We start from the raw sequence: 144,179 nt of genomic DNA, 5'->3' as shown, positions 1-144,179 counted from the left end.
TCAAACTTAAGTGGACATTCTCAAAATAGCATTTAGAGATGTCATCTTCTGATCAGAAGTTACTGCTTACATATAAGCAGCAAACCACTTGAATTATTAAGAAGGAATACAGTAGCTTGTCTTGTAGCTTGTAGAAGGTGGTTCTGGCTACAGGCAACTACATCCAATTTACTTCCCAAAGTACGTTCTTATTTGATAGCAGTTTTCTACGGCAACTTCAAATAAATCTCTCACAAGAAAGACATTTTTTTAGTGTTCATAAATGAGTTAGAAAACAATAAATGTATTTCTAATGACGTTTCCTTCATTTTGCTCCTGGTTACATTTCTTGCAGCAGCTGCATGAAGTTCTAGTTTCAAGAAAATAGTCATGCTACTCACAAATTGTTCTTTGGAGAACCACTCTGGTGACCACTGTAATTAATGGGAATTTTGTCATTGATTGCAAAGGAGCAGCATTCAAAAAGCTGTAAAGGCTGATTTTCTCCACATTTTAGAACAAAACCATTATTTTCTTACTATGCTACTCTCAGGTGAAATATTTGTACACTTTGTACTGCAGCAAATTCACTCCTGCAATAAATGGAAGTTTAACTTAGCTAGGTGAGAAAAGACATTAGGCACCATTTGAAAGATTATTATTTTGACAAATCTCTACTTTTTTTATATCCATGCACACTGACAAAGATTTCAGTATGATTTATTCTTTCCATGTACATATTTCACCAAGCAATTATTCACTTATTTATTTCCCAGTTAAAGGTCAATCCATCACTCTATCTTCCAGGGAAAAAAAATGTCTCATTTCTCTATTTTTCAACAGCTTTCAGAAAGGTGGCTCTAACTTTTCTCCATGAGTCCTACATTAGAGCTTTTAAACATAAGCAGCATAATTTCCAAACAAACCCATTATCCAAATTGTAGTCCCTGGACAAATGGTGGTCCACAATATGCTGGCTGCACTCCCAGAAATTTAACTGCTTCCCAAGGATTTATTCTACTTTTTTCAAGCTGTTAAATCATATTGAAAGAAGTATAAAAAATTAAAACACAGGACAAATAATAATATACTTTCCAAATGCTGATTTTCTTTGGGAATAATTTCACAAGACTGTTAAGGGATCACCAATGTAAAGGAACATTGTCCTTTAAGTTTTGGGTGGCAGTGTTGGTTACCCACCCAAGCCTAGATGATCTGTCAGATTGGCTCTTATGAAGCAGTGAATAACGTAAAGAAAGACCCTTCCACAAAAATCTTGCATGAAATACAAACAGCTCCCGCAGAGAGAAGTTCTGTATTGTCCATTTGAAGTTTCAGAATGGGAAGGGGTTTCTACTGTGTATCTGGCAAGGCAATAAAAATGATCATCTTGCCCAAATACATCTTTTTATAGATACATAAGAGAGGAGTTTCAATGCACATTTTTGTACTTACGTTGAAATACTTCATGCCTCCTGCTCAAGATGACCTTTTCTCATAGAACATCCAAGAGATTAAAAATAAATCAACAAAATCATTAAAAATAAAATAAATAAAAAAAAATAAATACCCAGCACAGCCAACCAACCACCTCCAGGATCTAATGCACTGGACAATGAAGGGAAAAGCATTAGCAGGCTACATGCTGTCAATCAAACTGTCCTCAAAATGACTGACCACAGCTTGGAGGGTTAATCAGGACTGTGTTGCTAAGGATAGAAAGAAAAGCTACCTAAGCTGCTGGAGAAGGCTCTCAAATCCACTGGGGCTTTAGGCACAGTTTGCCCAATCCTTCTCTTGCTTGCGCCCATGTAACTCAGGTATAAACCTGACTCAGGGACACTCCTCTCCAATCACGCCAGTATAAGTGAGAATGCAGTCAAGGCCAAAGAGGTAACATCTTCCTCTTGCATAAAGGCCAGCAGAGAGCTGGGAAACTTTCCTGAGCCACCCCACTCCTCAACTCATCAGCCCACCCGCTCATCAACAAGACTTTGGAATCAGTTGTATCTTTTGGGTAACTCCAGGGAAATGAATGGAGCTAGATTAAAGATGATGGTAGCTCTTAAGGATTTGTGTATATGTCTGTTACTTCTCAGCTGGTTTGTAGCCACTTACTCAGGACATAGATGACTAAGATTCATGACAATTTTTCAGTGAAATGTTATCTTCACAGGAAAATCTGGGGAGTCCTAACCCAAATATTTTCCAGTTCATGGCAGATGTCAAAGTCAGAGTGTCAGATGAATTGTCAGCAGCTGAACCATTGAGATCTGGGCATGCAGACAAGCAACCTGTCAATGACAAATAACGGGACATGACTTGTTCTTTCATATTTCACCTAGGAGAGCCTTCCTGCTTTCTCTCCCACTTCCTCTTTGCAAAGAAAACACACACACAACACACACAAAAAATTTATCAGTGGGATTCAGATACAAGATCAGTGGGAAACCTCGCTTTTGTATGGACTGGAATTCCTGTCTTCTAGCAACACTTATTTATTACGTACCTAGGCATTGCACCTGTGCATCAATATCACCTGCAGCACTAAGCACCTTCTTTCGTAAAAAGCAATTACTTGCTGAGAGATCAGAGTCGTAAAGGGCTTTTATTGGAAGGGCAGGGATTTGGGGATCCTGCAAGAATAGGTTCAGCAATCTTTACATCTCAGATACTTAACATGAATCTTCCAAATGTAAGGTTAGTGTTCGAGCCATTACACAGTCCTCCTTATACAGCATTGCTTTTCCACCTGTGGACAGCACACCTTTCAGGGTCCAGGGACCATTCCTGTGGCATCCTTGACCCAGAAGAGCAAGGTCATCTCTCTGTAAGCTTGCATCTAGTATAAGAGGTCAACAGCTCTACTGGAAAATTTGTAGGAGTCCATCCATGGGAAAGACTGAACCCCTCATGGAGGCCATTCTGCTCCATCAGGACTCAGGCAGGCAGCCTGGCCCCTATTGTTCCATTTCCCATCACAGTTCAAAATGGCATTGCAAAAATACTAAACTATATCAGGCAAGTAAGTCCTAAATCCTATCAAACCTCTGCCATCCAACTTCACACAGAGGAAGCTGTGGGCATGTGGTTGGGTATCCATTATGCAAACGCTTAGCCAAAATCCCCTGGGACCCTCAATGCATCTGCAGCACATGTCTTCACATCAGCCTTCACCTCTCCCTCACACTAGGCTTGTCATTTCCGAGGGGTTTTATGCAGCCTTCTCTCTTTTGGGGACATAGAAGAAGGAGAGGAATCCAGGAACCACTCTAGAAAGTGCCTGAGCTGAGGCAGAAGAGCTGTCAGAGAACTTGACTCAATGAATTGAGCACCAAGTCTCTAACCACAATTTGAGGGATAAGGCCTTTATGAGAAGCCTCCAGACTTGAATTAAATGTACAAAATCAATGTGTACTTATGTATACAATACTTGAATTAAATGTACAAATCAAGTCTGCCCTGTCCAGCAGCAACAGTTCCAACAGTTATTCCCACTTAGTGCTCAAATTCTGTGCCTTTTCTCTAGCCTGAATATGTCTAGTGTCAATTTTTGTATGACTTTTGTTGATAAATTAGTGTGCAGACATTTACTGGAAGTTTCTCTTCCCGTACAAATAACCGTAGCTTCCTTTTTTACAAAGTCATTTTTTTTCCCTACAAAAGAAAAATTTACAGGTCACCATTAACAGTTGGAATGGAGCTGGTTGAAAAATCCAGGTGTGCTTTCTAACGAAATCATGAAGAAGATTATTTCTTTTGAAGTTTTTCCCAGAAAAGGTGGGAGTTTCTGGCAAGAAAGATGAATCATCGTTTTGTAAGATCTAACCATGTTTCTCTAAAAAGGCTCTTTTCAATTTGCTCTGTGCCCTTTTCGAGAAAGAAAAAAATGAAAAGATGTTTTTTAAATGTCATAGTGATCTTATTAACAAGGAGTATTTATGGTCTGACCAAGCCAAAGTATTGTACGGAAAATTGCCAAAGTATGGTATGGAAAATCACAAAAGTTGAGACTTTTGATTCATAAAAGAGAAGAGCATTGCATTGGACGGCAGCGTATCCATTTGCCTGTGATTATACAAGAATTCCCCACAAACAAAACAGGTAGATTATATATTTCTCCCTTGAAGTATTTCTTAATTTTAATTATTACAATTAAAAATTAAAAAGGATTGTCAAATTCTGTGTAGGACTTGAAGGTTTTCATTTTCTGGAAAAGAGGTTTCTGATAGCTGACGTTGTCATTCTGTTCCATGGCTGATTGAGTTTAAAACACAGCGCTCTTCTTCACCCAGGTCTTTGTCAGAGCTGGTGTTAAGTACCAGCAAACCCACCTCGTGGTAGGAACAGTGCATTAGTGCAGTCATTGCAACCATCCCTTGAACCACACCACTGGACCAGTAAGCTGGAAGGCGTGCTGGAGATGGAAACCTCTATCTTCTGTGCTAAAACCAACCTGGCTTTGATAGCACTTACGGCTTATACCATTCTTGGAGAGGAACATAGAATCATAGAATGGTTAGAGTTGGGAGAGACCTTAAAGATCATCTAGTTCCAACCCAACATGTTCCAGATGGGCACATCTGTCTAGGAATCCACATTGCATCTAAGAGCGTTTATTTCTTTTCCCTCTCTTCTGGGATTCCATTGGGAATTTACCACATGGATACCTCCTCTATTAAACTGTGCTGTGCCCATGTCCTATTCCTTACAAGTGAGGACAATCAAGGTCCTGAGCAGAAACAAGCACAATGTTAGCTTCTCTCAAGCTCCTGTCTTGGAGTACGCACTTACCCAAACTCTTAGATCGGTGTCCGTGCCTATGATCTGGATGGATTCTTACCCAAAGCAACAGCATAAGAGACAGGTTGTTCTTTGCAGAGCTCCAGGGCTGGAATGGTGGGGGCAGGGCAGCACTTGAGATGGCTACTCCGCAATCCTCATTAGTGACCCGGATGGTGACAGAGGGCACCCTCAGCAAGTTCCCCGGTAACACCAAACTGTTGGGAGCAACCGATGTGCTGGAGGGCAGGACTGCCATTCAGAAGGACCTTGAAAGGCTGGAGAAATTAGCTGATGTTACCCCCAGGAGAAGAAAACACCAACCATGCGCCAGGGACAGAAAACCCCCATGCAGCAACGCAGGCTCAGGCTGACTGGTTGCAGAAATGGGTGTGGGGGTCCCAGTGGACAAGAAGTTGAACAGATGTCATCAGTGCGCGAGCCCTCGTGGCAAAGAACACCATCTACATACTGCAATATATTAGTGAGAGTGTCCTCAGCAGTCCAAGAGAAGTCATAACTCCCTTCGTCTTGGCTCCTTTGAGAGCACATCTGGACACTGTGCCCAGGTTTGCACTCCATAGCACAAGAAAGATACTGACATAGCAGAGTGGGTCCAGCAAAGGCCACCAAGACAATAGGGCAAAATAGGAGCACATGATGTGCAGGGGGAGGGCAAGAGCACTAGAATTGTTCCTCTTGGAGAAAAGAGTTGTCACATCATTTTCTGTAACTACCTAGGACATGGCTACAGAGAGGCAGACTCTTCTCAGAAGCGCACGGTAAAGCGCTAAGATGTGGCAGATACAAGTGGCAGCACACAAGGCGCCATTTAGGTATTAGAAAAAAAATCTTCATGATGGTCATTAAAGACTGGGGCCCAAGAGGTCAGTCCTGGAGATACTCAAAACTGAGCTGAGCAACCTGATCTATTGGGCCTGGCTGTGTGTGGTTGGACCAAAGATCCTCCAAAGTCCCTTCCAGCCTAGTTTCTTCTGTGATTCAGCAAAGCAAAGGCAGCTTCTCCAAAGGATGCCTGCACTTTGCTTGACTCAGGCAGATGCGGTAATTAAGATCCTGTTAAGTGCCAGTTTAATATGATACGTCCTTTGTAGCAACCTGAACTGTGACAACCTCAGAGATGTTTTCTCTCATCTGATAGAATATTCCACCTCTAATTAATTTCATATTATTAGCTCTTCCCTTTTGTCATTGACGGATTTACTTCTAAGAAAATTAAATATTCGTTTATAAATGTGAGGCAGATCCTAGTAGATCAGGTTTTCTGTTGATGTTTTGGGGGGTTGGTTTGGGGTTTTGTGTTTGGTTTTTTTTTAAGAAGGCATTGCTTTTTCTTTATTTGGGTCCATATCAGTTTGAAACAAACCAATCTTCAAAGCACAGCAGTCCAAATTATATTTCCAGCTACTGCCTTCAATGCAAAGGATTACATTGCACTTAACCTAGGTGATCAAGAAGCCCAGCTTTCTGGAGGATAAGAATTAGTCTCAGGGATCAGGTTCATCTACAGCAAATCTCCCTCCTATTCTAGATACATTATCTAATTAGTTTTTCAGCCATCAACCACAGGTGCAAAGAAAAAAAACCCTCTGAAATTGCTAAAAAAATGTTTTGTTTTTTTTTCAATGTTCCTTGCTTTTAAAAGCACTTATTCTGTAGACAATGTCTCGGCAGTTGATACATCGGTCTTCATGGACTTAAATTATGAACTTCAGTCCCTTCAACATGAGATAAAATAGAGCTGAGAAACGTTATTACTTTGCCAAGAGTCACCCTCACCATGCAAATAACAGGTTCGTTTATGAAGTTGAAGACTAAAGCTCATGGTATCAGCAGCAGATCAGAGAACAGGGACTGAGCCATAAAGATCTGGTTACAGGATCGGGACCTCAGACAGGACTGACCTTACCAAACTTGGGTCCTCAGCACCACACTGAGACTTTGTTCAAACTCCTGAGTTTGAGATTCGCTCTCTGCTGAGGAGGAAACATAACGACAGTCGTACATGAGTACAACACCATAAAACACGATGATGGGCAGCACACAGAACATCCGTTGTGTTGTCTTGGTGAGCAGAAAGAGACAGGGACAGGCTGGTGCCCATTGGTTATTCCTTCCCCTACATGTCCTGTTGTCTCCCATCAACCACTTCTCCAAGTTCCTCAGTACAATCGTACTGTGACAGCTCCCCTGGGATGCTGTTAATCAGAGTCCACTCTGAAATGAAAGCGTTCTTCCACTGAAGGGAGCAGAAGTCCTAACACAGAGGACTGGTTTTCTTTTGCTAAAGAAATGTAGGATTTGTCTTTCCTAAAATGAAACCAAGGGCTTAAGAGACCGGAGGCTGAGAGGCCAGTCCTGCCACATACTGTTCAACCCCCAGCTGTGGTCTGTCCAGGTACCAGCTTGGTGACACAGCCCTGATCACACCCGCTTCTGCAACAGGCCCTGGCAACAACAGTCGCATCGGGGCATTTCAGACTGCACGCAGTTCAGCTCCACCACCAGTTCAGAAACTGGGGACAATGCTGTTGTTTCAGAGGGTATTTCTAGTGCCGTAGCCAGACATTTCCTAAGAATATTGCTGTTTTAAAGATCCGGGATTTTAGGTAACCTGCACTGCCTTTTACTCACATTTCTGGCAATACTGGGGAGAATAACTTTGCATTTCCTTTTGAGGTGGGCTTGAAGTTTTATGTCCAAGCTTATCTGCATATTTGTGGCAGGAAACAGATAAAGAGGTGTGCTATTTATGGCATTGGATGGAGGTGACAGCATGGCAAGATTGGAGCAGCTTGCCAATTTCTGAGCCAAAACCCTAGAACTGACACAACCGACTACAGGAAAGGAACAAGATCACAAGAACATATATCACAGGATTACAGAATAGTTTGGATTGGAAGGGACCTTTAAAGGTCATCTAGTCCAAACTCCCCTGCAGGTATCACAAGGATTAAGTATAGGTTGAACAGGCCGTTAGCAGTCCTTGTGTCTTCTCATGTCTGGTATGCACGTCCCTTGATTATGTGATCACAGTCACACAAGATCACCACATCACATCTCCCATCTCTCATTCCAGGGTTGTTTCCATCTCCAAGAAGGCTATAAAAGCTCAGGCACACAAGAACTTTTATAGACAATCAGTTGAGATTTCCCAGGCTAGTTCACTCATATGCACCCACTCCCCTCGACAACCCAAGCTTTGCCTCCTCGTCTTCCAGTCTATAAGAAGACTGGAAGAAGAGGAGGCTGAGGGGAGATCTTATCACTCTCTACAAGTACCTGAAAGGAGGGTGTAGAGAGGTGGGGGCTGACCTTTTCCCCCTGGTGACAAGTGATAGGACGAGAGGAAATAGGTTCAAGTTATATCAGGGGAGGTTTAGATTGGATATTAGGAAACATTTTTCACTGCAAGGTTTATCAAACATCGGAACAGGCTGCCCAGGGAGGGGGTGGATAAAAGGGTAGATGTGGTACTTGGGGACATGGTTTAGAAGTGGTTTCTGTCAGGGTAGGGTAATGGTTGGACTTGGTGATCTTAAAGGTCCCTTCCAACCTCAGCAATTCTATGATTCTATAAAGGAGAATGAAGAAAGAGACTGAGCAAAATTGAACAAGTAAGTACCCAGCAAAACAAAACACCTATCTAGAGGGAACAGCTGAAGAACTAGGAATAAACACAAAAACTAGGACCCAAGGCAGGGCATGCCTAAAAAGTGATACCCAGGGGCCAACTACTGAGAGATGAACCAAGAAAGTCACCATAAGCTTTGAAGATGTTTCAGTCTACAACTGGATGTGGACTTGGGACGTAAAGCCTGTATCTGAACAGAAGAAACTCATTGTAGGTTCCTGCAAACGCAGGTGTTGGAAGTTTTTTTTTCCAGTTTCCATGCAATGCCACTCTGAACCTTCTTCCTCAGGAGAGTGCCCAACTCTCCAAACACACGGGCGCTTCAATGCCCACACCTCCCGAGTTCAATGTGGGGCTGTCCACATGTGCAACGAAACACCCGCCTGCATCCTAGTGTTCTCCCCTGCAGTAAAGCACAAGCTATTTTCCTCTACACCACAACCATTTCCCGGTTTTACATTTCTCAATATTATATTTCAATCAAAATATTTACTTGAGACTATTAGTTCTCTGATATGTGATATTTGCATTTTTCCAATGTTTCTCATTTTTTTTCTGACCATTTCTAAGATTTCTAGGCCTCTTTATACCATTTCCTTTTCCTTGCTGATGCCTGTCGTTCCTTCCGAATGATTACCAATATTCACTAATGCGATTTTTACACTCTTAAAAAATTATTTCAAAATGTATTAAATAAAATCAGATACCTTTACATTTCAATAGGTATACTCTTTCTCTCTCACTTTTTCAATGTGTTTACTACTGAATCTGTGGACAGCTTTTATTCACCCAACGATGTGTCTTCTAAAACCCTTTGAAATAATTTTCCAAGCCAAATTAGGCACTGTATAAAATTTTATAAGCAGTAGAAGCAGTCCAGTTTTTCTGGCATCATGTGTTTATTTGGCATTTTCTCTACAATTCCTGTGCCATACAGCTGTGCAGTTATTTCTGCCTTAACATTTGTTCCATTATATTAGAAGACACAATATCTCACCTGGAGTTACTCTCTCCTTTTGGGTTTGAGTAGCAGGGGGAAAAAAAATTGGGATCTTACCCCAGGCCTTTCTCCTTTATTCATCCCAGTTCACATCAGTTGCCTCTGGGAAGTGATACAGTTGGTTTCTCGGTTCATTCTCTAATGTCCAAAATGCCAACACGATCAGCAAAGCTGATCTGTGTGTTTTCTAATTTTTTTTCAAGTATTCCTCCACTTGTTCTTTATCAATTATATTTTTTTTTATAGTAACTTCCTTCCTCACTTTAAATCCTGTCCCAACTACTCTCCTACAGTTTTCTTCTCTAGGAGAGATTATTTTAAAAAGGCGTTCAATAACTCTGCCAGTTTTGAATCATTGTCCTTCTTCATTTATTAATGATCCTGCTTTTTCTGCCACTTTTGCTGTACCCCCGAGATTTACATCCTTCCAATTTTACTTACTCTTGATTTTAATTCATGTCAGCAGAACTTTGACCTCTCATCAAGGGCAGCATTGCTAATACTGGTACCCTTGCCAAAGTCTAAATTTGGCAATTTCTGCAATTTCTGCTTGCCTACACTTTTAACACAATAAACTGTTCTTTCTTTTCCTCATCTATTGAACCTCAGCGCCAGTTTCTCAGATTGGATGAGCCAGCAGGACTCACTGGAGCTCACGAGATCTCTTGGGATTAGCGCTTGTGAACACCTGCTCCTTTTGGGCACTGTGCAGGAGCAGAAGGGACAATGCTTTCCCTCCGCCGCCACCTGCGTGACAATGGTGGGTATTTCCTACATGCGTGCTCCTTCCCAGATGTGTTTGGGCCATTCTGGAAGAACAAAATGTTGTGATGGGGTAGTACGGTCAGGTGACTCCACAACTGCTCAACCCAAAACAGGATCAGAGAGGTCATGCGCAACCAAGGAGCAAGGATGAGGATCAGCCAATGCCTGGGCAATGCGGGACAAATGTATCCTAGTTGGGCAGGATACTTTGGGCTGGATGTGATCTGTAGTGTCGCTACTTGAGACAGTCACTCCATGCTTCCTTCAGGGTAACCAGAAAGATATGGTGCCTTTTAGGCTGTGTACATCTCATCCTGAACTGGGTGTCTCAGATGAACTAAAACTGTTGTTTCTCTCCACTGTCTGGATAAGAAGCTCCAGGTGATGAACACAGATGGGGACAATAAGGATGTTTCATCAGATGAATATCATTCCTGCATTCCTGGTCTGACCCTTCAAATAGCTTTCCTTTGATATTTTTGAGATGAGAAGGTAAAAGGTAAAAAAAGCCATTTTAAGTTAAATGAAAAGATTTGCTTCACTTTATTTTGCCTTTTACTCTCTCAAAGCAGCTGAAAAAGTGTTTGAAAAAAAAAAAGAAAAAGAAATCTCATGTTGAAACATTCAAAATTTCATGAACAGAATGGTTTGGGTCCTTTAAAAGACTCCACATTTGAACCTGACATTAAAAAAAACAGCTCCTGCCTGTCCTCTACTTGAGCTGCAGCTGAGATCCAGCTCTCCTCCATAGCAATGGACCCCACGTTTGCTAGCCTCAGTCTTCTTTGTGAGAGACTGGCCATCTTCTGTTGCCTTTCCTCCGCATGTTCTCTGAATCACAGAATCACAGAATGGTTTAGGTTGGAAGGGACCTTAAAGATCATCTAGTTCCAACCTCCCTGCCATGGGCAGGGACACCTTCCACCTGCCCAGGTTGCTCCAAGCCCCGTCCAACCCGGCCTTGAACACCTCCAGGGATGGGACAGCCACAGCTTCTCCGGGCAACCTGCACCAGGGGCTCACCGCCCGCACAGGTAAAAATGTTTTCTTAATATCTAATCTAAATCTACCTTTTTCCAGTTTGAAGACGTTCCCCCTCATCCTGTCACTACACACCCTTGTAAACGTACATGGCCTTGAATGCTTCTCCTTATCCTCGTTTTCTCTCCTGTTGACATCATGCTCCCTGTGATGTCAGTTGGTGACATCATTCTCCACTTTCATGGTAGCAGGTGTAGCTCTCCACTGCTGGGTCTCTCCTACTCTTTCTCTAAGCTCTTTCCCAGATGTGGGGCTGCCAACTCATTTATCGCGGTTGAAAGAACACCTCCTTATCTTTCACCACAAACTCTTCCCTCCCCCAGCCCTCCCTGCTGCGAATAACCCGCACTCGTATGACACTCAAGCTCACAATCTCCGCGTCGTGTTCAACACCTACATCTCCCTCACACCAAACACTTGTATCTGGACTGTTGCCAAATCCTACAGAATCTTGACTGTAATCGCTCCAAAATCTCCTGCCATCCCCTCCTGCTAAAACACCTGTCTGTTTCTGAGTCAGCTTATCTCAACCTTTATAAACTTTACCAGCTTTCACAATATTACGCAAGGTCTACTCGAAATCCTGCCGACTGCAGGATTGCTTCTGCAATCTGGTGGTTTCCCTCTGGTTTTCCATGTCTTTACATTTGCTCTTACTATCCCCACCAGCTCTGAGGATCTTTACCTTCTCCTTTCTTGCTCCGGCCTCTCCTGAAGATTTCCAGGGTTGGCCAATTCGGCTCACACCTTGCAATCCATGGAGCAGAAAGTGGTCAGATAATATGGTAACAGGTGACGTGAAAGTGTAAGGAGAGATGTAGTCCTCCTTGCTGCTGTGCACCTCCCTTCCCTGGCCTCATCCCCATCCTTAAAAACACAGATCTGCTAAAACATGTAGGAGTTAATGCGAAACCTATACAACACCACAGTCATCACTCAGTTCTTCATCACCACCATTTCCCAGCCTGCATCTGATCCTGACCTGGATTCAGATGTGAACACTGTCCCATTTGTCCTGTCTCTCACTCAAAGGCAGATGTGATAAGAAATCGCAAGATTAGTTATTAAGAGGCTTTGCGTGCCTTTGAGGAAGCTTAAAGTGGTAGCATGTTGAAGTGGGTATAGGAATCCACAACAAAAACGGAATAAGTCTGGAAAAGTACTGCATAATGTACCTAGGATTATTTGTGCTAATTTTTTTCCATGGATTGGCCAAGTGCCACATTTTTCTGACTTTCAGTGTTCGCTTCGCCTGAACTTTAATGGCAAGGGCATCTGCCAAATGTGCTTATGGGCTCGTTGAGGTGTTCGCAGAGGGCAAGTCAGAACTACCTCCCTGCAAGACCTGATGGCCAGATCTCAGTGACACAAGATTGGCTTGTGCAGTCAAGAAACAAGGATGACACCAGGTGACTAAGCCCGGTCAGCTAATGCAGAAAGAATGCAAATATGAAGAAACCGAGCCACTGAGCAAAAGAAAACTGTGAGCAGTTTGTGTGGGATAATTCCAAATAAACTTGGATGCAGCAGTGAACATTCCTTCAAGGAGGACAAAATAAAGTCTACCAAACTTGTAATTTATTGAACCAACTGTAGTGACTGTCAGTTGCCTCTTATGTTTAAGATATATCTTATTATCATATACGTGCAGTTTTAGTGCCAAAAGTTACTGTAAATGTGTTTCTTCCTAGTAACTTTATATTAAATACTCCAAATTTACAACTCCAGAGGTTATTTTTATTACCTGCCAGAGCCTTTCTTGCTTTCTGGGTTCTGAAAGGCAGGTTCTGCTCTTCTGTCACTCCCAGTGCTACCCAGTGCGGCGCAGCACAGCAGCTGGAGGTTAAATGGCACTTGTACATATCATAGAATTGTAGAACAGTTGGAGTTGGAAGGGACCTTAAAGATCATCTGGTTCCAACCCCCCTGCCATGGGCAGGGACGCCACCCACTAGACCATGTTACTCAAAGACCCATCCAACCTGAGGATTCTATGTCTCCATAAGGCAGCAAAGAACCCATTTCTCACTCTCACAGCTTTACCAACTGCACAGGCCTCACAAAGACTAAAAACGCGTGTTCGTTTAAGAAGCAGAACTGGCACAACATGGTTCTGGGATGTGCATCAGATCTGTTGAGTAAGCAGATATCATTTCTACAGATTTATTGCTCCTTTGGATTCCAGCAGTGCTCCGAGGCTGCTGCTGAGATAGCTGACGGTAAATGCACGTGTTAGGACATCCACACCACCAGCCAGCACGGGCCCAGGCTTGCTGTCAGGAGCAGACTTGCCCACCACCACGCTGCGATCAGGCATGCATGCACTGAGAGGTCACCTCTGCTCTCTGGGAGCCGTAACACGAGCCAACCTCTCTTTGGTGGGCAACATCAAGGTGGTCCTGCATGTGCCGTCACCAGATGTCCAAGCCTGGCTCCTTTCAAGCATGCTGTGGATGCTGAGACCCAGCTGAAGCCCAGCAGGCAGCACAGAGGGTGGGTAGAAAGCAGGCAGCTCGGGGAGCCTGCAGTGCTCGGGCTCCCTCTCCATCTCAGAGTTGTAGAGACACAAACGGAAGTCATAGTCGCGGTTCCCAGAGCATCAGACAGAAGAAGCAGACAAAGGCTAAAAGGGAAACTGAGGTACCAACAGAGCGAGTGACTTTCCCAATACCACTCACATGGCCGTTGGGACGGCACTAGGAGCACAGCCTTTGTCTCCTTGGTCCCAATACAGTGATTTACACTGCCCCGTTAAAGCAAAGAGAAAGGGAAAAACCCAATTTCCAACAAAAGTGCATTGTTTCCGGGTGAGCTGCTCTGAAAGAAGCATGGAAGGATTTGCATTGCCAGCTCAGTAGCCCACCCCTCCTGCTAAGCCTTTAGGTACACACAGAACTCTTCTCACGTAATCCAGAGCACCAATGTCAGTGGATACATCTAAGAAAGGAAGGCACCAAACAACTTCCATGCCCTGCAGGAGGAGGAAGACTGAGGATAACGTTGGGCAGCCACAAGCCTGAAGGATGCCGACAATTTTGAGAGGTTTGGGAGGAAAGCAACAACATGATTGAGGGGTTGGTTAGGTGAAGGAAGGGAAGAAAAAAAAATTGAAAGCACTAAATATACGTTTCTTGGCCAACTAATGCCTGAGGGAAAATTAAAGAGCTGGCAGGCAGGAGGGAGATGAGAGCCAAGGAAGAAGTAGGATCTCCATTGTTAAGAGCTCTCAGCCCTTGTAAGCGAACAATGAGGAATGACTGCGTGCTGCAAGCCAGGAGATAAGTTGGGCTGAGGGGAAGCTGATGAGTGTAGGCACTACACAAATAGATGAAATCAAGGCCTTTCTGAAACAACATTTTTGGCACTAGCTGCACCTGGGTTTTGATTTTCTCCGGTGTTTCTCATTCTCTCCGTGGTCAAAATGTTAAGGCGCTAATTCTTCCCAGGCATGCAGAGGATGTAGAGCAAGAGGGTATAAATAGATGTGATGGGATAAAACTGAGAAAAGGGCAAGTGAGGTCGTTTAGATTGGAATAATCTTCAAATAAAGTAGTGGAAGCTGCTTCTCACAGGTTATTTAAAACTAGACTGGGGGGGAGGGGAAAGGTTGTTTTCTTTTTTTTAAAGAAGAGTAGACTTTAGGGAAAAAAGAAATATTGCACATTGTTTATTCTCCAAAATGTTTTGGTTTTTTTTTTAGTATATTAAGACCACCTAAGCTGTGTAAGTGACACTTTACACTCTTCTACATTAATGGGCACAAATTAATAACAATAACAATCGAGAGCAATAAAACTCACCTATTGGCCAATGATTCAAGTTTCTGCACAGCACAATAAGAAGACAGCCATAATTACAAGGAAATAAATTAAAGAGATGAGGAAAAAAATATTAAAGGTCCAAAGGAGAGCCAAGGGACATCCAGTGAAGTAGGAGGGAAAGAAAACAACAAACAAACAAAAACAAACCAGCAAGAGATGGAAACATTATCTTGTGCCCTCAGTTGCTGTAAAGAGCAATTTAGGGGAGTAGAAAATGTAAAAGATAAATACCAATCAATCACCATCACAGCAATTCATGGTGATTATAGATAGACCAATAACCTACTGTAGTTTCAGATGTTCAAAACCAAATACAAATCTTGGTCCCAACCCTACAATAATAGTCACAGAGAATTATGGCCATCCAGCAATATTCACACAATCACAGAATCATTTTGGTTTGAAGGGACCTTTAAAGGCCATCTAGTCCAACCCCCCTGCCATGAGCAGGGACATCTCCAACTAGACCAGGTTGCTCAAAGCCCCATCCAACCCGGCGTGGAATGTCTCCAGGGATGGGGCAGCCACCACCTCTCTGGGCAACCTGGACCAGGGTTTCACCACCCTCAGCGTAAAACATTTCTTCCTTATATCTAGTCTAAATCTTCTGTCTTTCAGTTTAAAGCCATTACCCCTCGTCCTATCACAACAGGCCCTGCTAAGAAGTTTGTCGCCATCTTTCCTGTAGGCCTCCTTTAGGTATTGGAATGCCACAATAAGGTCTCCCTGGAGCCTTTTCTTCTCCAGGCTGAGCCCCCCAACTCTCCCAGCCTGTCCTCCTAGCACAGGGGCTCCAGCCCTCGCAGCATCTCCGGGGCCTCCCCTGGCCCCGCTCCACCAGCTCCATGTCTCTCCTGTGCTGAGGCTCCCGAGCTGGAGGCAGCACTGCGGGGGGGTCTCCCCAGAGCAGAGCAGAGCGCAGCAGAGGGGCACAATCACCCCCTCGTCCCACTGGCCACACTGCTGGGGATGCAGCCCGGGATGTTATTCTTCCCTAACAGACAGATGGAACCAGGTGGGTTTTGAGCAAGAGCCAATGGAGTAATGCCAGGCTCCTCTCTTCAAAGGCTCAATGAGCTGCTGACCTATGGCCTCCTGGTAAATTTATGTCAGTACTCTTCCTCCTTTCTGTGTTCATTCAGCCACTACACATACGTGATCCTGACATTATGAGTTTTCTAACACTATGTACAAAGACTGTAAATGAAAGGCCACAGCTATGGGACAAAATTCAGTGCCCTGTACTATCCAAGGGGTCAAATTTGATGATCTAAAAGACCCTCATGTCATCAACTATATGAACCTCTCTTCAGCCCAAGAAATGAATTCATTTTTTTAATAGTAATTCACTGAAGAACTGTCAAGGGTTAACGACCTGAGGCTTGTATTAGCAAAAAAAAAAAAAAAACACGAGGCCCCCCTTTAAGCTTGTACTTAGAGAGACTGAGGGGTTGCCAACAAAAGAAAAAGAAAGAACTAAAGAAAGAAAAAAGAAAGAAAGAAAGAAAGAAAGAAAGAAAGAAAGAAAGAGAGAAAGAAAGAAAGAAAGAAAGAAAGAGAGAAAGAAAGAAAGAGAGAAAGAAAGAAAGAAAAAGTGCCTTGTGGGCTATTCAGATCTTACAGAAAATCAGAGCAGAAATTCTGGTTTAGACTCCATTTGGGATTGTGGTGAAAGTCACAATCCCCCTCACCAGGGACCAGCGTTGGAACAAGCCTGTGACGAGCCTGGCTCCCTGCCTGGGCAGCACGGCTTAAAACAGACAGGAGTCCCCTCTCTGTGCACAGGAGCCCATATCTTCTTATCAGCTTGATCCGCTCAATCTCCTGCTGTCCTTTAATAGCGGCAGAGATTTTAAGTGGCCACCGAATTATATCAGGAAAACTGGAATCTAGCTCTGGTCAGAAAGGAGACCTGTTTGCTTGGGAAATGCCTCAATAAGGATGGACCAAGAGCCCACTGCAAAGCCTCCCAGGAAAACACAAAAACAGCCTCTGGAAATCTTCCAGGGATAACATCTGCATTGCTCAATAGACCAAAATACAGCCACCAGCTATGGCTTGATCGCATCAGCAACCTTCCCCCATAAATCTTAGTTATCATGGGCATCTATTTCTCCCACATGAACATCAACCACATCTCACTTTCCTAATAAGAATCATAGAATTGTTTAGGTTTGAAAAGACCCTTAAGATCATCAAGTCCAACCATTAACCTAGCACTGCAAACCACCACTAAACCATGTCCCTCTGCACCATGACTACCTGTCTTTTCAATACCTCCAGGGATAGCGACTACATCTCTGCCCTGTTCCAGTGCTTGACAACCCTTTTGGTGAAGAATTTTTTCATAATATCCAATCTAAACCTCCCCTGGTGTAACTTGAGGCCGTTTCCTCTTGTCCTCTTGTCCTATCACTTGTTACTTGGGAGGAGAGACCGACCTCCCCTCACTGCACCCTCCTTTCAGGGAGCTGTAGAGAGCAATAAGGTCTTCCTTCAACCTCTTTTTCTCCAGGCTGAACAACCCCAATTCCCTCAGCCGCTCCCCATAAGACTTGTGCTCCAGACCTCTCACCATCTTCATTGCTCTTCAAAGATGTAAGCTCTAACAAAGATGTAAGAATAAAGAACAACAGAACTACTGAAAAGAAGCAATCAATACTAACATCAGACCTCCTGCTGCTGTCTGCTCTCCATCACTCCAGCATCTCCCTCGTTGCTCCTTTCCCCTGTATTGACTCACAATGTGCAGAGGGACAGAGAAGCAGATTCAACTCACCGCAGCGAAGGTAATCCAGGTACATAGCTTTGCTCAGGTCAATAATCCATCCCAGCTCAGACCTGCCTTGAGCGCTCACAGCAGAGATCAAAAGCCAGGCAGAGAAATCTCCCAAGTTTATGTTTCTCAGCTCTACAAATGAAAGATGGAGCACTTCTGCTCACTCACTACCTACTTAGGGGGACAGGCCCCCACCTCCCCTCCTTGAGCTTTACATCTCTTCCCTTCTTGCAGTTTTCCCCACCACCACGTACTCCCACACTCGACCACTTCTCCAGATAAAGGAACAAATAGGTTACTCTGCCTGGGGTGGCCACTTGGAATGGGATTAAGATGAGCAGAAAGGAGCTTAGAGCTGGGAACCATCTGCGGTGATGATAATTAACTAATGAGGTTTTAGAGATTTATTTTTTTTTCTTCTTCCTCATACAGATCTGATGACTGAGAAATTTGCATCACTGTGTGCATCATGGTCTCTGCTCCTTGACAGGCCTGACCCAGTGCCTCCTTCTCCTCTGCACACATGCATTTAAGTCACGAGCTTCAACGCAGGAGAAAAGCTGGCTCCTGGTAACAAAGGCTTTCTTGACTTTTCTGATCACAAAGCCCATGTTTTAAGCCTCCAGCCTGTGATATACAGTAAATAAAACAGATTAAATGATTGCAAAGGTCCCTCCCAGCCTGATAAAAAACCCTCTCGATAGGCAAATAAAAGCCCTCAGAATCCAGGACAAAGTTTCATATATTCCGTCAGAGGATCTTAAAGGACACCTATAAATGATAAGGAATGACAAAAATCACCCCGCTTCAGAGAGGCAAGGGGAAATATTATTCCTCATTCACCAGTGGGAAAAGAGTCCTCTTCAAATTCTGGTGTTTTTTCCACAGTCAGACCAGGTGCAGACCCCAAATGTCCTGATGCCGAGCTCAATATCTTCACCCCAGACCATGCTTCCTTGCCAAAAGACTCTCATACTTTTCTTAAATAAAAACGTTGCCTGGCTTGCAAAGCTGGTGTGCTCATTCACCCCCAAACTTTCCAGCTTATGCTAAGGCTCCATTCCCTCTTTCTCACCTGGGCTTCTTTGGGTTGGACCAAGAGCATGCGGAGAAGATGGTGGCATGGCTGAGTGTCATCCCAATGGGACACAGCATGGGTGGAAGCTACCGGAATGAATACGGGTTCCTAGAGCATAGGCCCTGTGAGTTAGCAGCCTCTGCGTGCTCCTCGGGGCACAATTCCTCACGTGCTGTAGCTGATGTCAAAAACAGGTCAGATGATTCACCCTCAAGAGTGTCTCATTCTCTTGAGGGAATAAACGAAGTCTGAGATGTTAGCTCAGATACCAGCCTCTGCCACATAGACACCTAGAGTTAAATGAAATGGGTGCCCACTCTCAGCTGGCCCAGTCGTATAGTGCACACGAGGATAAGCACTTTCCAAAAACTTTCTGTATCTTGGGTTGAAAGCAATTAGCTAACTGCAGCGTTGAATAACTGCCATGCAATAATTGCTGCTATTCTTTCGGTGGTGATCGGGAATCCTAATTGCAGATATGGCTTCTGTTATATTTTACCAACAAAATCTTTGGTGATGCCCATCTTTTTCTCCTAAGTGCGAAGTACTCTTTTAACAAGGTCAGATGCCTTCTCACCTCACCGTAGTTGCAGGTCAGCTTCAGCCCAGCAGCGCGAGAGTCAGCAAACCTCAAAGAAGGGTTCAACACCCCATTACAACTGAGCCTGAAGACACTCTGTGGATGCCTGTGAAGTAATTTAAGTTTGGGCTGAAATAAGAAATAGCACTGTCCCCCTTGGAAGTTGGCATTGGTGTTTTGTTTTTTTCTTTTTTTGGGGGGGGGGAAATTAGGGACTAAAACTGCAAATTTGGGAATTTCACCTGGGTGAAGACAGACAGGTCTGGGCTCTCTGCTTTAGAGTGAGCTGAACCATTTCCCAGGCTCTGTTGACCATGTCTCATCTATGAAAAACATCATGTACAACACACATACAGTACAAGCATAGAGAGCTCAATGTCCGCATTTATACAAAGAATCCCATCCTTATCCATGTGAGCTGCAGCCAAAAATAAGCAGTTTCAGCAATTACTACCTACCTTCAGGTGCTTCTGTGTCTTCTACATGAAGGGAGACATCTCAGCCAGCTCTGAATTACCCTTGCAAGTGCCTACTGCCCCACGGATGACAGACCAGACACTGTTTGCAATCTATTATTCATAGAATCATAGAATCATAGAATGAAACCTCTCTGGGCAACCTGTTCCAGTGTCTCACCACTCTCAAAGTGAAAAACTTCTTCCTAATGTTGCCCAGAGAGGTTGTTGAGGCCCCATCCCTGGAGGTGTTCAAGGCCAGGCTGGACGTGGCCTTGGGCAACCTGGGCTGGTGGGAGGTGTCCCTGCCCATGGCAGGGGGAGTTGGAACTAGATGATCTTCAAGGTCCCTTCCAACCTAAACCATTCTATGATTCTATGATAATGTTCAATCTGAACCTGCCCTCTTCCAGTTTAAAGCCATTCCCCATCATCCTATCGCTACATGCCCCAGTAAAAAGTCCTTCCCCGCTCTCCTGTAGCTCCTTTAGGTACTGGAAGGCCGCAAGAAGGTCTCCCCGGAGCCTTCTCTTCTCCAGACTGAACAGCCCCAACTCTTTCAGCCTCTCCTCATAGGAGAGGTGCTCCAGCCATCGGATCATCCTCGTGGCTCTCCTCTGGACACGCTCCAACAGGTCCATGTCCTTCTTCTGTTGGGGACTTCAGAGCTGGATGCAGTACTGCAGGTGGGGTCTCAAGAGAGTGGAGTAGAGGGGCAGAATCACCTTCTCACCAGATGTAACTAGATTCAACAGATGTAACTAGAACAGAACCTAACTTTGCATGATTTATCCGAAATAATACCCCAAAAGAAAGGCCACAAGAATAGTGAGGTAAAAAAAGGTTTTCCTTCTGCCTCCTCCCTCACCCTGTCCCATCTGAAACTTAAATCCCACCTTCAGCAATGTCCAAACCGTAGCTGGAAACAGGGGCTCACTCCAGACATGTGTGAGGTTTCCACATGTAACTGAGGCTGTAACTTCAGGCGGGTGTCATGTTAAATCTCTCAAGGGGTCAATTGCCATTTATCATGGGAACAAGGGGAATCTCTCCAGCTTTAGCCTGTGCAATGGATTCGTAAGTTAAAGCTGCACATGATCAGCTTGACCTTATGCTGCAGTTGTTGACCGTTGTTTTTTTTTTTCTCCAAAAGAGGATTACACGTAGAGTTCCTCAGAATGCGACTTCCAGCACTTTTCTCCTCTGAGATTGTCTTAATAATTAATTGTTTATTAATTGCATTTTAGCAGTCTCCCTGGTTTATTTCACCTGTAAATCTCCATGCAGCTTCAAGGCATTAATGAAAATGGACTCACCCACAGAGGTGGCGGAGGATTTTTTGATTAAGTGTTAAGGGAAAATTCAGGGGGGTGGAAAGAATTTTGGAAAACATGTTAGTTTTGAGAAAACTTCTGCTGGGAATATTTCTCAATTTCAGGGCTGAAGCCTAATCAAATCTACAGGGGAGAGAAAATACCCAGGGTGGATAGCTGTTAACCCAGATTCGAGCCTCTTTTTATAAATTAGGAATCACGCTGCAGGTCCCAGCTCCGCTCCGCAGTGGTTGTCCTGACCCTGCCACTGCTCCGAACAAAGAGTCCTGTGAGGTCTTGAGCCCAAGAAAAAGCCACGATGCTCGTCTGCGTGGAGAGTGAAAGGCAGATGAAAGAGCACATCAGAAGTGACACAGCAGCAGATCGTGCAACGAACCCAGGCGTCGCCTTTTCCAACCCCTCCTCCTCAACTAATAAAAACCCCTTTTCCTCACAATGACAAATCAGGCTGTTTAGCAGAAGACAGGAGAAATCTGCTGACAGAGAGAACCTAAGCTCTTTGACTCCCATAAAACCCTCCCTGGGTTTGGATATCATTAGCACCTGTTTCTAATCCATTATTTAAAGGTTTTACACTTAACAGCTGAAATTGCCAAGGGTGTTAGGTCTCACTCAGAAAAATTGAGTACAGTAGAATTGGGGTTACTTTGGGCAAATCACTTACTCTCTGTTCACAAAGGAATATAAGCCAGCATGTCCTTTCCAGGAGGTGCTTAGCTTCATCCTGAGTTGCCTTCTGCTGAATAAGGCCTCATTTTCTCTGTATAGCATTATTTCACATACAGTGAAGGGATCTCCACCCCGGCCTCCCAGAGGTATTCATCAAGAGGAAATTGTGCTGCCCAGTCTGCAGAGCAGAAGAGAATGAGCATAGACCTCCCCTGTTTGTCTCAGTTATCATTTACATTTATCATCTACCCAAATAATTCCTAGAGCTAATAACACTCATGGCAGTCCTCATATCTATGGTGATATGTCGATATTGTACAATTTTAGGCAGCCTGTACTTAAGGACTGCTTTGCTCAGATGATCCCAACTGTGGATGATCAACTTCTAGGAGGACTATGAAGCCTAAGTGTCACTAAAGCTATATGAGGACCTCTGGATAGACCAGAAACTTAGGAAATACAGCTGTAGGCAGACCTCTGTCCTAGCTGCAGCAGATCCCTCTTTCCCATTGACACTAAATTTATTTCTTTGCCAAATCTCCTCTACTTCCTCACCAAGCACACTTCCCACTTCAACATTGCAGGGTCACTTGAAAGAGCTTTTTGTTCTTTCTTGTGTTTTATACAAAAATAAAGAAACATCTGAAAAAAAAAAAAAAAAACAAACAAACTAGGAAGCCCATCTCTGTTGTGAAATGCAGCTGTATAAATGCATGAAACTATTGGGATCAGCAAGAGTGAAAATGAAGTTACTCAGCTGCCCCCCGCTTGCTTTCATAAAACGGCTCTGGATTTGGGCTGCTGGGGGTGAGGGAGGAATTTAGCCCTCGGCCTCTGAAGGGATCGTCAAGTTGTTAGTTCAGGCCAGAGACAGAACAAATTAGATTGTTGAAAGGGCACAGATGGAGTCAAACACATGGGATGAAGTTTATTACGAAGGCATTGCTACCCCTAAGGCGGGAAGCACCTTTCTGAACCCAACTAGCGGGCTTTTTGGGGCCAGGCTGCAGGCAACGGCCATGCTGTCTTCTGCTGCCCAAGAGCACCAAAAAGACTAGATCCATCACAGCGTATAGCAGGGAGGCCAAAACCACAGGTCTCAAAATGCTGATCGCCCTGGAGGCATTTGACTGGCAGGACGGTGAGATTACCTTGCTTTGGTCTGTTACAGAGATAAGAGATGGCTGTGGGACGCTGGAGTACCTCCCCAGACCTCACCTTCTGCCTGGGCCCCTCTCTAAGAGCAGCCCCAGGCTCCCGGTGAGGTTGCGACCACAGTGGGAGGTCTGAGCAGGACCCTCCATCCTCAGCATCTCTTCTGGGTGAAGCAAAAGGAGAACTGGAGCTTTGCCAGGCTTTGCTGCTCTTATCTTATCTCTCGGCTGGAGCGCAACCTCTGACATATCTTCACAGGGTTCATCTCTCAGCACTGTGACACAGCCGGTCAGAGCCTACCGGCTGATGCTCAAGGTGATATCTCTGCCTCGGTCCAACGCCCCTGCCCTTACCATGCTCTCTTTGTAGTGGGCTCTGAGATTAGGATCTCAGGGCGCTGTTGGAAGGCAGCTGAAGTACCACAAGCCTTGTAGGTCTGAGGTGAAGGTCTCTGGCCTTACAGCAGTTACACCTGCAGTGGGTAACGGTAAGGGTTTTCAGAACTGGGGTTTTTACACCCTCCAAGGTGCTGTCTCTTGCTCTGGAACAGACCACACGATGCAGAGCACGATGGGTGCAATGCAGAACACAAGGGCAAGAGATGATAGACCTTTCTTACTAATCTCCTTGTACCCAAAGTCTGTATAAGAGAGAACTGCCTTATATGCTAAGGCATTAATGTATTAGCACTAAGAGCATTAGGGACTTGATTAGTAGTGTAACCTCCACACCCCCACCCACCACATGACCGTGCATTAAAGGGCTCCATCCTTGCCTGGTCCTTGCGCCTTCCGGCAATCATTCATCATTTTCTACAGCTGTACTAAAATGCAGCTTTGTGTCAGCAACAGGCTTGATGTCTCCTGTTCTCCTTAGATGGTGCAAGCTCCCAGAAGGAATCGGCTGTTTTGCAAGCAGTCTTGACTGATTCCTATAGCCATACCATAAAGTGTTATGGTCTTGCCTTCAGTGCAAAGGTAGTTTCTACAAAGCATTTTTTTCCCCCACAATTTCAGCTGCATCAGCCTGAATTAATCCAACGCAGCTGTAGGTATTTACAGAGTACCTGGAGATCCTCCTTAAGGGAGGTCTTCGCTGGGAAGAATTCAGGTCATGCAGAGGAGGTGGAGGGCATTGTACGTGGAAAGCTCCTGTATTTTGAGGAATCTTGCTCTAAATCTGAACCTGGAGATTTGGCCCCAGTCACGGAATCACGGTATTTCCAGAGTTGGAAGGGACCTCTAGAGATCATCTAGTCCAACTTCCCTGCTAAAGCAGGATTGCCTAGAGCACATTACTCAGGACTGCATCCAGGCAGGTCTTGAAACTCTCCAGAGAAGGGGACTCCACAACCTCCCTGGGCAGCTGTGCCCGTGCTCTGCCACCCGAACTGTAAAGAAGTGTTTCCGTGTATTTGAACGGAACTTCCTGTGTTCTAACTTGTGCCCATGACATGTGCCCAGTCATATCAGCACACAGGGAAATCTCTCCTACTCATCCCAGGAGCTGCTTGCTGCTGTGAACACTTTGAACTCCAAAAAGTGGTGATGGAAATGATACTGCTGAGTAGGACACCAAAATCTCCAGTGCTCTCCTGGCTGTGCCACAGACTCTGAATGCTCTAAGACACACTCTGCAACCGGGATGTGAACTTTTACTTCAGCTCACCTGGTCAGCTGTCATGGTGAACCAGAAGAGGTAGCACTTGAATGCACCAGGCAACCTTTGGGTAAATAGACCTTCTCATGTTAGAGAATGTCCTGTGTTCTCTGGGAGGTATACAAAAATGACGACAGGAGCAGTTACAGAATCACAGAATCATCAGAGTTGGAAGGGACCTCTAGAGATCATCTAGTCCAACTCCCCTGCCAAAGCAGGATTGCCCAGAGCACATGACTCAGGACTGCATCCAGGCGGGTCTTGAAAATCTCCAGGGAAGGGGACTCCACAACCTCCCTGGGCAGCCTGTTCCAGTGCTCTGTCACCCTCACCGTAAAGAACTGTTTCCGTGTATTTGAACGGAACTTCCTGTGTTCTAACTTGTGCCCATTGCCCCTCGTCCTGTCACTTGGAACCAATGAAAAGAGCCTGGCTCCATCCTCCTTCAACCCACCCTTTAGATACTTGTAAGCATTAATAAGGTCTCCCCTCAGCCTTCTCTTCTCCAGGCTAAAGAGTCCCAGCTCTCTCAGCCTTTCCTCATAAGGCAGATGCTCCAAGCCCTTAATCATCTTAGTTGCTCTTCGCTGGACTCGCTCCAGCAGTTCCCTGTCCCTCTTGAACTGGGGAGCCCAGAACTGGACACAGTATTCCAGTTGTGGCCTCACCAGTGCAGAGTAGAGGGGGAGAATGACCTCCCTCGACCTACTGGCCACACTCTTCCCTCTGCAGCCCAGGATTCCATTGGCCTTTTTGGCGACAAGGGCACATTGCTGGGCCATGGATAATTTACTGTCTACCACAACCCCCAGATCCTTCTCCTCCAAGCTGCTTCCCAGCAGGTCCGCCCCTAACCTGTACTGGTGCCTAGCATTCTTCCTCCCCAGGTGCAGGACCTTGCACTTGCTTTTGTTGAACCTCATTAGGTTCTTCTCTGCCCAGCTCTCCAGTCTGTCCAGGTCACGCTGGATGGCAGCACGGCCCTCTGGGGTGTCAGCCACCCCACCCAGTTTGGTATCATCAGCAAACTTGCTGAGGATACACTCTGTCCCCTCATCCAGTTATTCTGATAAACACAGGGACTGGGAAGGGAGAGGCATAGAAGTGTGGATAATCTCAGATTTCAGAAAAACCCACCACTGATTCTTTGCTTTAGAGAGGGGGGATAATGATAACCATGATTTTCTCACTCCAACATTTTCATGCATCAGTTTTGGAGATGCAATACTGATACAGAACATGAAGAAGGCATCTCTACTAGGGAACTAAACAGTGCTCGTAGTCATTTTCTGGTCCTGAGGCCAATTGTCAGAGCTGGCAACGTCCACAGTATTAAACTTCCCCCCAAATAAGGTGAATGCTTCCTAACTGCCTGGGAACAGGGGTGGTCTTTGGTATGTGCCATCCCCCAGCCTGGGCCTGGGACTTACTTGGCCTAGACCAAAGCCAGACGTGGGGTAGTGCTAACGGTGTAACAGTGTATATAGACCAGTTGTCCCATTGCCTGTGCCCTACTGCTGATTAATTTGCTGTTCTCATCATGACAACTTTGTTGGATTCGGAAGGAAGAAAAAACTGGACCCTAAGAGAAAAGCAAGGAACTTGATGAAGAGGCTGGAGGGGGCTGAACCTTGAGGAAGAGCAAAGGCGACTGTGGTCAGGCTCTCAAGTGCCAGAGGGGGTGTGAATCCATGCAGAAATGCTTCCCCAAGGAAACTCTACTGCATGCAAACTGGAGGCTCCTTGCCTATCCACCCCTCACACTTGGCCCTCTTGGTAAAACTTTTAGGGCATGAGATTTAATCACAACTCTGGGACGTGAGACGTTTGACACATCCAGGGAAAGTCACCTGGATTTCTCCTGGCTGGGCTGAAAAGGGAAATGCCTTAAAACTCCCCAACATGACAACATTACAGGGTACAATATGTGTACTTTTGGGATTAAAAATCCACCCTGTCAGCTACTTCACTGAGCCTCTGCCCTTCCCAGGCCCTCTTTCTTTATTTTTTTCTCCCTCTCATTTTGCTTTCATCTTCAGGGATGAGTTTGGTTTATTTTCTTTTCCCCCTAGAAATAGCCAATAATGGGAGTCGATAGTTTTCTAATGGGGCACCAGATCTTGGCTCTGGCTTCCCAAAGCCTCTTGCAGAGCCCAAAGACCCCTCATGACCACAAAAGGAGCCACCGCAGAGGGATGGGATGCCAGGTCCTGTGGGAGCTCACAGGGTGGGAGCCCTGCAATGAAATTAGATCTGCAGGGCAGTGCCTACCTGGATGTTCTCTACAACAGGGGTGAGGAAGACGGAGGGGCTCCTCAAGGAGAAGAAAGGAAATGGAAGACTGACCTTGCATGGTCCAGGATGTGCTGTGTCTTCCCAGGTGGGGGGAAGATGTGAGAGGAGACCATCACTCCAAAACTATCAGGAGAAGAAATAACCGAAATTGTGCATTTTTGATGCAGTTTTCACCTGAGCATTAAGTGATTTGTTACTCCTCCAGCATGATGGATAGTGGACCGGATCCAGACTGTGGGATGACCTTAGCGCAGGTCCCTTTTGGGTAAGGCAACAGCGGATGCCTTTAGGCCAGCACATGAAACCCAACCTGCCAGCCTATGCACAGCCCAGCACCAACAATCTCCTCTAGCCCATCACAAGCTCCACATGTGGACTTCCTGCAACAGCACCATCTGACCTCTGCAGCCTGGTCATCCCCAAGTTCATCCCACATACACTTAAACCTTCCCAAGGTCTCTAAGTAAGGTGTGTTGCAACCTTTGGGTCTTCCCTTCCAATGGAAAAGAAAAGATGCCTTCAGAGAGGGTTTACGTAAAGAGGGTGGGATGGTTAGCTCAAAATCCAGGCCGTAGCAGGCAGATGTTGTTTCAGAGAGGGAGTACAATTTGCATTGCGTGTAAATACAGGCAGAAAAGTCCACGGTGGTCTGAGAGCTGCCCCAAGCTGGGAAAAGCCCAGGAGGGAAGGGTTTGTTAGAGCTGTGGTTGCTGGGGACACCGGGAGCAGTCATGCTCTGCTATGCTCTGGGCAAAATGTCTGGGAGAACAGCCCGGCAGAACAAGTCTGGTAGGGTTGCTGGCATATTTGTACCGGTGTGATTGGTATGAAATCATGCCCTCACCCTACCTCCCAGTGAGCTGCTGAAGAGCTTCCCTGTTTTGTAATAGAGATGACAACATCCATCCATGCCCTGCCAAGTGGGGATCTGAGTGTGGTGGGTAAACATCCCTGGGCTGCCCTGAGGCTGGCAGGAGAGAGGGGGTCCTTCCCGCGGCTCCTGCCCATGCGGGGCGAAGCAGTGCTCACCCCTACGCATGCCCATGGTTCGCTGCAGCAAGCAGCTTTACTCGACACACACATACTCTCAATACGGAGGTGTGGGAGAGTGTGCTCCTTTGTAAGACTGGCTCAAGGGACTACTGCTTAGCTCAGGCAATGTGGCTTTGAGCTCTGGTCTTGGGCTCTGTCCAGAAGTTTTCCTTGTGCGGTTTTTATCCCAACCTTTTCAAAGTATACTTACACCACATCAGAAGTGAGAAGTTAAATAAAAACCTGAGACTTCAGTCCTTTGCATGGCGGCCAAAAATATTGCTACTAATTTTACCGGTATCTTATGTTGCTTTGGACTTACATACATTCTTGGGTATCAGGTCTAGATACAGATTCTCCACCGCGGTAGTATTAGCCTAGAGTAATGAGATTACAGTTGAAAGAGCTACTATGGTTTCATACCATTGAAATTAATCCAGAATTTAACCCCTCTCTTGACACTGAGTATTATAATCGTGTTGGGTATGACAGTGTGGTCAGGAGTGAGAAACTGGCTCTGCAGTTTTGTAGAAACCTGGCTACTCCACTGCTGCAAAACCCAGTGCAGATGGGCTCTTCCCAGTGAACAAGGTTAGCCTTTACACTTTTATTCTTCCAAAACCACTGTCTCAATTAGTTAAGCCTCCACCCCTGCTCCTGTAGGCATGTCACCGCCTTGTCCAGCTCTGACTCTTCCCTGAAGTGGCCCCAACACTTTAATGAGAGGTGTGAAGATTCTTAATGGAGCATTTTCTACTGACTTCCAGTAGTGGAGTCATTGGCAACTTTGGCTACTACTAAAACTAACACCAAGTCCCTGGCATGTTCAGCATGACCTTGCACCACTCTCAGAACCGATTCCCAGGCATGGAACGGGAGTTAGCACAGGACCACGCTGTTTTGAAGGCTGAATTTGACAGTATGGACATGGCCAAATTGTATCAGGTGAATCAAGGTCCTGAAAATGTACAAGGAACTGTTTGACTTAGATATTGCAATAAACTTTTTTATGATGCCTCTGTTGGTTGTGGCTTTGTTGGATATGAATATATCGGTATCTTGAGGGCTTTACCCTGCAAGAACCTCAGTTTGCATTGTCTTAGCGGTTTCAGAGTGGGCAAAACCACTCAGTACTTTGGTACTTTGAAGTATCTGCATTGTTATGGCCATTTATAGACATCATCAGGCATTTTCTTTACTTTCTTGTCCCCACTTGCTGCCAAGAAACAAATTAGAGTTAATACTTCCCGTGTTTGAGTATGAGATAACAGTCGCTTCACACTGCTGGGTGTGCCCAGTGTGTGCTCAGCACCACTCTGAGCAGTGATGGGCAGCCACCTTGGCTGTGGAGCTTGATGTGAACTTCCTTAAAGCTTCCCTCACAGCCAGTGTTAGGCAGAACACCTGCAGCTTGGGGCTTGTCCCGGACTCTTCACAGAATCACGGAGTGATGCAGTTCCGAAAGGACCTCAGGAGGTCTCTGGTCCAACAAACCCATCCAAAGCAGGGTGAGACTGAAATTAGATCCAACTTCAAAGTATTGCTCAGGGTCGTATTCAGCTATGTTTGAATATCACCAAAGATGACTCCCCAACATCTCTGGGTACCTCCTCCAATTTTTTATCATCTTCATGGTGAATTTTTTCCATCCCCTGTAATGTCCAACTGGGATTTCTGTTCTTGCAATCAAAGTTAATAGCCTCATTTCCTTTCACTGTGGACATCCAAGGAGAATATGACTACCTTCCCATTAGGTAGTTGAAGACAGCAATAAGATGCCCCTTAGTTATCTCTGCTTAGGGCTGGACAAATGTGTTCTTCTCAGCCTCTCCTTGTATACTCCATGCTTTAGTCCCTTAACCATGTTGAAGACCTTCTGTCTGACTCTCTCCAGTTTGTCAGTCTCCTCTTTGTGGAAAACCCCCAAACTGGGAAGCCCAGAACCAGATACAGTATTCTGGATGTGCCTAACAAGTACTAAATACTTCTATACAAAGGAGAATAGGTCTTTAACCACTACAATTCACACAGCATAATAAAGATTATTCTATTCTTGGGCTGTTTTTCCATCCATCCATGCATCCATCTTCTTGTTATTTTGAAATTCTTTCTTCCTTGAACGGATGCATCAAAGGCAGGAATCAGACTTAAGCTAAGAGAGAAGAGAGGATGATCCCTTTCTCCTTCATGCCTCCATTGAGAATGAGAAAGATGGAGCAAGTGATGAGAGAAACCAGCAGCAAAGCCACATCAACACAGTTCAGCAGGAGACGTCCACAAAACAGTTGAGTGAAAAAACAGTTATCTCCTTATCTGTCTCCTGCACTGGATGGAAAGAGAAGAGGGAATGGTGCTATGGCACCATGTATCTTTACGTGATATGCTGGTTGGCTTCCCATCTCACCTCATTGGAGGTGGTCCATGTCCACCACGTGGCCAAAGAGAGTTAACAGGGTTTTGTACCGATGCCAGAGTAAACTTGTTTGCCCACGGGGGTTTTTAGGGTATCTATGAAATAAAATTATGGTGCCATTAATGCATAAGTCAAGACAGAGCTGGTACCTGTGTCTGAATAGTACTTGAACCACCTGCCCCGCCAGGCCCTAAGCACCATATTGAAGGTGCAGAGCAGAGCTGAAGAGAATGTACTATGCTGTCCTGGATTAGACCCTGCACAGGGAAGCCTGAGAGATTAGGTATTTTGATGTTTACAGAGCTGTTTAATCATAAGATAATGCACAGCCTGTTCACACAAATTAGGGTGGGTCCTGTTTGCCTAATGTTGATTGCAGAGACGAATTAATCTCACAGGCAACTTGTTTCTGCTGTAGATTTTATCCATTCAGCACATTGGATACGGGATCAGACCTCAGTCTGACGAAATTGTTGCAGGGTGGATTATGAGGGAAGGAAGGAGGAAAAGAGAAGTGCAACCAGAAAGGTAGCTGAACTTTACTGTATAATTGCTCCTGGATTGCTAGGTTTAGGTAGGTTTAGGCAGGATTCAGCCAAGGCTTCATAACTTGAAGGGGATCTTTGCTTCTTGCTAACCCTTCAGATGAGAGGATGTTAAAGAATAATTCATTCCTTATTTGCTTTGCAAATAATGCAGCTTCAGTCATGGATCAAACATCCCCCCCCTCCCCGGCCCTCCTGCGCTTTTGCCCCACAGATCTTACACTCTGACTACCTGCCTTACAAAAATGCATCCATTCATTCCTTTCCCAGCACTACACAGGATCAGAGCACTAATTTTCAAGCGTCCCCTTTGAAATAAAAATCTATTCAGGACATCCACTGCTTCTGAACAAATTAATTAAATTTTAATTAAACATCACCGAGAAATTAAATTTTCCTTTGCTGTCAGCTGGGTTGGGAAGGGCCATGGGGCATTCTGACAAAGTTGCTGCTTTTCTCAGCTTTCGAAGGGGAGGGATCTATGCTGATTCATTCATAATCAGCCCACTGAATAATGCATGGGATGCTCATGGCAATCCAAAGTCCCGAGAAGGAGCAAGAATGTACTTCCACCCCTTTTTTTAGAGAGGAGGAGTGGAGAGGGGAACTAAAAAAAAAAAAAAATTTCATTTCAGTTAAGCATCCAGGATGGAAAACATAGCTTTGAGGACTTTGTGAGTTCCTGACAAACATTTAGAGGTGCTTTTTTTTTGGATATTTCAGAAAATGCCTTCTGGGCTCTCACCCTATTACTACATTTTCTCCCAGAAGAACAAATACTTGAAAATAAATCCTGAGACAGCTTGTGCTGTCACACAACTCCCACAAACACAGGGACCAATGAAGGAGGCAATCAAGAGATGTGGGCTACTGAGAGAGAGAGAGGGGAATCTATGGGGGGATCAGGAGCAACGAGACATCGGGAGATGCAAAGCTCTGAAGAGGACTTGCTCTTATATTGCGTCCACAAGCTGAGAAATTATTCCTGATTAGAAGGGATTTTTTAACAGAAACCCTGAGGTTAATGGATGTAACCGCGGTGTATGACTTTGATTGAATTGCAATTTTAAGCCACCCTAAATTACTTTGTATTCAGAAAGCAGAAAGGCTCTTCCTGTCTTGTCCTAGTGCAGGACATCTCCAGTGTGAGGGGCTGGAGAAGCAAAGCCAGCTGAGGTACAAAAAGGTCTAAGCTTGGCAGCAGCCAACATCTAGACGAATTAGGATGAAAAAGCAAGTGTCTGAGTAGTGGGAACACAACCTTTCTGGTTCATTCCCCAAATTCATTACTGTCTTTCTGCAAAGAAAAGGCAGGACATTTTGTCTCTGGGATTAAGCTCATTTTAACTGAGGGTTTGAAGGGAGAGGTGGAGATGCGGAGTTAGGAGCAGGCTGTGCTCTCCCTCTTGCCCTACCTTGGCTTTGGGAGCAGCAAAAGCAGGTGGCAGAAAAACAGTGGGTGATTGGTGGCAGTGGAGAACGGAGGCAAGCACAGAGGTCTGTGTTGTGTATGATGAGGACATCAAGAAAAGAGGGAGTCTGTACAAGACCCATAAAGTCCATGAGGCCATTTGGCCTGAAAGCAAAAGGGAGGGAACAGTGAGGGAACAGAGGGCTCAGATGTGTCCTGCAAGGGAAATGTCTTTGGTGGAGAAGTGCAGGAGGGATTGAGGACATCTTGGAGAGTGGGAGAGAAAAGGGTGCTTGTGACTGCTGCCAAGAGGGACCTACCAAATCCTCTTGAAACATCCATTCTCTCCTCACCATTAAATGATAGTTGTAATCTTTGGCATAGTTTTTGGTCTGAGCCATTTAACGCACCCCAACCAATTCCCAGGTGCAGGTCAGGAGTCAACACAGACCAAGGACCATTCTCAAGAGGCAATTTGGATGGGGCCACCTGATTTTGGAGGCTGAATAAGTAAAGGCATGGCCAGATGACACCCACTGGTGTGAGGGTGAGGCAGTCAGTGCTGTTGCAGTTTTGTTTCATAGCACACGTGCAGCCAGAGGTGTGTCCCAGTCCGGCACACAGCCCACAGAAGAGTGTCCATGCTGCTTGAGATGTTACTACAGCCACCCAATAGGTCCCTGCAGCCCGTCCTTCCTCTTGACCCATTGCTGAAACAAAAGGATTGTCACTGGTTACCTCCAGCCACCTCTGGCTCTCTGTTGGGAGCTATATTCCTGGTTTTTAAGATGTGAATAGGAATTGCCCATTCCCGTCTGTTCTCCGGCATGGTTTCAGACTGGTTCTCCAAGACTTCTGCAATTCCCCACTTACCCCCCAACTCCTCCCTGCTGTTGCCCTGCATGGGGCTTGCTTTCCAGCCACCTCCTTCCGTACCGCCATGAACTACAAACCATGAGTAGATTTAAACACCAATGGGGGCAGCTTCTCTCATCCTTTTTTCATAACTAAGCAATTTCATTGACTTTCATCCCCTCTGGGTTTACTGCACCACATCAGGATCAGCTTTTGGCTGGACCAAAGGCCAGGCTCTTGGAAGCCTCAGCAGATGCCAGCTCCTCAGCAGGCTTGCAAGAGTTTGTATTAAAAGTACATTAAAATGTATTAAATACAATTATTTTTTTTTTTGCCCCAGTGAAAGGAAAATGGTGTCACAGAGAATTTGGACCTTAGCAGATCCATGGGCTGTGCTCCATCTTCTCAGCTGCTTTTGCATGGCTACTTAGAAAGACTGAGATCTCTTGCAGACAGCTACTGGTAAGCTGTGTGACCACAGCCCAAACAGCCTAAACTTTAAGTAACTTCAGCAGCTGCAAGGAGCTCAGGACTTTTACCATCATCTGGAGATCTCTTTCCGCTACAGCTGAGGTTTGGTGTCCCCTCAGCCTGTCTTCCCTGCAGGTCTCAGGGTGGAAATCACAGCACCTCATTCTGGTTTGTGCGGTGCTGCAGTAAATCTAGGGTAACTGTGCTTCGGTGGAGCTACCTCACACTGACGCGGGTGTGATTAGGTGCTAAAGGGGTGCAAGAAATGGGTGGAGTAAGCTACATCTGGTGGGCCTGAGCTTACATAGAAGCAAATGAGAAGTAGTTTCACTGAACCTTAGGGGGTTGCACTCAATGAAACCAGCATGTGGTCGGAGCAAGGCCATATCCTAATATTAATATGTTAACTCAGTGTTTCAGCCCCTGCATCCCCTGTTTGTAAAGTGCTTGGGGTGAAGGACTGTTTTTTCTTCTTTTCCATTTGTACAGAAGCTGGCACGGGGCATTGCTGGGCCCTGGCTGAAGTCCTCTGGCCGCTCAATAGCGGTAACACTGCTTACGCAGGCAGTAAAACATTGGTGGTGAATCTGGGTCTTGTCTACGCTGCTCCAGGCTCTTCATGTGTTGTTGGGATTCACTGAACCACAGGAAGAACACTGGAGCTAAATCCAACCTCAGCGCTCTTGCTCCCCTTCATACATTATGGCGGATACATTGAAGAATGGAGTACGAGTGGAGGTCTCTTTTATAAAGGACAAGTTGTCTTATTTCCAAATAGATGTCTCAAACATCCTGATCACCTCTGGAAGAGTTCATCCCTCCCCTTTGACTAGAGGAAACTTATCTCAGTCTTGGATTTTTAGGCTATGCCTCTTCCAGCAAACTAGGGAGTCCCAGAGCACCAGTGTCCGCTCTGATAAATAGCACAGTCATTGGTGTGGTTTTCGCTTGGCCAACCAGCACTGACCCAGGTGATTCCTGTGTGCATTTTGGGGGTTTGCATTGGTCCCAACAGGCAATGTAGGTGTCCCACCCTCATAAGAAGTTAAATATTATGATTATTTGGGTGGGGAACAGGCATAGTAACATTTAGATAACTAATGGAGATACGACTCCGAGGGCCTAAATTTAGGTGGGATAAAGACCACCCTACATTTTTTTTCTGTGAACCTAAGACTGATGCTGAGGCTTTTCCTGCCATTTTTACTAAAAGGTCATTCACAAATGCTTTGAACAGAGCTGTGCATGAATTCGAAGCACAGGGTGGATGTCTGGCCTTCAGTTCCCCAGAAATAATAGTAGCAGTAATGATGGTCATAAGCAATGGTGATGAATTCTTTCTCCTATTACCTCCCCAGATGTTGTGCCCGTCTCAGTGCTGAGTGCTGCAGACCTGGTGCCGTACAGGACTGTATTGCACTCTGCTCCTTGAACAAACACTGTTCCCAAGATTGGCTGACACTTGTGTGCCACTGTGAAGGTGACAATACACACATTTCATCTCCTCTTTGTCCTGCCGAGAAATGGGGGGACCTACTTATTACATGGCTTTTCCTGTATAATTGTGCAAAGGATGCAGAGTACACTTTTACGTATGAACCTATATTTGCAAAAGGTTGGTGGTGTAGTCAGATACTGCATAATAATAAGATGTTCCCTTTCATTCCGTGGGATCCCTGAAAGATTTTCAAGCCTAGGCAGGATGAGGTGCAGACAGTCAATTCCTGGTCTTACACCCTTAACACCATTCCCATGACATGACTCATTTGTGGACACGAAGCCTGAAGAAAGGCCAGGAGATGTGCCTCCAGGTGAGATCAGTGGGCATCAGGCTCCTACAGCCTCAGGTAATCAAGCTCTTTCCAATATTCCCATCGAAAAGCATCAGGGAAATGGTGTACTCAATCACCACATCAGTTTATTCAATGCTGCTTCGCCTCAGTTCCCCAATGGGCTTGGCTGTGCTTTTGCCATGTGTTCTGTGGATCTTCCTTCCTAACTAAATATTTTCATGCTAAAAATTTCACCTCCCAAGGCTCAGCCTATTACTACAGACATTTCTCCCAAAAGACACCAATCTCTCTCCAACTCATTACTGTCACCTTGGAAGAAACTAATAACAGGGCGTGTTCATCAGCTTTTTTGGATTTTGCAGAGAATAACGGATGTTCCCGGTTCCCTTAAGGGAGGAATTATCATTCCGGTACTGCAGACAGGTGAGCCAGAGCTCATCAAGGTTAAGGGACTTGGCAAAGGGCATGCAGTGATTTGATGGTAAGAAGCAAGACTTTAATTGCAGAGTCCTGACTCACTCCATTTGTAATTACTGTCTGCCATTAACATAACTCAGACTGTAAGGTTAGGAAGCAGATCCCCGTTTCCCTCCAGCCTCCAAACATGTGTAACCCCCCCACACCTGATTTTTAGAAATATTCCCTAGTTCTGTAGATGTCATTTTGCAGCTTGGCTGAAAGGTACAGCCAAAGCAGCAATAAACGATTGGACAATCTGAATTGTTCTCTCAGTTTAGGTTTTCATAATTATTATTTCAACAAAAAGCTGCCTTTCTGAAAATCTTCATTTTTTAAATGGAAAACATGTCTTCTCTGATAGAGTTTTGCTTTGTTTAATTGAAAACAGTAATCTATCAATCATATGTGTATTGAAAAATCTCATATTTTTAGTCCATAAAAAAATTGTTCACCTGAATGAAGTAAATGTTTAAGTTGAGAGTGCTTAAAGAGGTTTTATAATCATAGAATTGTAGAACGGTTTGAGTTGGAAGGGACCTTAAAGACCATCTAGTTCCAACCCCTGCCATAGGGAGGGACACCTCCCACCAGCCCAGGTTGCTCCAAGCCCTGTCCAACCTCACCTTCTCGAGGCAACCTGTGCCAGTGCTCACCACCTTCAGAGTGAAAAAATTGTTCCTTATGTTCAACATAAATCTACGCTCTTACATTTTAAAACCTTTGCCTCTTGTCCTGTCACTACTTGGTAAAAAATCTCACTCCAACTTTCTTATAAGCCTCTTTATCTATTGGAAGGCTGCAATAAGGTCTTTCCTGGGCCGTCTAATCATTTTTTGCCTCCAGTTACCTCTTCACAGACTGGGAAGGGGTTGTGTGACAGAAAACCCATTTCTTCCCAGATGTGTTGCTATGATCCTACTCCTCTAAACACTGGTGAGCTTTAAGATTAGGAACATTGTGTCCAACTTTAGAGTTGCAACCAGTTTTGGAGTCCTTAGCACCAGAAGGGCATGGACCTGGTTGAGCTGGGCCAGAGAAGGCCATGAAGATGATCAGAGGGCTGGAGCACCTCTGCTGAGAGAGGACAGGCTGAGAGAGTTGGGGTTGTTCAGCCTGGAGAAGAGAAGGCTCCGGGGAGAGCTTATTGTGGCCTTCCAGTACCTAAAGGGGCTACAGGAGAGCTGGGGAAGGGCTTTTTACAAGGGCACGTAGTGATAGGACGAGGGGGAATGACTTCAAACTGGAAGAAGGTAGATTTAGATTAGATATCAGGAAGAAATTTTTCCCTGTGAGGGTGGTGAGGCACTGGTGCAGGTTGCCCCGAGAAGCTGTGGCTGCCCCATCCCTGGAGGTATTCAAGGCCAGACTGGATGGGGCTTTGAGCAACCTGGTGGGAGGTGTCCCTGCCCATGGCAGGGGGGGTGGAATTGGATGATCTTCAAGGTCCTTTCCAACCCAAACCATTCTATGATTCTATTTTTTATTTAATTTCCTCTCATTGCCCCTCACATATTTCCCATTCAAACAGGACATAGTAGGAACATTCTTCAATATTGGAAGATGGTCCCATCAGAAATATTGGGGTGGGGTATGATCATTTGATCTCAAACAGTTTATGAGACAGGTGTCCCAGTAATACCCTTTTCTCTATTGTCCGTAAGTGGAGTCTAACTCTCAAGCCAATGTCTGCTTTCTAGACATTAGAGATGAGATTCAGCTCACCTACCTCTAGCTGTCTCCACTGAGATTGAATGCCACTACCAAAGTTGGGGAGATAAATAACCTACCCATTCAAGTTCTTTCCTTCCTCCCAAATAACTCTGATCTTTGAACGGTGTAACATCTTTCCGTGCAGAAAGCATCCTCATTTTACAGGCTGAGCAATGAGGGTAAGAGGGATGCTATGATTTGCCCAGAGTTCTGCAGCAGGTCATGGCATGATTAGAGAGCGGCATGAGAGAGCCTGGCCCACCCTGAGTAATTCTGCATCATGCAGATGTCATTCTGTGAGGAGCTCACCTCAAAGCTCATCTCGCAGACCGGGCACTACTAATAGGTCACAGAATCACAGAATCACGGGATGGTCAGGGTTGGAAGGGCCCTCTGGAGCTCCTCCAGTCCCACACCCCGCCAGAGCAGGGGCACCTCCAGCAGTGGCACAGGACACGTCCAGGCGGGTTTGGAATGGCTCCAGAGTGGGAGACTCCCCCCCCTCTCTGGGCAGCCTGTGCCAGCGCTCTGCCACCCTCACAGGAGAGAAGTCCCTCCTTGTAGGGAGGTCTTGCCCACGTAGATATTCTTGTGTCCAGCGGTGTAGTTGTGTGTGTGCTGTGGTGGTATCCTCAGAAAAAAAAAAAAAAAAAGTATTATGGGGTATTCAATGAATAAAATCAAAATTATCTGACCTTCACATCTTTGGGACTTCTTCCACGCCCTCAGATTGGATTGAAACTGGCCAAAAGTCTTACAAATCCTGGGGAAGGGGGCAGTAGATGTGAATATTGTGATTGCAAAAGTCACATTTCCATAGCACTTTAGGCTTTTTCTATTTTTTTTAGAAAATGAGAGGTTTTGCTAAACCAGAAAGGCTCAAGGTTGGGCATTTTATATTTTCGTTATGTTCTCTTTAAACTACTAAAACTAAATAGGCTTTCAAACTGGTAGAATCTGATTATGAGAACGAAGCCTAACTTGACCAAGAAACAGTTAATTACAGCTAACAGAAAGAAATAAGTAGATTGTATGAAAAAAAATTATTTAATTTTCTCTTTTCTGTAGATGTTCTAGGGGGAGCTTGGGTATTGCTATGAAAAATGTTTCTTTAAAACAAAAATATGCATCGGGTCTTTAAAAAACACCAAACAACCACACTCTGCCTGGTTAGTCATCACTTTTATTTTTCCGTTATGCATGTGGGCCATTAAAGAGGAAAGAAAAGTGAAAAAGTTGTGTAAAATGCATAAATGCATTCTCTTTTTAAGTGTTTAAGGGAAACTAAGCTAAACCTAGAATTTTCTTTAAGTGGTTTTTTGTTTTGTTTTGTTTTTTTTCCTTAGAAGGATGTTTTCTGCAAGGAAATCATCAATGGAAAATGTTTGACCAGCTGTACTCTTATCTTTCGATCTGGAAACACATGCAATACATGGAAATCCCCACCTCACTTGAAGTTTCAAGGGGGTGACTGGATTTTGTGCTCGTACGTCTTTTGATATGAGTAAGTGTTTCAGTATTTGCTTTTGTTTGGTATCCATCCACTCCAGTCCAAGGAAAAATACAGGAAAATTTCCCTTTTTGCAACTATAGTGTACGATCACTGCGCGCCTGTTGATTTTTTGCAGTCCCCTGAACATGGCCTTGGTCCGGCTCCTACTTTCGTCTTTAGGTAATTTTAATCTGGAGATAAACTTCTAGCTTGCAGGAAATAACCGAGACGACCTGGATGTCTCTTGATATGGACTGACCATCAGAGCTCAGTCGTTTGCACTGTTGTTAGCATAGTCCTTGGCTTGGTTTTGTCCTGAACCTGCTGGCCCAAACCCAAATGATCCTCAGCCATGGCTCAGCAGTTAGCATAGTCCAAGGACCGTTCCTGGTAGGTTGTTTAGATACGTCCACCTTGCTCTGGAGAGAGCGTAGCTATACGGACTTCACCAGACCAGGCCATTGAGGCAGAGCATGGGCACTGGTCCTGGTTAGTCTGCCTGTAAGCAACTATTTGGGTTCATCATGGAGTGGTTTTCTTTCTCTGAGGTTAATGACTCAGGTGCATCTTTGTACTGTGGAGCAAAGCAGCAAAGGGACTTGTCCTCGGTGAATGTTGTCCTATCAAAATCTTTCTCCAGCTGCTTTACTTGTCAAAATCCTCCAGGCAGAGGGTACCAGATCATCCTGGAGAATCCTTCAACAAGAGCTGGTTTAACAGTTCTTTAGAAGCAGCAGCCTCCCAGACTCTCTCCAGCTCAGGTAGGAATTGCAGTAAATACAATAATATTAATAAAAGGGGAAGAAGAGGTTAAGCTACATTTTCCAGTTGAGTGAACATTGGTTGATGCTAATAGCTGTTTTTATTATTATTATTATTATTATTCAAAAACAGAGTGCCATAATAGTGTGTGTTGGTAACTGCAGGATTCTTGCAGGCTCATTTAGGCCTGCGTTCACTCACCTTTGGGCACACAGCTAAGGTTCCTAAAGGATTTTGGCTGACTAGTCTCTCTCTGGAGTCCGTGGAAAGAGCTGGCCACCTCTGGAGAGCTAGGAAGAACTTAAAGCAGGAGGCCCACTCTTGGAAGAGCCTGTTTCTCTTCAGTGAGCTGAATCTAAGCCTCAGGAGCCATTATAATCTCTTTCCAGGTTTAACCACCTCTCAAACCCTCCAAGTCTTCTGGGACAAAGTCTTGGCCTGTGAGCTGAAGCTATGGCTGCTCAAGACGAGCATCTTGTGCAATCACTTTCTCAACTTCAAACATTTCCGCCTCTAACAGTTCTCACTGTGCCACAAGAGAGATGTGGTGGCAGAGCTATGCCAGCCTGGAGGTCTGTGTGCCTCCGTGTGCCCTCCCATTGGAGGATGGCACAGATGTAGAGGTTGAAAAACACCATTAGCACATTGCTGCCCTGTTGGACACCAAGACCTAAAAAACCACCCATGTACTGCTTCCGCAAAAGACAGTAAGGGTGGAGAAGGACACCATCCTGGTGAAAGTATACAAAACACTGGAAGACGCAGGAAAGAAGCTGGATAGAGTAGTAACCCCCCCCTTGTACTAAGAGATGCTGTTGGTTCGGCACTTGGAGCAGACTAAAGGGGTTGGAGCCCTCTGCCACTGATACACTCTTCCACCTTTCTACCTCTTCATTTTTCACCTGTGCAACTAAGGGTGAGGATGAGATATGGGACTTGTCTTTGATGTACACAGATCTGGTTGTGTTTGGCATCCAAAGCTATTGAGTTCGGAGTTCTTTTGTCCCTCTGTTTTTTTGCCAAGATTTGATAGTGGGTACTTAAACTAGAGGGCAACTTCTAATTCCTGATCACTCACCTCCTGCCTATGTCCTCCGAGGGGACCGCGGTGCAAAATCCTGCAGTTCTTCCATGAGAACAGCGCTCTCAGCAGGAGTGGTGGGTGCACAAAGCCTGTAAGATTTGTTTTTTCTTCATACAGTCTGGACTGGATTGCCACCTCTGGTTTTATTTCATACCCCAGCCGTGAGGTGTTGATAGTGCTTAGGCAAAAAATAAAATCACATGTTCAAATAAAAAAAAAAATAAAAAAAAGAAACCAAAAACCCCAGACATACACACACATACACATGCAGACCTGTTTCAGCTTGCATTACAGGTTCTCAGCCCGGGAGCAAATCACTTGGGAAATTTAATTAAACTTTAATGAGGTACTTTGATTGTTGGGCCGTACGCCTAGTGGAATTAATGTACAGTGAAGGGGCGTCTCGTCATGCTGCTGGCAATAGCTGGCAAGTTCATGTAGAGCAGAGCATGTCATCTTAAATCACCTTTTGAACTTGGGAAAGCAGCAGGGAAGAACAACGAGGAAGCTCTAATGGGTCATTTAATTACAGCAGGTCCTTTGCATGTGAGTCCTGTACGTTGAAGAAACTGCCTCTGAGTCGCTTTCAGGACATTTCAGGAGGTTGGAGAAGGGAGGGCAGTGGTCTGGATTGTGGGTTTCCTTCTCTTCTTTCCTTTGAGTATGCAGGAGCCTGGTTTGGAGTGACCTCTGTCTGGCATGGGGCATCCTGGGAGAGATAGGTGGTGAGCAGGGACCTCCATGGGTCCTCCATGGGGCCTTGGTGCACAGCCATAGAAAGACGCTATTTGGTTGCCAGTGGAGATACGGCTGCTGTTTCAAGTGAAGGGCCTATTCAAGCCCTCTTCAGCCATCAGGGAAAGGCTGGTTTATAATGTAATGCTGGTTTGGAGAGGGCCTTTTAACCTCAGGAGAGTCCCACCTCCTTCTGTCTCAAAGCTAGGCCTCCACCTTGGAAAAGATCAGTCATAGATTCTTTCCTACCCTGTATGGGATCACCAAACATCCCTTGCAGCCTCAACAATTCTGTGATAATCTGTCGCACCAGGCTGGATCCATGACTCCCGATGACCCTTGGCTTACGGAATCCTGAAGGGACTGGGACACTGCACACACCAATGTATGTTACCACCCAAGATCCCTTATGGAAAGGATCCCTTTGTGAAAGGGACACCCTTCTCTAGGCATCCAGGAAGATGAGTCCCATGTGCTGGGAGAGAAGAGAATTACAAGGTTTACAAAAGAGAGTCATAGGATAATTCAAATTGGAAGGAACCTCTGGAGATTTCCAGTCCAATGCAAAGCAGGGCCAATTAGAGCAGGTTACCCAGGACCTTAATGAGTTGAGCTTTCACTATCTCAAGGGACAGAGATCTCATGGCCACTGTGTGACCTCGTCCTCAGGCTTAACCACTTCCAGAACTTCACTTGCTGCAACTTGTGTCCATTGCATTTTATCCTTTATCTGCACATCTCATGAGAAACTGTCTTCTCTATAGCCTCCTGAAAGCAACAATAAGATATTTCCTGAGCCTTGTCTTCTCCAACCTGAGCAAACCCAGATCTTAGCCTCTTCTCATGCATGTGTTTCAAGAGGATTACCAGAAAAGACAACCTGCTACTTGAACCTGTTTGAGTTTGTCAACAAGAAGGAACTCTAAAAGGAGAACCCCCACCTTCTTGCATTTCTGTTTGCTCCTTTAGAGATCAGAGGAGTCATGAAAACACTGATCAGCTGAAAGGTAGAAACTATCCATGAGGTCTCCCAGGCTGAGATCCACACCACCTTTGAGATCCTGGAGCTGAGACTCCAGAAGAAGACACTAACTTTGAAGCCGTCTATTTCTTGGCAGCCCTAGAGATCCCAGTATAGAAATACAGTCCTGCTCTGCATGCAACCACGTCAGCGTTACAATCAACACACAGAGGAGGAGGACCAGGCGACATGTTCCTCAGAGGTGTGGAGGGGACAGACATTTTCAGCTCTGGGACTCACTTGTATCATTCATCAGCAAGACAGGGAACAGCAAGTCCCACTGAGGATGGCTCCTGGGAGGACAACTGTGTGTGTTTGGAGGTCCAAGTGTCAAGGGTTCACAACGGATGTGCTAATCCTTACTCCATCAGGAAGCTCTGAGAATACTCTAGTAAGGACTCTGGTGTTGCACCGAAAATCCCGGCCATTGGAAGTCAGAAGTGGGTGTGATCTGTCTCCTCCTGACTCTCAGCTACCACAAGGACATGGAGATTTTGCCACGTCTCATGGTGGCCAAATGGTAACAAAACGTCCTGCTGCTCTGCAGTCCCATCAGGTCCTTCTGTGCACATTACTGTAGATCAACCCTCTGCAGTGCCACGCCAAGGTCCTTTACCTACTCTGGTCTTTTCGCTCCATGTAAAAGAGCAGGAGCAGTGCCGGGAACAGGTGCCAGGAACACAAAGGCTTAATGCAAAGCTCAGCATGAGCTCTTGGAATCTAACTGGGATGGGGACAAAACAGAAAGTTATATCTGCATGTGCCAAGTGATCGTGTACTGTGTTCTTGGAAACCTGGAGGCCACCAAGCCAGTAACCATATTTCTTGGCATGTCTATAACACCATCCACCCAGTCTTACAAAACCAAACTGTCGGCGCACTGACAGAGCGTGGCTGGGAGCGATCAGCTGTTTCGTGTTCTGCACTGTTGTTTTATCAGCAAGACTTGTATTGTATTGTATTGAGGTGCCCAAAACTGGACACAATACTCGAGGTGTGGCCTCACCAGTGCTGAGTACAGGGGCACAATCACCTCCCTACTTCTGCTGGCCACGCTATTTCTAATACAGGCCAGGATGCCGTTGGCTTTCTTGGCCACCTGGGCACACTGCCGGCTCATATTCAGCCGCTTGTCAATTAGAACCCCCAGGTCTCTTTCTGCCAGGCAGCTTTCCAGCCACACCTCCCCAAGCCTGTAGCGCTGCATGGGGTTATTGTGGCCCAAGTGCAGGACCTGTCACTTGCCCTTGTTGAAACTCATACCATTGATGTTGGCCCAGTGATCCAATCTACCTAAGTTTCTCTGTAGAGCTTCCCTATCTTCCTGGGAATCAACACTCCTGCTTAACTTGGTGTCATCTGCAAACTTGCTGATGATACACCCTATGTCCTTATCAAGATCATCAATAAAGACGTTGAACAGAAATGGTCCCAACACTGAGCCCTGAGGCACACCACTTGTGACCGGCTGCCAGCTGGATTTAAATCCATTGAGCACCACTCTTTGGGACCTTCCAGTCAGCCAGTGCTTGATCCAGGGGATCGTATGCTCATTCAGGCCGTGCGAAGCCAGTTTTTCCACGAGAATTGTATGGGGGACAGTATGGGGGACTCATTCATTCTTGCTTCTCTTTTCAGCAGGCAATACAACTTTTCCACTCTCTGGGCAGTTAAGGACGTGTGGGACTCTGCCATACACCAGGGTCTTGCTTTGCAGACCACTGGATGAAGGCAGAGCCTAAAATGCCTGCCCAACCTTCATTTCTTCTCCTGGTACCCGTGCTTTATGATGTGGCTTTTTACCACCTCTCATCCTATTCAGTGTCCAAACTAGGATTGCTCTACTTGGTGGACCAGCTATGTGCAATGAAGGAAGACATCATCTATGGAACCCCTGCCATGTTGGCTGAGGACACAAGAAGATATGAAGTGAATGATGCAGGGATGCTGAACAGGCAATGGATGTCCTTCCTCAGTGTTCAGATGAAGAACCAGTTATCTTTCCCTCTGCTGTTCAGACTGTCCGTCAGGGCTGCCATGGGACCAATCTGCTGGAGTCACTGTCAGCAAGTCTTTTATTTTCCATATTCTTAGCTTGTGACCAGGGGCTACGGTGCAAATGGACTCCAGCTGTGGTGTAGGCTTCCTTTGCTGCTGCTGAGAGCTGAGTGGCTGAGCAGAGATTGGCCATCCAGCAGCATCCCAAGCTGATGGGCAACTCCTCCATCTTGCCAACACCTTGCTTCACTGCAGTCCGAGGAAATGGCTGAGTCTGTGAAGCACAAACATCAGGAAGGCATCCCTACCCAAATCCTCTGCTTTTGCAGCAGGACATATAGAACAAGCAGAAAATAAGACCCGGAGCTGGACATCAGGGGAAGAGAGAAGGAAGGCTGTGTTCAAGGTTCAGCCATTTAAATGATGCCTCGGCTGTGGTGTTCAAGTTGAGAGCTCTGCTACCCTAAGATCTCACAGCGGAGACAGCTGGGCATGTCTGGGAAGTAAATCCCACCTTAAATCACTGATCAGACTTGCCCGAATCTGTGCAATCACTGGGGAGGGACCTGGCAGGCTCAGTTAAATGTTAAACGTTGAGTGGATGCGTCCAAATCTGTCTGTGAGCTGAAAGAGGCAGTGGTCCAAGGAGGGGGAAAAAAGTTTGTGTGTAATCCTGCAATGCGATCATGCAACGAGTGCCTTTCGCTGCATGATCCCATCACGGGATCTCCTGCAACTCCAGGTCTCCTGCAACGCCTGGCACCTGGAAGGAGCAGGGAGGTTGCACGAACACGCTCCAGCCCGGCGTTTCCTAATCCTGGAGCACTTGACTCCGCAACTGTGACACTTCTTCCATCCTCCTGTGCGCGGGGGAGGGAAGTGGGAATGTTTTCAAAGGTTGTAAAGAGCTCAACAGACAAATCCATCCAAGTCCCACACTAGCATTACCCAAGGGCCCCAGTCTGTGTCTGTACTCATAAATGAACAGGACCAGGAGCACACACACTTCTGCAATGACCCTCCAGCTATTTGTAGGATGCTCCCTGGTGCGATTTTGGCCCAAGGTCAAGTGGCACTGGTGCAACCAAGTCCCAGGTAAAGTTCAAAGTGAGGGAAGGCCAGGGTCCATTCGCAGTGGGTTGTTTGGGTACTGCCGTCCTCTTTTTGGAGGCTGAGAGAGTTTAGTGGGAGGGATGGACCAGTGGGACTCAGAGCTGACCAGTTTATTTTCCTGCATAGATGCACCCACGTGAGCTATCAAGGCCTCTGGAACCACCATGCCACCAGGAGGAGGCAGTCACCTCTCCCAGGCCAGCTCTGAAGAGGACACGTGCACTCTGCTGAGGCTTTCACCAGCCTGTGTTGACAGCTGTGGAAAAGGAGAGCAGGGGACACTGCTTTCTCTAAGCCATGACTAGTCTGACCTCTGCACTCTGGCTTTGCCGCTCAGGGGCAGCCCAGTCATTTCTTCACCTTGGGCCATTGGTCCCTCTCTTGTCTGTTTTCTATTAACAATCCTTGGCCCTTACAGGCCCTTGAGTCTGTAAGGTCTGTCATCCCCACCTGGTCCAACAGATCCTGATGCCACTTGTCTCCCTTTCCCAGTCCAGTCTCTGCTCCAGGAGGTTCCTTCCAGTAGTCAGGTCCTTTTCTCCTCCATCTTCTGGTTCCTCATCCAACGTTTGTCCTTCCAGTCACACTCTGTTCCTTCCCAGCCCTACCATTCCTTGCCAGATCATGGTTGTTCACACCCACCTCCTCCTTCCTTGGCTGCTTTCTCCAGACTCTTTCACCATCTAGTCCTGTCCCCAGCACCCCAACTCCTTGTCTCCTGTCTCACCCAGACTGGGTCCCACCCCCAACCTCCCGCTCATTGATCGCATTCCATGCCACCGTTCCCACACCCACCCAACATCCCTCGGTGTCTCCTCCACCCACACTCCCCCCACATAATGATAGTTTAAAGCTGTTGAAACTCAACAACACAAAGTGTCCCTCTGCAGCACCTGTCCCCAGTGCTCGACAAGTATTCCTGAAGTGAATAATGAGCAAACCAGGTCTCGACACTCCTGAGGTGGAATGATACCCAGAGAAGAAGACTGGAGGTCTCCAGGCTGGAGAAGAGGTGGCTAAAACGGTGGGATATGATATATGGTTACAAAATCACGCATGGCCCGGAGAGGGTAAATAAAGAATAACGCAACTGGAGAAATATGGCATCAAACAAACCTGGCAGGTGGCAGGATCAAAGCAGCAGAGGGAGGTGGATCTTCACATGGAGTGGGGGTGTGAAGGGTACTACAATTTTAAACCCACAACCGTGCAAATGTGTAGGAGAAAATCGCACTGAGGGCAAGTCACGACAGAGATCTCACAAAGTCCTGAGCTGTAGATGGTCTGAAGAGGGAGAAGGGCTGGGGCGATCGCTTTGCTTGCCCCATTCTTATAAGCATCTTTGGACATGCTTTCCTTACTCCATCAGAAGCAACATCATGGGCTGCATGGGCCTTAGGTCTGGCCAGATGTGGCCTGTGTGTAAATATATATGTTTATCTGTCATATCTCCTGTGTGTGTGTATCTATCTATATATCTATCTGTATCTATTTATCTAGAAAGATATCTATGAGATATCTATATGAGATATATATATATATATCATATCACCTGTAAATGAGAGGGGTAGAGTTGGGAATACTGTCCCCTCCAGACCAGAGCTCATGGTGCTCTTGCCTTCAGAGACAAATCAGACCTCAGGTCTTTGCCACTCTGGAGGGGGCTGAGTGGTGACAACCTCTGTGCTGTTGTGTGATGCTCAAGACAAGAGGTCCGGCCCTGACCGCAGAGAATCAATTAGCTGGTCCCAGGTCAGGGGTGCTGAGAAGCCTGTTTTAAACGAAGGTTTTCAGCATCCTCCCTGGATTTTGGCCGAGGACCAAAAGGGCAGCGTGGAGACTCTAAACTCGCTGGGGAAGCAAATCCAGCTTTTCCCACTCAAGCCACGGAAAAATAAAGCCCCAAAGCAGCGTTTTGTTTCTCAAAACAAGAAGATGGGGTGGCAGTGGTGGTGGAGAAGGGTTTTTGGTGCCCCAGCTGGTCAGGGGGGCAGTGGGACCTGCTGTCCCTTGGTACCCGACACCGCCCACTCCCTGGGATGCCGGGAGGGAGCAGCGGGATCGTGACTCAGCCCCCACGTGAGCGGGTTTCCTTCCTGCACCACCAGCCCGGGCTTCTGATGTTTTGTTTGCCATGAAGCTCTGGGGGCTGAGCGGGAGCTCCTGGAAATCAAAGGGAAAGAACAACATCTTGGGCTTGCCGAGGTGGGGTGCGTCCCGGCTGACCAGGGAGGGGTGAAGGGGACATTCCGGCTGCTGAGGGATGAGAGGTGGAAGGAGGGCACAGGTCAGGTCTCCAGTAGGAGCCTTCTTAACCCCAAACTCTCCCTGCATGCAGCAATTCTTCTCGGATACCCTTCAGCTGCTAGCAGAGACCCTCACAGGCTCCCCTAGCTCCAAGAAGGAGGAAGAAAAGAGGCTTAACCCTCCTCCTTTCTTCTCAGGGTGGCCTCCAGTCCTCTCTTTGCCCCACTGGGTGGGAAACAGGACCCCCAGCAGTCCCTCTTGCATTGAAATGGAAGTAAACAGGGGCGAGGAGGCAGCTCTGCTCTTGGTAACCACCCCGGACAGGAGATTGCCACATTTTCTCTGTTATCAGACTTCAGTCTATTGATGCCAAAGACAAAATTCTTGGTCAGAAGTTGGTCAATGCTTGCAAAAAAAAAAGTATGTCTAGACTCTCTGGAAGTGCCCGGACTCAGCTGTTTGGCCCTAAAGCCCCCGGGTTGGTCTGGCCACATCCAAACCAAGTGGTCACATCCAAACCTTCTCTGGGGATGCTCTCACTACCCTCCACCCCAGGGTTGAGGCAGGACTTGTTGGCCTGGACACCACTGTGCTGGGGACTGTGATAATTCTACAGTGTGGATGATAGCAGTTGAGGAAGGGGGATCTTCCCCATCCTGGTTTCTTGACCAGTGTGAGCCTAGTGCAGATCTCTCCATGTCCCTTCCAGAGTCCAGAGATGACCCTGAACATGTACCAGCCTTCAGGAATGCAGCGGTTTTGGCTTGAGCCCTGTGGATGATCCCAGAAGGGTGGCAGGGCCGCACAAGTTGCGTTCAAAAGAGGAGAGTCTGGCCAACACTGGATCTTACCTATTTATTGCAAAAAGGTGGAGATGATCCCTATTTGCCACGTTGCCTCCATACCCACTGCACAACCTCTCCCTCCTCACCAGCCAATTGGGTGCTGCTGGGCCATTGGACCCAACTGTTCCACCATCCTCCCACTTTCAACATCTCTGACTCCCTGGATAACAGAGGAGCTAACCTTGGACCTTCAGCCACGGAGGCGGGTGTGGGTGGCCTTAGCTTCTGCCTTGAAGGGGCGCTTCTGAGCGAGTCCTTACTGGGGACTGGATCTCCTCCAGATGGGCACCAGAGGTGACGTGCTGGAGTTGACCGAATGGTTTGTCACCAAGGTGATTCTGGATTGATGCTGAGCCTGAGCCCACAGGGTTGAGCCTGCACTATCCAGCCCCGGGCTCTGCTCCTCAGCTCCCCCCTGCCTTTGCCTTGACAACCTCCCACCCCAGCCCCAGCAGAGAGGGAGAGACCCCCTCCTGCCCTGCCTACCCACAGCCCTCCTGCCCAGGGAGCCAAACCCTTCTCCCCCATTACCCACCTCCATCCCCTCACCCCTGTTTTCCTATTCCCAGCATTTACCCTCCCACACGTAGCCCTGGGGGAGCCGGAGGATTGTACACAGAGGGAGAAGTTATTTTTCCTTGACATAAACATCCAAGCCTTTCCTCGGCCCCTTCGCTTGAAACGTGGAGGTAGGACCTGGACTCATAACATCCGGCAGGAGGGGTTGGCCTTATCTGCCAGGAAACAGTCAGCTCCAGATACATCCTCCCCTGCTCCCGGCACCCCAGCAGCTCCCATTGGCAGTGCCGGGCAGGAAACCACTCAGCAGCTTGTCTCATTCCCTCCTCTGGAGAGACGAGAGGGAGGGCCTGATCCTGTCCTCCCTGCATGGCAGGGTACGGTGGGGTCTGGAGTCAGGGTGGAATGAAGGCAAAAAGAGACGGAGGAGGAGAAGGTGTTTACTTATCAGCAGAAAGGGGTTGACGGGGGCAAAAGGGAGTTTTGAGGAGTTGTTAGTGTTGAGGGTCTCCCCTAGGCTCTGCCACTGATTTGCAGGGTGACCTCAGTCAAGTCTCCTCACCCCCTTCTCTGCCTCTACTTTCTTCCCCTTCTTCTGCTTTGAGAGAGACGGAGGGTAAATAATAATAATCATCTCCCAGTTAATTCCATAGGAGCATCCAGACCCCTCGCGTGGGGTGGAGACCCCTTGTGCTAAGGGCAGCACAAGCACTCGGTCCTCTTCAAGCTCTTGGAAAGAGACAGTTAACGTCCTGAAGCCAGACAAAAAAAGGATGGGAGGGAGGGAATTGGTATCTGTGTTTTACAAACAGGGAAACTGAGGCATGGAGCAGCCACCTGGCTGCTTGTCATTGGGGTCTACTTCTGCTCAGTGGCACTGGGACAAGCAGATGTGGATGATGGAGTGAGGATGGAGAGGAGCCACCACCTGCTCCAGGCATGCAAAGGAAATTGCCCATCCCGGGAGGGTCAGGGCATGACACACACCGTAGCTCCCGGCCAGCCCGAATCCCAGTGTTATCCGGGAAGGTGACCTCATCCCTGCTCCCGACGCCCAGCACCATGACCCACACAGCCACGGGGGCCAAGGGCTGGCCATGGCCACCGGACACTGGGGGCAGAGGACTCACACCCCGGTCACCTCCTGGCAAGGAGAGAACCTTGCTCTGGCCCAACCTGACAACCCTGAGTGGGAGCCCGAACGTGGCATGAGGTCATTTTATCCCTTCCTGAAGCCCTGATTTGATCTTCCTGCGGGTTCCAAGTTCATCCCAGCCTGGAGAAAACAACCCGCAAACCACAACGCTCCTTGGCGTGCACAGAGACAGCCTTGGGCTCGTGGGTTCGGAACAGGGAATGAGGAGAAACGTGCCCAGGGCTGATGTAGAACAAGTCCCTCTTGGGGCGGAGACCCCCCCCAACATCCATAAACCACCACGACCATCAGACCTGTGCAGGAACGTCCACTTTCCAAGCAAAAAAGGCTACCTCCCACCTCTGCCAGCCACTTATTTTCCTGCTGGTCCCTGCAGGGATGTCCTGCATCCCAAAAACCTGCTGTGGGGTGGGAGAGAACCCGCAGCGTTGCCTTTTCCATCCTGCTGGAGAAGGGACGGATGGCTCCGCTCCCGAATTTCATCTCAGCTGCCGGTGTCCTGGGAGGTGGAAGCCGGCTGCTCCCGGCGCTGGGTGTGTGCCCGGATCCGGCCGGCGAGCCCTGGCTCCCAGGGAGCCGCACCTCGCCTTGGCTGCAGCTCCCAACGCCCTCGGGGGGCCCCGGCTCCCGGTTGGGGCCTGTAGCTGTTCCTGACGTGCAGAGAGCACGGGTGACACGCTCCCACATCTCCTCACGTGGCTCCGGGTTGAGCAAGTGGGGACAGGCTCGGCTGGCGGGAGTCTCCGTGCATCCCAGCCCGGCAGGCTGCTCGGGGCTGGGATGAACGGAGAAAACCCCATTTTCCGGGGAATTAGACTCTGGCCACCCCCTTACGTGTTGCTGGGAGCTCTTGGTGTGTGCTTTGCCTCCAACCGACCCCGAATGTGACTGTCTGCAAGAAGGGAAGTGGCTCGCGAGGTGTTTGAGTTGATCCCATCGCTGCTCGGGGCTGGGGCAGGGTGGGAGAGTGTCCCGGAGAGAAGGTGCCATCGGGGGACACGAATGCAACAGCCCGAATCAGACATGCTGGTGGCGATACCCAGAGCTGATCTTGTTGGAGGGCTGGGAGGGCCGAGCTGTCTGCCATCTCACCGAGGCCGTTTAAAAACTCGTGACACGGTTCTCAGCTGCCCCCACAGCAGAGCTGGCAGAAAGAGATGTTTGGAGAGCGCCCTGGGGTGCTCTGATGCCCCGGGGTGGGTGTCCCTCTAAGAAGAGCCTGCTTGGAAGGCAGCAGTCCCCTGGATTTGCTGGTTGAAAGGCAGATCCAGGTTTGGGCACACCCTGGCCACCCCTGCTATGAACAATTTTTAGCGGGGAGCCGTGAGCATCCCCCGGGCCTGGGGAACTACAGGCATTGTGGGCAGAGCAGGAGGTGGGAGGACCAGGACTTCTCCAGCCTTGCTCCTGGCATGGTCCCACATGAGTCAAAGCTGCTGGGCACAGAGGCCAAATAGGCTCATGGCACCTCCAGCCCTCCAGCCCCACCGGACTGGTTCACAAGTCCTCTTGGAAGAGTGATGCTGCCCCACCTGGGCTGCCACACCAGCCATCTCGGCACCACACCAAGCATCATCTTCACTCTGAGGGTGGTGAGCCCCTGGCCCAGGTTGCCCCAAGAAGCTGTGGCTGCCCCATCCCTGGAGGTGTTCAAGGCCAGGTTAGAAAGGGCTTGGAGCAACCTGGGCTGGTGGGAGGTGTCCCTGCCTATGGCAGGGGGGTTTGAACTCGATGATCTTCAAGGTCCCTTCCAACCTAAACCATTCTGTGATTCTATGATTCTATGATCATGCCCTTGTGCTCTGCTGGTGCAAGATCCACAGCAGTCCAGAGTACCAACAGGACACCCAAAGGTTTCCATGTCATTCCCTCTAAAAGGGAAACCAGCTGCACATGGCCAAGCGATGGGCAAAGGAAGAGGCACCATGTGTGATGGGAGGGCTGTCTCCACAGGGGCCACAAATGGGGGCTGAAGGAGGACAATAAGCACAGGAGAGGGGCATATTGGTGCCTCCCCAAATACTCACGCAGCCTCCCACCTTCTGGGACCATGGGCTCCCTGAGTCAGAGATAAGTCATTCATGGGAGGCAAGCCAGCCCAGTTGGGCTGGGCTGGGTTGGGCTGGGCTGGGCTGAGTGACCTCTGGAGACCCTTTCCAGCCAACACACATAGCTGGGCATCACAAAGCACATTAGGGAAACTCGCTCCTCCACTTTTTGGGGCCAAGCAGGAGAACACAACCTGGGAGGACACTGCAGTGGGAGATGTGGCTGGCTCAAGCTCAAGGACCGCAGGGACACAGCCTGATTTGGTGTCTGGCAAGAGCAGGCTGTGATGCTGGTCCATGAGCCAAGGAGGACTAAGCTTTTCTTTTTGCTAGTGATGCTTGAAGGCCACCACTCAACATCTACCTACAAGACCACCTGCCACACAGCATCCCAAATTTGACCCATGCTCCATTGTTGAGGCCTCATTGCCTTGATCTACATTTGCACTGAGGACCCTTCACATGGCCCTTGCACCGTGGAACATCTTAAATGGTGCATCAGCAAGAATCGTGAATGACAGCCTTAAACGTGAATAAAAAACACGCTCCAGATGCTGGCACCCACCCCAAAAATGGACAACGTCATTTGTGCGCACCAACACACCAACAGCAAAGCTTTGCCTTAACTTCACTGTAATATCTACACAGGATTTGGCGTGACGAGGCCATATTTATGAGATGGCAAAAGCAGGATCAAGGCCATCAAAGCGACCTGCTGCCCCTGAGACACACGGTGAGAAGTGAAGGTACGCGCACACGGTGCCTCGAGTCAGTTTGTTAGAAAGCAGTCCACAGTTTGTAAAGATAACCACGGATCTTTTTTTTTTTTATTTATTTAAAAAAAATGGAAGTAGAAAAGTTTGGCTGAAAATACCAACAAAAAAAAAATTTAAAAAATAGCACTCGCACAGGAAATGTTTCTGTTTTGAAAACTTTGTCAATAGCTACAGCAATTTAAATCATAAAACAATCATTGTATAAAAACATTTATTTAAATTAAATATTTTATGCAAACTCATATCTACACTCATTCAAAATGCATAGAGTCACACACAAAAAAAAAAGATGGAATGTATTAGCTTAAAAACCTGTGAAGTTGTGTTTGTTTTTTTTTTTTTTAAGTATTATTTGCAATTATTATTAATACACGTTCAGGACTGAAACCAGAAAATCATAGCCACGCTACTAACTAATCATTACCAAGTGCCATACAGTAAACACTAAGATTAATCATGTCATATAACTGATTTAAAGTAAAGCTTCATCTTTATGAAAAGGAAGAGAACTCGAGCAATACAAAATCCGAGGGGAGGAATAATGGAAGGAATAAATCAATGTACAGCTTTATTACAAGCGATAATACGCCGGAGTTCGAAGAGGCGTTGGGCACTGCGGCTCGAAATGTGAAGCCTTGGCCTTCGAAGGATGTTCGAGTGAAAAAAAACAAACCAAACCCAACCCGTGTCCGCTACATCATCACCTCTTTGCCCAAGTGCTCATCCCAGGACGCGTTCCCAGCCCGGCGGGGAGGGCAGCTCACGTCACCCCCCCCCCTCGGGAGCTGAGCGGCCGAGGAGGACCCATGGGGGGGATGTGGGGTGCTGGCCGAGTCCTGCCTCTCCAAGCCCTCACCTTACCCTCCTCCGGAACGCCGAGGCTGAGCGCCACGGGGGCTGGCTGTCCCCCCTGCCAACTGCCCCCATGGCCAGCCGGACAGCATCCCTGGTGTCCCATCCCCTCTGGGGACGAAGCCCCCAACCCGTGGTCCAGGGACAGGGGGACAGGGCAGGTCTCGCCCCCGCCGGCGCGGTCAGGCAGGTCAGGGCGGCTGCAGCGGCACCAACACCAGGAGCCGAGAGCGGCTCGCAGACCCTTTACCAAAATCTGCCCTTTTCCCCCCCCCCATCCCTGCCTTTTCCCCTTCCGGGGGGGGTGGGAGGGGTTGCCCCTGTCAGGACTTCAGAGTTGCCATTTGCTGCCGCCCTCCCGACTCCAAAGCAGAGCTGGGGGTTTCCCAAAATGGGAGGCAGCCTTTCCCACGCTGCCGGGAGCATCTCTGCTTTGGAAGAGGGACTTGGCCAAAGGGCTTTGGCATTGGGAAATTCACCCCCGGCCCCACTGGGAGCAGGGCACCCCAGGCTTTGCCAGCGGTGGTGAACCGATCACCAAAATCCTCTACCTACGCCACCGAGGAGACTCCACAACCCTCACGGTTCGGACTCGGTCACCCTTTGGGGCGGCGAGCGATGTCCCCGGGGAGCAACGCCTCGTAATACTGCGTCGGGTCCTTCCTCGGCCGGTCCGGGCAGCCCTGGCGCGGGGTCTAGGAGACACTGTAGTTATTGTAGTAGGTGGCTGTGGCATCGGCGAGGACGGAGATGAGGCTGGTCTCGGAGGCATGGGAGCTGCTGCCAGCCGCCGGGACGTGTCCGTTGACCAAGACCCCACCATGGTGGTCGCCGTGGCCGGGGTTGTTGAGATATTGGTCGAACTCATTACGGTCCATCTCCCCCAGGAGCTCAGCTTGGCTCAGCTGGTCCAAGGTGTCAAAGCCGTGGTGGTCGGGCGGTGGGGAGAGCTGGCCCAGGTGGGCATGGAGGCTGGGGGGGTGCAGGGAGGGGAAGGCGGGCGTGTAGTAGCTGGGAGGAGGAGGAGGAGGAAGAGGAGGGCAGCTGGAGGCCGGGGGGATCATGCAGGTGGCTGGTGGCGGGATGGGGCTGAGAGGGTGGTGGCTGCACGGGAGGGAGCTGCCCGCGTACTCCGGGGAGTAGGTAGCTCCGGCGAGGTGGGAGCGGTGATGTTCATCGGGGCAGGGCGAGGAGAAGAAGCTCTGCTCGGGGTCTATGGCATCCAGCGGTGACATCTCCGGAGGGGTGGGCAGCCCGTAGGGGTAGGTGTCCACGCTGGTGCTGCTGCCGTTGCTGCTGCCCGGGGCGTCCCGGTATCCCCGGCCAGTCGGCAGCCCCGGGCGAGGCGGGTACTCACCCGGTCCCTCTTTCTCCCCACCGGCCCGGCCGCAGGTCCGCTTCTCCGGCACGGCGTTTTGGTCCCGCGTCAGGCTGCCCAGCAAAAAGCCCGTGTCCACCCGCTTGCAGATGCGCTTGACCTGCTTCTTCCTCCGCGGCCGGTACTTGTAGTTGGGGTAATCTTGCATGTGCTTCACCCGCAGCCGCTCGGCCTCCTCCACGTAGGGACGCTTCTGCGAGAGGCTCAGAGCCTTCCAGGACTTGCCTGAAACGCAGAACAAAACTCCCCTTAGCGCCCGCGGAGGCCATATCGGGTGGGGGGGTAGAAGGGAGGGTGAGCCCCAAAAGCTTGTAGACACACAACCCAAGGGCAAAGGAGGGGCTCCAAATCTCCGAGCCGGCGCGCGGAGGGTGCACCACGCAAACCCCGCGGGAGGACGAGACGGCAGCAGGAGGGTGGAGAAGGAGGGGGTTTGAAGCCACTGTAGGTCCACCAACTCCCCCCATCCCAAGTCCCCAGGCAGGGTGGGTTCAGGGTTAGCTGAGCCCCACTGCGAATAAATCACGGCAAATAAACTCCCCCCAGCTCCACGGGCTGATCTCGCAACGCCTCGCTGGGACGGAGAGCCCCAAGTGGGGACGGCCGAGGCCATGCCCGGCTGAGCAGGGGGTCAGGACGTGGCGTCCCTGGATGTGTCCCAGCCTGTGCCCTGCTGGGACTCGCACCCAGGTTGGTACGGAGAGCCGGGCACCGCGACCTCGCTGCTCCCTGTTTGACATACACCAAATGTCCCCAAGATATAGGATGGAGAAGCAGCGATGGGGCTGGGGGGGGCGGGAGGGTGTTGTACCCCACGGTGAGGAGACCCAGGGCTGGTCCTCAGGGCAGAGGGAGAAATAGGGATAAGGATCAAAGCGTTTGATGCCTTCCCATTGCCGAAGAGAAAGCAGAAATACCAGGAATAAGCAGAGATGCTGCGGGGCAAAGCAGCGAAGAGAAAACCCAAACCGGCAAAGAAAACAACCACAAAACTGTGCAGGGAAACACAAAGTTTGGGTAAGCGGCTGGCCAGGAAAGCTGTGTTGCAATTTGGGCAGCTCTTTCTCAGGCTGTCCGGGCTGGTTATTGCTGTTTGCCCTCCCAGTTTTGCATAAAAAATGGGGATTGGGATATGGGGGAAACTGGATGGGGAGTGGGAAACAAATTTGTATTCAAAATGGGTTGTGATCCCCCAAAAGAAACAGCAGAAACACCACCCCACCACCCCCTGGACATGGAATATCGGGGTGGACTAGTAAGTTTGGGGACAAAGTGGCAAAGACAGGCCGGGAAGATGTGGGGGTCCCTCTTTGCACTGCTTTGGGGGATCCCCGGCACCGACAGCCTGGGGGTCTGTGCACCCCGGCGGGATTGGCACCCGAAGGGTGGGCAGGGTGTGCAGACCGATGTCGGTCCCCTGGGGTGGGGGACACCACCGGGCTTTGCACCCTGAAGGGTGGCCGGGGGGGGTGCACGCACCCAGAGGGTGGGTGACCACCGGGGTTTGCACCCCGTGGGGTGGTGGGGTGGGTTCACGGGTGTCTGCTCCCTTGGGGTGCGGGACCCCATCAGGCTTTGCGTCCCGAAAGTCAGCCTGCTGGATGTTGCCCCAGGGGTAAGGCTTTGGAGCCTCCAGGGTGGCCATGTGGGTGCATGGGTGCCCGTCTGCACCCCAGGGTGTCGGTGCCAGACCCCGGCAGGGCTTGCATCCCACCAAGGTGGCAGGGAGGGTGCATGGGACCCCACCGGGCAGGGTTTGCACCCCATGGGACGGCCAATGGGTGCATGGTGTCCACCCCAGGGTACCGAATCTGGACAGGGTTTGGACCCCCTGGGGATGGCCGGGTGGGTGCATTGGTGTCCACCCCGGGGTACTGGGTCTGGACAGGATTTGGACCTTTGGGGATGCCTGGGTGGATGCACGGGTGTCCACTCCCAGGGTATGGGATCCGGAGTGGGTTTGCACCCCATGGGATGCCCGGGTGGGCGCATGGGTGTCCACCCCCCGCGGTGTGGGATCTGGACAGGGTTTGCACCCCATGGGATGGGCAGGTGGGTGGATGCACCGCAGGGTGCCAGACTCGGAGCAAGGTTTGCACCCCCGGGGATGGCCGGGTGGGTGCACGGGTGTCCAGCCCTGGGGTATGGGATCCAGAAGGGGTTTGCACCCCATGGGATGCCCAGGTGGGTGCATGGGCGTCCACCCCCGGAGTAGGGGATCTGGACGGGGTTTGCCCCCCCATGGGATGCCCGGGTGGGTAGTGGATGCCCACCCCCGGGGTACGGGATCCGGAGAGGGTTTTCACCCCCGGGGATGGCCGGGGGTGGGGGATGCAGGTTCGCCCACCCCCGCCTGTCACCCCCAAAAACCCCGCACCCCTCCCCCTCCTCACCGAGCATCTTGCTGAGCTCCGCGTTGTGCAGGTCGGGGTTTTGCACGGCCAAACGCTTCCTCTCGTCCTTCGCCCACACCATGAAAGCGTTCATGGGGCGGCGGATGCGGCTCTCGCTGCTTTTCTCCCCCGGAGGACAACGCGGGGGCGGCCCCGGCGACAACCCTTCGCTCGCATCCCCTTCCAGCCGCTCCGGCCAGGGGTAGGTGCTCAGTAACGAAGCCATAGCCCGGCCCCCCCCCAGCCCGCCCGCCCACCCCCCCCCGGCCCCGACCCGCCTCTAACCCGCTGCGCTGCCCTCGGGGTCCCCGGCGCAGTCCCAACCTCCCGCCCGACCTCCCCCGTATTTATCAGCTCCTTGGGAAAAAACCTCCTCCAATGACACCGAAGGTACTCGCTGCTCCTCCTTGTTTGCAAACTCCTGAGCTCCGGCCAGGAGAAAACTTCTCCCCACCCTCTGCCCGGCAACCAACCCCCCCCCCCCCCCCCTCCTCCGGGAGGGGGAGAGGAGGGGGCAGCACCCCCCAAAGCCTCCTCTTCTCCTTTCCCTCCTCCCCTCCCCTTTTATTATTATTATTTTATATTATTTTGCCTTTCAGCTGAAGGAGGGAGCTGGAAATAGCCCTCCCACCCCTGACCCCCCCTCCCCTTGCACCTCCAAGCCCCTAAAACTTCAAGTCTGGGGCAAACGCGGAGAGAGGAACTGAGATTTATCTTTTTTTTTTTTTTTTCTTTTTTTTTTTCTTAGACTGGTCTGGAAAGCAAAGGAAAATGGCTCCAAACGGATGGTCCCCATAAGGGTGTAAAAGGTGTGTCGTGTCCCTCCCCCCCCCCCCCCCTCCCCCCCCCTGGCTCCCCTCCCCAGGTTTTGGCAAGCTGCAACGTGCCTGTTTGTAAGGGACAACCTGTCCCGCTGGCAGCTCCCCCCCTTTTCCTCTCCTCCCCCCACCCCTCCTGCTTTAACTGCTGGTCCAGGCTGTGCTCTGCCACCCTGGGTGTGTGTGTGTGTGTCACCCAGTTACCCCAAATTCCTAGGTCGCCTGGTATAGGAGGGAAACTGGGACCCAGTGAACCTACTGGTGGGTGCTTGTCCAGCCTGGCTGGGCTCCTGGGTGGGCTTTGCAGGGGCCACACGGGGCAGGGGCCAGGACTGGGCACAGCCCAGAGGGGCTGCAACGTCCCCAGTCGGTCCCCACTGCCCGTCCCCGGGATACTGGGAGACGGAGGGCCAGTCTGATGCTTTGCAGCCTTATTTCTTACTGCTGCGCTTTACGGAGCGCTGCCCCATCCCGCAAAAGCCACCCCAGCCCGGCTGGGATGGAAGCGCCACCGTCACGCAACAATATTCCCCACTAACCCCAGTTTGGTGCTCCTGAGGGCAGGAAAGTCACCCCCGAGAAGCATTCCCCCACCGAGGATGAAAGATCTCCAGGAAGGCGATGGGACCAAAAATTCCCCAGCCTCCCCCCCCCCCCCCCTCCCCTTGCTCAGCTCATCCCTGCGATTTGCCCCGAGGAATATATTTAGTCGCTCGACTCCTTTATGATTCTGACCCCCTGACATGGGCTTGCAGGGCTTTGACGGATGGTGGATTTCCTCTCCGCCCTGCCAGAAAGCCGGGAGATGGGAAGGCATTTCCTCGGCCGCTGCCCCATCTAACCCACAAATGGAGTGTGTGTGTGTGTGTGTGTGTGTGTGGTGGGGGGGAAAACCCAGCGCGGATCCCAAGCCGGGGGGTGTTTGTGCAGGTCGGCAGCGATTTCCCACGTGCCAGGGTGTTCCTATTGACTCTTGTCAGATTACGAGTGATGGAGAGCGCAGGTATGTAAATGTAAGCCGTGAGGGTGCGGGATCCGCCTGGGTTTCCTGGTCTCTCCCCCCCCCCCACCCCGGTTCCCACAGGAGCAGCATCCCCGCGGTTCCGTTTTCTCGTGGGTTATGACGATTTGGGGGTCCGGAGAGGTGGAAGGTGGAACTTCGCTTGGGGCAGGAGCGGCAACTGCCCGCGCTGAGCTTTTCCCCGGGACCGAATTAAAACCCTGCGGAAGCAACAACATTTTCCAAAGGAACTGATTAAATCTATTAAAGCTATTTACAAGCGGGCTCCATCAGAGCTGCGTTATCTGGGAATACAACAGGAAGGCAACTTCTCTTAAATCTAAAAGGCGCAGGAGATTTCCTGGTCTCGGGACAGATTTATAAACCCTTTCCACACGCAGACAAGCACGCCGGCACATAGCCGCCGCCTTTCATCTGTGTTTTGGACACGGCCCGCGCCGTCCCGGGCTCCGCACAAGCGGGCTCCGCTTCCCTCCACAAATCCCATCCCACCGCTCCTTGAAGCGCCAGGACGGGGCAGGGAAGGAGGATGCCAAACCCTCTGGTCCTGCCCCAAACGGGTCCCTTGGGGGTTTTTTGATGATGATGGGGTGGGAAGTTGCTGCAGAGGTTGGCAGCAAGAAGTTGGAAAGAAAACCCGCAACATCTTTTTTTTTTTTTTTTTTATTATTATTATTATTTGCCTTTAGTAGGGGTTGGCGTGCACTGAAGAAAACCCCAAAAAACTTACCCAAAGTTGCAAGGTTTTATTTTGAATATGGCGGTGCTATTTTTTAACCCCCCGGGATGCACAGCGCCTGGATATCATCGTTATTTTAATAAAAATAATAATAATAATAATCATTCTTTTTATAATGATAATCAACATTTTTATAACAACCATCATCATTTTTATAAGAATCATCATCATTTTTACAACAATCATCATCATTTTTATAAGAATCATCATCACTTTTCTAATAATCATCATCATTTTTATAAGAATCATCATCACTTTTCTAATAATCATCAACATTTTTATAATAATCACCATCATTTTTATAATAATGATGATATTTATACTCCGGGGCCTCCATCCTCGAGGCCTGACATTTTTTTTTTTTTTTAGTAGTAGTAGGACAATACATCCCCCCTCAAGGGAAAAGAAAAGGAACAGATGAATTCCACTGGAGCCCTATTACAGGACGGGCGGCAGCGCCTCCATCCCGCACCGCCTTCCCAAGGATGGGAGGAAAGCTCCCGGGGGTTGGGGGGGGGATAAGGTGCTGAGCAGGGATGGGACCCGCGTTCGACCTCCCGCCGCTGCCGCCGGTGCCCGGAGGCTCTCGGAGCCGCTCACCGGGTCCTCCCGGTCCTCGCTCTTCCCTCCCCGCCGTGGGGGGTAATGCGGGTTGATCTCCCCCAGGTACGGCGGAGGGGGGAAGGGGGGGGAAAAACTCGTGTGGCTTTTCACAACTTTGCCCCGCTCCCCCCGGAGACGCGCACTGGGATTCCCGTGCGGTCGCAGGGCAAAAATACCGCAAAATAGTTCTTATTTGGATTTTTCTCCCAGGCTGGAAGACAGCACCTTCCTAAGGGCCCCTACGCCACAGTAAAATAAAAATAATAATAATAATGATAATAATGATAATAATGATAATAATAATAATGAAAACCACTTTTTTTCCCCTTCTCCCCCTCTCCTTTAGCACCCAGCATAATAATAATAATAATAATAATAATAATAATGAAAACCACTTTTTTTCCCCTTCTCCCCCTCTCCTTTGGCACCCGTCATTCTGATTGCATTAGTGAGACAGGTTTCATTCTGCACCCAACCTCAAATGCTGGTACACCACCACCACCACTAATAATAATAATAATAATAATAATAATAATAATAATAATAATAGAAACCACTTTTTTTTCCCTTCTCCCCCTCTCCTTTAGCACCTGGCATAATAATAATAATAACAAACCCCACTTTTTTTTCCCCTTCTCCCCCTCTCCTTTAGCACCCGGCATTCTGGTTGCATTAGTGAGACGGGTTTCATCCTGCACCCGACCTCAAACGCTGGTTAAACCTGTCCTGGAGGGAGCTCCGCATTACATAAAGGCGGCTGGGGCCATGTGAAAATGCCACTTATTTAATTGCGACCCTATCAGGGTAATTAGCAGCAGTCGGGGGTGGGGTGGGGTGGGGAAAATCAAACCTCCTCTTTTACTTTTTCTGCTTACCTTCCCCACTGTGGCGGAACGCGTACCTGTATCTGGGGCACAGGAAGAAGCAAGAGCTCTCCCAGGGCTTCGAGAGCGGGGAAATTACGGCTAAAAAGCTCCAAGCTAAAATAGACCGAGCGAGACAAAGGGTGGAAGAAACCTTTGTTCTCCCCATTTTCACGGACGGGGAACAGCGGCAGCAACTCCCATGGGGTCAGGCAGAAAATCCCTGACCGAACCCGGCTTTCGCGCCGCAGAAGAGGCGAGACCATCCCCGTTCTTTATAAAAACATCCCCTTTTTGGCCTGGATCCGACACCTGGCGTTGTACTCGGCTTGCAACCGGCGGGTCTATTTTCATCCCCCCTCCCGACTCCCGCTTCAGAGACATTAAAAGGCGTGAGAAAGCGCAAATCCTAAATTAGCTCAATTTTTCGCCTGCTCCTTAATTATTGATGAAGCTCTCGTTTCCCCGGGGCGGTTTTTTGCAGAGGCAGCTGGGGGTGCCCAGCAGAAGAGCCGGCTCTCGGCGGTGCGGCTCCCACCCAACCCTGCCCCGCTGCCCGTCCTCCCCGGGGCCACCGGGCTTTCCCCAGGGATCGCTACTGGGACCAGTTATATATCCGAGGAGGAGAAACCAGAGCTTTCGCCTTATACAGCCCCGCAGCGAACGACGTAGACCAAAAAAAACCAAAGGAACAAACAAAGTTGCTAAAATTTTCAGCGCGCGCACTCTCGTCGCGTTGAACGCTTCTGCTCTATTTTTAAAATGCAGCTCTAACAGTTAAAAAAGAAATATATTATGGTCCCTTTGGGTTAAAATACTAAATAGTCCCTTTAGGTTGAAAGACTAAATGGTCCCTTTAGGTTAAAAGGGACTAGCAAAACTTCCCTCTCGCGCTTTAAAACGGATAAAAATGGATTGAGAGAAGAAAAAAAATATATCTTTGAGTGACTCAGAAGCCGAATTTTAAGTCCCGACTTGCTGCGAAATCGAGCGTCAATTTGGCATTGGAACCACCTTCCCACTTCTGCCACCGCCAAAGTTTTTTTATTTTTTTACCAGTTTTCACCAGTCCCCACATCACTAAAAATTTGCTTATCCCAAGTTTGCTTATCCCGGTCCAGGACAGGGCCGGAGCTGTGGTTATTGTCCGAGTACTCCGTGAGCTCCAATCCTCGTCCACGAACACCGGGTGGATGAGATTTATTAAACCCTTCGCGTAGCAAAGCCCGTACTGCCCAGGAACGGGGAGGAATGAAGCAAAGGACCGCCTCAGATGTCAGCACTCCTCACGCTGTTTGAGGACACGCTATTATAAGATCTTTTTTTTTTTTTTTTTTTTTTTTTAAGACAGGCGTGATGCTATGCAGCGTTTCCAATAGGCTTTGTGCGGTTTTCCTCTCCTCTTGGAGCTTCCTTCCTCCTCTTAACGCCGGCAGGTTGGGAGGTTCCATGACGTAAATTGTGCCTTTTGAAGGGGGATGCTTCAAGAACGTCAATCTTGGGTGCTTAAACAAGAGAAAATTGGTTAATTACATCGGTGCCTTCAGCTAATTTTCTTTGCCGAGAGCTGATCATTTGAAAGGAGTCAGCACCAGGACTACCTTTGGCTTAAAGGAAAATGGCAGGAATGGAACGCGCCGCTGAAGTGGACGGGTCCCCAAGAGCGCTTCTTAAGTTTCACAAAGCAGCCGTGTCTCGGATGCTACTTAAAGGACTGAATTTCACGTAGACGTAAGGATACAAGGTTCGGGAATCTTCATGGGTTGTCTTGAAATTTGCACTTAATAGTATCACGCATCTGTACCTTGAAATAACCCTGGTTGTTCCTTCTGCTTCACGCTGGTTGGGCGTAAAGCACTGGAAGTAGTACCTCTCGGAAAGAAATCCAAGGAACGGTGCCTGTTCCACACATCTGGGTTGCCATGTCCCATCCTTGGCTGGAAGGAGGGTTCCGAGGAGTCGGACGCAGCAAGATCAAACCAGCTGAAGCCCATAAAGCTCACGCAGACTTTGATCCGATGCTGGTCAGCGAGTACTCTTCCATGGCGTCTTCCTTTCTAGGATGCAGCTGGGTGCTTGGCAGGTAAGGACAAGCACAGAAGTCAGCGTATATATCGCCGTGCGCAAACTCACAACCACAAATGCCGTAGCGTGGCGCGTAGCAGCCTTCGCACCGACACACAATTTCGAGGCTCAAAGCGAAGAACACCACTATACCTGCGGAGAAGGGAAACAACTCCCGAGAAACCATCACCTGCGTAAGGCTCCCAGCGCGAAAAGGAAAATTTTCATCTATGTCACTGGTGACCCGGGATGACCAGAACTGAAAACATTTTAATATCTATGCTGGGTGTGCATCATTCGCCATTTGGAAGTAAAAGCAGAGCGGCGACTCTCATTTTGCTTAGTTTCTGGGTAATTTCACTTGGAGATACGTAAGTCGCTGCTGCGATGTGCGAGTTCAACGGACGAGTATATAACAAAAGACCCTGCTGTTTAAAAGTCTTCTTTTCAGGGAAATGAACCCCAGTCATTTCTTTGTGCTTACGTTCTGCTCATTTCACCATTTGGGTAATGACGTAATTCTTTTTCTTCTGCTTTCGAACAAAAGACTTTCTTGCCAAACCAGAGTTTGGTTAAAACTGGACTCGCAACCCACTATAAACAAACAAACAAAAAAATAAAATTAAATGATTTATTACTTTGAGACACGTTCCTTTCGTCGCAATCCTGCGTTTCACCCGACAGTATCTGGTAAGAAGGGGCTCTTTGTCGAGTAGCGCAACGTTGGCTGAGCACTAACACACCCAGAGCGGAGCGCCAACGTGAACTGCTGGGTTCAAATGTCAAGCCAGTATGATTCCCCCCACCCCCCAACCCCCCCTTACAACCCATATTCTGCACAGGCTCCTTCTCTTTGAGCCCGAGGCACACGAAAACCCTACATTTCCCGGGATAAAGGGAAATTCCCCCTTCTTGTACAAACGGGGAATCTTCTGTTTGTAGCGGGTATTTCCACCCGAGCCAGATTTAAACCCTAGCTAGGCTGCGCTTAATTGTGGTAACGCCATCAATTTAAAGGTTTACTCCCGGTTTTATTCTTTCCATAACTAACACTGGAACCCGGCCAAACGCTCCGCAGAATCAGCACGCAGAAACTCACGGCAGATTAATACGGAGAACAAACAAGCAAGCCCAGCAGTATTTGGAGAAAGAAACCCTACTCCTCGCCTAGCACCTTTTTAAATTGAAATCCCAGAGAGATTGTAAAGTTTAGCTGCTTTAAGACTTAAAAAAAAAAACCAACCCATCATTGGAACCGGTCGAGCTTTCGGCTTCTGCTAACAAACGAAAATCCAAACTTGGGGTGAAATTCGAAAGGCTGCTTTGAAGGGCACCTACAAAACTTGGGAAGCTTCAATGTAACGTGAAAAATTATTTTGCTGTCTTCTTCCACGGAGAAGATTATTTTTTTTCACCCCCAGCACGGAGCTTACGCACAACTCTGTAGCAACGCCGCGGTATTGAGTGGCGTTTCGTCGTAAGGCAGCCGGGGAACAAGCCCAGCCCCAGCGGCACCATAATGGCCAATATTTGTATAGCACCCAAAAGCAAATGCCGCAAGGTTTAAAAACAACCGGCACGCCGGCGTGAAACGCGGAGAAAGGCATCTCGCTCTCCCTTACAATAAGTAAAACTGCAAGAATTTCGCTGCAACGAATGAGCACGTCCTGAGGGCAAGAAAGGCGCCCGGGAAACCAAGATATCTTAAAAAGGAAGAGTTCAGCTGCAACTAAACCATCTGAAGCCACGTGGGCTGTGTACTTCAGACTAAATTTCTCCCACAGGACAATGAAGGCAGCTTAAAGAAATTTTTTCGTATTGACATCTGCATCTTGACAGTGTTTTTCAAACCACGTTAATGCAACACAACTGAGCTGAGGCTATATAAAAAAAAAAAAAAAGCACCCGTTTCATTCAGCAGAGCAGGAGGCCACGGGGATGTTTTAGATTTACGCTGATGAAACTCAAAGTCAAACAAGCTGCTAACGGATTTGAATTCTGGTCAGCTACTCCGGATTACGCCACGAAAACTGGCCGCCTTGCAGGGCTGCGCTGTCAATCTGCCGTGGCCAAAGCAGCAGCAGAACCGGACTCGAGGATGGCGAATGCCTCTTCCCATTCCACCGCTTCGCTCCCAAACTCACCCACCTCTGCCGACACCCCTGAGCTGAGCGAGACTGAGATGCCAAAATCCAGCCCGAGTGTTTCAGCTGCCGAGTTTCAGCACTGCTTATTTCCAGCTTTACAAATAGAAACAAGCTCTGATTTGGTTAGAAATCTAAATTGCAGACTTTCGATGTGATTTCAATGTATTTTCAATATAAATGGCAATACCAATGCAACCGACCAGCCATGCTTTTAAAATCTGTTTGGTCTCCTAAATTCCCAGAGAACTTTGCTGCACCCAAGACAACTTTTTGAGTTCCAGATGCACCACTGAAGGTAACCGGAATGCCGCCTGGGAACCGAAGATTTAGAGACGGTTACTACAGGCACAGCTCCTTTCGCTTTGTTGCAAAGTTACAATTGCTGGACAGTAGTTAACAACTGGTCAGGAAACAAAGGGAGGTATTTTTATTTCATTCTTTAGTACTGACACTCCGGTGTAAGCCTTTAATTGGAACAAGTATTTCGGGAAGGAACAGCATTCATTTTAGATGTAAAAGGAGATCAATGAAAAAATCAGACGCGACTTTGCAAAAAATCAGTGGAAAAATACACACAGCTTTGCAAAACCCCTCCTGTTTCCAGAAGCAGAGCCGGGCTATCGCAAGTGAAAACAAGAGTGGCTTTAATAATAAAGGCAGTAGTAGGGTGACTTGTTTTTTTGTTTTTTTTTTTTTTTTTTATTCCCCCCTGGATTGAGAAAAACACAGTCACTGTGAAGCGGCGGATAATAATTCACTGCCTTTCCCAGTCTCAACCACAGCGGTTAAAACCAGGCCTGATTTCGCTTGCTGTCACCCGACTTGGACGAAGTCACAGCAGAGGGAAGCGGGGCTGAAGGCAGCACAGGGTCCGCCGTGTTAAAACGTCGCTCCCGCGAAGCCACCGAGGCGGAGCGCCTGCCACGCCGGCAGAGGCAAAACCGACCTGTGATTTATCGAGTGTCGCTTCGCAGCCGTGCGGAGCCTCGGCCCTACGCGTGGAGCCCCTTTTAACACGGCACCGAAGCTCACGTTGGCCTGTCACCGTGTGTCGCCTTGAAAGAGCTGTATTTAAACGCAGGCTGTGGTCTCGGAGGTAGAGCAGCGTGCTCAGGACTGGGTTCCGACGTGACGCCTGGCTGGTGCGTTCACAAAGACTTCTCCTCTAAAGTTCAAGTCACCTCAGGAGTCCCAGCTTGACTCTTAAATGGTTAAACGTGCTTGCAGTGCTTCTTTTTCTTTCTCTGCGCTCCTTCGATACACTCATCTGTCTCCTCTTTCTGCCTTTTGTGTTTCTTTTTATGGCGTTTCTTTCGCTTTGCCTCAGAGTCCTCTACGCTGAGGTCTTCCCCATCAGATGTTCCCGTATAAATTTCTCCATTGCCCACATTTTCGTCACAACTAACGCTTTCCTCTTCATGCTGCGCTTTATGTTTCCTTTTCTTTTTCCCTGAGCGACGCTCATCCAGTTCCCTCCCATTCAAGCCACCTATCTTAGATCGCTTCACTTTTGGTTTTTCGCAATGCTCTGCACTCTCTGCCTCATCTCTCTTCTGCTTCTTCTTTTTCTTTTTGACTTTGGTTTTGAGTTCTTCGGAAGGCTCCAAAGCTTCGTCAGCCGTTGGGCAGGAATGGTCTACCTTCGTTTCTGTTTCAGTCTGGGATCCCTTCAGTTTTGCCATGCGCTTGGCGAAATATTCCTGTACAGTGAGAACACTCTTGACTGTATTGTAACCGTCTGCAGGCTCAGGCAGCCAGCCGCTTCTCCGCTTCTCTTCCCGGGCCTCGGGATGGGTCATATCCTCCTGCAGGTGAACAAAGAGGAGCGGGAGGGAGAGTCAGAACTAACGGCTTTAAACATAAGGTTATTTTTTTTTTCTGCGCGCTAATAAAAAAAAATTAAAAATTAAAACCCAATATGGTGCTTTGAAAATGAATTGTAAAAGTGTAGACTTGGGCAGGAGCGAGAGGCAACCCTTAACGCACAAGGTATCGTAGGTGTAGGGAGAAGAGGTGGCAGTATGGAAGGCAGCGAGGGAACAGAGAACAAGACAATCCTCTGTCGGGTTGAATGTCTTACAGTTTACCCGCTCCTGTGCAACCCGTGCAGGTTATGTACAATACTATCATACTCGGTGTATTACACGCGCTTTGCGAAGGCGCATGTCTCTACAAGATATGAAACGACATGAAAAATAACACGGTACGATCTATTAGCCTGTGGCATAAAGGAAATCCCATGCCTGGAATACCTCTCCAGCGAAGTGCGAGAACTTATGATCTACGGCGCAATCCGGCATCGATGCATCTCTTCCATCTTATCTGATCTTTAAGAAATGTTTGTTTCGGAGCTGGTTTACTGTCGTTGTGTCCTAGATGTTGTTATTTAAACACGCTCCATTTGATCATACGTTATCAGATGGCAAAACCAACATCGCAGGTTGGATCTTACAAGGCCTGTGCATGCACAAAATAAATAGCTGCTGAACTCTCGCTGCAGGTGAATATCTATGAGAGTCTAGCGTCTAGAAAGTAAATATAAAACAAAACCCGAAGCATAGCTCCGGAGCTGGGTGTTATGCGCGGCATGAAGAGAATCGACTCTGAAAAAGCAACGAACGCAACAAGATGAAAACGCGTATCTTGTTAAATTATCTGTGACATACAAAATACACAGCCCAAAAAGGCAGCTGAAATTCAGACTGGTTTGCACGGATACCGAAGCACTCAAAAATCATTGCGGCATACTCTTCCGCTTGGCAAGTGTCACAAATGACTCTTGGAAACGTCCCAAATTTTACACTGCTTTTAAAAACTTTGTTTTAAAGCCCCGTATGAACGGCAGGTAAGTACGCACACCTCCCTCGATGGGAGAAGCTGAGCAGGTAAGAATCGCGTAGAAACCTGACCACCGCCTGGCCTACAACGCGCTTCGTGAGCGGGGAGGCAATCCACACCCTCGCGGCAAAAGCGGCGAGTATGACAGAGACGCTTCACCGCTTTTCCATTCATAAACGCAGGGGTAGATGAGAGCATCCACTCTGCCCGCGCGTCTTGTTACGTGAACTGAAGTGACTATAAAACGCAACCAAATCAGAGCAGTAATATTTCATACCCACTTTCACCGGCATTAAGTGATACGCAGGGTGAAGGCCGGCAGCAAACTGGGAGATGTAATACCACTTATCTCAACGCTTTACAGTTATTGCATGATAGCGCAGATAAGTGATCTGGCTCTCTTCAGGGCATCGTTAAACTTGCGAGCTGAAGCGGGGTTTATTAGGGTTTGTGAGTAAGGTTTCGCAGGTCTGACTCCTTCTGCGCCCATCACCTTTACTCACAGGAGCAGGAATGCAAAAATTTGTGTCATTAGCGATGCATCAGGAGTAGCGATTTCCTCATACATCTGCTTTCCAGAGAGCTATTCCAGTGGAACAAAAGTAACGCCGCACTTGAGATTCCAGTGATGTTTGTGTGGGCGCTTATAAAAAAATAGGTACTTTTCTCGTAGGAATACCTTGTAGTGTACCTTCAGGTAAGTTTACGAAGTAACTGAAACTATTTGGCTTCTGGCAAAGACGTCTGCAAAGAGGTGTTGAACCCGGGGGGGGAAAAAACCGCACGTGTATCCACACACGTCTATACATATAGACTACATTTGGAAGCTGCAGTAGAAGTTTGACAAGACGGAATCCACAGAATAAACGGACCGAGCTACGCTTGTGGTCGCTGCCTTTTTAACAAGATACACCTCCCAACCCACGCAAGCAGCGTTAGCGTGGGTCAAAACCAGACGCCCCGCTAAAGCAGAGCTAAGCAGGTCACTTGCTTTTCCTTTTCCTCCTACCCACAGCAGCATTTGGACACCTCGGGATTGCAAAACGACAAACGGTCTGCCAGGTTTTCTGCCGCGGATGCCAGCCAGAACAGTTTCCCTCCCCTCCCCGACATGTCAAACGTACTTGCGCCCAGAACGCCGATTACCCCCCTGGCCAACCAGGAAAGGATTTTCTCATTCCCTCGGTGACTTCAAGTCCTGACAACTTAATTACTGTAATTGAAGGCAAATATTACTCGAACCCTACACATTTCTTTTATAAAATACATTAGACATTAAAAAAAAAAAAAAAAACAACAAAAAACCAACAATGTTCCTTTGGTTAAGCTGAGGAGTTCAGAAGGCATGCATGATCCCAGAAAATAAGAACCTTGCTCAGAAACTCCTTTATTGATAAGAATTTTAATAACCACGGGCCACTGAACACAGAACTAACAGGGCATGGAGACAAGCAAAGAGGTGCCAACCCTAGAAAACCTTTCAGTTTAGGAAAAGTTTATGTGAAGCCATAAATCACCTGGAAAGGCCGTTAAGTGCCAGAAGTGTTCCCCCTCCCGTGATGTACCTGTCCGAGTAGCCATGGGAACACCACTGAACTCTAAACACGGGTTTTCTCTAACACAGGCGACTCGCAGTTTATGCGATTCCTCCCCTGCTTGCCCCAACACACACGTATAAAAGTCTTGAAGAAAAATAAGATACATATAACTCAGATGGGTACGGTGCTGCTGCAACTTCTGAAAAGCAATTTATTACGCAGGATAAAAGAAACACTCCTGCTCTGAAGAACTGATGAGCACGTAAAAGGCAAAGAGCAATCGTGCTGTAATTGGTGGGAGGGCTGAAGATGGGGCTTTGGAGGAGATAACGTGTGTCATAGAATCATGGAATGGTTTGGGTTGGAAGGGACCTTGAAGATCATCGCGTTCCAACCCCCCTGCCCTGGGCAGGGACACCTCCCACTAGACCAGGTCCACGCTGCCAGTTCCAAAATTGCCAACAAAATGGGGCTGAGAAGATGAAGTTAAAAGGATCTGGGAGTAGTGGCCCGAAGGGAATTGGTAGGATGGTCCCAAGCAAGAGAAAAGGACTGCTTGAAACGTGGTGTTAAATGTGGAGTTATTAAGAGGAAACAAAAGGTAAATTCAAGGAGAGGCTGGGAAGTGCACAGGAAAAGATGAAGGTCAATTATAGCCAGAAGTCCCCTGTAAATATCATCTGTTTATGTAATTAGTTAAACGTATGGAAAATAATCTGAAGCACATAAAGCACTCTAAGTACCACCGTTGTTTTTTTCTGCCTGCTTTCTTCACCTGAGACACACAGTGCTGATTTAATCATTAAGTTAGTACGCTAAACTTGGAGAGTGAAATCCTGGTTCCCTTGATTCCGGCAGGATCAGGATTGCATCTTTAAGGCAGGAGGCTCTCAGAGCACCTTTCAACCACAGTTATTTAGTGAAGAAAAAAAAGAGGGGATTATGGTCAATTATATAAAGAAAACAATTCCCATCACATCATGAAAACCATTTGGCAACAGCAGAAGTGGACAGTATTCAGACACCTCATGAAATCAAATCACTCTGAAACCCCAATATCTTCAGAGATTTAAAACCTTAGGATGAAGAATTAAAATCCAAAAAGGAAAACCGTATCTGCGCGTTACTCAGGGAGGAAAAGCGAGGTATAACCAATCAGCAAAGACAAAAGGGTGCTGGTACATGAGCAACAGAAGCACCTTGGGTTAAGTCAGTGAAGTTTCCCTCTTCAGACTCCAAGAGTTTCTCTCTTAGCACTTAAAGCTTAGAACAGGGGAATCAAAAAATCTACTACGTGGTCTCAGATCTGCCCCGTGTGAACTACCACCACTTAAGGCAAGTGATGTCGCATGCCTTTGCTTCCTCATTTGCAAATGAGGGGCTACTAATTCGCAAGCAATTTTGTTAGCTCATATTCACGGAAACACCACAAAAGGAAAAGTACAGAAGCATAACGGCAGAATAAAGCTAAACTGTAATTTCAGTAGATTCCCACTTAACTTAGAGAAAACGGGCTAGATGAAGGAAGGAGCGACAAGGCAATCACACGATCATTTGCAGCTTTAACACCCAACAACCCCTTTCTGCAGTCGGGCTGAACCACAGCCATCACCTACTTTCTTGTTGAGAAACCGTAACAATAAGATTAATATAATCCAGTTCTGTTTCTGCTGCTTGCAGATCCTCGCCCCAGAGGTGCGCCGCTACGACCCCCCACGCGGCGCACAAACCTCGAAAGGCAGGAACCGAGGGCATCCCTGTATCTTCCTAACCCAGGTCTAGCCGTAGCGGAGAGAGAAGCGCAGCAGATTATTCGCGAAGAGTCACTCCGGAGCTTCGCAGACATTAAGGATGACAGAGTCTCGCTTTAAGGAGTTGACAACTTCAAGTTAAGTATGAGCATAAACATTTGGATTGGGATCAAACAGGCAAGAGAGTGAACAAAGACTTGCAGCATGATGAGTTTAAGCGGGATTAAAATAAATACATGCATAAATAAGGCCACGTACCATCAATTCTGGCATGAGAACAGGTACCCAGGAGGCTCTCACGTTTTCAATTTGCCCGATTAAGATTGGTATGCTGCAGACAGCATCTTATGAAGAACTAATGGTAACAGACTTCCAACACCGAAAGGGCTGATGCAAACAGAAAAAGGGACAATTTTCCCTGCGCTTATGAGGCAGAGGACGAGCAGCAGCAGATGTAAATTACCGACACGAAACTCTGCTAGGAGGAGAAATCTATCGGTATTTATGTGAAGCCTCAACAAACCACTGGGAGTCTCAACCACTGAAAGCACCTCGGACAACTATCAGGAATGTGTTAGGTGGAGTTCATCCTTGCTTGGAATGGAAAATCTGGACCCTAGAAGCACCTTCCAGCCCTCTAATGCTTTAAAAACTTAAACAGGGATACAGCTTGACCTCCTGGTAATAAAAGGGGGTTTAATGGAAGGCATGAAAAGCAGGAACACTAAACCGGGAAAGAAACGGTAAAAATTCAGGTCACCTGCAATTTCCTTCTTTTGTTGGCGCTGGTACTCTAATCACCAGGATTCCTCACATAACCATAGCAAGGTTTAATTTTACTACTATTTATATTGAGTGCTAATATAGCAAGGAATCCACTTATGGGAAATGGAACGAAAATCCTGAATGTCTAATACCTGGCCGGGCTGTATGACATGACAGCACTTTTTAAAAGGACAAGTTCCAATTACCAGAGAGAAGCACTTTCCTGTTTGACTCCATTAAAATAAATTCTGTGCTAGAATACATTGAAAAACCACTTGGTTATTAACTACTTTACTCCACGTGAACTATCAGCTCTGTCTTTACCCAGCAAGGACAAGGGGAGAGGTTAGGAAGTAACTAATGGAAAGGGGACAAGGAAAAACCTTTAAAAAAAAAAATAAATCCGTTTTCTCCACGGAATTACGAAGATCCGTTTTTGCTACACCTGCCGCCACCTGCAACTGCACAGGAAAGAGCAGTCAGACTGTTCTTCGTGCAATTAAAAAGGCCAGGAATTTTATTGTAATTAATCTCTGCCTAGAATAATTTTGGGGTTATTCACAGAATCGTTGATTGGAAGTGACCTCTGGAGGTCTTCAGTCCGGCCTCCAGCCCGGAGCAGGACGACCACCAACGCTAGACCAGGTCAGCTTTTTGTAGCGGAATCGTGGAAACCTCCAAGGATGGAGGTTCCACAATCCTTCAGGATACCCATTCCGACAGGGCACTGCATGCTAGCGAGGAGGTTTTATTGCCAAGTAACAGCACCCGTTCCATTCCACTGTATAAATCTATAGGTGTTTGGGTTTCAAGCACATTTACACTGTACCTGCTGACTCCGTTTTTAATTGTAGCCTTAAATTCCGTGGTGATGTGTTTCTATTAAAACTGCATTCAAATTCTCCCAGGCTGTCTCGTAATTCCATTTTATATTTTTGCCAAGAGCTCATCCTGTACCTCATAAAGTGGCCAATTTTAGCGTTTTCACTCATTCTTATAATTCACGCATTATTACCGCTAAAATAGAAAGCCACCATCTCTCTTGCCGAATGCAGCAGTATCTAGGTATCCAAAACGCCATTCGCTTGTCATATAAACAACACATTTTTACTGCCGTACGACGTATTGGATCCCAGCCTGTTCCCATCAACGAAATGGGAGCCGTACAACAAGCTGTAACGCTCAGCCGGGTTTTGCCTTCAGCCTGAAAACAACAGCGTAACAGGAAGCGACGGGGTTGCAAAAGTGCAAGGGATTAAATTTTGGCCAGAGACTTGATTACAACGATAGTCATGGGGATTCATTCCGGCTGTCATTAGCAGATCCTGGTCAGTCCTACAGTACTAACAGTTACAGTACGAGCAGTTACAACACCTGTATTGCTAATGTCAGCTTGGGAACCCCGATACCGCGTTGCACAGAGCACACAAGCTTCCTCCTCCTGTTTTTACACTTTTCAGGAAAAAAAAAAAAAAAAAAAAAAAAAAAAGAGCATTCATTAAAGTTTTAGCAAACAAAGGCAGTGAGTAAAACACAGGAGCAGAAGGCGGCCCGCGAAAGGCTAAGGGAGAACACACACAGTGAGATAACGTACAAGAGGTGCGGAAGACTGAAGGCACACAGAATCACGGAATGGTTTGGGTTGGAAGGGACCTTAAAGATCCATCTCGTTCCAACCCCCTGCCCTGGGCAGGGACACCTCCCCCCAGCCCAGGTTGCTCCAAGCCCCGTCCAACCTGGCCTTGAACACCTCCAGGGATGGGGCAGCCACAGCTTCTCGGGGCAACCTGCGCCAGGGGCTCACCGCCCTCAGAGTGAAAAATTTTCTCCTGATATCTCATCTAAATCTGTCTTCTTCCAGTTTGAAGCCATTCCCCCTCATCCTATCGAGGGCAGGAAAGAGTTAAAAAGTCAGCACACTGCAGAGAAAAAAAACCTTTTCATATCTTGAAAGAGAGACACTTCGATATCCTTGTGACATCTCATCAGGCTCTAGCTACACTGCTGAGGCCAGCAAAACCTCTCTTCCTTCGCATTTCCTTGCAAATTACATCTGTGCGTTAGACTGAACATAAACAAAACTAAAGGAAGAGATTTCCCCGAGGATCTCTCTTTTGGCATCACACAGAGAGCCAAACATACTGACTTCACCTTCCCAGAAGCACCTAAATCAATTCTAACCCTTCTGTTCTCACCTTGAATAACAGAGGAAATACGGTCCGGCAAAGTGAGCGTAGGACTGGGAAAGTCACGTTTCCCAAGTTCTCTTCCCAGAGATGGTGGGAAATGCCGGAGATGAAGTTATTCCGTCCAGCTCTTGTACAGGCTATGAAAGTGCAAAACATGCCTTATCAACTACACGAAACTCGCAGCAGAGCTGAGTTTCATCAAGTGTTTGTAAAGTGCTTTGAGATCCTTCAAAGAGGCATCGCAGATGTGAGAGGCACCGCGCAAGTCCCGAAATAACTCCGCTGTTCCTCTCACCTGACGGTGCTACGTGGCTATGACACAGCCAACGGACACATCGCAGTTTTGGTCTGTTCTGCGATATACCCATTTATAATCAAATCACCAAAAGACTCTCAGATATAGTATTTTAAAGGAGTGGGCAGGATTACAATCAAATCAGTGCAGACTGGTCTCTTTGTCCCGTACCCATACTCTAAATGCCAATGCCTTGGGATGTCCAGGAGAGCCATTCCAGTAGCGTAGGCATTATCCACGTGGCACAGCACTGTATGGCACACACAGAAGTAATCCGAATCTTCTTCGCATACTATTTTACTACTGTCATGTCATTCCCTGGGCACTTCTCATCATCCCTTTGTAACACGTGTGGAATAGGCAGCTGCTGTTAATCCTTTCTAATCAGGATTGCAGGAGACCAAACCCTTCTCGATTCCGAGTTCAGGATTTCTTCCTATACCCCACAGACACAAAAGAAACTGAATGGACTATATTAAAACATTGAGATTCTGGAGCGTGTCCAGAGAAGGGCAACGGAGCTGGTGAGGGGTCTGGAGCACACGTCTGATTGAGGAGCGGCTGAGGGCCCTGGGGGTGTTCAGCCTGGAGAAGAGGAGGCTGAGGGGAGACCTTCTCGCTCCCTACAGCTCCCTGAAAGGAGGGTGTAGCGAGGGGGGGGCGGTCTCTGCTCCCAAGGAACAGGTGACAGGACAAGAAGAAACGGCCTCAAGTTGCACCAGGGGAGGTTTAAGATGGATATTAGGAAAAAGTTCTTCAGGGAAAGGGTTATCAACCATTGGAACAGGCTGCCCAGGGAAGTGGTGGAGTCACCATCCCTGGAGGTATTGAAAAGATGGGTAGACATGGTGCTGAGGGACACAGTTCAGTGGTTTTGGCAGTGTTAAGCTGATGGTTGGACTCAATGATCTTAAAGGTCCCTTCCAACCTAGACAATTCTATGAGGAGTAACAAGTGGGCTTGGCCAGCCAAACTGGGAATAGAAGCAAAGGTATTAAGAAGGGCTCTGAAGCTTTAAGATGCCGAGGTAACCCACTGGGACAAAGGACGCAATAAAAATGATTGGAATTAGCCAGAGGAGAGGAAGGAGTTCTGGTAGCAATTCTGAGAGCAAACACAGCCAGCATCACAGCTTGGCTTCTGGCGGAAGAAACCCCGTGTCCTTCGAAATCCGAAAATAATACCTGCCTAAAACTTCACTTCTATCTCTTTTCTAATAATAAATGTAGAAAGGCATATCTGTGTGTAAATATAGTGCTTCTAGGAGCATCTGAAACAGATCATTTAAACGGCCAAACCTTCACTCCTTTCCCCTTCCCCTTAGAAAACGCTTCTCCAAAGGAAAAGGCACACTTGAAACTCTTCCGCTTCTCTGCTCCGAGAGGGTAACACGCCAGAGCTGAGCCGCGCGTGAAGATCAAGTCAGACCTCTGTGCGAGGGTACAGACATTTCCTGTTTTTCAGCACAAGCAGTGGCCGAGGAGCTGCTGAGAAATACCCTGTGTCGCTTTTTAGTCACTTATTTGTTAAGCGTGCCCTCACCGTGACTTGGTTCCTTCTCTCGAAGCAGGTGCGAAGAAGCATTCGCAGCGCAGGAAAATGAATCAGAAGGTGACAATTTAGAGCAGCGCAGACCATAAATACCAGCAGAGCCCTCCTGCCTGAAAGCCCGCAGCCTAAAAGACAGAGGCAGAAAAACAGGACAAACAGCAAGAATGCGAACTGAAACCTGAAACACCACTGCACGGATGTGTATGCGTGTTTTTTTCTTCTCTCCCATCTATAAGGGCGTGAAGAAAAGAGTTTGTCTGAGGAAAGGGTTTTATTTTTCACGGAATATCATTCATGTGGTATACATACAGTTCATATGGATCTTGACAGGCTGAGAGAGTTGGGGCTGTTCAGCCTGGAGAAGAGAAAGCTCCATGGAGACCTTATAGCGGCCTTCCAGTACCAAGAGGGTGCTTTACAGGAAAGATGGGGAGGGACTGTTTATCAGAGTGTAGTGATAGGATGAGGGGTAATGGCTTCAAACTGGAAGAAGGCAGATTTAGATTAAATATTAGGAAGAAATTTTTCCCTGTGAGGGCGGTGAGCCCCTGGCGCAGGTTGCCCAGAGAAGCTGTGGCTGCCCCATCCCTGGAGGTGTTCAAGGCCAGGTTGGATGGGGCTTGGAGGAACCTGGGCTGGGGGGAGGTGTCCCTGCCCAGGGCAGGGGTGTAGGAACGAGATGGATCTTCAAGGTCCCTTCCAACCCAAACCATTTTGTGATCTTATTCTTGTTTTCAGGAATTCAGCCAGTACAGCCCTGCAACTATAACCAAGCCGGGTAGAATCTCCCCGCAGCCGCCTGTCATAAACTTCTGCATTTTTTCTCCATCGCCGCCTTTAGTTTTGGTGCTTCCTTGCACAACTATTCTGACGAGTCAGCTCTGACAATTCAGATTAGCGCCCATCCTCTCCCCCCCCCAAACCAACCCAACTCTTCCACGCTGTGCTTCACAGTACTACCCCGTTTTCAAACACAGACCTAAGCACTTCACTAACCGTGCTGCCCGTGTCCTACCTTACCCTTTTACTATCTGATATGTGTAACATCCTGCCCTTGTTCTGTCCATCATTTTCTCGTAAGCTCTCTGGGGAAGCAATTAGCCCACATGTGAGCACTATATGACATAATTAACAAATAATAACCACCGAGAAATGTAGGCCAAAAAAGCAAAGTTATCAGAGCAACATTTCTGCAGAGACTTGTATTGTTCTGTACTCACTTGCAGCGTTAGCTCCCGAGTTCCTGGAGGCACATATTATATACTCCGAGCAGCGGAAAAGCAAAGGTGAACACTGTGCTTTAAAGAAAACATAAGCTGTTCTGACTTCATTTGGATTTATAGGCTTTGCTATTTTTCCACACTCATTAACATTACCAGGGTAAGTATTTACACAGAACACGACAGTTAATAAATTTCAGAATTCGAGGTATAATTTGGTTCTAAATTAACTTTGGCAACAAGAGCATCAAAGGAAGGAAAGACAGGATGACTGCAACCATGAGCAAGAAGCAACACAAACTTCCAAAGTGACATCATTTAGTATGGAAAAACTGCTTGAGGAGGCACAGACGGAACCTCTGGTTTTGGGTATCCATCCCCACCCTCCACAACAGGCAGCAATTGTTGCCGTCCTCACAAGGAAATCCTAAAAACTCCCTCTTATTTCAGCAGGAAACAAAATATTTCCCATTCCTGAGGTTTCCTACTGCAGGACAGGTATTTCAGCCTCTTGCACGCTTGCTAGAAAGTGTAGAGTCCTGGGTACCCCTTCAGTGCCATCTCTATCTCCTTGATACTGAAAAATGGCTGTTAAGGTGCCAAAGCAATTAGACAAAGGTTTCTAATAAGCCTGAAGTCGACTTCCCACTTCATGGGGACCCGGGGAGCTAAGGAAGCATAAAGGAGGATGAAAGAAAAGAAGAAAAGGAGGAAGGATCAGTTTGGACTGGTTATTGGGAGAAAGAAAGATGGCACTTGGGATGTACAGAATAATGTTCAGGAAAGAGGGAGAAAGTATATGATTACACCTCCACATTTCTCATCCTTGAGTATGTTCGCAACGGCGATTGTACTCTGAAATACTGATTTCAGATACAGCAATCATAGAATGGTTTGGGTTGGAAGGGACCTTGAAGATCCATCTTGTTCCCACCCCCCTGCCATGGGCAGGGACACCTCCCACCAGCCCAGGTTGCTCCCAAGCCCCGTCCAACCTGGCCTTGAACACCTCCAGGGATGGCGCAGCCACAGCTCCTCTGGGCGACCTGGGCCAGGGGCTCACCACCTTCAGAGTAAAAAATTTCTTCCAAATATCTATTCTAAATCTCCCCTCTTCCAGTTTGATGCCCTTCCCCCTCATCCTATCACTACATGCCCTTGTAAAAAGTCCCTCTCCAGCTTTCTTGTAGGTGCCCTTTACGTACTGGAAGGCTGCAATAAGATCTCCCTGGAGCCTTCTCTTCTCCAGGCTGAACAGCCCCAACTCTCTCAGTCTGTCCTCATAGCAGAGGTGCTCCAGCCCTTGGATCATCTTTGTGGCCCTCCTCTGGACCCGCTCCAACAGGTCCATGTCTTTCCTATGTTGGGGATGCAGCTATAATGTAATGTAGACACAGAGGAGAGCTGTCTTCATAGGTGGGGGGCTTCAACCCTCTGATCATCTTTGTGGCCTCCTCTGGACCCACTCCAACAGGCCCACGTCCTTCAACACCAAAATAAGGTAGTCCCTACTGAGAACATGACAGTGAAGAGAACATTTCAGCCACAAAGCAGGTAGAAAACTTGTCATCAAGCAGTTGGCAGTACCTTATGGGCAATCCCTGGAGACTACAAGTGCCAGCATGACCTACGCAGCCTTGTAGCCTGAGCAAGACAGAGCACGTACGCTGTGACCTGTAACAAAGATGTTGGCCTTTCGTGGTCAGTTTGTGAAATCTGCAATCTTCGGCAGAACTTTGGCTCGATCAACTTGCAAAACGACTCATCTGTTTTAACCTATGTAAGCAAGGCATTTGAGAAGAGAATAGCTTAGATCAGCATCTACAGTACCAAGGCCTGCTTCAATGTCAACGAACATCTTAACTACCCAAGTGAAGAAGACAGGTCTTGTGCTTCAGAACCAACGTATGATGTTGAGACAGTTTGTACCCTCACAGTCAGGGTCTTATCTGCTTTTCTGCTCACAGGCAATCCAGCTCTGATCTCCCAAGCATTAAAGGTGAAAACATTTAGTTTATTTGTGTTTCACACCCGTATCTACCCAGACTGCTCTTGGGTTTACATTATGTTCTTCCCCGGGAGCGAAGAGCCTCACTGTCCACCTTCAAACCCCTCCTCGGATTTCACTTCCTTTGGCTTGCCTTCCATAGCTGACCTTTGTGTTTCTGCGCTGCTTTTCTTGCCTCCCTTCGACTGCCAGTTGGACTCGATGATCTGAAAGGTCCTTTCCAACCTAAATGATTCCATGATTCTGCACCTTGCAAACCATAGCCTTCACTGCACATCCTTCTTTGCTGCTTCCCCTCCTCCTCACCTTTTCTTTTTGTGACGGTTGCTACTGTAATTTTGACCTGGGTGAGTTTTAAAGACACACGTGTCTTTCATTACGCTAAGTATTAGCTTTATGGTACTGCCTAAAGATTTAGCGGTAAAGTAAAAACCGACAATGAGAAAATCCCTGTGCTTGTAGTTCCAAATAGATTTCCTAAGATTTTATTATTAACACTTTATGTAATGCCCTAAGGGGACCGGAGCGCTCTATGGTTGCCCAGTGAACCACACAAAACACAGAACCTGTGCCTCAAGGGACTTGCAGGTTAAAGCTATGAGTGGGTACAAAACAATACAAATAATTGCCAGGTAGGCAATCCCGCAGGCAGCGTGCTTTTTCCGAGCCGGAACGTCTCCTGGCACAGGAGCTTTGCAAAAGGAGAGGGAATGGGATGCTTATCACAGCTTAACAGCAAACTGCTCCAGGAGTAGGCAGCAAAACGGGGAGAAGACTGAGGAGGAAATGTTAGATTAAAGGAAAGCCCAATTTGTTCCCAATGTCTCATTCGCTCCTAATACTCCGCTGTCTACGGGTAAGCAATGGCAAACAGCATAAACCACAGCTGCTGCCTCCAGTCCCTGGGCCACGTCATGGGAAGATGTTCCATGGAGAGGGAGGTGGTGCTGGTTGGGGTCTCAACTCCTTAGTGGAAGGCTTGGAGTAGTTCACCTAGATGTCCTAAGTGTACCGAAGAAGAGAGAAACCAGATGTCAGAGAGCAGAGAAATTCTTCCTTTACGTTGAGCACTGAGAGTGGACAAAAAACGAGGAAAAAAGACCTCTGCCCAACAGACCTGAGTGGCCTGGCATGTACAGACTCACAGACTGGTGAGGGCTGGAAGGGCCCTCTGGAGCTCCCCCAGTCCCACCCCCCGCCAGAGCAGGGGCACCTCCAGCAGTGGCACAGGACACATCCAGGCGGGTTTGGAATGGCTCCAGAGGGGGAGACTCCCCCCCTCTCTGGGCAGCTGTGCCAGTGCTCTGCCGCCCCCACAGGAGAGAAGGTCCTCCTCAGGTTAAGATGGAACTTCCTATGGTCAAGTTTGTGCCCGTTCCCTCTTGTCCTGTCACTGGGCACCACTGAAAAGAGACTGTTCCCATCCCCCCGGCACCCTCCCTTGAAGGATTTATAAGTGTTGATAAGATCCCCCCTCAGTCTTCTCTTCTCCAGACTAAAAAGCCCCGAGTCCCTCAGCCTTTCCTCATAAGAAAGATGCTCCAGTCCCTATATCATCTCTGTAGCCCTTTGCTGGACCCTCTCCAGCAGTTCCCTGTCCTTCTTGACCCGGGGAGCCCAGAACTGGACACAGTGCTCCAGATGTGCCTCACCAGGGCAGAGCAGAGGGGGAGGATGACCTCCGTTGCCCTGCTGGCCACACTCTGCTTGATGCCCCCCAGGATGCCATTGGCCTTCTTGGCCACCAGGGCACATTGCTGGCTCATGGGCATCCTGTTGTCCCCCAGGACTCCCAGGTCTCTTTGCACAGAGCTGCTCTCCAGCAGGTCAGCCCCCAGCCTGTACCAGTGCATGGGGTAATTCCTCCCCAGATGCAGTACCCTACACTTGCCCTTGTTGAACTTCACAAGGTTTCTCTCCACCCAATTCTCCAGCATGCCCAGGTCACGCTAGATGGTGGCACAGCCTTCCGGCATGTCAGCCACCCCTCCCCTCTGCAACAGTTCAGAAGCTTTAAAAGGGTTTTTTTTTTACCCCCAGTTATGATCTAAAAATCCACCCTTAAAAGCTGCTTTCTACTCTTGCTTTCCCACCTTTTCAGCCAATCTTCCTACCGCCCTGCTCCCCTTTCATTCCACGAGCCCTCTGCTAATCCCTTCTGCTGCTGCCCGCAGGAGCTGGGTGGTCCCTGCGCCCTGAGCGGAGCTCCACCAGCGAGTCAGCCAGCCTCAAATCTCCGCACTGACTCAGCAACGCCGGCTCAGTTTCATTTCTTCCCTTCATTACCCCACACTTAATGCCCCAAGAAAAGCAGGGGGGTGGAGCCACGGAGTTTTTAAAGAAGCCATTCCAAGCACAGATGAAGGTCACGGCTACTCCAAGACCTGAGCTACTTTTTTTTTTTTTTTTTCATTTCAAAATGAAATGCTGTAGTAACAAAATGACAATTGTAGTGACTCTAAGCAAAGCAACGTGGCTTCCTGTGGCTTTGCACCTTGCGGCTGGATGACCCCATAATCTAATGAAGTGCGAGTTCTGATAGAAGCTGTTCCTGTGGTTACGGCATTCATAACGGCTTTCCTCTGTGTGGATTCTCTGATGTCTAATAATACAGTTGAGCCCAGCTGGGAAAACAGTTTGTCTTTTCTTTTTATGCCACCATTTATTTTCACAAAGAGGAGGAACTTAATATCTGTAAGGCTGCTGTCTGCCTATGTAACATGGTTGGAATCAGTAAGAGAGGACGGAATAATCATATATGCTTAATTGATCTGAAAAAACAGGCTTAAAATGAGGTAGTACTTTGGTAGTTGAAATGATAGCAAAAGAAATTCAGTGTCGATAAATATAAAGTAATGCACTTGGGTGAAAGACAACCTATCATTGAATAGTATAAAAATCAGGAAATAAGGACACATTTCAGCAGTCCATCCAGTCTCCTCCTGCTGCTGATAGTTCGGCACGTCTAAAATGTGACATACATTAGTAGTTGGATAACTTTAAAAGCAGCACACCACACGGATGCAGGTTAAAAAGAAAATCCATGTAACGCTGATTAAAGAAGTCCAAAGTCCCCAGCAGTAAAGCGAAGTGCGCCAGCGCGGCTTACCGTTAATGCCCACTCATACCACCTCTAGAGCGGTTCCTCAGACCTATCTCCTTCATGAGAACATGATTTGTGCCGAAAGGCAGGTGCTGATTTAAGATGGAAGTGAGGCTCAGTGAGAAATAGGAAAACAATGACAGCATAAACCACCACTAAAGACGATTTAGAGTAACTAACCAGCTCATTTCTGTGCTGAAGCAGACAAGAAGCAGTCACAGAGTCTGTTCCACCACCTCTGCTGCAGAGGAAATCACCTCTGGAAAAGGGGCAATAACATACAAATGGAAGCGGTGAGGGTAACGTGCAGATGGCAACCATTAACACGACTATTTTTGCAGCAATCAACACCTCTTGAAGGGAAAAAAAGAATCCATGCTAAGTCATAGGTGGTAAAGAAGCCAACACATCACTAAAGAGGAGGAATTGTTCAATTATTATTCTGGATATGAGCATTGCAAATGTAGGCACTAACATCCATGTTACAACCTGTTACCAACCGCAGCGTGTCGAAGGGATTAAAAGCTAATGTCGCACCACCATTCCTCTTAAAATCCAGGTCAGGGTCTTCCAATTTCTCAGCTTAAACATCCATACGGTTGCGACATCAGACCAACTTTGTTTGTTCCTAATGAAAGAGGTGATTCACTTCCTTTCAGGGAGCTACACCGTAAAATGTTGATTAAAGTGCAAACTGCCCCCAAAATTTAAAGCAGAGCAAAAAAAGAATACAAAGTGAGGTGTAAAAGAAGATGGGAGTCGAGGGGAAAATCAAAGCAGGGAATTCACCAGGAGGTAGAGATTTTATCAAAGCGATTGGTTCATTAGGCAGAAAATTTGACTGTGCATTAACACCGTGCGGCAGTGTTTTTTGTTAGTGAGTTCTTCAGGGCAGACACCTTTGTCTTTATACTTGTAAAACACCAATTAGTATCTTGGGCAGACTACAAACAAATCAACATTAAAACAAAGCAGTGAAACAGAACCATTTGTATATCCTGTTAGGCCTGGAGTCACTAGGACAGATTCAACTCTCTGGAGAGGGACCACACTCTCCTTTCCCTAATAGTCTCGCCCGTGTGTGCAGCGCGTCTGCAGTACTTAAAAAGCACAAACTCTGATTTATCTCTGTGCTCCGGTTCAGGAGTTCACCGTAAGATCCCACCCTGGGAATTCTTGTTACACTTTTTGTGTATGTGTATTCAAGATAGCTTTAAATTACTACAACTGCAGGAGCAGAGTCCTCCGCAAGCTGCAAAGCCCACCCAGGACCCTGTTAGCCACTGCACAAGCCAGCCCTGTGGCATCACTGCTTTCCCAACGAGAACCTGAAGGTACCTCTTGCACATCTTCTGACGGGAGACGGGCACATCTGGGAATTTAAAGACTGCGGGAATGGACTACAGAGAATGGAAGGAGCCAGATCTGGCTCAGTCTTGTCCATACGGTGGAACTGGGAAGGGTCCATAGCACAAACCATCTCCAGAAGCACCAAAGGGGGTTTGTCTTGGTGAGACTGTGAAGCAGAGCTTGGGAGGGAATTTATTTATGTGGATGGCTAGTCACCAGGACCCAGGAGGAAAAAGGAGTACCAAACTGTATTAGCAAAGGCATACGCAGTAACTCAAGAGAATCCCAACAACACGGCAAGCTTCCCTTTCAACCGGTTCTTCCCACACACAGCTTCTAAACTGGAAAAGCCATTTAAGATTGTTGAACTCCCTAACACACGTTCCGAGGAAAGGCTCGACACAGCAAATGATCTGTTGGTTTAGGGTCACGGTAATGGTTAAGATGCCATAATACAGATTCAGAGTCTGAGCCTTCCCCTGATTCACGCTAAGGGCTGGCCAGGTTGTACTTGCTGTAACTAGAAAGATGGTAATTTAGACTCATGATTGAAAAAACCTGAAAATACGCCAGCCACATCTCTGTCTGGCATGCCAAAAGCTATTAAAATCCCAACCAAGGCTACAAGTAGGAAGGCGTGATTTGGGGTTTACAATTCCTAGAGCAACCTTAATGTCAAAGGTCGGAAAAGAACAGCAGCCTTATCGCCGTGTTCTACTCCCCATGGGTAAAGAAATAATAATCTTAAATAGCAACGGCAGAGATGCAGTTTTGAGAGTCGGAAAAGCCTTCCCATGTTTAGTCAAGCACACAACAGACTCTGCAGAGTTTGCGGAGTTCATGTAAGAGAAGCAGCCATTTAGTGTTTTGGGGTGTTTTTTTTTTTTTTGTTGGTTTTTTTTTTTTTAAAGCACATCTGTCAAGACTCATGGGAGCAGAGCTGATCCCTCTTAGAGAAACGGTGATGGATTTGAGCGAGCCTTTAAGGTCCTTTCCAAACATACCTCCTACAAAAAGAAACCTCATGCACAGAAACACAGAAGAGAGGAATTAATAATTGCGTCCTGCGAGTGAAAAACGGTTCCAGATCACCTTGCATCCTTGTTCCGAGAAGCCAGTGGACAGCAGCTTGGTAACAGAAAAAAGTGAGATTTTAGAGATCTCATGAAAGAGTTAAATATTCAAACAGGTACTATCTGAATTTTGAAAGAATTTGGCCACCGGAGCTACTTCCCCGCAACAGCTACGAGAAGCTGCTGCCAACGTTAACATCGGAAGGCAGATACTGACAGGTTTTTTTTGCCCAGTCAGATGCTGGTATTGACACTCATTTAGACAAGCCAGTACAAACACGCATAAAAGGACATTTTCTATAGCAACGGCTTCTCAAGTAACTAAGGAATTTACCGACAGTCATGAAATCTCTGGCAGGCGGGTGGAAGGCGGTGGAGTTAGCTTCCCAAATGTCCCGGGGCACGGAAAAGCTGATGCGACTCACGTAACAACGGTTCCTACCCCGCTGCTGAAACCCGGCTAGTTTGGGAGATGAGTGACAGCCTCCCCGAGCCGCGCGATACGCAACAGGAACGACTGAAACTTGGTAACGTGTCCTTTCGGACGGTGGCCAAGCGGTGCGGAGGATGGGTGGTAAGTCGCAGTTGCAGGTCAGGCTTCTCATGAGAGGATAGATATTTTTGCCGAAACAACAGCTACTTGAGTTTTTTTTTTTTTTTTCTTTAGCAAACAGCAAGTTTCCTCCCACAAGAGTTACTGACCAGTTAATAAAACTCAAAGCAATAAATAGTATCTCTTCTACGGGAAAGCCTCGAACTGCTTTACCAGCGTTAGACCTAAACAGGACCAAACTACTGTGCAAAAGGGAAAACTGCAAAGAAATACAAGTAGCAAAACTACGAGTCACGAAGGGTGGGTAGAACGACCACCCCCGTTTCTGGCTCCGGATTTTGTGCCCCAGTTCACCATCCAACCCGACACACTGCGACTCTGTGCTAGCGCAGAGGGTAAAACCGACTCGGGGGCAGGAAGCTGATCTAATTTTGCAAAGTCTAGGGGAAGGGTGAGCTGTGCACAAGGTGCGGCGCGTTCCCTCGCAGACTGGGATCCCCACACCCAGTGCGCAGACCAGTTTCCAGTTTTCCTGTCTTGAAGAAGAGGGAACGTGAGTGTAAGCTTGGAGCTGAACTCCCAGCTCGAGCTGCTCTGCTTCTCGGAAGACCGGCATCAACATCCCCGTATTTGGATTTTGAATCCAAGACCGTTGAGATTTATGCCTTTAGTCCATCCCTAGTTTGAAGGCAGAAGAATAACCTTAATCTCAACAAATTTAATGTGGTCTCAGGTTCACAGCACCTTAAGAAAAGATTTTGCAACTTTCACCGGCAGTTGTGCTTTTGTCTTTAAGAGCAGAGGTGAAAAGAATCCGAATCCTGGAGAGATTCATGATAGCCATGCGAGAAAGACAACGTGAAAGGTTCCAAGATGATTTTTTTTAAATACCAGAAGAGAAGGTCCGGATAGGCAGCCGACAGTCTACTAGAGATGACAGATTAGCCAACTCTGCAGGGTACAATCTGCGTCTGATTCATGGGGACTGGAAGAGAACTAGAAAGTTGAGATTATAATGAGATTAATCATTCTACTCTAGGGATCCCATTCATCTCACTGCTGAAGGGTCCTACAGCCTTTTTACTATCTGAGCTGCATTTAGGAAGCTACGTGGGGTTCGCTGGGACAGAAATGTATCTGACTGGGAGGAGGGAAGAGATAAAAGTTTGCTGGTTTTCCAATCAAAGCCAGCCCGTGTCAAAGTTACGTGACCACAAGCTGAGATTAAGGACTGTAGTAAACCTCAAATTCCAGACTAGAGCTGAAAAGCTTTGAGATTTAATGCTAATAATTCATACAGCTCTCACGTTTACCAGGAGCAACTGTTAAAAAAAAAAATCAATCTGGAGGAACTGTTCTGCATCCTGAAACAAAGGGAAAGGATGAGATCATACCTATTTCTTCAGCCTCGGTGAGGTCTCAAAGTTAACGTATGAAACAGATGAGGAGAGGCACATTAGCAAGGCACGCCAATGTCACAGCAATAAATAAACGTTCAAATAATAAGGCTGCACCTTCAGCTGATGTGGCAGCGTCCTCCACTGCTGTCAAACCTGGGCAAACCACATGAGTCCCAGCATCCTTGGGTAATTGAAGATCTGGCGCCACGCTCACCTGAAGGTAGACTTCAGAGCACAGCCACTATGTAAAGCGCTGGGTTGCCAGGCAGGAGCTTAATTAGAAGAGAAATACCGTGCACTTCCAAAGTCTCTTTCCCACTGTGATCTTCTGTGTTGAACTTGGCATTACCGTGGAGTACTTGGGCTGTTCTACCAACGGGGACACCAAAACCCAGAAAGCAGCGAAGCGGTTTGCCCCAAACCGTACGGCATCGATATTTGATGTGGGACTCCCGGGTTTGTTCCTGGATTCCTAGTCCTGGGTTTTGGCCGTGAAGATATATTTCCACACGGGGCCAGAAGAAGAGCTGCAAGCTGGGGCTTCTTGTGCCTATCTCAAAGGCAAAAATTAGGAATGAAATCTAACTATTAAGTGTAAGAGAAATGAGCCGGACTAACGAACGCATAATTGTGTTTGTATTTTTCCAAGAATTGGTTACTAACCCAGAGTCACGGCACAGGCTCTGGCTAAGACCCTGAGGTCCAGGCACACCGAGGCTCCGGCAGTCCTGGTGGAAGGTTCTCTTTGCTCCAATTCACATTCCCTTTGACTTAGACCTTTTCTTTCTAGGTCACATAAAGACAATACATAAAAGAAAACCTCTGATGTTTGTCTCTAAAGACACTCACTGTCCAAATAACCCCTTCTTTGAGGACAATTTTTGTCTGACCTTTGTTCCAAATCTGATAGCACAACCCTGATTTTTACAAGTCTCTTACAAAAAGCAGCTAAATCTTTCTTTTCTGTTTTTTGTGGGTTTGTGTTTTTTTTTTTGTTTTTTTTTTTTTTTTTTTTTAAACTTAATTTACCTTCTGGTAGAAGTCTAAACAAACAATTAGGAGTAATGCTGAATGTATGCCCTTTGGGAAAAAAAAAAACCAAACCACAAAACACTACAGTGTCTACAGAGATGTCTATTGACCCAGCAGTTATCAGAAATGTGTTGGTTTTTTGTTTTGCTGGCACAAAACCAGCTTTCTAAACAGCCAGTGACCCACTTTCACCTAGCTGGCCTCTGAAGTTGAGAGAAGATTCATACCCTCTAGACGTTAGAGGCTCTGTTTGAAGTCACTGCTGTCAGGAGATGGTCAGTTTACGTCTCCTGTCCTAGGACAGGAAAAGGATGCACTCTCAGCTCCATGTGCTGCAGTGAGATAAGCACAAAGATTTCTGTCCTATGCCCTTATCAGCTTTTCCTGCTACTCTCCAGAACAGACACCACCAAGACTGGCAATAAAAATTAAACTCGCTTAAGCAAAAGGAAAAAAAAAAAAAAAAAAATGACGACTCCTCAAGTATTTCTCATAACTGCAATCCAAAAGGTTGAAGTTTTGGGAAAAAAAATCACATTAGGATTTTTGGGAGCACTGAAAACTACCTAAAATCTTCTGTATCCTCAGTATAAAATGATTTCCGCCTCTGACACACCCAGGATGACTTGCATTTTAAAACATATCTCACTAGTTAAATAGCAGCTTTTATTACGTGAAAGATAGTAAAATTCCCCTTGCAAATAAAACCAATTAGCTGGCAAAAGGACATTCCTTGCATATGGAAATTTTCTTGATATATTAAAATTTTTCTTCCACAGTTTGCTTTGCTTTTCATTCTCTCTCTGCTGCTCCCCTCTTCTCTTCGCATTACTTCTGTCCTTCCACCTCAGTTTCTTAGTGTGCAGAGGATAGGCTAGACAGAGTCTCCAAGGACCTTGGTTTATCTCCTATTTTTCCATCACCTGCCCACATATGATTTAATTTATGGGTGTTTCAGTCTCCACCCTGTATAAAACTCATGTTACTTGAACAGGTTGCCCAGAGAGGTTGTTGAGGCCCCATCCCTGGAGGTGTTCAAGGCCAGGCTGGACGTGGCCTTGGGCAACCTGGGCTGGTGGGAGGTGTCCCTGCCCATGGCAGGGGGGTTGGAACTGGATGATCTTCAAGGTCCTTTCCAACCTAAACCATTCTGTGATTCTATGATTCTGCTTCTTCTTAAAACAGTGTCATCCTCACGTGTGGATGGACTCAACATGACAGCAGCCAATTGGTACAATAAAGGGACTGGTACAATAGAGGGATTTTACAAAGTTAAAGGTTTTTTTTTCTAATCTTTTAGAAGATACCATTGTGCTTCCCTAATTCTCCTCAAATACTATTCTGGGGGGTGAGCAACACTGTCAGGATCCTACATCCATACATATATATTTATGTTGTGGTTTTGGCATGTACCAACACAATCGGCTTCACCTTCCAGGGATGGGGCAAACTGCCTGTGCAGTGCGGGTCCAGGAATCAGAGCCCACCATCTCTGGCTTTACACCCATCGCCCAAGTGATCGCAAGTGGCATTGCCATTCATCGCCCCAAATAGACAGATACACCTCCCAGGTGCCCCTTTAACACATCACCACCACTCGGGAGGCATCCTCAACGAAGGCTTGAACATACAGGTGATAAATAAACCTTCCCGAGAGAAGCCAAGTCCCCAGTCTCTCTACAAAGCCCCATTTTTACCTACCAAAGTATATAAAACCAAATACCATTTAGCATATACCCAGATATCATTGCCACATGGTGTATATATATATTTCAGGAACATCAGCAATTGCTCTTATGCTCCTCCCCAACCCTCAGTATACATCATTATTAAAATATGACCGCTGACCATCTATTATTAGCTTTCTGCAGTACCACAACCCAACCCATTCTTGCCCACAAAAAGGAAATAAAATAGCGAAGTAGTTTTCTACATTTAAACAATTCTATCAAATACCCCACTTTTAATTTCAGCAGCTATTAAATACACATCATAGAAGTCATGAAGTGCCGTAAAAACGGGGGAGAACGTTATGGATGTGCGAGGTATCGCTGAAAGGCAAGCCACAAGAACACCCTCGGGTAGTTCGAGATTCCTCACTTCTGCTACTAATTTCTTGTAGGACCCAATTTATTTTTGGGTAAGGTTTAGAAGAACAGCCCGGATTCATTTTTAAAAGCACACAAGATCCTCAAACATATTAACTTTCCAGGTGAATTAAAGACCTACCTATGTGTCTACACAGAAGAACATCTGGAGATCCAAAATGAACACAAAATACTGAAGCTATAATCCAGGTATTGATTCTTTAGACCAAGCAGGACTTTCCTGTTAGGTAAATAAAGAAGCTTCTAAAATTTTGCTTTTAAAATTAATGCGGTCCTGATACATTTTATGCTTAAACCTGACTCAGTATCCTCAATAAAGTGAAGAAAATACTTCCCTACATCCGTGGAATACCAAAATTTAGTTTGTTGCTCTTACTGCTATTGAACAGTTTTCAAAAGGAAGACGTTGATACATTAGCAATTCTCTAAGTCACTCTGCCATTTCTCTTTAAGTTCTACTACAATAAAGAAAAAATGACTCACTTGAACTCCCTGCAATGATAGGAGAATATGGAAAAGACTGATGATGAAACGATCCTTGGGCAAGACAAGAACTATGGCGATGACATGAAAAATGTCAAATATTCCTTCAAAACCAAACTGGAATGAAACAAGTATTTGCAAACCCTAATGACACGAACCCAACAGCAGCATTATGCACAGAATTCTGGATAAAACAGCACGTGTGTGTATGTGCATGCAGCCGGGTGTGTTTATCCCTAGATATCAGACAGAACAGGAAAGGAAGAGCTGAAACACTTGTCCAGAAAATCCTCCAAAAGCAAACACAGCCAGGACAAATTTAGAAGCTTTACTTAGCTGTCATATCAAAGGCAGAGTTGACTGTAAAAGCAACCACCTCTCAAGAATGGCAAAATAAACTTACGCAAGTCTCAGGAGGAAAACACTGATCAGAGACTGGATATTGTTAACTGCTGCTGTTTTGGTGAAGTGAGGTCTTTTTTGACACTACTAAGATAGTCTTGTCAAAGAACAACAAAAAAGAAAAGAAAAAAAAAAGAAAAGAAAAGAAAAAAAAAGAGACAGACGACAGGCATTTCGGGGGGAATCTGTTTGGCGAAGCCTGGCTTTGAGCTGGTGTCTGAAGAAACAGAACTCAGAATGAACTTCCTAAAAACATTTTTTTTTTTTTTTTGGTCTCCTGTGGAAAAGCAGCTTTGAGCCTTTTGCAAATTTCAATAGTCTGATTGGCAACTTGTTCCTTGATCAAAGCAAAAGTCTGAAACACATCTGAAAAAAGAAAAAAAAAAATAAATTCATGTTCAATGCAGAAGAAAGTTCCCATTGCAGAAACTAGGCTATTTGATTTTTTTTTAAAGAAAAAAAAAGGTTTTCATCAAATAAAATGAGCCAGAAGCGACACATTTTAATTACCCCTGTCTCGAAGACACGCAGTTTACATAGATCTACACCCATTAACTGGATATGATACCAGTGTACTGAAATCATGGGTTGAATCTGTATGACTTTCTGTACAGCGTAGATTAATTTGCTTACATTACGCAGAAGAGGATTTACCTCAAACTCTGAAAAACATCCAGATCTCTTTTTTTACAGTAACCATAATCACGAGCTTATGCTCAGAAATTGTGTGCGTTTAGATAGGGGGGTGGCATCCACCCATCTCTGCCAAAAAAAAAGAAGGAGGAGAGGAGAGGGGAGGAGAGGAGAAGGGAGGAGAGGAGAGGAGAGGAGAGGAGAGGAGAGGAGAGGAGAGGAGAGGAGAGGAGAGGAGAGGAGAGGAGAGGAGAGGAGAGGAGAGGAGAGGAGAGGAGAGGAGAGGAGAGGAGAGGAGAGGAGAGGAGAGGAGAGGAGAGGAGAGGAGAGGAGAGGAGAGGAGAGGAGAGGAGAGGAGAGGAGAGGAGAGGAGAGGAGAGGAGAGGAGAGGAGAGGAGAAGAGAAGAGAAGAGAAGAGAAGAGAAGAGAAGAGAAGAGAAGAGAAGAGAAGAGAAGAGAAGAGAAGAGAAGAGAAGAGAAGAGAAGAGAAGAGAAGAGAAGAGAAGAGAAGAGAAGAGAAGAGAAGAGAAGAGAAGAGAAGAGAAGAGAAGAGAAGAGAAGAGAAGAGAAGAGAAGAGAAGAGAAGAGAAGAGAAGAGAAGAGAAGAGAAGAGAAGAGAAGAGAAGAGAAGAGAAGAGAAGAGATCCTGCACTTGGTTAGCAGCGTGCCTTGAAATTGCTGCTGCTTCACCTGGGGAAGTCTACCTTGAGGATTTAGTAAAAGCAATAAAGTATGTGCATTAACATGATCTATACCATCCAATGGATAAAACTGGCTTCAGAATTCACCCTCAGAGTGCCAAACTCCCTCTGTCTAGATATTCAGAAATTTAAGTGATGTCAAGCAATTTCCCTTGGCTTAAAGTAATGCCAGTAGACAGACACTCTGACGCCAAGAGAGGATGATGGCGAGATAGTACGTCCCTCTCATTTTCACAAGAACTCGAGGGAACTGCTCTCATATCTTTTGCAGAATTAATCAAGATAAGTTAATGTGTGATAACATGTATCTGAAGCGCTGCGAAGGGAAGAAAACCTGAGCAGCTTCTGGCTCTCCAGGATTAACTGTAACAGCTCTCCAAGAAACACAATGCTTTCCTTTTCTGCTCTGATCCACCCCAAAACAGGGTTCATACGGTAGAGTCAGAAGCGTTGAGGATGAAGGTATAAGGTATGTCACAGGAACGTGATACAATGGAGAAGCATCTCGTAATACAGAGGTGCTGGCATACTATCGATGCTTTTACACCCCGGCACAAGAAGCTGTTACATGACCTGTAAGTACTCCTCCTACTGTTACTCTCAAAATACTCCACAGTTTTAATACATAAATGGTTTCTGCATACACAAGCGTGGACATTTTGAGATATTTCAGAGAGGTCTCAACTATATTTTCTTGCCAGATTACAAATGTGAGGTGTTTTACATTAAATTCAAAAGTCGGAAACTCATGGGAACACTTGACTTGTAGGGAAAGTAAGAAACTGGAAAAAGGTTTTGGTTGCAACCATCTAAACTGAAGTATCAAGGGACTACTGTCCTACTACACACACACACACACACACGCACTCTTCTCTCTGTAACCCAAGTGCCCCAAGCGAGCTGTCGCCTTCCCAACCTATCTCGCCTTTCGGATGATATTCCTTTTTATCCTTCTAAAAGCTCTTGTCATAAAAACAGAAAGAAAAGACGAGCTCGACCCCTTCCTTGCTCTGTACCCAAGAAGTCGGGGTGCTGGTTTGCGAGCCACTAGAAGGTGGGCCACGGGACGGTTGTAAAACCCCCCGTACGGAATCCGTTCACGCTCAGCTGACGGGGACGAGTCACTGCACGCAGGCAGACGCAGGCAAGAACCAATTCCCCACAGCAGTCGGTACCTAATTAAAAAGCTAACTGAAACAGTAAAATGAGGGTTTTGTAAGATAATATGGTTTTGCTTACTTCAATCTGAACTACTTCAGTACCTCTCTCGCCTCCAGCTGCCAAACACTTGGAGGTAGTGAGATAGTCTGCGGGATGTTTCTCTCAAAGGGGCGATGGTCCTTTGATTAAGAGCTTGAGAAGCGCTGCCTTCCCCAGTGTAACACAGCAATTAACACAGTTCTCCAGCAGCTATCAGTAGCTAAAGACTCTAGTATCCGCGTAGCTTTATTCATCACAAATGAGGCACTTTGCAGACGCAAGAAGTCTTCCAGCCACACGACGGTAACTAACGCACCAGGAATCGCACGCTAGCAAGCAAATAGCTGCACCGAGTGCTTTGAAGTGTTCACAGGGAATTCCCAACGAGTGCAATGAATTAGATCTAATTAATAAACCACGCTAGCAGGACACGGACCGTCCGTATGTTTGTGCTGAGGATCACTTCTAGGCACATACAGGCACAGACGTGGCGGCAGGCAAACGCCAGGCATGTGTACATTACACATGAGAACACAGTGTATAAAGACTTAAGATAGCCAAAGGCATCTAAAAATACCGCCCAGTATTTTTACCGAAAACACTATTTGAACGGCAAGCTCTTCTGCTCCATTTTCTCACCTGCACCGTTCGCAAGGTGACATATATAAGCAGCATCCCTGATGGCACGGATTAATAGAGCAACTTCAGAGGACGAGTTTCTAGCCAGGTATTTATATCAGCTCCCATTGTGAGCGAGCCGACTCTCCTTATATAAGAAACGCTAACCCAAAAAAGGCAGAAGTGTCAACGCATCAAAAAGGAAATCAAATAGGAATAAAAATCCAAATTTGTCTGTTTTGTATGCAGACAGGTTGGATATGGAATAGCCCTCTAACTGAAAGGCGATCTGACCAGCGTATTTCCCTGAGGCATCATTTGCCCCTCCAATAAAACAATAACTTCTCACTGTGCAGCCACAAATAAGATCACCTGAAATAATGTGTATTTCTTTAATCCAGGAATACATGGAAGGATGAAAAATACATTCCTATGTATAACCAATGAACAGCAAAGCAGCAAGGCTGACATCAAAAATTCTCTCTTCTTTAACACTTCAGAGTTGTTCTTGTCAGAGACTAAGAGCAGAAAACTAAAATTTTTCAGCTCCAGGTGCGTGAACCTGAGTTTCGAAACCTCTGTTACACAGGGAGACAACTTTCAGAGCTAAACACAAACAGTCACAAAAGTCTACGGGCGCTGGAAGGATTACTATAACCCAGATCCACCAGAATATTTAGGTATCCGATTCTTTCAGCACCTTTGTGCTTTTGCGTTCTGATACCATTTTAACTGCGTCGCCACATGTTCAGTTTTGCACAGGACCTCCCCTCACACAGTGAGCAGGACAGACTTCTTCAGAGACGAATCAGAAGTTCGCGGTGAAGGAAGCAGCACTCTACAGGACCACGTCTCACCTGGTGCAAAATGCGCAGAGCCAAATGAACACGAGTTTTTGGGGTTAAGTGAGACGAACGCAGACCCGAGAAATTAAATTCTACTTTGGCCTTGGCCGCAGAGCACACTGATATGAAGTCATGCCCTTAAATTCTCTTTCTCTTTTTGTAAGTGCCTGCCAAAAACCTCAATCTGAAAACCACTTAGAGCTTTCCTTAAGTCAAGAGCTTCGAGCTCCAACAGGGCAGATTCAGACTGAACATTAGGAAAGAATTTTTCACAGAAAGGGTGGTCGGGCATTGGAATAGACTGCCCAGGGAGGTGGTTGAGTCGCCATCCCTGGATGTGTTTAAGAGACGTTTAGATGTGGTGTTGGGGGATATGGTGTAGGGGAGAGCTTTGTAGAGTAGGGTAGATGGTTGGACTCGATGATCCCAAGGGTCTCTTCCAACCTAGACAGTTCTATGATTCTATGATTCTAAGAGTAGCAGTACTGTGAATATATGCAACTCTATGATTTGAAGCGATATGAAAGCAGTTTTGAAGCAATTTGAGGGCGGTGAGCTCCTGGCGCAGGTTGCCCCGAGAAGCTGTGGCTGCCCCATCCCTGGAGGTGTTCAAGGCCAGGTTGGATGGGGCTTGGAGCAACCTGGTCTGGTGGGAGGTGTCCCTGCCCAGGGCAGGGGGTTGGAACTGGATGATCTTCAAGGTCCCTTCCAACCTAAACCATTCTATGATTCTATGAAAACATAAAAAGCTGAGGTCTCGGGTACCTCAAGCTGCAACCCTAAAATTAGTAGATGTCTGTACTGCATCATGCAAAATGGGGCAGCTGCACCCAAATTACTTCCTAAGAAAAGATCGTGATTTGCGCTAGTTTCCAAAAACAGGTCAGGGCATTGTACGCAACTGTCACTCGGCCATGGACTGAGCTTCCAGTTTAATAGCATTGACCACTGGAGGCCAGTGAACAGCTTGGTAACTCAAGCTTTTAAGTTTACCACTAAAAATTACAGTTTTTGAGCTTCCTTGCCCATCAAAAGGTTGGGACTGTACCCTCTCCGTCTCACAGCAACACTGTGAGGACTGCGAAAACTGAGGGGGAATTCTCCTTGCTCCAGATTTTGACTTATCCTACTTCAGGATATAATAAACTGTCCTCTGCAAGTATCTGATCGCTTCCCCATACCACAGAGGAAACGTTGAAAAGAAAGGATGTAGATGTTACTGTAGCAAACAACGTAGGAAGCCAGCAAGAATATTCATAATCCCATCTTCTGAGCAGCTTTTGAATTGTATGTAGCAAATAAAGAGCGATGCTACACCCTAAATGAAAACAAAATACCAAATAGTTCTTCATTATGTGAGTGCAATTTCCAGAGAAATTAATAGTACACAATTATGTAATTAAAAATTATGATTGCCTCAAATAATCTTACTGTAGAGTTAGTGGGAGTCAAGTTCCATGATCACTCTCAGATTCAGAATTCCTAGTTTTTCGGTACTTACACAAATTAGTATTTGAATTACATTCAGTATAATACATTCTGTGTTGAGAAATGGTATGATATAGTGCAGAAAAAGGACGAAAGCAGCACGCTATACAAAAGCCTTCAGGAGATGCCGCCCGAAGCACTTCAGCCCACGCAGGCTACGGGCACGGCCAACCCACGTCCACGCTCAGCAGCCAGCCCCAGCTCCGGCCGCCACAACGTACAATCCCAACCTTACCTAAGCGCAAGCATGACATTCGGTTGACAGCTCAAACGTTCCTTGTGTGACATTGGCACGTGTCCTATGTAGAGGGGAAAAAACCCCAACCCCCAAATCGATGGATTTATTTTAAGGTACTGTAAATGCAGCCTAATGAAATAGGCGTGAACTTCTTAAAGCCATTAGAGAATCTTCTGTCAAAACTCTGCCATAAAAACCCCAGAGCAACATCCTCTCTCCCAAAGAAATAATTTTAAAACACAGCGCTTACCAGACCAGGCAGTGATTGTGAAACCTTTTAGAACTCTGAGTACAACCAAAACTCAAACGTGTGCTTTATTAAAAACTAATTGAAAAAAAAAAATTATGTTGGACTGTTTGACCCTTTCCACTGTGAAGCTCATTTGTTGCAAATACACACAATCGAAGAGTGCTCTGTTAAATATCACTACAAACAATGTAGCCTGCACTGAAATTTAGGAAGCCGCTCTATATATTAAAGCAGTAATGGTTTTTACAAGGAAATATTTCATTGTTTGCCTTATGAATAGATTCCTTTTGTCGAATGCCCCTTCAAGAATCTTCGGAAGACAGTGGAGTTTTTAGTCTTGTGGTTTCCTCTTCAGAATGGACAAAACCCAACTCTTCTTTCAAATAAAGCCAGCTCTTCCTCCAGGCGATGACATTACCTCTGAACCGTCGAGACAGGTGCCGAAATCACTGTTGCAGGGTTTGCAAAACAGAAAGTGCCTTCTCACTCAGTGAAAACCTGTCTGCAGCCTGTTGGACTCCTCGGAGCAACTGGATGCTCCAATAGTTTTGGCAAGAGATGTTCCCATTTTCACTGGGGTTAGCCAGAACAAGAGTAGACCGCATTCCTGTGAGACTCTGGCCGTGGTGATCTACCGCTTGTGTAACCACAGGTACAAAGGCAGAAGTTTATCACCACGGCCGAATACAGCTAGCTTGCTGTGCAAAACCACCCGCAGTGAGAAGAGCGGGTCAACAAGCAGACCTCCAACGAACGGCAGCCCACCAAAGAGAGAGTTCAAGGTCATTGGCTTGATCCTCAATAGCTTTCCTTAGGCTCCAGAAAACATTTTGGATTTCCACTATCCAAGCAGTTAAGTCTCTACTGCAGCAGGGAAACTCCTAGCTGCTGGAAGGAACCTTCTGTAACCTTCTTGTAGTTCTGAGGAGAAGGATCTGGGGGTCCTAGTAGACAGTAAATTATCCATGGCCCAGCAATGGGCCCTTGTTGCCAAAAAGGCCAATGGAATACTGGGCTGCAGAGGGAAGAGTGTGGCCAGTAGGTCGAGGGAGGTCATTCTCCCCCTCTGCTCGGCACTGGTGAGGCCACAACTGGAATACTGTGTCCAGTTCTGGGCTGCCCAGTTCAAGAGGGACAGGGAACTGCTGGAGTGAGTCCAGCGAAGGGCAACTAAGATGATGAAGGGATTGGAGCATCTCCCGTATGAGGAAAGGCTGAGAGCGCTGGGACTCTTTAGCCTGGAGAAGAGAAGGCTGAGGGGAGACCTTATTATGGCATACAAGTATCTAAAGGGTGGGCTGGAGCAGGATGGAGCCGGGCTCTTTTCAATGGTTCCCAGTGACAGGACAAGGGGTAATGGGCACAAGTTAGAACACAGGAAGTTCCGTTCAAATACATGGAAAAACTTCTTTACAGTTCAGGTGGCAGAGCCCGGGCACAGCTGCCCAGGGAGGGGGGGAGTCCCCTTCTCTGGAGATTTTCAAGACCCGCCTGGATGCAGTCCTGAGGGATGTGCTCTGGGCAATCCTGCTTTAGCAGGGGAGTGGGGCTGGGTGATCTCTAGAGGTGCCTTCCAACTCTGAAAACTCCGTGATTCCATGAAGTGAGGTGTTTATTGCAATAAGATCCTGGCAATGGAATTCATCCATCCAGGAAAATGCAACTGGCTGCAGTTGCAAGAAAACCACTCACACCTTCAGAGCTCAGTGTTTTGTTCACACATCACCATGTAAAACAGGAGAATAAATTGTTCCTTTTCATTTAACAAGAAAGAAGAATTAAAACTATATTAAAATCCTTTAAAAGTGCCCAAGAATGGTTTTAACAAGAGTTAGGGTGAGCCCTCCAACTTTTGGGAGTTGATCTGCCCTCCAACCAGAGAGGACAGGTGCCGGGGAGGTATCAACCCTCGTCAGCTCTTGAATAAAAAATTAACCAATAATATTAGAACAAGGTATAGCAAACCCTATTCATGCTTTTAAACATGCCTTTGTCTTACGTATTTGAAAGCCGATTGAAAAGCCTGGGTCCTTCCCAGCCGGTTTCAGGGTGGGGGTACAGTATACAGCGCTATACAGCACCAACCTTTCTCTCCAGCAGTTTTAAAAAAGAATATGGAAATGATACTTTGGTACCGGTTAAAGCTAGAACCACCACCTTTCCAAACAATTACTTTAGCGAGGCTTTTCTTGGTTTAGAAGCCACAGCGTGGTGTTACAAGCTCCGAATCAGTCTCGCAGCTATATCCTCTCCAACGCTTCCCGTTCAGGGCAGCCTCGGGGAGCTGAGGCAACTAAACCAGCGTGCCTCAGTTTCCCTGAGTGGATACACCTAACGAATGTATTACTGGGATATTAAAGAGTTAATTAGGTAGTGCTCTGTGCATCACAGCTTCACTGTTTCAGCAGGTCTCCAGTAACACCTAATTAACAAATCTCTGATGAGCTGTTTCTAAAGAGAGCTCAGCATCGGTGCTCCGCGCAAATCGTCTTTACACGCCAGCCCTGCAGCTACGATGCCCCTGCTGCCCCTCGGGGAGGGTATATCGTGATTCTTCTGGCTGGCATTAAGCTGTCATTCATGCCCCCCTCCCTCCCCCAATAAAGAAAAGTTTAGTAAATAAACTTTGGAGCATTCGGTACAAAGCAAAAAACCAGCAAGCTACATCAAAGCCTCCCCATTATCACTCCCTAGTGAACTGTGAAAATATAAATTCAAAGCTGACAAGCTAGTTAGACTTTTAACTAAAATCCGAGCGCAATTAACTTTAACCGTGCCACTCCGCTGCTGTACTTCTGGCACCAACTTTGAGAAGTGGCCCAAATTCTTCTGAGGAACAGAAAGACCATTTATCTACTATATTTATTCAGGGCAAACCTCCTCCTCCGTGTCAAGCAGGGAATGTAGCGTTGCTGACTGTGACTGGCAGTGATAAAGGAGCTGGTACGATTTTCAAATAAGTAGCATGTCCCGCTTTCCCAAATGTTAAGAGAAAAGTGAATAATATGCTCCCCTAAATAAGAACCGGGTACCGATTCAGAGATGCGCTCTGGGGAAAAGGTGCCTATAAATTACCGGACATATAAAGCCACCGCCTTAAGAAGGCTTTCTGCTTGCATCTCCTACATAAAGGTATATTTTTTCTGCAGAAGTTGATTAAGGCAAGTGATTCAGAAAGAGGGAGAGAAGTATCATTTGCCTCTGGTGAAGTTAGGAAATGGCATTAGTTTACAGAATAACGCGCATACAAGCGGTCCCTTTCAAAGTTCCTTGAGGTCCTGTGCGCATTCTGTGTGCTAAACCTTTGTAATGGTACCAAATCCGTAAGACAGAACCTGTCACAAATGTAACACCCTACCTAAGCACCCATATGGAAAGGAAAATGATATAAAGCTTTTCTATATTTGCAATATATGTATAGAAATCAACAGCTTTGTACCCAAAGCTCCAACCATTCCAAATATTTGTATTTAGTGGAAGCTTTAAATCTGAAGGCCAAAATCATCATATTCAACGGAGAGAGGTGACCCTCAAACGCACAGGTCATACCTTAAGTGGGTTAAATGGCCCTTCACCGGTGCTTTTCTCTTTTCCCCTGCTTCTTACATGTTACATCGCTATATTTAACCTCTCAGCTAGGATTAATCTCCCTCTACTTTAGGCATCTAGCTTAACTCTGAAACAATTGGCGAATATTGTCTTGACTCCATCATTATCGGCAAATCTCCACAGCAACAAGATACCCTGAAGGACAAAACAAGCAAGCTAAGTGGGTACCTCTTGCATGACACCCTTACGATGATTGTGTGTCAGGGCTCTTAAGTGGTATTAAACCCCATGACTCTCCCTTGAAAGCAGTCTCGTGTTTTCTTTTCAAGGACTTCAGACCTGGGAAGAGAGAGAATTCTCCTACCAGCCTGACAATGCAGGTTCCAGAAAATCGGTTACTAATTAGGATAAACGGGGGGTTTGCAGCTTTCAGTTCAAAAACTTTTAACCATAAAAATAAAAGCTTCTTGGAAAAATAAGTACAAAAAGTACATTAGAGATGTCACGGCAAAATGCTAATATTTTGTTGCCTGACATCGACTTGAGATAACTTCTCCGAGTTACCAACCTTCCTCGGAGAGTGCCACCAGTTCCCGTCCCTTCAGCCATCCTTGCCACGTCCCTATCTTCTTTCTTTCAAGAACATCACCTGTATTTTTCGACTTTGCCCCGCGCTAGTCCAAGGGCTTTGACAGATGAACGCCGGCAAATTTCGCTGCGGCAGCTGAAGGTGTCAGCAAAGCCAGCTCTGCACGTCTCTTTGCTGAAGGTTACAGCCATGCCTATAGAGCAAAATCAGCACCGGAGAACGTTTGGCCTGTAAATCAGTCAATCTAGTGCAAAGCCACCTCGCCGATGCGTTAAGCTACGAAGCCACACCGTATACCAGTGGCTGAGGCATATGTATGCTGGTTTTCTTCAGCTGAGGGCAGCAGAGCAGGTTCCTGGGAACAGAAACATCTTACATCCCCATAAATTTACCCAATCTCTTCTGTGCTCAGGTAAAGACCACTTTTATCCACTAATACTTATAGGAAAGAACGAAGCTACAAGACTAAATGAACCTAATTATTTGATTTGAACAGTATCTGCAATAGCCCTTTAAGGCCTTAGACATCATCAAGCCCGTGGAGGTGCCAGACTTTGGGGTACAGAAGGCATCTGGGACCAGAGAGGCTCTACAAACCGTGTTGTGAGTTCCGCCATCCAGGGAGAGCTCAGGGGTTAAAGCAGAGGGGCAGCATCGCCGCTACGCTGGAAGATTCCCAGAAAGCAAGCACAAGCCAGGACTGGGCATGAAGCCCTTTATTGTTACCAGTGTTTTTATAAAATCAGTTGCCAGGAGTGAAAAACCTCTGTTTTCTAGTAGCAAGTGTTAAAATCAGACTTTTGTTGCTGAAGAGCAAGGGCTACACCGACGGGCGTCCCTTGGAGACGCCCATTCCCTTACGACAACGGAGGCAAAAGGAACGGGCCATATTTTGTGCCTTTGGATGCGATCCATTGCAGTTGCTACGCGCAGCATTCCTTTGCCATTTGGTAACTGAGAAACACTGGGCTTATTAAAAAGGGGAAAAAAAAAAAAACCAAAACCAACAACTCAACCAACCAACCCTGCAGCGCTCTGGTCGGTAAGCACTGGTCAGAGGAGGTCTGCTGGAATGAATGGATGTCAGAGAACCAGCAGCCCAAATGATACATTAAGTACTAGCTGTCAAAGCAAGGGCTGCTACTTCACTTGACCAGAAGCAACCGTTTATACAAACACTCCTGCAGGTAGATACTTCTTCACTTCTTGCTTGACCTCAGCTTTCCAAGATTTACAAATCTGCAGGGGCACATACCCTCCACCCCCAGCCGCGCAAATAACTCGGTGCTCTGGAGCACGCTCCCTCCTCCCATCCACATTTTATGTAAACAGCCTTGCTTTTGCAGAGATTTCAGGAAAGCCAGGCAGTCACGCTTCACCAATCTCTGAAAGTTTAATTAAGTTACAATGTCCTAAAACCACAGTATAGCTTTTATAGGCACCCCCGGCTGTAAAGTTCAAAAGGTAAACAGGTAAGCACACACAGTACACTTCAAACAGCTCTTCCAGTTCTCCAGAAACAACCGTGAGGAATCACAGAATGGTTTGGGTTGGAAGGGACCTTAAAGATCATCTAGTTCCACCCCCCTGCCATGGGTGGGTACACTTCCCACCAGCCCAGGTTGCTCCCAGCCCCGTCCAACCTGGCCTTGAACACCTCCAGGGATGGCGCAGCCACAGCTCCTCTGGGCAACCTGGGCCAGGGGTTCACCACCCTCAAAGTGAAAAATTTCTTCCAAATATCTATTCTAAATCTCCCCTCTTCCAGTTTGATGCCCTTCCCCCTCATCCTATCACTACATGCCCTTGTAAAAAGTCCCTCTCCAGCTTTCTTATAGGCGCCCTTCAGATACTGGAAGGGGCTATAAGAGCCTTCTCTTCTCCAGGCTGGACAACCCCAACTCTCTCAGCCTGTCCTCATAAGAGAGGTGCTCCAGACCTCTGATTGTCTTCGTCCTATCTCTACCTGCCCTTGTATAAAGTCCCTCTCCAGGAGAAACTGAACACGTATGACACACTTTGCACTTAAAGATTCTCACTTATCACCTAAATATTTCAATGGACTTCATGAAGAACTACACGCTTGACACAAATTAGGCTAATACCACCTACGTGGGGTATGTGAATCATCCCCGGGTTTAGCGATTGTGAAATTAGGATGCAGAGAAGCAACCTGACCTAAGGCTGCACAGCGTGTGAGTTGGACCGCGGTGGAAGCGAACCAAAGAGCCCCGACCGCAGATTCGCCGTGCCTCACCGGAGCCACATTCCTGGGATCCACTGCCAGGCGATGTCCTCTACAGACAAATCACACGCTCAAATCCAAAGGGGCTGGGGGAGAGGAGTTTAAAAGCAGAGATTAATAGAAGGCTTAACAAGGCGTAAGTTAAAATAGGGACATTTTGCCATCTAACTTCTTAGTGTGCAAGTTCCAACAGAAAACTTCCTCTTCCACTCGCTTGCTGACGTGTAAGATTACACAATTTTCTCTCATCACCTCGAAGTTTGGCCCAGTGTTCTCCCTGCTTTTAAGATGAAATGTAAATGAATGCCTAAGCTCTCAGCATTAGCGCAGTCACAGATATTAAGAGGCTGAAATTAGGTCACTTTGGCCAACCCCGAATCGCTCCCCACAGAACATTCATTCTTCAATTCAGGAGGAGAAACGTTTTTAGGTAGAAGCAAACTTGAGCGCTGGATAACACGACAGTCATGTGTTTCATTATATCACTGCCCCAGATTCAAGCTGAGTAGCACCAAAAGGTTTATATAAGCAGACTATTACGGTGGTCTTCGTGAAACAATCTGAGTTTGAACTGATGCCATTACTGGACAGACTGAGAACATAGAAAAGGAAGATATTTAGAGAACTTAATAACCCACTGGGCTAAATGTGTTGTTTACTGGTTAAGGACCTGATACTGGGACAAGCCGAGCCAGGCGAGTAAATAAAGATTTGAAGCTCTAAGATAATTTGAGAATTGTTGGAGGAAATAGCTTTTGCCTGAATGGGACAGCAGTGGCACAAGAGAGTTAGTAGCCCCCGATACGCCGTGCATCAAAACAGAATTCAAAAAGTCATCTTTGCTGTTTGCTACCACACTTCTCAAACCAAACATCTTAGTGTCTTAATGCATTAGCAGTTGCAGAGAAATTCCACATCTACTGCTATCCAGAGGACTTTACGGTTATTTTACTGAGTAACAGGCAGTGCCCCAGGCACCTTGGAGTGGTTGGTACAGGCTGAGGTGCTTTCTGAATACAGTTAAGAGTTAAAGGAGTAGACGAGAGGTGGGGAAGCTCAACAAAACACTCCTGCTTCATTACTTACACCGTTCCCCTTTTTCTCCAAGAAATATATGAACTGTATTCATATTAATGAGACATCAAACAAATATATATATACACAAAGGGCTACCTGAAATAATAAATAACTAAAATTGGATGATTTTTTTCCCCTCATCTAAGATTTTTACTCCATGATGAGATATAGCGGTCTAATGAATAATAATAAAAAAGCACCTGCAAGCTTGCACTTGACTGCAACAAGATGTTTGTAGTAATTCCTGTTTCTCTAACTGCAAATATTCATTGCAAAACTTACAAGTTGACTATTTGAAATGAAAATAGAAATTAAAAAAAAAAAAAAGATCGTGTTTTCTGAGAACTAAAAAGCATTTCCTAATTAGCATTAGCCTTTGACTAACTCTCTGTACTACAGTAACTTTCTTCTACTCCCAAGCTTACAGAAATTTCTGCGTAAAGAAGTATTGAGAATAAATAATTTTCTTTCAAGTATTGAAGTACTGAGTGACATTTAAATTCTTCAATATTCTGGAAAACAGGATTTCAGGGCAGACAATATTTTTGATCTTCTCTTCATTTGTTAAAAAACAACCTGTGACACAGGTGACACAGGATCTAGTTAACCTGAGCTGGGTTCGATTCTGCTGCTGTCAACAACATGTCCCAGCACTTGAAGAAATCAGCTCATGGCAAGAACAGAGCAGATTTGAAATAAACCCCAGCAGAACAGAAATGATAAGAAAGAACTAAATGATTAGAACTCTTCAGCCCTGCAGACAGATACACTTCTCACTCTCTGTCCCCTCTACTATCCCTGGTCAAATCAACCCTGGTCTTGTCCTTTTTGGAGGACCTTAAAGTTGAGGTGACACCAAAACAGCCTTGGTGAACCTGGACCCCGAGGGACACGAGCATTTTCTACCGGCAGGTTAAAACTCATCTCTGCAGAACCTTCTGGAGGTCCATCGCAGACTGTGCGACAAATTTCCACAGAAACTAATTACCATAAACAGCATCATCTTCTGTTCCAAAGCCAGAGCACACTTCAACTTGTCTTCACGAATACCCACTGGGTTCGTATTACCGAGAGTCTGCCAAATCAAAACACTTGAATGCACAACCAATTTTCCCCAAGGAAAGAAAGAACAAACTACGCCCAACGGACAGACGTCACATCCCTTAATCCAGTGCAGGGAAAAGTTCAGACACTGTTACGTGTACGGAAACTTCAGAATCCATACAGTACAGTTCCCAAACGCTTTCCAACTCAGCAAAACTCAGGTTTGCTTGAGTTCCCTTTTTCTGTTGCTTTCTTCAGCTGTTGGACCCTTGCTTTCTTGCTATGTCCTCTCAACAACAGACAATCTGGCCTAGCAATCAAAATTGGACAATATTCATCCTTAACACCAAATCTGAGGTCCTTCCCCAAAAGCATTCTGCGATGGAGAAGAGCAAGCCATCATCATCAAGACCCTGGCAACTGCCATATCATTTTAAAGATGATGCTAAAGCAAATGGAGCATAGAAGGTTCCTACTATCCCACCGTATGATCATCTTCTCCATCGTAATCTTCCTCTTTTCTTAACGGAGGGATACATGTAGTTATTAGCAGATGGTCAAATTAGTGACGTTAGTCAGCAGGTCACACTTGCCTATACACATATATGGCAAGAACACAACTATTCAAAGGAAACACACTGGGATTGACGATAGTTTGCAGAGTGAGGCTGTAGATGTAGGGAAAACACAGACAATGGATCTCTTGACCTCGTCTTATTACTTTGGCAAAACTCAAATGAGCCCAAATTAACTTCAAATTGCCAAAATTTTTAAGCCTGTCAGGTAGCTGAAGTGAGGTCAGAGTATCTCATACATTCTCAAGGTTACCCTGATGGGAAAGCTTACCATTAAGTCACACTCCAGCATCACATATTTCTCCTGACTGGAGAAGAAAAAAAAGCAAATGCTTACAGCTGAAGAAAGAACAATTCAGTAGAGAAGTCGAAATACTGGCTTGGAAGTGGAAAAGCTCGTTTCTTTGATTTTACGCACTCTCTCAGGCTGAATCATTTATTTTGCTCCAACTTCTGGTTTGCTTAACCCATCTGAACCAACCAGCAATTTCATAATCAGTTTGATGAGCCAAAATCGGAAGACACCCTTGGAGAAAGGTTAGACACCCTTTAATAGCTAAAAGTCAGCAAAAATGAGACTGTGCTATGAACATCCAGTCCTTCTGGTGTCCCTGCCTACGGCAGGGGGTTGGAACTCGATGATCTTCAAGGTCCTTTCCAACCTAAACCATTCTACGATTCTATGATTCCGCAGGCTATTTGAGCGGATCTTCTTCGAGGGTAATAAAATGTATTCCATTCCCCGATTTCTGAGATAGAACACATGCAGCTGTTTTCCTCTCGTTCCCACAGCAGTATTATTCCCACGAGGTATCAATCCCAAATGCCATCTCACACCGCTCCTACTCAGAATCACAGAATAGTCACAGAATAGTCAGGGTTGGAAGGGACCTCTGGAGATCATCTAGTCCAACCCCCCTGCCAGAGCAGGGTACTCCTTGTCCACAGAGGAATAAGCTCCTTTGTGCAAAGGACCATCACCTTGGCTCTGCGCTAGCCCAGCTGAAGGGAAGAGCACGCAGCGTACGCTTGCACCAGGGAAAGCAGGGCAGGTAGCAGCCTGTGAGATCAACTCCTTGTCAAGAACTTGCCCACCTGGCTTTAAAATCAACAGGAAGCCACCTGCTTAGTTCACACTTCCATACACAAATCCTGTTATGATGGGATCAAAAAAAAACCACGTACTTTTCCTTGTTTTGAACTACTGCACTGGAATGTTATTTATTTTTTTATTTTTTTTTAAGCAAGCTCTTTGATCACACAAATATTTTTAAAAGGAAAAACAAAGCAAAGTTGTCCTATAAAAGCGCAGCCCCATGACAAGGGGTGTTTGGGAGGAAAGGATTACACATGACAAAAATAAGGTTAACTTCATTCTTTATGGAGTTTTCAGAGTTGGAAGGGACCTCTAGAGATCATCCAGCCCAACTCCCCTCCCAAAGCAGGATTGCTCAGAGCACATCCCTCGGGACTGCATCCAGGCGGGTCTTGAAGCTCTCCAGAGAAGGGCACTCCCCCCCTCCCTGGGCAGCTGTGCCCGTGCTCTGCCACCCGAACCGGAAAGAAGTGTTTCCGTGTATTTGAACGGAACTTCCCATGTTCCAACTTGTGCCCATTGCCCCTCGTCCTGTCACTGGGAACCATTGAAAAGAGCCTGGCTCCATCCTCCTTCAGCCCACCCTTTAGATACTTGTAAGTATTAATAAGGTCTCTGGTACCCAAGCCATATTCTTAGGTAGTGGCATGATAATTTCTCACAGTATACACACAGTTAAAGAAGGAAAAAAGCAAAAAAGCACAATTAATATTTGTTTTGTGTTAAGCAGCTTTGCCAAACATTATTGTTTTATGGTTCCTTACACGGTTACACTGCTTTAACACTACGTACACGCCCCACATATAAGAGCGGTTCCGGATCACATTTTCATCCAATTTCATTTAGAGCTGGATTTCCTCCCTCCTTTTTTTTTTTTAAACTCTCGGTGAAGAATCCCCCTGGGGAACCATCTTTCCAGGATAAGGTGTTATACAGCACGCAGATGACAAAATTCAGCATATATAGATGCTAAAAGCCAGTACTAACTGAATCAGATAAGACGAAGTTTTTTACCAACACAGACCTGCACCTTACTTCATATATTTTCCCCAATGATTTCATTAGACCCATTTATGGATGTCAGCTTTGCTTGCGCAGTGCCTGAAGACAAGATACAACCCACTGAAAAGCCGCAGTATTGAAATGACAAAAAACTATCAGCTGTTCCGATTAGAGACCCACTCAACCGCGATACATAGCCGTGACAATGATTTCTGCCTCCCCCTCCCCGCCCCTCCTTCTTTAAACCTGTGCGGCTCTTTTGTGCCATTGAGAAAACAGAAGAACTACAACCGTAACAAAAATTTAGTTTGGGCTTCTCCTCTTGAAAATGTTCACAACCTAAAAACTCCCACAATACAAAAAGCAAGGGCAGCAAAAATCCACCTCCAAAAACGCAGCGCAGCTTTCACACAAAGTATAGTTAAAAAACGACTAAGTTTTCTTGATATATGAATTTGTGGGTAAACCATTTATCAATGACCTGTTTACCTGTGCAGCAGAGTCCCTCAAGCCGAGCGCCATGTCATTCCCCTTTGACTGATTAATTAGCCAATCAAGGGATATTTTTCACTGTGAGGCACGATGGTTTATTCCAGCTAATGCATGGTCTCTAATGGTAACACATTAAAGCCAACTCGGCTCTTTAAGCCTATCGAAGTGACCAAAAGGGAAGGAGAGAAGATAAATCAAAAGAGCTTCCCCCAGTTTTGTTTCTGTTCCTAACAACCCCCCCAAGGAACTAACGCTAGAGGCAAGACTCTTCTCCAATGAAGAGAGAAGAAAAAGCACCATTTCTTCCAGATTGGGAGACATCTCCTCCTCTCCCTCTCTGCTGATATCCGAACGGCAATAATTTATCCTCGGTTGATTAACAAGGTGCTTATAGAATAGGCAACAAAACATCAATAGTTTGCTCTTCCTCCTTTTATCAAAAGCACTATTGGGACACCATGCTGGGCACAGTGGTTTTTACCGGTGCTCCTGGAACAATCTCACCTGCGTGGAAAAGTATTAAAAATATGGCGCAAATTAACACCTTGAGCCTAATTCATTGTTTTTCTGACTCGCTATATATGGTTTTACGAGTTACCAGCTCAAAGCAACAGGGTTTGACATCCACTTTACGTTAGTCTGTGCTGCCAGAAGATTTGCTCTGCCTGTACTAATTGTGCGCAGTGAAGATGCATTCAGCCCTTCAGCTGTACGGTCACGCTGTCCTCATTGTCAGTTTGTGGCACCGACCGGTCCTGGTTTCCCCCTCAAGCATGGGCAAAGACCTTGTACTGCTAACTGCTGGTGCAATCTGGCTCTTAGAGTCCATGGTAAACTGCAGAGCAAAACTGGAGAGACCAAAAAAGTAACCAAAGTATTATAGATGTAGTAAAAAGCCTTTGCCAACAGTCATTTTAACGCATTTCACTCAAACGGTCAGAAAGAGAAAACAAAACAGAAGAACAAACCAACCTAACGATATCCTCTAACAGCGATGCTGCAGAACACAGCGAGCTGCCATCAAAGCCAAGGAGAACTAAGGCACTGGAAGCTGAGTGTTACCATCTCCTAGATCACAAGTGTAAAAATCCGCAGCGAGTTAAGCCACGCTGGTCACAGTAGCAGTGAACTAGAGGCTGACAGACACCTTTCTAATCAGAAGCAGGTTCCTGGGGATACCAAAGGCATAAAAGCACCACTATATTGTCTTGCAGACTATGCCACTAGGTCACCAGCCTCTTCCCGCTAACCAGTATTAAAAATAAAATTAAAAGAATGCAGCCTTCACGAGAGCTGAATAGGTCAAGAGGGTTGAGCAGTAATCACATGCTTACAAGAACAGTCAGCTCTTGCACTGAAACAGAAAATATTCAGAATATAACTTCTTGGACAGGATGCACCTCACCAGTCGATGTCCTCTACAATCAGGGAAGAGGCACTTATCTCTAGGAAAGGTTCGGCTTCGTACATCATCACCATCTTTGGAGAGAGTGAACGCATCTGTTTGGACACCTGTGCCTCATCACTGTGAGGGGAGTCTGGAGAAGATGCCCAGAGCTTCTACCAATAAAGTCGGGTGGGATTAAATCCCCCCTTTTCTTTCCTGTTTTCATTTGCCTTTCCTCTTGGTAAAACATTATATTCATATATATAACATTATATTCATATATCCATATAAAACATAAGGAGAGCCCAACATAAGAAGGACATGGACCTGCTGGAGCATGTCCAGAGGAGAGCCACGAGGATGATCCGAGGACTGGAGCACCTCTCCTATGAGGAGAGGCTGAAAGAGTTGGGGCTGTTCAGCCCCGAGAAGAGAAGGCTCCGGGGAGATCTTCTTGCGGCCTTCCAGTCCCTAAAGGGGGCCTACAGGAGAGCTGGGGAAGGACTTTTTACTGGGGCATGTAGCGATAGGAGGAGGGGGAATGGCTCTAAACTGGAAGAGGGTAGGTTCAGATTGAACATTAGGAAGAAGTTTTTCCCTGTGAGGGTGGTGGGGCACTGGCACAGGGTGCCCAGAGAGGCTGTTGAGGCCCCATCCCTGGAGGTGTTCAAGGCCAGGCTGGACGTGTCCTTGGGCAACCTGGTCTGGTGGGAGGTGTCCCTGCCTCTGGCAGGGGGGTTGGAACTGGATGATCTTCAAGGTCCTTTCCAACCTAAACCATTCTATGATTCTATGATTCACTCTTCCCAGTGACACACAACACATTACACGATTCCATGCTGAAATGGTCAAGTCATATATAGAAATAAGCGCTGTGCAGTTCTAGATTTTAACCCCAAATCTGACAAATTCTGTAACCTGGGGATAATTTAATACCTAGGCACAAGATACTCAGTGCCTCTAAAAATGCAAGTATTCTCTCTGACAATAAAAGTATAATAAAAAAAGAAGGAAATATGTTAAAGACACTATCTCAGTGTTTTCCTACTGTCTTCCTCCGGAACACGCTGACAGCAATTACATTTTTACTCTGATTTCTTAAGGAAGCAAAGTTTCCATAATCATTCTGCCCAGACATTTGTGTACATCACGCACGCTTTTCCCTCCAGCAACTTTTTAATCCAACCTAGCAGAAGCTTAGAGATTTCAAAGATATTAAGATTCTAAAATATTTCATGAGAACAGGCAGCTGGACAGAGAAGGCCAACAGATCAGCATGCACGTGGACAAGGATTTCAGCGTGAGCTCATTGCCTTTAATCATGCAGAATCCAAGACGGTCATAGAACAACTCGTTGGGAGATGTTTTACTTAAATCAATTAGTCTTTGCCTACTCCAATGGGTCTAAAAGCGTTAAAATTCTTTTTTTTTTTTTTTTTTCTTGGCGTCACTTACTAAGGAGCTGGGATTTCCCTTAGGAGACTCTTCCACTGCCTCGCTGACATCACGGTGAGGAAGCCTGCCGAAGAGTAAGCTTGTGTCTTCCTTTCTCTAATTGAAGTTCTCACCCCCAATACCATTCTTGGCTTTTGCCTACCCTGATTACTATCCCTTCCCTTCCTCTGTTCCTCCCTCCCCCCGACCCTCAGATATTTATAGGCAGAGAGGTCATCTTTTTCTGTCTCTTTTCTGAGATGAACGTATCCAGTTCCTCCACTCTCTCCTTCTAGGACGTGCCCTCTAACCCTGTCGCCCATTTTACTAAATCCTTTTGGACTCTCTCCAGGTTTTTGATGTCCTTTTTCTGTTCTGCTTCTCAGTCCCAAATACCTCATGCTAGCTGCGGTCTCCAAAGCAGAACAGTGAAAAACCTAAGTTAATTTTTAACTAATTTTTCTCTTCTGCAGTTTTTTGTTCCCTGACAGTGCTTCAAAAAGGAACACAAAATTATTTTATACACTATGTCTGCAACAGAGACCTTTGTCAGGGGTAAAATAAAAAAAAAAAAAAAACAACAGACTGAACTTGCAACTTGCCTAAAAGTCACAATTGCGAAACCCACAAACACCAATATCATGATTGGTATTTTGCAGAGAGAAAGTTGAGGTGAAGAGAATTGCACCAGTTTACCCATAGCTTCAGCGAGCCCATGGTAGAGCCAGACTTTAATGGATTTTCAGTTATGTCCCTTAAGATTAGCCAACATGCTTTTCTGATAAGTGCTGGGAAATGTAAGTCAGTTGAGGAAGTTCTGCAAAATGTGTCAGAAGACAATTTCCTGATTTAAAAAAAAAAAAAAAAAAAAAAGAAAAAAAGTGAAAAAGCAACAGGGCGGATAGTTACATTTCCAATGACTAACACGGACGAAATCACCATGAACTCGAGACTTTCGGGCTACTTGGATTAGGTAGTTTAAGGGAACTTACGCAGGTTTACATCCAAGTTACAAAAATTTGGAGGAAGCAGATTACTCATCAAACGGCCTGAGCCATGGAAGTGAGATGGATGCAAAACATTCAGTTTTCTACGCATCTCAAACGGAGTTATTACAAACGCGCCGGCAAATCGGAACCACTCCCCCAGCCCCCAAAGCGAAATCAGTGCCAGAATCATGTTGTTCAGCAACCAAGTTGGGACCGTCTGTAACTCATTCCCAAATCCTCAGTCTCACTCAGGAGCATTTTCTCCAGTGATAAGGCTTCATCAGGAAACACAGCTGGATGGAGGAAGGAAATTCTGAGAAGCAAAAAAAATAGTGGGGGTTCCAGGAAGTTCAACCAGATAGGAACTAATGGAATTTGTTTTTCTGTCTCCCCAGCTCCCAGCGTTCCTAAGCAAGTGAGAAAATCAGAGGGAAAGTGGGGGCAAAAAAAGTCTGGCAGATCTTACCCTGCAAAACAGGTCCTCACTGTAAGTCTCCAGAGAGCATCATAATTACAATTCAATATTTTCGATCACTTACTCTCCCTGGGAAAAAACTGCAGACGTTTTCAATTTAGGTCCACTCTGAAGCCCAGCCATTGTTTTTTCTCTCTGTTTTTTTTCACTATTTTTTTTTTTCATTATTAAACAAAGGTGCCTGTGTAGTTTATTAAGGAGGTTTTAGTTGGACAAACGATTTATCAAAAATAATACTACTAATAAAAGAAAAATACCGTTATGTTTAACATTCAGGAGAATTAAAGGTTGCGAGAGTCTACAAATGGTAACACATATCCCAGAACCATCAAAACAATAGCTTAAACTAACATCTCGGTCTTACCACTTCTAGAGAAACTCCTTTCGACCCTTAGGGGCAAACAGCATTTCCTTCCATATCCTCTGCAATTCCACTCTTTTGCAATCTTTACAGTCCTCTGGCCAACTCCCTTTTCCTTTGATAAGGCAGATAACCCAAATTTCAACATCCCCGCTTACTGCAGTAGTGTCAGTGTGAAACAAAAGACGCATTAGCCAGATCAGTCCTAGGAGGCCGAGACAGTTTAAAAGTGAGTCTGAGATCAGCTCTACAGTTAAGACAGCTCAGATTAAGCTAGCACACAACATCTTCTGCTAAAGACTACTCCACAGGTCAAGATCATAAAACGATTTCTAATGACTGTACTAGGAAAGACTGAACACAACTGATTGGAACGGTGTCTCTGTGACATATCTGATTTGTTGAGACACAATTTATCACAGCAGCAGTTCAGAGGGGACATATTTTTGACAAGCACTTCAGAAGAGCCAGGATTATCTTGCTGGTCCAGAGACGGTGTCACTTAGCCTTGAGCCCTTCCACTAGTTTCCATTCGACCAAAAGCACAGATGGTGTTTCCTGGGTTTCACTTTTTTCTCCCCTTTTCCCTAATCTTTAAGAACAGTTTGGTATAACACCAGCCAACCAGCCAGACCTAGTACAACAGTGTGGATGAGCATCAATGTAATACCACTCCCAGGATCTACTGCACTTTAGGCCATTTGTAGAACTAGGAAAGCTCAAAGACCGTTGGATACAACAGCTCTTAGGTATAAGAGAACTCACTCAGATGAAAAACCTGGCCATAACACCATAGAATCATAGGGTTGGAAGGGACCTCTGGAGATCATCTAGTCCAACCCCCCTGCCAGAGCAGGGACACCTTAGAGCAGGTTGCACAGGAACGCATCTAGGTGGGTTTTGAATGTCTCCAGAGATGGAGACTCCACCACCTCCCTGGGCAGCCTGTTCCATCAATAGCATACATCCTTTAACGTTACCATACCTTCCACTGCATCTCTGATGCCTACAGAACTGCAAATGATCACCCAACTGAGCCCGTTTACAGCATAAGCGTTTTGTTATTCCAAAACGTTCCCATCTTCTGCTCCTTAAGTGATGTCTTTCATCCATCCACTGCATTTTGTCACAGGCTTAAATTGGAGGCTTTAAGGAAGGGAGATAGTCAAAACTCAGTTGGACAAGGTCCTGAGCAACTTGCCGTAGCTTGGAGCAGGGTGGTCGATCTGGAGACCTCCAGAGGTCTCCTCCAATCTCAATAATTCTGTGATTCTATGAAAAGCAGTTCTTGCATCTTTCCATGAAGATATACCCAAGATGGTTTTGATCCTGGACCAAAACAACTACAACTATGGGAAACGGAATTATGCTGAATATCTTTGTCAAAAGATGACAACTCTACAACTACGAGCTGAAGACAGGTCGTTCAGCTCAAATCAAATTTGTACTGAATGCTTCTCAAACTGCACCTCTGAAAAAAAGAGGATGAATCTAATACCTTGGGAAGAGCTTTACAGATAGGACTTCAAGCTACAGGATCAAGATACTCCCTTGTACTATCTCGGTTGCAACCACAGCCGGGAACCTGCAATCAGATGAATTGTTAGCAGCAGTTCTGGCACCTATGGCACAGTATGGACACTGTCCTCACCTGCTTTGAGCAGGGACAGCAATATACAACTGTTAGTAACAGCTGTATGGAGCAGGAGCTGCAATTAAAAGGGACTGCAGCCTACCACAGCCTGAAGGCATACTCCAGGGCTCTGATGGACACCGGGACTCTTCCTACATTATCTCTACACGGGAATAGATATGAGCAACTCACTTCCAGGAGAGTGACAACACCTTCCTGCTCCTGCAGTGCGCTCTCTGCCACATCAGGGAAATGCCCAGAGCCTAAAGATTTCAAAACAGAGTGCAAACACACACACAGACAGAGAACAGTACCGCAGATCCTCACGAGGCAGTTCCATTTATGCCACCTTAAGGACCAGGCTCTGGAACATGATGGAAAGGGATCACGAGAGTTCATGGGTGCAACGAAATGAAATTGCTGAGAGCTGGAGGGCCTGAGCAACGCATTTTTGTTCTGTGCAAACTCCACAGATCTCTGATCCATGAAGAAAAGGAGGGCGGAGGGCGGGGGGAAAGCAATTGTGCTGCCTCTGGCTTTCTATCCCTGTGGCTGCTTCACAGCAGATGGTAGCCAGAAGATGACAATTCCGCTCCAAATTACACTACCTCCTGCCTGTATTTGCATGTGCTTAACAGGGAACAGTCTGTGACGTTTTGCAAGAACCGTGAACCATTAGCTTAGTGTTCAGTGAGGGGAAAAAGGAAATCTGCACAGTAGCCAACAGCCAACCACCGCATTGGTGAAGGAATTAGCAAATGCACGCACAAACTTATATACCCTTCACATGCAGTCATAAATGCACATTATTTGCAGTGTCTACCAACAGAAGACCAAACGCTCCACAGGATTGAGTCCCAGAAGCAGCAATAGCACTTTCTAAGCTCATTTTTAGTTTCAAAAGATGCAGGGGACAGAGAAAACAAGACCAACTATTCGGGACAACTCATGGGTGGGCAAAATCTACTCCCTTAACCATAGCACTGTTGATTTGCATTAAATCCCAGTTTGGCTTGCTTCATATTGATCTGACAGCAAGGGAGCTGAGCAGCAGACCCATGGCATATCTAGGCGATCACAAGTCTTAATCAAGGGGGCTCCAATGAGCCAGCTTACCTACAGCATTTGAGACCTCTAACAGCTCTCACGGACTTGAAGCCCCCAAATCCTTATTTCAAGACAGTAATAAATTAAGATGGGTTCTGTTGTGGCTGACGGCCTCCTCCCAAGCTCTTACCTTTCAAGCCAAACCACATGACTTGTAACAAAGGTTCATACTGTTTTTCACGGTGGCAGACAAGACAGGACAGTTCTTAATTTGTTTACATTTCTTCTAACCTCCCAGTTTAATTAACTATAACCGTATTTTTGTAGTTTGGAGAGCAGTACACAGAAAACAGACTTGACATTTCTCTGTGTCCCACCAATAACTTTAAAACCTACGGCACATTCACTGAAATTATAGCACTATGCGGGATAATGGCGAGACCAAATCCTTCAAAGTGTGCAATTCAAGACACCCCACTGAAGTATTCTTTATTTTACAGTAAGAGTTTTTTCCAGTGAAGAATCCCCAGTGGATCACTATTTGTTCTTCACAAGCTCCCCTGTCATTGCGCCTAGCGTTTACACAGCTACAAACCTTATAATACTTTCACTGCTATCCAGGATCTCTTAGCACGTTCCTCCCCCTATTCCTCTCTTCCCAAAGTTCACAGTGGCCTACAGTGAAGTTACAGCACAATTTTCAAGAGTGCTGCACAACAAACAAAGTGTCAGGGTATTTCAGCAATTTCCATTCAATTTAAAACCCCATCTTTCCCCCTAACTACAGGAGACTTCAGAGACCTCTGAACCAACAGGGCAATTCTTGCAACATACTGTGTTTTCCAGACGTTATCTTTTCAAAAAAATTCTTCTGGATGCGTTAGTCATGTTGCAGTATGTCTGTTATTTTATAGACTGATATAGCAGGACTATTCTCTGCAAGTGCAAGATGCTAATGAATACATGAATAAAATAAAATAAATGCTAGTACAAGCCTTGATTTCATTACACAAATCCGGGGAAAAGTCTTCTCATAAAATATTTACCAGTGCTCAAGCCATCTTTGAATCCTTTGCAGCTGTTTCCCAATTCTTGTGAAAACAAGGGCAGTTTGTTGAGGTTGGCCAGTTGCTACTGAACGTCAAATCTTATTTTGGATATCTGTGGATCTTTCAGATCAAGCAAAATTTATCTACTTTGCGATGTACATTGCCTAAGAAGTGTAAAATTAAAATACTGAAGTTTCCTTACTCCAAAGAAGTTGCATCATAATAATTCACAAAATTATGTATTATTAAAGATATTAAAATCACAAAAATATGTATTAAATGCACTCTTATTTCCTAACGGTTCAGAGCACAGCCCTCCACCTGCAGCCTTCACATGGAAACAACAGTAACTTCACAGGGAGGAGACCCCTTGCTTTTGATGGGCGTGTGGTAATCCCATTAGCAGAAAGACATTTAAATATGGTTTTGTTGTAAGGGATAATATGCACAGAAACAAGAGAAAGGTGAAACCTCTTGTTTACCTGTGTCTTTATACTCTTCTGTCGCTTCCCAAATATGCAGGACAGATCATCTTCACTGCGCGAAGAGAGATCCTTACCTGAAAGGGGTAAAAGAAGGAAAAAAAAAACCACAAACATCACATCTGGTGATGACAGGCACATTTTCATAACACAAACTCTAACCCACAGAGGTAGCGAAATTTTTTCTGGAGGTGAAAAAAAATCAGGAGAACATTAAAGACACTAAATGAAGGCTGACCATGGCACTCACGTACAGGAGAAAATGTGTGCGCGTAGAGGGAAAGGCTGGTGAGGAGACAACCACAGCCCCCTGGTGGATGCCCCCAGGGAAATCTATAATAACAGCTTGTTTTCCCCCACCCGCTGCTGCAATTGTCATAGCAAGATGAGGGAAGCAGCCTCTACTATGCTAAAGGGAAAGAAGAGTTGTAACCTCCTACACACAAGAAAAGTTCAAGGAGAAGCTGCACATCTTGGGATTCTCACGAGAATTTCCCATCTCTGACAGACTTCGGGAGTTATAGCTCTTCCAAACAGTGAAATAAAAAATAAAGACTCATCTTTACTCAGTGGGGACTTTGCTTTAATTCATTAAATTGCTTCTGAAAAGCAAAACCTCCATCTCTACAACACACTGGGTTATTCCACCTTAAAACAATTTCAAGGGTGAAGCAAAGATTTCGCCGAATTCCAGTAGGACCATCACTCCCCTCTGACTGTCGTGCGGCCACGCGAATATCAGACATGGAGCAGGGAGGGGGAAAGCAAAAGGGTGTGATGTGATATTCTGACACGCTGGCAGAAGTTTAGCCAATTCCACAGCACAGAAGCCTTTATATTGAGCTGTCCACAACTTGTCTCAGAAAATTCTTTAAAAAAAAAAAAAAAAAAAATCAGCAAAAGTTAAAGAAACAAAATTAGCCCAGATAGGCCAACTTATTAGGTGTCTGGTGGGGTCCTACTCCACTCGATTTTCTCATTCCAAAATCACTGACCTCAAAATGAATCTAAGCATTTTTCATGAACAACAACAACAAAAAAATCTGACTATTCCACCTGTTTTTTTCTTCTCAGGATCCTTAACAGCCCACAAAAGGTAAGGAGACACACCAAGCTAGCGGAGAAAGGGTTACCCAACCTCCTGGGGTCTCACTGGGCAGCCTCTAGATGTCCTTACCCAAGTGGATGAGACTGGTGGCTGTTTTCAGCTTTATCTTGGCCAAGGCTTGGGACACGACACTGACAATCCTTCTGTTCCTCCTCTCGCCCTACGCTTTCTTGCCAGGACTTCTCTCCCCCTGTATCCCTCCTCTTTTTGCATTCTCTAAGAGAAAACCAACTTTGTTGACGGGCCAAATCTTTTTTTTGAGGAACGACTGAGGGATCTGGGGTTGTTTAGCCTGGAGAAGAGGAGGCTGAGGGGAGACCTTATCACCCTCTACAACTACCTGAAAGGAGGTTTTAGAGAGATGGGAGCTGACCTCTTCTCCCTGGCGACAAGTGATAGGACAAGAGGAAACGGGTTCAAGTTATGTCAGGGCAGGTTTAGATTGGATATTAGGAAGCATTTTTTCACTGAAAGGGTTATTAAACATTGGAATAAGCTGCCCAGAGAGGTGGTGGATTCACCATCCCTGGAGGTGTTTAAGAAAAGGGTAGATGAGGTGCTTAGGGACATGGTTTAGGAGTGGTGGTGTTTTTACCAGGGTAGGTTAACGGTTGGACTTGATGATCTTAAACGTCCCTTCCAACCTCACTAATTCTATGATTCTATGATTCTTTTGCAGCATCCCAGCAGAACAGCTACTAGAAAAGCAATTGAAATCGCTGTCTTCATCTCATATTGATGCGTATTTCCCAGCTTCAAGCGTGGCTGCTAAGGGTATGTCTGGTGCCGATGTACCTCCAGCAGCGAGGCTACAAAACGGCACCAGAAACGGAAACTGCATTTTCTGTCGTTGCTGCTCCCTTCTCCCGCTTTTGTGTGAGCTCGTCTTGTTTAGTCTAAAAGGAAGCAGGATCGGACTTGAACAACAAGAGCCACAACAATATTAGCCTCTCTCAGATAACTTTTCCTCTTTCCCTGAAAAAGGACAATTTCCCCGTTTTAGACCACAGAGGGTACAATCAAAGAGGCACCTACTTTATAGAAACGCTGCAGCCAAACAACAAAGGGATATTGTTAATATGAAAGCTTTGCTTCATATTTTACATGCTCAAAAGACACTTCTTTTTTCACTATACTTAGTAAAAGGTTAAATCCGAATCAAAATAAATCCTCTTTGCTACTACCTCAAACAGGCCACGGCCTCTGTACTTGCAAGCCCTGAACCAATTTAATTGTTTAATGTCGTAAAGTGGCAGAGTCATGTTAACATGTTCGACTTCTAGGCTGAATTATTTAATCAAAAAACACGAACCCCAATATAAGAATTTGGCCTCTATTCAGATAACAAATGCCTCTGCTAAAACAGAAGTAATTGACATCAGAAAATACTACACAGATCTTTAAGTACAATAAATTAGCCACTCCTGGAAACCGCTCCTATCCGTACACTGGAATACATATATAGACACACCACGTGCACGTGGGTGTGTGAAAGGGGAACGCAACCAGCAGAGAAATAAATAGAGCAAGGGATCGAACGAACAATGGTCAAGAGCCAAAACAAGGGACAGCTGAAATAAAGTCATCACTCTAAGAAAGAAAGAAATTACTAAACTCCATGAGTTCTTGATGCAGTTTTTGTGGCCACCAACCGCTGTCCTGATTTATCCAATAATGCATCTGATAGATGTAAGAGGGCTTTCCTCTTCCTGCATTCAGGTTTAATCTGATCACTGATCTTATCCACATGATCTCTTATTGGGTGTTACTGGAGATTGCAGAGGATAGTGCAGTGCAGATCCCCGAGTAACGATGTTATCACCTTCGCCTCCTCCTCCCCCTCCCATCCCCTGCCCACGCACAGAGCACTCAGAATATTCACTGTTCCTTTACTCAGCTGATGGTTCCTTCAGATAGAAATTGTTGTATTCAACAATATCAGCCTACAGCCATCCAAAATTGTCCCATATGAAGAAGCGCAGCATATTATAGCTTTAAGTAAGTTGCTGCCGGGGATAGTTCTAAACCAAGATTTTACTTGCCAAATTTAGACCCCAGAGGGCAACAGATCACCTTGACACGTTTGTGGGTTTTGTTGTTTTTTTTTTTTTCCCTAATCTTGGCTAGAGCTTATGAAACAACAAAACTCCTCTTACCTTTTGCAAACTTCATATAATGGACACGTTTCTTGGAAGATTTGGATTTTTCTTCGAGGCTGAATGTCTTCTTCTGATTATTCACTGAGGACTCTAAAACAAAAAACAAAACAAAAGAAACTGGTTCCAACCCCATTAGAGGCACTAACCACCAAATTCAAACACCAGTGTATCTAACTTTCTCTCTCTAAACCAAGTCTCAACAACATATCACAATATATTACTGAAGGAAGCACGGTAAGTTTTGTCCGAGACATGTTACTGCTTGATTTTTTTTGCCTTCCCTACCTATTTCCAATCTAATGCAATTTGAAAAGGCAAATACAGGTACTCCAAGTCAAAGACAAAGTCTAATTTAACACCATTTCTACAGTAAGAAAAGAAAAGTCAGGGTTCATTGTGCTGTTTGTTACAAAATATCTCCAGTGCCAGAGTCTGAGAAAGACATAAGAAATAGTACAAAAAATACCAAACCAAAATACCAGAGAAAAAGGGGGAAAAAAAATTTGAAAAATCACACGGACAGGCTTTCCACGTCTAACACGACATGAAGTGCCTCTAACTGGACATAGTCATATACATCTATGTAAGGAAATTAAATGGTGGCAGAGCTTTTCTATCCCTGAGGCCAGTTAGAACAAATCGCCACGTCCATATTATTTAATTTTCCTAGCTTGCAGAAGAGGGGCTGCGTGTAAACTGTGCACTGGGAATGGTCCCTGGGGTTGGCTAAGTCCCACATTCAATCAGGAGTTGTTCGGGAGAATGTTAGCTTGTGCAGGTCAACACCACGTGAAGGATTAGTCTAACTATTTAGCAGTAGAGATATCAAGTTCCTGTGCTGTGGGAGGTTATCTTACTGGTAAAGACGTACTCTTTGCATCCACAGAGCCTGTTAATTTACAAGAAATTCTCAGAAGGAGGTAACCTGCTCTCCGGTTGATAACTCCTTTATTAGTCCTGTCCTAAAAAGAAATAGACACCACAGGATTCTCTGCTCTGTAACTCTAGAAAAGGCTACTCTGGTGAGATGGTTTTTTTGTTCCTCCCAGTGGCAACTGGGATGGGTAGGGAAATCAACCCATACCCAGAGGGCCAAGTTGAGTCACCTTTTTCGTATCCTCCCACCCCTGAAAGCTCTGCAGATCAAGCTTTTCTGACACTGGAATCGCAGCATGTCACTGTTTGATAGGTAGTGACACCTGATGACAGTCATTGACCTTAAAAATGAAACCCACAGCCTGCAGTGGGAGAGCTGACTATCAGAAAGCAGCCTGAGATCTACTCTTCCATTTACAAATTAAGCTCTAATGAGAAGAGGAAGGACAAGGAAACCCGGTTTGAGACAGAGTTTGCAGTCAACTTGAAAATCCTCAATAAAAAAGCTGTATGGGGAAAATCAGCAGCACAACCGAAATCTCCTGACCAGGGACGAGGCACTCGATTCTGCTCTCCGGTATTTTACACAGCAAAGGAATTCCACAGGGCTTCCTCCTCCACTTTATTCTGACAGCGAAAGGGGCAGCAGCACCGCCTTGTGCCTTCAAGGAGGAATTTCACTACCGAACTGTGCTGGCACTTGCGATGGACGGGCAGGTACATCCCTGCGGCTTGCAGTGATGCTAAATCCTCGGACAGACTGAGCGAGTACCACAGAAATATTAACGTGTTTTTTAAAGAAATTTAGTCGTAGCTATAAAGCCACATGTCATTTCTACTGCAAATCTGCATCAGATTTGCACGTTACAGACACGGGCAGCACATTGTTGCCCCATTTTATGAACGGCAAAGGGACAGTCATCATCACTTATTATCCAAGGAAAAGAGCCAGGAATTAAAACTCCTCACTAGGTGCTCAGCTAGAAAAAAAAGAAAAGAAAGCTAAAACGGTGTACATCAAGGATATTTGAATGTTGGCATACTAACCACCATGGGGCCCTTCCTTCCCGATCTCTAATTGCAATCCAACTCTGGCAACTACACCAGTTATTTAAGAACAATGAAGTTTTTCAGCTGACTTTTAATGCAATTTGAAACTGGATGATGGCCAATAATGTAACATTTGATCCTGTAGCACAGCTGCAGGCAGAGTTATACGGATGAGTTTTGCCAGCTTAAACAATTGCCAAAAAAACAAGTTTCAGAGCAATGCTTGCAGTCTGCAAACCACCAAACACGATTCTGACCAGGAATTTTCAACGTGCACCCAAATTTGTCCTCAGTAATTGAAAACTCTTGTCCCAGCTCCTAAAAAGATCAAGGGAAAATAACGGAGTAAAACAGGGAAAAATACAGTTTTCAGGGGTCACTTTGCATAAGCACAGATGACCCAGGGAATGCTGCGCAGATTTAGGAGCAAGACAGCCTTGCTCAACGAACCTGCCTCCGTGCTGACTCACTGTGTCCTTGGGCAAGTCATTTCAGCTCTCTGCTCACCAGCTTGAAGGTTTCCCACCAGTTACACCTAACTGATCTTCCCATGGCTCATGTTGGAACTTGGGCAGGATTTAGTTATAAAGGTAGAAAGGAACTTCTGGAATTTCCCTACGACATGCTTTTCTGCTTCTTGAGGACTTTAGCCACAGCACCTAGCACCGTGTGGCCTCAAACCACGATTAGGGCTCCAATGCACAAGGATAACTTACACAGGAATTAAAAGAAAAACCGCATCAGGTTCAGAATTTTAATCCTAGTTCTCAAGGTTTAGAAAGCAAGTTTGATCCTTCTCTTGAAATGATTTTCCTGCTCTTTCTGCCTTTCCTCTTCCAGAAAACCTTCTGTGCTCAAACATTAAGAATGAATGAGTGAACGAATGAATGAGCAGTTGCTAAATTCAGTAAGATGGCAATTCTGCCACCAGCAGCACGTGGACGGGCTGCTGTCCCCAAAGAGAAGCCCTTGGTTTAACAACACTCCACAAAGCATTACTTAGATATATGATCAGAGTTTAAACTTGAGTCTAATTAAAGAAGAGATGATAAACCAATTGATGTGTACAATTCTTTCCGTAAGCTCACACAGACGCTTTTGCATAACTTCATTTTTACAAAACAAGGTCAAACTGTACAAAGCTTTTCAAAATTAAAAGACTATAAATAGCCCTTTCAGGAAAGTTGTGCAGTTTCCCCACTTGTGTGCTCTACATCAGGGCTACAAAAATCACATTATACCACACTCAAAACAGAGATGCATAACTCTGAGTCAAAAGCTAAGAAACAGCTCTCTAAGGACAGGAAAAGTAGGTATTTAAGAAGCCACCAGAGCATGGAAGCCAGGTGTGACAGTTCATTAGTAAAAGGAAGGCAAACGCATTGCAACGGCGAGTGATCGCGCTGTGAGCCTTCATACTGGCTGTGGTTGCTTTATAAAGAAACAAGCGCTGCTGTAGTACATCCCAGCAAAAGGTCCTCCATGTCATGGTCCTGGACAAAACAAACAAGTTCAAAATTTTATGTTTGTCTTCCCCAACAAAAAGCCTGACTGAGAGCAAAACCAACCGACCAAGATCTACACATCCAAGGAAATGAACTTGAGCATGGTCATGGATGGCAACACGTCCTTCGGCTCCCACTGATTTTGGGGGAGAAGGGAAAGAAGGGAGAGTTGTCAACCTCAGCAAGGAGACTATTAGCAGCCGAAAGGATTGGGCCTCAGCTAGCCTTCAAAGACAAAGAATGGAAACTCTGCTAAGCTTCCAGCATCTGATTGAGTAAAGCATGAACCTACCTGTTTCACCCTGTCCATGGCAATCATTCAGTTCAGCCAGAAGCTGGTTGAAGTCATCCTGATGAGCAATCCAGTTGTCCTGTAAATATCACCCACATGAATACAAGGCAAAAGTCTTCAGAAGTAACAGAAGTTTTGCTAAAACAGATTTTAAGACTGCGCTCTAAGAAGTAACTTAATTGCATATACTCAATCCCTGTTGGAAGGAGGGACCCTCAGAAGCTCCACAGGTGGCAACGCTAACAGCTTGCTACAGTCACTCCAAAGTACAGGAATGATAAGGGTTGTGTTTGTAAGTCCCTAAACAATACCGAGTTGCTGTTGGCTGTGCGCGTCCCCTGTCTGTGCAAGATGTTTTCAAAAGTAGGCAGGAAATACTAGTGTGATTTTTTCCAGCACCAAAATTACTTAACATGTTCTATATGACACAAGCACCTTTAGGACCATGTTCTGCTCTGCCTATGCAGCTGAACGCCAGTCAGAAAGGTGACTGTATCAGGAAGAGGGACAGAAGGCACAGGGAGAAAGCAAGTATTTCAGTGATTTGCTTGGAAGCAAAAAAAAAAATAAAAAAAATCATTGAACAGCCTGCTCCCAGAATTCACTGTAACCTTTCCAAGCAGGTACTTAGTCCTAAAACACCCAACAAAGCAGAACCAAACTCCAGGTCAAGATTATCTGCAGAGAGATTCGCGTAGGTACGTGCTACCACCAGATGTGACAACAGATTTCACTAACGTCCCATTACAAAGACTGTGCTTCAGCTGAAATGGGAGCCATTTCCTTACCTGGGTCTAGTGCTCACCTCATAATTGACGGTTGCTCCTAATCCCAGCGTGTTGTTTTTCACCTGAACCTTGATATGTTCTGTATTTCCTTGTTCCTGAGCCCCAAGACCCTAAGGAGAATTTAAGGGTAAAAATGTAATTGACTTTACAGCAGTGACTAAGCAACTCGAGATTTTGCACTGTAAGACAGTTTGTAATGAAATATAGCAAGAAACCACAACTACTATTAATTTGCTTCCCTGTAACTGAATTCATTCGCAGGCATTAGCACACATGAGATATTACGTTTTTTTAATTCACTACTTAAGCCTCCAGCAAAGTATTATGAACACTAAAATAGCAACACCATTAAGTAGTTGGGTGATTAATCGGGAAGCCACCTGACATTCCTAGGCAAGTCCAAAGTGTTTACAATTTTAAAACAAGACACTACATAAAAAGAACGTGCCTCTCGCCACAAATACCTCCGTCATTGGGAAGGCAGCTGCGTGACGGCTGTAAGAGAGATGCCACATAGAACGTAGATAGGACAAGGGGTAATGGATTCAAGCTGGAACACAAGAGGTTCCACTTAAATTTGAGAAGAAACTTCTTCTCAGTGAGGGTGACAGAGCACTGGAACAGGCTGCCCAGGGAGGTTGTGGAGTCTCCTTCTCTGGAGACATTCAAAACTCGCCTGGACGCCTTCCTGTGCAACCTCATCTAGGTGTTCCTGCTCCGACAGGGGGATTGGACTAGATGATCTTTGGAGGTCCCTTCCAATCCCTAGCATACTGTGATACTGTGATACACCGCAGAATGAAGTTATATGGCGTGGAATAGGGAGGGAAAGGGTCAGACTGGAGGTAGAACGACATTAAGAACTTCTTCCACCTTGTTCACTCTAAGAAGCTGATGAAGATACTGGAGCAAACAAATGGCAGGTTTGTCTGTCCTAAAAAACATAATCATTCAACTCTGGGAAGCAATCTTTAGGCCTGCTATTATCTTTCTTAATTGTAGAATCAGGGGAAAAAGAAAAAAAAGACAAAGCATTTGGTTTAAAACTTCATTCCTGGTAACTACCCGCTTTTTCCCTCCTCGGTCACCAGTAACAAATCATCAGCCAGGTGTATGGCTACAGTAAACATGTATGTGGTGGAGTAGCGGAGAGAAGCCCTGTAGACAGATCCCGGGCATATCATATTTGAAAAAGGCTGTTGCTATTACGAATCCAGTAGAGTTTATTTGGTCACTGGGGTGGAAAATTTACCTTGAAATTTCTGCTAACCAAAAATTATGGAAGCAAGAAGGACACTTGGCTACACATCCTGCCATGACCCAATTCCAATACAACTAATAACAAGACTAGCGTAAGCAGCTTAATTTCACTGCACAGATGGGCTTTTGCCCATTAATTTGATCAAGTTAAGGTTCCATTTGTCTGAGTTTGTAGTGGAATGGAGAGATAAATCCTTCTCGTACACCGATAACTGTTGTAAAGGAAGATCCGGTAGCTCAAGTAGGAAACTTGTGAAGAAGATTGGGGGGGAGGGGGTGACAGAAAACAACATGAGGCCTTCTTTTCACACCCTGACACAAGCAGTGGTCATAATGGCAAAGGTGTTACCTACAGTCAGAGGAGCTGGCTGCCTGAAACACAATCAGAACATTTAACAGCATTTTTTCTACTCTGGTTTAGATATCTATTTTAATCTTACATGCATAAACCACCTATGCATACAATTTACATAAGAAGGCAGTGCTCAAGCGCTCATACTTTTAAGTCTGGTCTAAAGCCTAGTGAAACCAATGCCAGTTCCTTGATTTCGTCACCCTTTGAATCAGGTACCACTGCTTGTTCATGAAATTAGAGGCAGTTAGAAGCCAGATACATACGTGCAAACCGTAAGCCAACTGAGCTATACTGAGAAATCCAAGAGCAGGCTGATTTTTCTAAGTTTTAATGTATTCACAGAATTGACAATGGTCCTAATTTTATTCCTCTCTAAAAAAAGGCTGGGACAGGAAATCTAAGAGAAGAATTAAATAAATATTGCAGGGGGGTTGCGGGCATTCATTTCATTAAACACGCTGACACGCAGGCCCAAATCTCAGCTTTGCTGAGGCACCTTTGTGGAAGTTAAACTGCTTTTAAGGGGCAGCTGAGAAGTCTGCAGCTGCCTGCACTGCCCTAGAGATTATTCTTAGCGCCAGAAACCTGCCAGCTCACCCCACAGGTACAGGCTGGAGCTGGGAAGAAGCACAGCTCACATAGTGCTGCATTTTGGCTGTTCAAGGAACATATCAGAAGTAACCTTCAAAAACAGGTAAAAGACTAAAGCAGGTCCTGAAGTTGCTTTAAACATTACCAAAAGCCAGGGAGAGAACTGAGGGTGTAAAGGCAACTCAAAGTCTTTAACCATCACCTGATTTAATGAGCCAACTCCTTCTCTTACTTGGAGACATTACCTTGTCAAAGAGAGGGAAGAAAAACTGAAAAGCAGGACAGGCACAAGCAAGTGAGTACCTTTGTAACGAACGGTAAAAATCTAACATTGGTCAAATTCACCGCGCGCTTAAGAGAATAAATCAAACAGAATGAACATGACTCTCTTAAACACTGAGATCAAGAGTCCCCCAGCAGTCTTCCACCCTTCAGCTAGACAACTCTCCTTTAGATCATACCTTTCCTTTGGACCAGCCCATCTTTTCCAGCATCTTCTGGCCAAATTTAGATTCATCTTTACTCCAAGCGCTATTTCGTGGATCCACAGACCACTTCTGCCTTCTCCGGGCTAGAGCAGGAAGGAAAAATTCAAACAACCGCTATTTACATTTCCACAGTTTTCTTAGTATTTCATCAATTCAAGAAAAGCTCTTCATTGAAAAAAAACCTGCAGAACTTATGCCAGACTAAACATGTTTTAGGGGGTTAATTTACAAAACCTTATATTGCAAAAAAAGGCCAGTGAAAATGTTAATTATTAGTGTGAAGAATGCCAAAGTAAAATTGCAATAGAAGCTGTCATCCCTAAGGATGGGCTGCAATCCAGGGAAGGCTTTAAGGATTACCATGTAGGTGTACAGGCCTAAATTCCATATTTATTCCAACTTTGGTTTGCATCTGGCTTCCTCATGAAATCTATAGGGGATGAGACTTCAGTGCTGGCTTTCCCAGTTCTGGACAATACCTCCTGGCCAGTCTCCCTTTTAACCAGATGATAGAATTTTTAATATTTGCCTTCATAACAAAAGCCAAATCAAAAATCAGACATAAGTGACCGGAGAAACTGAATTACACAATACAAACCAGTGGGATTTCAGTTTTTTGATTTGCCACAAAATGGTTTATTCAGAAACTGAAAAGTCACCGGAAATTATTGCAGGTGTGAAGAGATCCAAACAAGAATCAAGGTTCCTTTGTCCTATGCAAACTGTTAAAGAAACTACAGTCCCCCAGGCCCACATGCGTGCGTTCACCTCTACCATCAGGAATAGCTTCATTGAAATCAAAGAAGAAAAGCTACCACAGTTAACCAGTCACTTTAAGTGTGCACCTAAACATACGCAGGAAGACAACCTAAATAAACAAGACAAACAAAGAATGGGAGACAGGAAGATTACAAACTTCATTAAACACGATGGGAAACGGAGGATCAAAAATGACCGATTAACCCAAGGCCATACAAAGTCAGTCAGAAGCCAAGTCCACTGAGGCGCTTTCAACATAATCAGGAAGTCATCTTTCCCTAAAATGCAACACTTAGGATCTGGGCCAGAGGGACAGAATATTACAGGAACGTTTGATTCATTTTTTGCCCAGTTTTGTTTCATTCTTAAAGAAGAACTAATACTGTCAGAATGCACGATGGTGGCTTTTTTTAACACACTTCCTAAGCTTTGAAGCTCAAAATAGGTGCTGCATGGCAGCTCCGTAAAAAGTAAGAGGGTGAAAAAGTTTTGTAAAATCCCAAACAGTCCATAAAAAAAAATTTACAATAGGTTAACTGACTGAGAGGAATCCACACAGCACTCGCTTGGTTCACTTTTCTACGGGAAAACAGCTTATTTCCAACAGGTAGTCTTCAGAGAAGCATCTACTACAAGCCCCGCCTGTGTTGGTAACACGAGGTGATAAAGTCACAGTGGACTTTTTCCACAGCATTCTCCTGGAGAAACTGGCTGCTCATCACCTGGACAGGTGTACCCTTCGCTGGGTAAAAAACTGGCTGGATGGCCGTGCCCAGAGAGTGGTGGTGAACGGAGTTAAATCCAGTTGGTGTCCGGTCACAAGTGGTGTCCCCCAGGGATCGGTGCTGGGGCCCGTTCTCTTTAATATCTTTATCAATGACCTGGATGAGGGGAACTTACCCGCAGTAAGTTCATGGATGACACTAAACTAGGCGGGCGTGTTGATCTGCTGGAGGGTAGGATGGCTCTGCAGAGGGATCTAAACAGGTTGGACCGATGGGCCGAGGCCAATGGTGTGAGGTTCAACAAGGCCAAGTGCCGGGTCCTGCACTTGGGTCACACCAACCCCATGGGCGCTACAGGATTGGGGCGGAGTGGCTGGAAAGCTGCCCGGCGGAGAAGGACCTGGGGGTGTTGGTGGACAGCCGGCTGAGTATGAGCCAGCAGTGTGCCCAGGTGGCCAAGAAGGCCAACAGCATCCTGGCCCGTATCAGGAATGGTGTGGCCAGCAGGACTGGGGCAGTGATCATCCCCCTGTACTCGGCACTGGTGAGGCCCCACCTTGAGTACTGTGTTCAGTTTTGGGCCCCTCACTACAAGAAGGACATTGAGGTGTTGGAGCATGTCCAGAGAAGGGCTACAAAGCTGGTGAGGGGTCTGGAGGACAACTCTTATGAGGAACGACTGAGGGAACTGGCGGTGTTCAGCCTGGAGAAGAGGAGGCTGACCTTATCACCCTCTACAAGTACCTGAAAGGAGGTTGTAGGGAGGTGGGGGCTGACCTCTTCTCCCTGGTGACAAGTGATAGGACGAGAGGAAATGGGTTTAAGTTATGCCAGGGGAGGTTTAGATTGGATATTAGGAAACATTTTTTCACTGAAAGGGTTATCAAACATTGGAACAGGCTGCCCAGGGAGGGGGTGGACTCCCCATCCCTGGAGGTGTTTGAAAAAAAGGGTAGATGTGGTACTTGGGGACATGGTTTAGAAGTGGTTTTTGTCAGGGCAGGGTAATGGTTGGACTTGATGATCTTAAAGGCCCCTTCCAACCTCAGCAATTCTATGATTCTATGACTGTGATTTTAAATGCCCAAGCAAATCAGGGTTCCCTGCTGCCCCACTGAGAAAAAAAACTCTGTCTCCCTCCGCGAAGTGGCTCACAAAATCTGGGACAATTCATGTGCTTTGTTATCTTCCCTCACCCAAGATGCAAATGATCTCTAAGGACCCAGGTTTCCAGTGGTTTGTGGAGGGAATGAACTAAAAAGCTATCAAGCTGGCAGCAAAAGCTAAGTCCAATGAAAACAGGGAACACCTTGGCTGTTGCTCTCGGCCTTAGCTGACAGTGAAACAGACAACATAAAGGACAATAAAAAGCAGCAATTCCATAGAGGTTACGCTGCCCAGCTGAGCAGCAGCCCTCCTTTTCAATCATATTTCTTAATTTGTCCCTTTGTTTAAAAATCTCTCAATTAAGATCAACTTCCCCTCACTCAGTCCCCCAAAACTACCTGTTCAATGCCTTTTTTTAAATCTAACTATAACAACATTTTAAGTATGTCCATATTCTGTTATGCTTCCCATAACTAGCTCCCCGGGTGGTGACTTTGCAAATCCCAAGAAATTAAATTCGATGCAACCCTTACAGTTGTAAACCCACCATATGTATCTAAGGATTTGTGTACACAGTAGAGGTAATACGTGTCAACTGAACGTGCGAATTTAAATTAACTTCCAAATTGAGTTGTTTGATGTAGTTCAACTAATCCACTTTAAAAGTTTCTATTAATTTTCCTGAATATCTCTCTGCAGGGAAGCCCAAAGATGTTTTACTCCCAGGAGGACCCTGGTAACAAAACACCAAAGCACCTAATACAGAGATTTCTCAAGCTTGAAATTTTAAGACACCTTCCCTTTCCTAGCACTTTTAATCCAAGTATTTCAAACCTTTTAACTACCGTCATGGGATTAACCCCCAATGTCTGCCAAGTTAACACACTGTTATTTTCAAATATGGTAAGCTAGACACGAGAAAATAAACTTGCTTACACCTTTAGAGAAGTATTTAAGAAAGCCGCAAACAACTTCATCCTACATACAACCACCATAAAATCATCCCTCCTCTCCAAACAAACAACAACAAAAAGACTATTTAGTCAACAATTTATCAGAAATGTTTGTTCACTGATGTTTTAAGAGCAAGAAATGAAACAGTATACTACCCTCCAGCTAAAAAAATCAGCTTGGAAGTTAACACCAATCTTCTGGGCTGGTCATAAAATGATGCTAGAGATAGTAATGCAATTCTGGACAAGCAGCACCATCCAGTGGAGAAAAGCATCATTTCTTTTGACACTTCACTCGGATACCCAATGATTTGAAAAAGATCAATTACTAAACCCTTTTACCAAGACTAATTCTGTGTTTAACTATCATTTCTGGAAGTTCCTGTGGAATGAATACTAGAAATGATGAATAACAGAGCATTGGTCACACATTAAGGAAAGGTATAAAATCAAAAGGCTTCTAGGGTAAAATACAGCCACAGCTGGTACGTGAAGAACCCGCTACATCTGTGATTCCCTGTACAATATTGCTGACGTCATCTACTTGGATTTGTGCAAAGCATTTGACACTGTCCCTCACGATATCCTGGTCTCTAAATTGAAGAGACATGGATTCAACAAATGGACCACTCAGTGGATAAAGAACTGGCTGGACGGTCGCACTCAAAGACTTGCAGTCAAGGGCTCGATGTCCAAGTGGAGAGCAGTGACGAGTGGCATTCCTCAGGGGTCGGTACTGGGGCCTGTACTGTTCAACGTCTTTGTTGGCGACATGGGCAGTGGGGTCGAGTGCACCCTCAGCAAGTTTGCCGATGATACCAAGCTCTTTGATGAGGTAGAGACGCTGGAGGGGAGGGTTACCATCCAGAGGGACCTGGACAGGCTAGAGAGGTGGGCCCAAGCCAACCTCATGCAGTTCAACAAGGCCAAGTGCAGAGTCCTACATCTGGGTCAGGGCAATCCCAAGCACAACTCCAGGCTGGGCAGGGAATGGCTGGAGAGCAGCCCTGAGGAGAAGGCCCTGGGTGTGCTGATTGACGAGAAGCTCAACATGAGCCAGCAGTGTGCGATCGCAGCCCAGGCCAACCGTATCCTGGGCTGCATCAGAAGAAGTGTGGCCAGCAGGTCAAAGGAGGGGATTCTGCCCCTCGACTCCACTCTCGTGAGACCCCACCTGCAGTACTGCATCCAGCTCAGGAGTCCCCAACAGAAGAAGGACATGGACCTGCTGGAGCGTGTCCAGAGGAGGGCCATGAGGATGATCCGAGGGCTGGAGCACCTCTCCTATGAGGAGAGGCTGAAAGAGTTGGGGCTGTTCAGCCCTGAAGGAGCTGTGTTTAACTAACCCCCTCCCCTGAAGGCTCTGGGGAGACCTTATTGCGGCCTTCCAGTCCCTAAAGGAGGCCTACAGGAGAGCTGGGGAAGGACTTTTTACTGGGGCGTGTAGTGATAGGACGAGGGGGAATGGCTTTAAACTGGAAGAGGGCAGGTTCAGATTGAACATTAGGAAGAAGTTTTCCCTGTGAGGGTGGTGAGGCACTGGCACAGGTTGCCCAGAGAGGTTGTTGAGGCCCCATCCCTGGAGGTGTTCAAGGCCAGGCCGGAGGTGGCCTTGGGCAACCTGGGCCGGTGGGAGGTTTCCCTGCCTATGGCAGTGGGGTTGGAACTGGATGAATTTCAAGGTCCTTTCCAACCTAAACCATTCTATGAATATTCCCTGCAAAGCAACACAGGAAGTGGAGTGGGGTGGAGACTCCAAGGCCAAACCCTGTGATAATCCGGAAAACATGTGAACAAGAAGGCACCACAGAAGGAAAACAGTGCAAAGGATGGAGCAGAGTGGAGACACTGCAGCCCATACTCTGTGATAAACTGGGAACTTGGGGACAAAATGGAGACCTCGAAGGTCTTACAGAACTGATAAACTGCCCACTTGCTACCCTGAGCCAACAATCTGTCATGTTTTTGATGAAATGCTGTCCTTTAGTGAACTTTGCTTATTATGTCATTATAATACCAAAACACACCTCTATCCCAAAAGCTACCCGCCTCCAAGATGCGACCACTCCTCCTTGAGTCTGTGCCCTGAATTTTTCGTAAACTATACCTTTAAATGCAAGGCGAGAAAATTTTACACCAATCATAATGTAAGTATTTATGAGTAGAGTCATTCAAACTACAACTTGAAGATAAAAATATAGTATAAAAATAGCCCAAGAAAAGGGGGATGTGAGGGAAGATACCATCATGGACTTCTGGGACCAGTTGACGGGCAGAGCCTCCCTTCCCTCCCCCATAAGGACGCTTGTGGGTAAGATTCAAACACTTGGCTATACCCAGTGCTTCCCTGGGAAACTTAGAAATCTCTACATAGAGTGGTTTTATAACTTAGTGCTTTTGTAACCGAGTTATATTGCTCGCATCTTTAGTACTCGCACATGTTTTGCAGACAGTCACTACCACCGGCAATCCAAAAGAACTTGTGCATCTGTTGTTTGAATAAACTGCACTGTGTAGGCAGCTCGTCGTTTGGGTTTTCTCATTGAATGCGATCGAAGCGAGGCCGTGTTAGTTCATGAGCACGACTGGGCTGAAGTTGCAGTCCACTATTAGCGTATCCAGAACCGTAACAGTTTAATATATTAAACGCGCCTGGACTGACAGTGGTGAATTGGGCATCACTCAGAATTTAAACCTCGCCGCGCCTAGCCTCCCACCTCGGTGAGGAGTGTAAGAATGCAAGGGGATTTCTTTTCAGCCAAAACTACTTTGCCCCTTTAATCCAACAGTTCCTCATCAGTTCCCATCCAAACCCCTGCTGTGTGCCTATATATGGTGACATAATAATAAATAGGTATAATAATAAACAGGTTAAATTCCTCCAAAATACACTGCCCACAGAAAGGATTTTATTTTTAATCCAAGCTATAAAACCCATCATTAACATTTACTTTTTGTTTTGCTGATAAGCACGACTAAGATAAGATAGACAGTTAATCAAAGTTTATTAAAGGTTAAAAAGAGTAAAAACTGAAAAATAAAAGCTAACTCTTTGGTCATTTCTGCAATTGATACTTTTTTTTTTTTTAAATTCACACTACACAAGCACAGAATGATCGAGTTTATCCTTTCTCAGTTTAGTTCACAGCATCACAAAAGTTGGAAGGACCTCTTGAGGTCTTCAACCCACTTCTTAAGCAGGTTGTCCAGCACCATGTCCAGTCTGGTTCTGAATATCTCCACAGACTGATACTCCACAGCCCCACTGCGTAATTTGTTCCAGTGTTTGGCCACCCCCACAGTAAAAAAAAAAATATGAAATTTCTTGTATTTCAGTTTGCACTCACTGCTTCTTGTCCTGTCACTGGGTACCACTGAGAAGTTATGTTAAGTCTCTGAAATGCACGTGCTTTCACAGCTGTAGTAAAACCAAATGCCTCCCCCCCCTCTTTTTTAGGATGAATATTAATAAGAGCATCAGAACTTGATCCGGAACTGCAAACAAAAATGCAGGTGTGAAACATGGCTTCACAATCATAACTACAGCTGAAGGTGATGAACAAAGGCAAACAACTCCACAAAAGCGGCCCTCAGCAACTAGAATAGTGTTTTAAGGCACCTGATTTTAGAATTCGCTATATACAGAAGCTACATTAACATACCGGCCCAGGTTGCCCAGAGAGGTGGTAGATGTCCCAGCCATGGAAACATTCCAGGCCAGGTTGGATGGGGCTCTGGGCAACCTGATCTGATTGAACATGTCCCTCCTTGACGCAGGGGGCTGGACTAGATGGCCTTTAAAGCCCCCTTCCAGCCCAAAATATTCTATGATTATTGAAATGTACAATGTTCAATTAAAATTAATTAACAAATTCTATAAAAAGATACTAAATTTTATATTTAAAATAATTAGAAAATTACATATGCAAATGCAACTTTGTTTTCCTCAATTCATACCTGCATTTCCCACTGGAAACCATATATTCTAATTAGTCACTATACTCATGTCCACCTTTCCTACAGTCAAACAACCAAGTTCATTAGATCCTGACACCAGTAAGCTTACCAAAACCACCTAAGAACATTAATGATAATCAGACACAAGCATATTAGTCCCATTACATAGAAATTTACATGTTTAGTCTTTCTACTCATATACAGTTTTACATTTACTAGCAAAGGCCACTTTACAGAAATGCTCCTTTAACTTGGAAGAGAAAGCAGCACAAGTTTTTAGTTCCCACTTTGGCCAGCCCCTAGAGTTCCACTTCCTGAACTGAAGAGCTTTATACGTGAAGGAGTAACCACTCAGGATATTCATCCAATGTTTTTTAAGCACATCTTTTAGATAACGGGAGTCGAAGTTCTCAGTCACCTCAGAGGCAAGAGTGAAGCTCTGTTTGATTCCAATATCAGGAAAAAGTTAAAACAAAATTATTGGGCTGCATATAATAAAACCTGCAAAAGTGATTTGCTCAGCAATGCCCTTACACAAAAGGCATAAGACAACCACACGGCCTTACCCCGCGTTCTCCTGGCGAGATCAGTGGATTTACTGGCCTTTTCTGAAGCACCTGCCTAAAATCCCTTACACTGCACTCTTGCCTTTCCCAACCCAGACTTTAGCTGATCTCTGAAGTTCCCTGTACAGACAAGAGGGTGAGCTTAGCAGCTAACCCTGGGTGCGATCAAAAAGACCAAGGCCTGCATACCCACGGCTCCTCCGAGTCCTGACTGGCTGCCACACAGCAGCCGCCCCCCCAGCACAGCCCCAGCCCCAAGGCTTCAAGGTATCTGCCCTCTAACACACGCTGCAGACATGACACCGACGCGCTGAGAGCAAATGTCGCCCCTAACGACGTCTGCGAGACATCTCCGCCGATATTGTGCGCGTCTCGTCCGCCCCCCACCCCAGACCGGGAAGCGACAGAGCATCCCCAAACCACCACCCGGGGCCTGTGGGGACCCGCCAGCGTCCAGCGCACCACCCTCGTAAGGGACAGCGCGGCCCCAGCCCCACCAGCGAAGGCAACGGGGAGGGCCTGGAGCCGTCCTCCTAAGGATGACTTGCCTCCCCCCCACCCCCGCTCTCAGGGGATCGCCCCGAGTTCCGCCAGGGCCGTTCCTCCCCGCGTGAAATGGCACTCACGCTCCGCCAGCATCGCCATCTTGGGGGCCTACCTCCTTCCGCGGCGCGTGGCGAGGGAACGCCTCCGCGCCCCTATTCCTGGGGGGGGCTTTGTCATCTCGGGCGCAGAAAAAGGCAGCGAAAGAAGTGCCTGATGAAAAAGTCTAGAAGCAGGCGATCTCAGCGGCCACTCTAGTGGAAATAGAGGGTGTGAACCTGCTAAAATTCTACTAAAGGTCTCAAGAGACGTGTTGACTTCTACATGAGCTGTTTTCATGCGTTTCCCGGCGGATATATGACAGGCACTCCTGCGGGCACCCGAGGGGGCTGCAGCGGCTTCCGTCTCCTCAGAGAGCGCGGGCAGCTGCCGGGGGAGCGCGGCGGCTCCTCCCGGGCGGCTCAGGGCTGCTCGGAGCTGCTAAACCCGCAACTAAAGCCGCTGCGAGCGGTTGGCGGGGCTCCTTAGGGTGTTTAACTGTCCGTACAGGCAGAGCTTGGGGCGTTTCACGGTCCCGTGAAACGGGAGCTTGGCGGAGCCCGTTGTGAGGGGGCGCTTGGGGGGGGGGGGATGAGCAGGGCTCGCTGTGGCCTCGGGGTGTGTGGTTAACAACAACGGGGAGCGGACAGTCTGAATGCTCGGGGGTGGGGGTGAATGTCCCTGAACTTACCCAAATCCGTGCCTGTTGCGGGAGGGAAGAGTGGTGGGCGGTGGGGGGACCGCCTTGTGCACCATCCCCTGACGGGTCTCTTGTAATTAATGCAGCTGAACGTGTCATGATCCTGTCCCGGGACAGCTTTTGGTATAACTAGTCAAAGATGTCCAACGGCAGCAACTTGAAGCCTCCTCAGGCAAACTGTGTCTTTGTTCTCCTTTTCAAGATTTTTAAAGATTCTGTGATGAAGGCAGGTCTTCCTTCCTATATCAGCTCAGTGCTTCTTGTCTTGCCCACCTTAGATGTGGAAAAAATTTTTTTTTTTCCTTTCTGCAGCAGAATTTATGAATTTGAAGAGTGAGCACACCACCTTGTTCGTCTTTACTTGCAGAATCAAAGTAGCCCTATTTAGCAGTCTTTTCTTGCAGATCACATTTTGGAGCCCACGGTCATTCACATTTTCTGTTTTTTAGCCACTCTTCATTTGTTTTATTTGAAATACAGCATCTGAAACAGGACACGTGATGCTGCTGAGTTCTTCAGAGCACTTAACTGGAGTTGTAGGCTGTTTTTTCTGTCTCCTCTCTGGCAGTGTTTTGCATCTGAGTGTAATATTTTGTTCTTTGACCTCCCTATCCCTTTCACAGAAGTGCTACATAAGGGATTTATATTCTGTGTTCATGCAGTGTGTTAATCCTGTCTTTTGACCTTACTGAATCAATACTTCTGTGTTTCCGTTTTGTTGTATTGTTCTGAGTTGCAGACCTTCAGTGTCTCTGCTGTCTCTTTCCCAGCTTGGAAAGTGTCCTAAGTGTACTCTGTGCCTTAAGTCAGGTCGTTAATGGGAGTAATGACTCCTACCAGGAACAGAACAGATTGCTCACAACTCTTTCTTTGTCCATCCTTCCCTTTGGATGGCAACTGGATTACAGCTCCCCCAGTTCAGCTTTTCAAACTGCTTTGCGTCTGTGCTTTTTGATTTAGATTGCATTTCCCTCTTTGCTTATGAGAACACTGTGCTGAAGAATTTCTAGACCCAAAAAAAAAAAAACAACCCAGAAGTTATAACCGTGTCTTTTCCTCTGTCAGTCAGCAAAGTTAGATTGATACGATGGAGCCTGTTCTTGGCAAGTCTGTAAACTCACAGATAGCTTGTTGATTTTTTTAATAGTTTGTATTCAGTTCCTATTAAACTGGCTGCCTTGACTGCCTGACTTCCTCCTTCAAAGAAGGGTATCAAGCTGGTCCTTTCATAGTCTCCTATGCCCACATCCAGCTGTCAGAAATTCTAGCAGTGTGTGTTCTCACCAGACTTTTTTGCCAGATCTCTGTGTAGTTTCAGGTCACGTTCCTCAGGCTTGACTGACATGAAAGCAAATAAATACTTTCCAATCCTTCACTGCCTGAGAAAGATATCTTTCCCCTTTGCCTCTCTCATTAATTGTGTTAGCCACTTGATTGCATCTAATCCTTTTAGGGAAGACTGGATGAATCATGCCCCTCTGCTGTGTGGTGGATCAGCCTCGCCTTTGGTCTTTCTCTTATGCCTGCTGCACGACATAAAGCTTGGCAACTGCGGGTTGTATCTCATTCAGTGCCTTGACTTTCTTCATTTTGTCTCTTATGCTCATTCTTTATGTCTGTGTGTGCTGTGCATAAGGTGGCCGTACATCTGCTTCTTGTCTCCTGGCTTGAAGCTGGGTGTTGTGCGCTGATGTGCTTATTAGGTTAAGGAATGACTGTCTTTAATTCATAAACCAGGCTCCTAAGACACTGCCTGGTAATTCTGTGAGCTTACTGAGGTCTACCTGAGATCTGTCAATGTTTTTTTGGCTCTTCTACTCTCCTGCCTTAGGAAGAGGAACCATCATTTGCATCTGGAAATAACCAGGTATGTAATAGTTTTCAAGCTTTCACTTAATGTTTTCCTCCAGGAGGAAATCCCTGGAGATCAGAATCAGTCCTAGAAGACCCTTCTTTCTGTTTTCTCTTTTCCTGTCCTCACAGATTTCATACACAGCAGACACCTGCTTGACGGTCTGGGACAGGGTCCACCTCACCTTGCCTTAACTGTGTACAAAGCAGGTCTGTAACCTCAGTTCCTGGTGCCCTTTCTTCTTTCTTCTAACCCAGAGGGAGTTTAGATACTCAGCGGATTCTCTGGATAGCTCTGATTGAATCCCATCAGCCCTACGCTCTTCCTAAAGGAGCACAGGCCAGAGGAACTCTCACGTCACCACCAGCTCTGTGATGCTGCTCGTTCTCGATCTGACCCCTTGTCTGATCTTTAGTGCTTACAGGTCACCCACCAGGATCCTCCTCCCTTTTTGTCACCACACAGGGACTCTCAGCAGTGGCCACTCTTTGCCTGTTACCCGGATCTGAAATAGAAGGTGATGTATCCTCCTGTCTGTCATCCTTCTACCTGTGTTTCCTGAACAAACTACTCCTTCTGGCAGTAATAGCCGTTTCTGTGAATTAGCCCTCCAAGGTCTCTACTACATCAAACAAACTGTAGTGTCGTCCATGCATGAAGTGTTCAAATGGTCGCTTACTTGTGTGAGCCATTTCACACCAGCCAAATTCTGCTTCCATTTTTGATTCTGGAGAGGTGTTAAGTCTTCTAGCTGAGAACTGAGTGTAATATTTGATGGCTCCAATAGGTAGCAGCATTACACACGTTTGTGTCAGCTTCGCTGTGCTATAAAGACATCTCTGAAGGTGGAAGTAATTTCTGTTAAAAAGATGCCTGGAGGTTGAGGGTTGTTTCTTGTTTGGTTTTGAAGCTTAATATTTGACTGCATCAGAGCACTTCTACTTCCAAAGCTGTCTTACTCCCCTGCTTGCAGAGAATCACAGCTCAAAACACAAATGAGATCATACCAGCTTCAATTATTGCTGACCGTATTTGCTTAACGGTAGGCTTGAGGTCAAGGTCCAAATTATTCTGGACAGATGTAGACACAGTTCTTGCAAATTAGAAGTTTAAAGTACTGATCCTAAAAACGTTTAAGTACCTGAATATGCACAGGGGCAGTGAAATTAGGTAATACACACAAAAGGGGAAGGTTCCATCCAGGGCCAATTACTGTATTTCACAATTACATACCTGAGTAAAAGCTGGTGTCACAGGAAAGAAAAAGATATGTGTGCATATATATGTATGTTTATGTATATATTTTCTTCCAAGAAAAAGAACAGCTAAGATGTGTCATTATAGCCCTCCAAGAAAATATCCTGAAATCCTATTTCCAGTATGCTTGGAGTGGTTGAAATGTAGCTCTTCTCTGAAAAATAAAGTGATAAAGATGCCTGGTGGGCTTTACGTTCAGAGTTCTCCAGTGATTCCTCCCAAGGGTCTTACTTGAAAAGAGGTGTTTCCCGACAGCCAGCGCAGCATGGATCATTTAGGGCTCAGAGATTTGAGCAGGGTATTTTCCTCCTGGCACATCGTTATCGATCGCACGGTGGCTGCAGCCTGCGCTGTGCTGTCAGCGTCGGCTCCAGAGTCCCCACGGGGCTTTGGGGAATTCCTTTGATGCCACTCGCAGGTTGAAGTGTCTGGGTCGTGGGGAGAGATTCCAGCTGGGATGAAGAGAGCCAACAATACAGAGAAATTGAAAGGACAGATGAACGGAGAAGGGTTGCGAGCGCGTCTGAGCCTGTTACCCACCTTGCTGGCCCCATTCCACCCAGAGGAGACCTGTGGAAGGGAGGAGGGAGTTACATTTCCCAGCTAACGAGCAGCTCCTCTGTCCCGCAGAAGAGCAGCCACGAGTACCAGCGATGGGCTCATGCCACAGAGAGCTCTGTGCCAGTCTCTTGCTACCTGAGAGCACTGAGGTGGGATCCATAAACGTATTAAAACGTTGATGGGGAGCCAGGCACTCGCAGGTGGGTTTCAGACCTTCTAACATGAGATGGCTGCAAGAGATGTCTAGATCTGAATGCGTCACCCTCCCTTGAGCTCAAATGGAGAATCATAGAATGGTTTGGGTTGGAAGGGACCTTAAAGACCATCTAGTTCCAACCACCCTGCCCTGGGTGGGGACATCTCCCACTAGACCATGTTGCTCCAAGCCCCATCCAACCTGGCCTTGAACACCTCCAGGGATAGAGCTTCCATAACTTCCCTGGGCAGCCTGTTCCAGTGCCTCACCACCCTCACAGTGAAAAATTTCTTCCTAATATTTGTTCTAAATCTCCCCTCTTCCAGTTTGAAGCCAGTCCCCCTCATCCCATCACTACATGCCCTTGTAAAAACTCCCTCTCCAGCTTTCTTGTAGGCACCCTTCAGATACTGGAAGGGGCTCTAAGGTTTCCCCGGAGCCTTCTCTTCTCCAGGCTGAACACCCGTTTTTCTCTCTCTACGCCCCATTCAAATACCCCATCAACAAGGGAGATGTGAGGAGGGAGAGGAGAGGTGGCCAGGGAAAGAAAAGGGGAGAAGTGGGGAAAAAAAAGAAGGAGAAAAGCAAGTAAAGAAATAGAATGTGAGTCCTGGCTGTGCAACAGGTCATCTGTGAGGCCAATCAGCCTCTGTTGTGTGATAACTGCCCGAGGCCAGACTGGAAATGCTTATCGAGCGAGTCCTGGGAGAGGTGTGATGGAAGCGCTGGGGACAAGGACTGCCTGGAGACCTTAAAACAAAAAGACAGGTTTGATTTAGGACAATGATTCGAGAGAACACGCGGATTAGCGGTGAGCTCTGGTAGAAAGCTGCATTAGCCGAGCAGAGGAGCCGCCCGGCCAGCGCCAGGCAGGGAGCAAGAGATTAACAACGTCTGACCCACGGAGCAAAAGATGTCAGAACCAGTGCCCGGAGCCAGGAGACGAGGGGTTCAAAGAACAGCTACTGGGGCAGGCGAGGAGCAGAAACAGGCTCAGGGCATGGGGGTGATGTTCCTAGAAACGCGGCCAGTGAAGAGCTCAGCAGCGGCGCGCAGCGCCTGGCGGGAAACGCTGGAGGGACCGCAGGCAAAAAAGGCAGCAGGCAGAAATCCAGATAGTTTTCCTTCTGTTCCATCAGCACAGTGCGTTTTTATTATTGCTATTGCTAGTGTTGTTATTTCGTCAGCCTGGGCTTTATGGGATGGGGGACTCAAGTCCTGTTGTAAGCAGTTTGTTATCCAAACAGAGAAAGGAGGTCGGGAGCAGATGAAAGAGCAGCAGTGGTTTGTAGAGGGGGAAACTGAGGCACGGGTATGATGTGCAAGTCGAGGAGCTAACATCTTGCATTTCTCATGGAGATATTTAAAAACATAAAGGAGTTCTAAAGAGTTGGGTGCTGCTGAGAGATTAGACTCACATTGATGAGCGCAGGGTGGTTTTTTGTTTGTGAGTCATTTTGGTTCTTTTTTGTTATGACTGACATATGATATACATGACATATATGGAGAGGGACTCTTTATCAGGGGGTGTAGTGATAGGATGAGGGGTAACGGCTTCAAACTGGAAGAGGAGAGATTTAGAATAGATATTAGGAGCAAATTCGTTACAGTGAGGGTGGTGAGCCCCGGCGCAGGTTGCCCCGAGAAGCTGTGGCTGCCCCATCCCTGGAGGTGTTCAAGGACAGGTTGGACGGGGCTTGGAGCAACCTGGGCTGGGGGGAGGTGTCCCTGCCCATGGCAGAGTGGTGGAACCAGATGGTCTTTGAGGTCCCTTCCAACCCAAACCATTCTATGATATTTTGGTGATCAGATTTCCTGGCTGGGCTGTGCTAAATGTGGGTTGGAAGCATTGCTCTGAGGTGCAGTCATGGCAGGGTGAGGCCAGGCACCAGAAGGTCCCAAATGGACCAGTTCAAAGAAGGTC

The 144,179-nt window shown here is 46.4% G+C and overlaps 2 protein-coding genes across 2 annotated transcripts; both read right to left on the bottom strand.

Moving 5' to 3' along the window:
• Positions 1-53,726: 53,726 nt before the first annotated feature.
• Positions 53,727-58,381, bottom strand: SOX7 (SRY-box transcription factor 7; the record flags this gene model as incomplete). Its single annotated transcript, XM_082481018.1, has 2 exons — positions 53,727-55,987; positions 58,156-58,381. The coding sequence occupies 2 exons, from the start codon at positions 58,379-58,381 to the stop codon at positions 55,080-55,082; spliced, it is 1,134 nt and encodes a 377-aa protein (XP_082337144.1). The 3' UTR covers positions 53,727-55,079.
• An 8,281-nt stretch (positions 58,382-66,662) lies between these two features.
• Positions 66,663-137,750, bottom strand: PINX1 (PIN2 (TERF1) interacting telomerase inhibitor 1). Its single transcript, XM_082480804.1, has 7 exons — positions 137,734-137,750; positions 129,014-129,123; positions 126,364-126,456; positions 125,559-125,637; positions 121,833-121,925; positions 118,569-118,645; positions 66,663-68,215 (listed from the first exon to the last, which is right to left on the bottom strand). Exons 1-7 carry the CDS (start codon positions 137,744-137,746, stop codon positions 67,622-67,624), a joined length of 1,059 nt encoding a protein of 352 aa, XP_082336930.1. The 5' UTR covers positions 137,747-137,750; the 3' UTR covers positions 66,663-67,621.
• Positions 137,751-144,179: the final 6,429 nt, after the last annotated feature.

Source organism: Vanellus vanellus (genome assembly GCF_965231255.1).
Source record: "Vanellus vanellus genome assembly, chromosome: 3".
Taxonomy (NCBI): domain Eukaryota; kingdom Metazoa; phylum Chordata; class Aves; order Charadriiformes; family Charadriidae; genus Vanellus; species Vanellus vanellus.
The sequence above is the reverse complement of the archived record's forward strand: the minus strand, read 5'-3'. Positions and strand labels throughout refer to the sequence as shown.

Bases quoted from the DNA above. Each gene is read 5' to 3' on its own strand.
- PINX1 (XM_082480804.1), bottom strand. The intron at 121,926-125,558 runs GTAGGTTCATGC...TTTTTGTTTTAG, and splicing joins CCATGGACAGGGTGAAACAG to AGTCCTCAGTGAATAATCAG. The intron at 118,646-121,832 runs GTAAGAGGAGTT...TACCCCTTTCAG, and splicing joins TTATATGAAGTTTGCAAAAG to GTAAGGATCTCTCTTCGCGC.